Genomic DNA, 144,179 nt, shown 5'->3' on the forward strand with positions numbered 1-144,179 from the left:
CATTTTGAAAATTGATTTGGTTTATTTGAGAATTTGGCCTCCTGAGTGCCTGAGTAGGAAAAAGCTTGCCCTTGTTCAAATGTAGTTGATGACCCCTGGTCGTTTACATTCACATTTCTAAACATTAAATATTTTTATGTAAAGCGCAGCATTCTTAGTGTCCACAAGCCTTCTTTCATGAATGATACATTGATTAAAGATAGAATAAAACCCACTTCTGATGGTGTAATCATCACAGATAAACCTCCTCCAATAGAGGGATAATTCCCTTTAACAGAGCTACTTAATGACATGTTGATGTTGGTTAACCATGATGGTGTTTTCTCCTCCACACACACTGAACCTAAGCCTCTCCCACTGTCAGAAAAAAGAGAAAAGTTTGAGCAGTTTCCACCTGGCTACAGACAGAGAGCACATCTGCCCTTCACACTGAGGCGTGGCCAGTCACAACTAACAGGTAGGCAACTGAGTGCAGCTGCAGACAGACAGTACTCTAACACCGTCTTTTCTCTCTGCTAGATCTGCAAACACAACTACTTCAGCATGCCAAAGTGCCCTAAGTGCCAGAAGGAGGTCTACTTCGGTAAGATATACATCTTTCACGTACTCTCCTCCTGCTCCTTTCTTACAGCGTGTTTCTGCGCGAGAATATTTCCTGGTTCGTTTAAGCTTTTCTGTAGAAATAAGGAAATGGGAAGCTGACTGATAAGATGACAAGCACGCAACTGCAAGACGGAGTACTTAATGCATAGATTTCAGAAAAACAGATAATAGTTAAGAAACACGTCAATAGAAAAAATATCATCACATGAGATTTGCAGATACCGGAAGAAATACAGCTACGGATCATTTATATACTTCAGAAGTCGTAGACTAACATTAACGAGCATGTGACAACGTATTTTCAAAATGTTGGCCTTTTAAATTTCAGATTACTTGATTTTGATATGTCTTGTTGTAAAAAGTCAACTTTTTGCTATACTTTGTCAAACCAGTTTTTTTTTTTTTACTGCTCTTTGTACTATAATGGAAGTTCTACTAAGATTATAACATGGTTCGTTCATAAATACAGTTTTATAGCCTGTATGTATAATTTTAAATGCAATATCCCCTTTAAACAAATGTAGTAAAGTCAATAATGCAAAATTAAAACCTTGAATTAAATCTGTAATATATTAGAATAATAAAAACTGTATTGAAGCTGCTTAAGCTCCTCCTGATTTAAGTACTGTACTCTATAAGGCTTTATTTACGCTGCAGTGTGCTTTTACCGCGCTGGAAACTACAAGCTTTCTCCAGCAGTGATGCTTTAACATGAATGTAACCTGATTAAATGTTGCAAAATTGGTTGTATTGGGGTGAATATTAACTGCTAAAATTGCTTTTGGTTTGCAGTATAATGCAGAATGCATACACCAAAAAGAGTTTCCAATGTAAAGTCTCCCTAGAAGTACTTTACTTTATCCTAAAGTAGAAATGGATGCAAAATGGAATTTACAGAGTCGCTTTTTTTTAATGTATCACACTGTTAATAGTTTTTTGTATAATACGTCTTTATAGGTTATTGCAGAACCTTAAAAGCATCCCATAAACCTTGTGATAAAGTTACTTAGTAGACTGGGAAATTGTCTGCCTTGATGACTAAGGAGATCAAGTCCTGACAGACGAGAGGAACCAGTTTTTTCTGTCCTGATACATGGCTTCTCCCTCCCTGTGCGATCTTGTAGCCCTGTCTCCTGAGGATACCATCAAAGCATAGCCCTTACTGCACCCTGGGAGAAAAAAAGGACAACTCCATTTTATTGTTGTCTTAATCTATTTACCACATTGCCTGCATCTCTGTACTGTGATAGAGTAAATCTTCCCCAGAGAGGAGGCCAATGCAGATACAAAGCCAGCACTTTGGACTGTCAGCCAGACAGATTGACTGTGAGACTGGAGAGTCATTTATCCTTCTCATGGATAAGTTTCCTCCTCCCAGCCAAAATAAGTAGACCAATTTGTTCCGGCCAGAACAAGCCAACCAATATTTTCCTTCTCTGCAGAGGACAAGAAAAAAGGCAGCTCTCTGAAATCCCTCTGAGGAGAAAGTAGCTTCAAGTTGAGCTTTTTGTTCTTTCAATGGAGCGCACTTCTTATTCATCTTCAGCAATCCCCCAACAAACCTCTCTATAAACTTGACTCCATCACACCTCCATGCTCCAACTGCCAATTCCCCTTTCGCTTTGCCGCTCATCTATCTTCATGTTTGTCTCAGATGGAAACAATCAGGCTACTGCTGCCTTTCTTAATGATGAGGGGGTTTGGTCCAGGACCAGGAGCACAAAGGAAGAAAAACTTTGGAGCTTACTGCTTTAAACTCTGCAACCACTGACTTCAAATTACCACATTAGAATTAAAAAAAAAAAAAAAACACGTATTCATGCTCTTGTTTCAATCAGCAGAGGTAAATATCTGCTCTTGGCATTTTTATTTTCAAAATTGAATTAAGTAAAATAATATTTATTCATAAATAGATCCCAATAAATCATAAAAAATGTGATAAAATTGTATCATGAACCAAGTAGCATGATTAAAGGCTATTCAATAGTCAACTGTTGTCCCAAACTGTTTGTTTAATCCTCTCAAAAAGTTGTAAATAGCTTGTTTTTTAAACATGCAAATTTAGGTAAACTAGGATAAACCCAGACCAGCTACCACTCAAGTCAAGATGCCTTTATGACTTCAGCATGTCTCATCATGTCCTGTAGCTTAAAAAAGAACTGAAACTGATGCAAATTAAAATTTCTCCACTGGACACTTATCATAAGTATAATTCCCAGACATCAACCTGTTTCTTTACAGACTGGAGAAGAGTTTTGACAGAGCTGAACTAACTATTTCTTAACTGTAATTAGGCTACTTATAAACACTAGCGCTGCAAGCAGCACTGAAGGGCCCTTGCACCCTGGTGCAATGCAGGGGTGTGATGCCACCCCTGGGCGTTGTGCAGTGTGCTTGAACACAGCAAGGGATAAGTAGATTCCCCAGGACTGTCATTAAATCAAAAAGAATGAGAATGTTGCACTTTGTATATAATGTAGTACTGGCTGTTAGCACTAGGTGGCAGTATGATAAAGCAAGATGCTAATATGTAGATTTGATCTGATATCTATCTTGTAAGATAGAAAGATAATTGAACATTCTATGTTAGAGGTGTTGTTGGCTTCTAGCAGTGGTGCCACAGCAAAACCATAAAATTAACCTTTGAATTTGAAGAGGGGTGGACCTTTGTAATACATGTGAAATTTGAATAAAATCAGATTTTCTTTGTGAGAGTTTGGCCAACTTCCTGTGAAATTGGTAAGGTGTCCTGAAACATCTCAGTGTTGTGGACAAATTTTGAGTTCAAAATGAGCTTGATAGGTTTAGTGCAGTAAGATGAATAATGACCTAATGAGTAATTGAGTCACTTCCTGATGCCAGTAGGGGACGCTACTGTGTACACGAGAACACGGAATAATGTCTATAAGAGTTACGACAGGTTAAAGCCATTTGCCACCATCAAAAAGGCCTTGATTTGAAATTGAGGTGAAGCTGGTGGACTTCCTGTTGGGATTTTGGTATGGGTCCTATAGGCTTTTTTGCAGGTCTGATGATGATCCACATGTAGACCAAAACTCACAGGGCTAGGTTGAAGGGTCTACTGGGGCTGTTTGTTTTAATAGATTTTGGAAGAAAAAATCATAATTCAAAGTTTGCACCCTGATTACGCCCCGCCCTGGAGTGAAAATGTATAATTCGCACTATGTTAGATCTCCATCTTGTATAAAATCACCTAAAAAATCTTGCAGTCAATCTGATAAATTCCCTTGACATTGAGTTCTTTAAAATCTGTTATTTATTTGTGCTGATGTTTTATTGTATTTCTGGGTATTGTTAAGTCTCTATGGTTAACTATTCCTCTACATTTCTATAATTGATTTAATTTCAATGATGCAACGAGTTTTAGTGCACTTGTTTTACCAACTGGCTTCATTTTTCAAGCTTGAGCAAGTTTTTCACACCCTCTTCATGAATGTTCACATTATTCCTCTGCCTGTCACACCTCATTTCTCGTTGTCTCGTAAAATAAATAGCCCTGGCGATAAAATATGCTCTGTTAATCCTTGTACAATAAGAATTAAACAACATTAATGGGTGCCATTCTGTGATAATGTGGCTTTAACTGTGGCATGCTCTACTCCTCGGTCTAAGTTAACTACTGTAAATATTAGACTTTTGTTCCAAGCGACTCCGCATTTTTGCTGAAATGTTTGCATGCCACTGCAGGTGTAACTGACCTTGCTTTGGAGCACTTTCCCCTGTTTCCATTGGCTGTTGCATAATCTCAGCAAAGGAGGCTATTTTAGGAAGAAAATACATCATGTCCTAACATAAGATTTTAGCTTTTATTCTTAAATAGATTCAATAAATTATAAAATGTGTGTCATATCATTCTGTTTAATCCTCTAAGTTGTAAGTAGCTTGTTTTTAAACATGCAAAGTTTAGGTAAACTAGGATAAACCCAGACCAGCTACTATTCAAGTTAAGATGCCTTTAGTTTTATGAGTTCAGTGTGCCCTGTAGCTTCAAAAGAACTGAAACTGATGCAAATTTCCAAAACATTAAACTGTTTCTTGGAGACTGTAGAAGACTTTGCAGAGTAGATTCTCAAATATAATCTCCGCAAGCTGAATAACTAACAGGATTCTTTTAGCATTTTACTGTTATCCTACTAATTGATGAGTGCGCTTGCAGATCAGCACTGCAGATAAAGACTGTCTTCCAAGTGTTGGTAATTCAGGCTGTGCTTGCTACAATCACACAGAGATAAGTAGATCTCCCAGGACTGACAATAATTCAGAAAGAATGAGAACGTTGCACTTTGATCTGATGTATCTTGTAAAATAATAAAAGATAAGGCTCTATGTTACATACAGCTTTTTCTGTTTGTTTTCCACAGCAAAACCAGAAAATTAACCTTTGAATTTGTAGGCGGACCTTTGTATACATGTGAAATTTGAATAAAATCAGATTTTCTTTGTGAGAGTCTACTACTACACTTCCTGTGAAACTGGTGAGATGTCTCAGTGTTGTGGACAAATTTTACCTGAGTTAAATAGGTTTAGTGCAATATAATGACCTAGTGAGTAATATTCATATAATTCATTATGTTGACGCTATGGCGCATACAAGAACTATAATGTAAAGAGAGTTACAACAGGTTAAAGTTGTTTGCCACCATCAAAAGGCCTTAATTTGAAACTGAGTTTTGAAGCTGGTGGACTTCCTGTTGGGATTATGGTATGGGTCCTATAGGCTTTTTGCAGGTCTGATGATAATCCACTGAGACCAAAAATCACAGGGCTAGGTTGAATGGTCACCACTGTTTGTTTGAATAGATTTTACTGAAGAAATTACAAAGCTTCATTTGATTATGGCCCATATTTTGTAATGGACTGTTCATGGCAACATTTACTGATCCATTTGTCTAATGTTAAAAAATTTTGCAGTCAATCAGATAAATTGGGTGTTAAGTCTCCTTTACATTTCTATGATTGATTTAATTTCAGTGAACATGATGCAGTTAAGAGTTTTAATGTACTTGTTTTACTGACTGGCTTCATTTATGAGAGCAAATATTTCACACCATCTTCATCAATGTTTTTTTTTTTTTTTTTTTTGGATGAAATGAAGGAAATAGTTTAACAGCCTCTCTCCAAATATGTTTTTCCACATCCATATCTGTTTGTGTATTTTGGACTCCATCTCTATATTGTTGAAATGAGCGAGTTGATTCACAAAAGCAGATCACATTGTGTCTGCCTGTCACATTTCTCGTAGTCTGGTAAAATAAATAACCCTGGCGATAAAATATGTCTTAATCCTTGTACAATAAGAATTAAACAACATGAATGGCCATCATTCTGTGATAATGTGGCTTTAACTGTGGCATGCTCTACTCTCAGTCTTTCTAAGTTAACTACTGTAATTATTAGACTTTTGTTCCAAGAGAACATTTTTGATGAGATGTTTGCATGTCTGTTTGGCGTAGCTGACCTTGCCTTGGAGCGCTTTCCCCTGTTTCCAGTTGGCTGTTGCATAATCTCAGCGAAGGAGGCTATTTTAGGAAGAAAATACATCATATCCTAACATTAGCTAAAACATTTGGAGACCAGTAGCTTTGCATGAAATGGCAAGTTGCATTTTCATACATCAGCGCTCCCCTCATCAGTCGCTCTGTCCAGCCAGTTTGCTGCTTTCATAGTTGTGTGCTCAGTTTCTTACAAAGTTGGATAGAAGAGTATTTGCACCTCATTAGTACTTTTAAGCACTGTGGCTGCCCTCTGTGACCTTTTATGCATTCACAGATCACACCTTTTTAGCTGGCTTTGCATGTAGATTCTCAAATATAATCTAAACTCACATTAAGATCTGAAACTGCACACTGTTGAATTATTCTCCTCTCTGCTTTTATGAACCTCCTGATGGGCGTTTTGACTGAAGATCAGCCTGCAGAAAATGACTGTTTTTATCAGAGTTTATGAGGCAGGAGGAGGACAGATCCCCCAGGGACAATCAGCCCTCTTTTACCCTCAGGCACCACACCCAAACAATGTTCTCAAAGTTATCTGCAAAGACATTATCTTGTTGGTCTAAACTGATATCTGGTCGCAGTGCTATGAGCTCATACTGTGGTGGGAGTCATCAGCTGAACCACAGAAGAGATCCATGTTTGACACCGACATCCCCTCTGCAGAATACAGTAGCTGTCTTTGTGGTTGGAGTTTGAGGGTGAAGTTTGGGTCTGATTATTTTTTTGTTTCTTGTTTTGCAGCCGAGAAGGTGACATCACTCGGTAAGGACTGGCACAGGCCCTGTCTGAGGTGTGAGAAGTGCAACAAGACACTGACATCAGGCTCACATGCAGAGGTGAGAAACCTGACATGCATCCATTTGTTTTTTATAAACTTCAAGATGATTCCTTAGAGAAGTAGAATCAGCTTTTGTAGTTTTACTATATGTTAAACATATATTACAACTCCAGTATCGATCTAAACATGATCTGATAGCCACACAACAAGCCACAAGCTAACAGCATCGTAACATCATGCAAGCAAGCGTCTGTGACTAAATCAGCTTGATTACATCAATTCCAGCTATATCATCCTGACATCCTGTGACGCAGCATGATAGAGCACGATGCAGCATGCTGTTTTCACTCTGTCGTCCTGTTCTTGTTTTACTCCCTGGACACGGAACAGTGAAAGATTGAGATGACATTGAGATAGTTATGCATTAACCATCTGAGACCAGCTTTGTTGTACATGACAAGAGAGACACATGTTATTCAAAGTTAAATAACTTTTGAACTATAAATCATAGCCACTCACTTGTTTTTTTTTTTGTGAAAGCTCTCCTTTTAGCCAATTTAGTGACCCTAGCCACACCTTCATAACTCTTACAGAGCATTTTCTGGAGAGCCTGGAACTTGGGTGACTTTCTAGGGGCTTTAAAGATTAAGTCCACACCAGTAATGATTTTTAGTTCATTTATAATCCATTTTTCAATTGTTCGTGCAACTAGCGGGTTAGCTCGCCACCATATTGTCTGTTTGTACCCCAGAATGCATTGCACTGGGCTGTGACAACCTATGGCAGGCTGTTTCATTGTCACATCTTAAATTGCTGTTCAGCATTTGCACAGACTTAGAAACTGTAGAGAGAGCCTGAATGACTCATAATAGAGAGAAAGAGACACAGAGAGGCAGTTACGTGTCCCTCTGTGTCTCTGCAGACAGGAACTCCTTTAAATAATGACATGAATCCCCAAACATGCAAGAATTGTTTTGTAAAAATGTGAGTATTTTTAAGACTATTTGTCACAAAATGTTCCCAAAATGAAAGGAAAACAAGTTTGGGCAAAAACACAAGTCATTAATGTTTACTGTGTTTGATCCATGAAAATCTTGTTTTTTTTCTTTCGTCTTTATTGTCCCATAACTTTTTTTTTTATTCCAGTGACATTACTGCAGCACATCTATTCTTAAAGCCCAGGTTATCCTGAAGAAAAGGATGTTAGGAGCTTGACTGTGCACCACAAAAGACAAAAAGTCCAGGAAAGACACAATGGTTAAAGATAGCTGAGGGCTCAGAGGATTAATTATATTCATTCACATGTTGCTCTCTGACTTGGAGCAAAACTATAGGGCCGACAAGTAAAGGCTCTTAAGTACGAAGTACTTCAAAATAAAAGCTGTGGAGCGCTGCAGGATGCTACATGTCTTCTAAAGGTTTGCTTGCAGTTAGGGCACGGTGGAACTGTCAAACAAGATAATGGGAGGGACGATTTATAGTCAAAAAACCCTGTGATTATAATGAGTCCGTTATAGTATAATTGTTTTTCATATAGAGATAAAATATAAGAATTAAATGTCTCAGATGTTTCATTTAAATTAATATTACTTTAGTTTTGTCAAAGTTCTCATGCATCTTTGTTTCTGCAGCATGAAGGGAAACCATACTGTAACAAGCCCTGCTATTCTGCACTGTTTGGACCTCAAGGTAACCTGATCTAAATCTCTTTTACACAATTTATAAGCTCAGGGAGGTTTTGTCACCTCACTCAATATGTTCAAACGTTAACAGTGTGAGATGCATTGATATGAATGAAAGTGAAGGGGTGTTCACTCCTTCTTTAAGGTCCTCTGTCATCAACAATGCCCTGTATGAGGATAAAGGTCATTATGTGACTCTGTGAAGTTTTTTGGTCCTGTCAGAGCCCTAAACTATCACCTGATGAAATCACACACTCAGTGAACCAGCTGTTACATAATCAGAAACATTTCTCTTACTGAAAGCATGAACTCTTTCATTAAAGTGAATGTGGTTAAACCAAATTTCTGATCTTAAATCCACTTCCTCTTTCTCTATTTCTCAGGATTTGGACGTGGTGGAACAGAGAGCCACACCTATAAATAGAAAGGTCAGTCATCTACACAGTCATTTGCGTGTGTTTGTCTCATTCATCTACATGTGTTTTGTTTGGACAAACACAAACTTGGACACTAAGCAAATCAGTCCACTGTACTTTGTTCCATCTGAGGTCTGATGTGTTTTCTCTGCTTCATCCTCAGGAGCTGTAAGGTGTTGCCTGGAAACTAGATCGAAGACATCAGCATGGTCACAAGTCCCGATATCAATCAGACTCATTCAGGAGCAACACTTTGTGTGCATCACTTTTATTTTTAATGTTTTTGATCCGTGTTATAAAGATGGATTGTATATTTCCATGATGCATAATGAAGAGGTTGGCATCTAGTCCCTTCCTGTTTTTAAGATGGAAAATCTTAATAAACACTTTCTAAAGTTGTGGAATCTGAGTTTTGAATGATTAATCCTTAATGAATTTCCTTCAAGTTTAACATTTAAAACATCAAAAGAGCTAAAGCTTTCTTAAGCAGATAGATTGTCCAGATTCCATGTCTGTCATCAGGCAGATCCATCTTGTAAAGCTCCAGCCTTAGACAGATGTGCCAGGTCTAAAAATGGATCTGGCCGATCCAAGGTAGGATTGAAGTCAAGTCAGAGTGTTTAATCAGACAGATGCATGGAAAATTCTGACATGCCAGTCTCGTTGAATCATGGTTGTAGGACGTCCGGAGTGTTGATTGTGTAACGCTACAGGAGTGTTTGTCGTTCCCAACTTTTCAGGCCTGATGTTTGACAACTGGCTAGGATGGTGCAATCTGGCCTAAAATCTGGCTAAATTCATGTAACCTGATCCAGCCAGTAGCTGATCCTTCATGGAATATCTCACAGTGTCACATGCACATAGTTGTTGCATTAGTTAACAGCAATGAAAACAATCTCAGATCAAAGTGTTGCATTATGGGTACCCCAGAGCAGCTGTGAGTCTCTGTAGATCCACCAGATGCTTCCTGTTCGGTTCTTTTTGGCTCCCTTTGCTCTGCACGGCTAACATCACTGTGTTTGAATCACGCAGCAGCTACCGCCTCTGCCACTGCAGCTCAGGAGTTGCTACGGCAACAAAGACAAACAAAACCCAACAGTTGGAGTGCCTGTCCTGTGTCGGCTGTCACCCTCTTGTCCTCAGAAACAAAGACGCTCACTGTCACAGGAAAACCCTCGGACAAGGCCTAGGACATGAGGAAGCTGTGAACATGCAGAGGATGTTTGGAGGGAAACACCTAAAATGTAACTGGAAATAAAATATCAATTTTTTATTAATTCATCTTTTTAATTTGTGGAGTGGAAGAGTTTCATTATAAGCCTCAGTCTCTGATATTGGCTATTATTGGTACTAGAAATAGATCATGTCTCCACCTCTACGGGCTGTAGCCCCCAGTTTTTAGCTGCCTTAAAGCTAGAAGGGAGCAGTTCTACATGTTGAGGGAAAAAAAGCCATGTGGTTGCAAACTCTATAAGAAAATTACCCCTCTCAGTTAAAAATGCATTGGTCAGCAGCTGTTTGTTTTAAGTTGGGATTTTTGTGCTTTTATTTGATATTGTTTAGATAGAACAATGGATAAAGGAGGAAATCAGGGAGAGAGAGTGGGATGACATGTAGGAAAGGAGCCAAAGGTCCAAGAGTGACACACAGGGCTGACTGCATGGAGGATTATACAGATGCATTCATTCCATAAACTTCCATAGATTCTAGATTTATTTCATACTAAGTGAAAATTTCCAAGACTTTTTTGTTTTAATCTTACTGAATACAGCAAAAAAACAAAACAAACAAAACAAAACACAAATTAAATATTGGACAAAGATAACTTGAGAAAATACAAAGGCATTTTTAAAAAAGATGATTTCATCTTTTATGGGAGAAAAGGAAAAAGTCTGGGGACTTCTAGTTTAGATGCGTGTCAGATGTCTGCTCTAAAATCAGAGTTCACATTTTGAGCATGCAAATACCTCGTCACGCTGATGCATGCAAATATTTGTGTGAAACCTGCAGAATCAGCCGTCTATAGTCAGATGGATATCTTTAACTCCTAACGGTCTTACAGGATGTTCTTAATCTGAGATGTTGCACGCTGATTTATTAAAAGAGGATAATTTCCAGGCATAAAATAGTTGCTCTATCATTAAGGCAGTCAGCATATTTTAAAAAGACTGAGGCTGACTTATATGGCTCTTAAAATGAAGGGTTACCAGCTGGGTTTTTTTTATTATGTGAAAAGTACAGAGATGCTGGAGTAGTCTGTCAGAGACAACCTGCTGTGTCAGCATGAATCAGAGGACTTCTACTCAGGAAGCTGTAACATTAGACCCATTAAAAACTTGAAAATAAGCACGGAAGGGTCCGATAGTAGTTACCCCTTATGCATACATTAAGAACTGGGTGGTTGATTCTTTAAATCCTCTACTTCTGTTCTTCTTAATGTAAAGAGGCTGAACCGTGAGGTCAGACTAGACCTGCTGCCTGTTAATTATTGAAGTCAGGTGTTTTTATCAGACCAACAGGTGTGAAAAATCATCACCTATGCCCTCCATAAGCTCCTGCACACCGTCTCACTTCTGACTGATGTTTGTTGAAGCGCAGTGTTTCGGTCTAACTGACCTTCATCATACCTGATGTTGTGTCACTGAATCTTATTAAAGATGAGTTTCAGTGATAGCAGATCGTAACCTTTTTTTCAAAGCACTTTGCATGCCAGTCTTTTTAGATTACAGGAAAAATAAATTTAAAAAATCAGACTTCATTTGCTTTCCCTTGCTCATGACTTCAATCACATGCTCATGAAACCCTCAAATAAATTTGAGGGTTTTTTCTGAGTTTAGTGCAAGTGTAAATGGGACTTAGTTAAATATTCAAAGACTTTATTATCAGATTTATTCTCTCTATCACCTTTAACTGGCTTGAGTCTGTATCTCCTGTAAAAACAATCCTCTGTCCCTGAAAGAGTCCCTTCAGTGTGTCTGCTCATCCTGATTTTATGGCAGCTATTTAAGAGAAAAAAGCTTAAACTCAAGTAAACATGGAAGTCATTAAAGAAGGCCTGCCAATTTTATTACGGACCAACAACCTCCTAGAAGGTCGATTCTTTTTATTGTAGGCTGATTAAAGTAATAAAATTTATATTTGAAAATAATCATCATTAACCAGACTGTGCACACAGAGCTCCTTTCACAGTTTCCACTGTGATTCATCTGAATCATCAGGTCTTACTCTGTAAAACAGCCTACCAGGTTGGACAGGACTTCTTGTTTTCAAAGTTTAGATTTTTAAAGGTTGCACAATATTGCCCTCTAGTGACCAAGTCAGACAGAAACAACTGGCAAAGATGGCGTAACTATGACGCAGAGGTCGGGAATTGACTGGGCTGTGTGTCACTGATGGGCTAGTGTTGACTCACCAGTAACCCTCTGGAACCCACTCCTCCAAAATGATCCCCTCAATGTCAAAGGAAAAACAACATGGCCTTGGATTTGGACTGTCTTTGTGGAGCTTTCTTCATCCTTGGTGACGATGCTGTTTTCATGCATTCACTGTTGTTTTGTCTCAGGATCGTAATGAAGATCTAAGTTTCATCACATGTACTCACACCTTCTAAAAATGTGCGTTTCCTTCAGTTTGTTCCAGTTTTGGGAGAACTCTGGCACACACTTAAGTCATGTTCAAATGTTCATGTTAAATTAGCCAGACTGTCCCCTTACCAATAAAGACCATTTCTGCTATCATTCTTATACTCACTGCTGCCCATAAGAGGCCCAGCCAAACTGGAGGTCCACTCCAAAATCATGGTCAACTGAAAAGTTAATCTGTGATAGACATATTTAATTTTTGAACCTGAATAATAACCACTCTGATCAAAGAAACAAACAATGAATTTTACTTCTCTTTGCTGTAATATAACCTCTTCATAATGTGAACCTCTTCTGAAAACAGAATTTATTGGTGATGTTAACAATGTGATGGGCACACTGAACTAAACCATAGGAAAGTGACGTCAGATTTCAGACCCAAGCCATGATGAGCAAAAACGTCATCATGCCAGAAAATAAAGAAGTAAAAACGGAGACAACTTCAATTGAAAATAATTGCATAATTGTGACAAAAGTAGGCAAAAGGTGGCCAAAAAGGGCCTAAAAGTAGCACAAATGGTTTAAAGGCAAACATGGGTGAATAGGGGTAAACATGGGATTAAAGGGGCCAAATAAAGTGGCAAAAATGGCTGAAAAATTGCTAAAATGGAATAAAAGTGTAAGAAAGGACAAAATAACAGCAAACAATGTCAACAATTAACAGACAGTGGCAAAAGGAGGGGCTAAAATTGATTTTTTTTGTGGCAAAATAGTGGCAAAGATCGGTGGTAAGTGGCAAAAAAAAAAAAAAAATCAGAAATGGGTGAAAAACATCAAACATTGGTTTTAAGTGTTTAAAAAAACTGGCAAAAAGTGGCAAAAATGGGAGAAAGATTCCCAAAAATCAGCAAAATGGGTTAAAGGCAAACATGGGTTAAAAACAATGGTAAAAATGGGTTCAAAGTTGCCCCAAAAAAGTGGCAAAATAGTGTCTAAAATCAGCAGAAAGTGGCAAAAGAACGGGCCAGAATGGGTGCTCAGTGGCAAACAGTAGCAGCCATGGGTGAAAATCAGCAAACATGGGATAAAAGTTGTAAAAGAAGTGCCAATAAGGTGTAAAGTGGCAAAAATGGGAATATAGTGGCAAAATAGGGTGAAAAACACCATTTGCTTCAAAGTAGTAAAACAGTGGTAAAAAAATTTTAAAAAGTTTGAAAAGCAACAAAAAGTGGTTGAAAGTTGCAATACAGTGGCTACAATGGGCAAAAAGTGGAAAAACAGACTAAAAGTGGGCAGAAAGGGTGATAAAAAGTGTCAAAAATCAACTAACAACATGTTGAATGGGGGTTAAAAGTAGCATGTATAGATTATTCCAACATCAGAACCTAGTCATAGTTTGGTACCCTTTTCCGGTCTAAAATGAGGAGCTGTTAGCTAGGTTAGCTCGGATATCAGCACCAATGCTACATCAATGAATCACAACTGGAGGGGGCCATTCTCTGGATTTTTCAGGGGCCCAGACTATTCTGTGGGCAGCCCTGCTTCTCCTGAGTCTTTGAATGTTTCCAAACATTTGTTCAGTTTGCTGAATGTTTTCAGAAGTTTTTGATGTGAGCTACTGTTTTCTTCAATTTAAACATAAATTTACAGTTTATGCTCAATCCTAAGCTAATCATTTTGACACCTTAGCAGAAACAGGTGCGCTTCAACCAGTAGCTATCAGTGAACGAAAGAAGTCACTGGAACTTTACAACCCAAACTTTAATATAGAACACTCAGAGAGACTGAGAACCCAGCGGTTTTACCCTTATAAGAGCAGGATCACTATTTCATAGACGTACCTCGTATATAAACAAAGGTGTGTCTGACTGACTTCATGCAAGTGTGCGACTGCATTTCCAATATGGCGGCTCTCATTGATGGGCTTCAAATCATTGCTATAGAAACCAGTGGTGATGTCACTGATGATACATCCATGTTTAATGGTTCATGGGTTAAATTGATATCCAAAATAAAACCAGAGAGACTGTTTGTCAAAGCAACTGAATTTTTAATATTTGTAAGATATTAAAATCTTCATCTTTATCATACAATAACATCTTACCATAAATTTAGTCAAAGGTTGGAGTTTTGCCACCAAACAAGAATTATAATATCACTTTGATTCCTCTGAGGTAAGACAGCTGGTTCATATATTTGGCCACACAGGTCTTCCTTCCACTTCTACAGACTGTCGCACCTCATGTTTTAACATTAGTAGACCTCACCTGTAGGCCCAGGCACTGAACTGAACAGAGGCTACCCAGAGGTCAGTCGATGGGAATTCAAATATGATGATAGAGTTCTCTCTCAACTGCTCTGGTTTCTTTATTTGTGATTGGCTGAGGGGCGGGACAAACGTCAGAGAGAGGGGTTAACAGTTGAATGCACGTAGCAGTGTGCTCCTCTCGCTTGCTGTTCTCTCCTGCTGCAGAGCCAGAGTTGAGGATGTCGGGTCTGGGTTTTCTACCGCTGCCGAATCCGAGGTGAGGACGTCCGGGGCTGATTTCCTCCCGCTGCTGAGATGAGAGGGTGGACTGGACTTACCTGCACGCAGGATGAGACGAGGGACGGAGCTGGCTGCGCTGTGGCCGGGAAGCAGTCGAGTTGTCGCCATCTATTCAGTAAGGAGTTCTATCAGGCCTGCAACGGGGGTTTATTTTTTTTTAGTATTTGCCGGCTTTTTGTGTTTAGTTTGTGGGCCCACATCATGGTCCAGATCATATAGGTCATCAGTGTCTAGGTCCAGATCATTAGTGTCCAGGTTAATATCATTTCAGTCGAAAAATCATTCGTGACTTGTTTTGTATTTTCTAGGTCCAGATCATCAGAGTCAAGGTCCAGATCCTGGCTGTCTAGATTCAGATCATCAGTGTCTAGGTCCAGATTATCTAAGTCAGTAGTGACCTGTTTGAGATCTTCTAGGTCCAGATCATCAGGGTCTAGGTCCCGTTCTTCAGATAGTCACCCTGCATGACATCCTGCATCCCTCCTCACCATCATCAACAGTGTCTAGCTCCATCAGGAGGGATGCTATAGTGTGGTTGGTTATTCTAAGCTATGTGAAATTACTCACCTCTATATTTCAGCCATTTTAGCTTTAATCTTTAGTTAGAAAAATAATAACTGGCTACAATACATGACTTGAATTATTATGGATATGAACGCATGTTGGGAATGTTTTCAAAAACTTTGAGATAAAATGGTGCAAACCATAAAATGTTCGGTGTCCAGGTGGGAAAACAACAGTCTATTATATTGCTAATATTTATTTCAATCGATATAAACATGCTACAGGTGTTTCACATATTCATTGAGCTTCCCTACAATCTTTTTACACCCTGCAGAAGTTGCAGAACCCTCAGTGGTGAAACAACAGCTGATATCACTGTGGCATCACCACTTTTGTCTCTAAGCCTTCTATAAACAAACATATAGAGTTACAAGCTCATAAAAGGAGGACTTCCCCTGCATGCTACAGGGAGGTGTTGTCTAATTTTGGATTATTTATCAGGATGGTTATCCTGACATTCAGCAGTGAAAAGACTGGTGGAGTCATTATCCACAGAGATAACAACAGATCAGTAGGGAGGCTAATTTAGCCACATCATAAAGAGACACGAAAGGTTAATAATGAAGAACCACAAGTTCACTCTGATAACATAGTTTACCTTCAGCACTTCAACTGGAGGCCCGAGGGCCACATCAAGTCCCCCACATCTTCCCATCCAGCCCCCAGAACATTATCAAATTCAAATGTCAGGTTTTGGTTTTTTTTTTTTTTTTTTCAGCTATTAAAGCAACTCCAAAACAACTGAGACTGAAACAAATTAATCAGGAATGGCTTTATTTTATCAGTTTTTCAGATATCCACCTGTCAGCCATTATTAGCAAATGTAATGCATGCAAGATGTATTCTTTCTTGTTAAAAACTGCCGTTTTCTGTGGAAACAGGTATTTTGGGAGTGCAGTTTTCCTGCTTTGGTTTTTTCACCTGCCACTACACAGCATATTAGCATCAAACCCAGTGATAGCCACAGAAATATTCAATTGAAATATCTCAATCGCCCCCTTGTGGCTGGCTGCATTAAAGGGATTGATCTTACTGTTAGGAATCCTAAAAATTACATGCATTGGAAAGAAAATAAATTCATTCCTTTTTTAATATTTTAACTAGACCATTTTGAAAATTGATTTGGTTTATTTGAGAATTTGGCCTCCTGAGTGCCTGAGTAGGAAAAAGCTTGCCCTTGTTCAAATGTAGTTGATGACCCCTGGTCGTTTACATTCACATTTCTAAACATTAAATATTTTTATGTAAAGCGCAGCATTCTTAGTGTCCACAAGCCTTCTTTCATGAATGATACATTGATTAAAGATAGAATAAAACCCACTTCTGATGGTGTAATCATCACAGATAAACCTCCTCCAATAGAGGGATAATTCCCTTTAACAGAGCTACTTAATGACATGTTGATGTTGGTTAACCATGATGGTGTTTACTCCTCCACACACACTGAACCTAAGCCTCTCCCACTGTCAGAAAAAAGAGAAAAGTTTGAGCAGTTTCCACCTGGCTACAGACAGAGAGCACATCTGCCCTTCACACTGAGGCGTGGCCAGTCACAACTAACAGGTAGGCAACTGAGTGCAGCTGCAGACAGACAGTACTCTAACACCGTCTTTTCTCTCTGCTAGATCTGCAAACACAACTGCTTCAGCATGCCAAAGTGCCCTAAGTGCCAGAAGGAGGTTTACTTCGGTAAGATATACATCTTTCACGTACTCTCCTCCTGCTCCTTTCTTACAGCGTGTTTCTGCGCGAGAATATTTCCTGGTTCGTTTAAGCTTTTCTGTAGAAATAAGGAAATGGGAAGCTGACTGATAAGATGACAAGCACGCAACTGCAAGACGGAGTACTTAATGCATAGATTTCAGAAAAACAGATAATAGTTAAGAAACACGTCAATAGAAAAAATATCATCACATGAGATTTGCAGATACCGGAAGAAATACAGCTACGGATCATTTATATACTTCAGAAGTCGTAGACTAACATTAACGAGCATGTGACAACGTATTTTCAAAATGTTGGCCTTTTAAATTTCAGATTACTTGATTTTGATATGTCTTGTTGTAAAAAGTCAACTTTTTGCTATACTTTGTCAAACCAGTTTTTTTTTTTTTACTGCTCTTTGTACTATAATGGAAGTTCTACTAAGATTATAACATGGTTCGTTCATAAATACAGTTTTATAGCCTGTATGTATAATTTTAAATGCAATATCCCCTTTAAACAAATGTAGCAAAGTCAATAATGCAAAATTAAAACCTTGAATTAAATCTGTAATTTATTAGAATAATGACAACTGTATTAAAGCTGCTTAAGCTCCTCCTGATTTAAGTACTGTACTCTATAAGGCTTTATTTATGCTGCAGTGTGCTTTTACCACGCTGGAAACTACAAGCTTTCTCCAGCAGCGATGCTTTAACATGAATGTAACCTAATTAAATGTTGCAAAATTGGTTGTATTGGGGTGAATATTAACTGCTAAAATTGCTTTTGGTTTGCAGTATAATGCAGGATGCATACATCAAAAAGAGTTTCCAATGTAAAGTCTCCCTAGAAGTACTTTACTTTATCCTAAAGTAGAAACGGATGCAAAATGGAATTTACCGAATTGCTTTTTTTTGTGTATCACACAGTTAATAGGTTTTTTTGTATAATACGTCTTTATAGGTTATTGTAGAACCTTAAGAGTATCCCATAAACCTTGTGATAAAGTTACTCGGTAGACTGGGAAATTGTCTGCCTTGATGACTAAGGAGATCAAGTCCTGACAGACGAGAGGAACCCGTTTTTTCTGTCCTGATACATGGCTTCTCCCTCCCTGTGCGATCTTGTAGCCCTGTCTCCTGAGGATACCATCAAAGCACAGCCCTTACTGCATCCTGGGAGAAAAAAAGGACAACTCCATTTTATTGTTGTCTTAATCTGTTTACCACATTGCCTGCATCTCTGTACTGCGATAGAGTAAGTCTTCCCCAGAGAGGAGGCCAATGCAGATACAAAGCCAGCACTTTGGACTGTCAGCCAGACAGATTGACTGTGAGACTGGAGAGTCATTTATCCTTCTCATGGATAAGTTTTCTCCTCCCAGCCAAAATAAGTAGACCAATTTGTTCCGGCCAGAACAAGCCGACCGATATTTTCCTTCTCTGCAGAGGACAAGAAAAAAGGCAGCTCTCTGAAATCCCTCTGAGGAGAAAGTAGCTTCAAGTTGAGCTTTTTGTTCGTTTAATGGAGCGCACTTCTTATTCATCTTCAGCAATCCCCCAACAAACCTCTCTATAAACTTGACTCCATCACACCTCCATGCTCCAACTGCCAATTCCCCTTTCGCTTTGCCGCTCATCTATCTTCATGTTTGTCTCAGATGGAAACAATCAGGCTACTGCTGCCTTTCTTAATGATGAGGGGGTTTGGTCCAGGACCAGGAGCACAAAGGAAGAAAAACTGTGGAGCTTACTGCTTTAAACTCTGCAACCACTGACTTCAAATTACCACATTAGAATTAAAAAAAAAAAAAAAAAAAAACACGTATTCATGTTCTTGTTTCAATCAGCAGAGGTGAATATCTGCTCTTTGCATTTTTATTTTCAAAACTGAATTAAGTAAAATAATATTTATTCATAAATAGATCCCAATAAATCATAAAAAATGTGATAAAATTATATCATGAACCAAGTAGCATGATTAAAGGCTATTCAATAGTCAACTGTTGTCCCAAACTGTTTGTTTAATCCTCTCAAAAAGTTGTAAATAGTTTGTTTTTTAAACATGCAAATTTAGGTTAAATAGGATAAACCCGGACCAGCTACCACTCAAGTCAAGATGCCTTTATGACTTCAGCATGTCTCATCATGTCCTGTAGCTTAAAAAAGAACTGAAACTGATGCAAATTAAAATTTCTCCACAGGACACTTATCATAAGCATATTTCCCGGACATCAACCTGTTTCTTTAGAGACTGGAGAAGAGTTTTGACAGAGCTGAGCTAACTATTTCTTAACTGTAATTAGGCTACTTATAAACACTAGCGCTGCAAGCAGCACTGAAGGGCCCTTGCACCCTGGTGCAATGCAGGGGTGTGATGCCACCCCTGGGTGTTGTGCAGTGTGCTTGAACACAGCAAGAGATAAGTAGATCCCCCAGGACTGTCATTAAATCAAAAAGAATGAGAACGTTGCACTTTGTATATGACGTAGTACTGGCTGTTAGCACTAGGTGGCAGTATGATAAAGCAAGATGCTAATATGTAGATTTGATCTGATATCTATCTTGTAAGATAGAAAGATAATTGGACATTCTATGTTAGAGGTGTTGTTGGCTTCTAACAGTAGGTGGGGCCACAGCAAAACCATAAAATTAACCTTTGAATTTGAAGAGGGGTGGACCTTTGTAATACATGTGAAATTTGAATAAAATCAGATTTTCTTTGTGAGAGTTTGGCCAACTTCCTGTGAAATTGGTGAGGTGTCCTGAAACATCTCAGTGTTGTTGACAAATTTTGAGTTCAAAATGAGCTTAATAGGTTTAGTGCAGTAAGATGAATAATGACCTAATGAGTAATTGAGTCACTTCCTGATGCCAGTAGGGGACACTACTGGCGTACACGAGAACACGGAGTAATGTATAAAAGAGTTAGAACAGGTTAAAGCCATTTGCCACCATCAAAAGGCCTTAATTTGAAATTGAGATGAAGCTGGTGGACTTCCTGTTGGGATTTTGGTATGGGTCCTATAGGCTTTTTTGCAGGTCTGATGATGATCCACATGTAGACCAAAACTCACAGGGCTAGGTTGAAGGGTCTACTGGGGCTGTTTGTTTTGATAGATTTTGGAAGAAAAAAATCATAATTCAAAGTTTGCACCCTGATTACGGCCCCGCCCTAGAGTGAAAACTTATAATTCGCACTATGTTAGATCCCCATCTTGTCTAAAATCACCTCAAAAATTTTGCAGTCAATCTGATAAATTCCCTTGACATTGAGTTCTTCAAAATCTGTTATTTATTTGTTCTGATGTTTTATTGTATTTCTGGGTATTGTTAAGTCTCTATGGTTAACTATTCCTTTACATTTCTTTAATTGATTCAATTTCAATGATGCAACGAGTTTTAGTGCACTTGTTTTACCAACTGGCTTCATTTTTCAAGCTTGAGCAAGTTTTTCACACCCTCTTCATGAATGTTCACATTATTCCTCTGCCTGTCACACCTCATTTCTCGTTGTCTCGTAAAATAAATAACCCTGGCGATAAAATATGCTCTGTTAATCCTTGTACAATAAGAATTAAACAACATTAATGGGTGCCATTCTGTGATAAGGTGGCTTTAACTGTGGCATGCTCTACTCCTCGGTTTATTTTTCTAAGTTAACTACTGTAAATATTAGACTTTTGTTCCAAGCCACTCCACATTTTTGTGAAGATGTTTGCATGCCACTGCAGGCGTAACTGACCTTGCTTTGGAGCACTTGCCCCTGTTTCCATTGGCTGTTGCATAATCTCAGCAAAGCAGGCTATTTTAGGAAGAAAATACATCATGTCCTAACATTGTGGGAACATTTAGAGACCAGTAGCTTTGCATGAAAACAGATCAAGTTGCATTTTTCATACATCAGCGCTCCTTCCCATCCTTCTGTTTTTATATCTGCAGATTTTAACCAAGTTGTGTGCTATTCACTTACAAAGTTGGTTAGAAGAGCTGCACGTCATGTTCTCACTTCTCTATTTGCAGCGTTTCCTGTGGCTGCCCTCTGTGACCCTAAGCATTCACAGATCAAGCACCTTTTTTAGCTGGCTTTGCATGTAGATTCTCAAATATAATCTAAACTCACACTGAGGTCTGAAAGTGCACACTGTCGGGCCATTCTCCTCTCTGCTTTTACGATCCTCTTGATGAGTGGTTTTGCAGATCAGCCCTGCAGATAAAGACTGTCTTCAGGGGTGGACTGGGACAATAATTCAGGCCGGGAATTTGCTACAAACCCAGGCCACCACCACCCGATTAGCGCAAAACACCAAGAGTGAGTTAGGTTGGGCGCCTACTGATGTAGGAGTGTAAAATAATAAAACAAAGGCTCCGCATGTGCCCACATACAGCTTTTTCTGTTTGTTTTCCCTACAAAATAAATGTTTCTGTTGTGTTGCAACAACCTGTATTCAAGTCACATCAACTGAAATTATTCTGTTTCATCTACTACTACACTTTTAATGTGCAGGCTCTTAATCTCAATTGGATTTTACCTGGTTAAATAAAGGTTAAGTGAACAATATAATACAAGGATTTCAATATTCATATAATTCATTATGTTGTGTCTATGTAAGTTAACTATATTGTAAATTTGTATTATCCTTTGTTTAAACTTTAAACATTTGTTTTATTAAGTCAGTTTTAGCCCCATCAGCTTCCACAAAGTGGAACTAACCTCCTCATTAAGCTAGTCGTGCTGGATAGGCTAAGGTTGTTTGTCTGTTGTCACCACTAGTGTTTAATTTATTACCTGCTCCCTTACTGACGATCTCGCTTCATTTTTCGATATTTTGTAATGGACTGTTCATGGCAGGTTTACTGTCCAGTGTTAATGTTAAAAAAATGTAGCCAGTTCAGGGTGTGACTGTTGGCGGAGTTCTAAGATTTTCAGAGTGTCAGTGAACATATCAGTTAGAGAGACGCGAAAGTTTGCCGCATGATGAGAGGCGAGCAAGATTCTAGGACAGTGGTACTCAACCTTTTTCTACCCAGGAGCCACATTGTCTTAAAAATACTTCTGCTAGAGCCACAATCCAACACCAGGCATGTGATGATCAATCTATCCGTAGTTGAAATGAAACAGTGAATTGGTGGATTATTGTGTTGTTAAAGGGGATGCAATAGGCTACATAAAAATGTCTTAATAGTGTCAGAAGAAAGGATATTTCACAGATAACAAGCATATGTTTTTATTTATGTAAGTTCCACCTGGACTAAAGTCTTTTAAAATATTAGAATGTACCGACTTAGAGCTATGAGCTAAGAGAACTGATGAATTATGGGTGTCTGTTTGGGTATTTATATTTAATATTTGGACATTTACTGTAGTTCTGTGACTCTGTTAGCTTAAAGTTATGCTTTCTATTTTTTCCCTCAAAAGTCATCATCAAATATGAGTATGGGAGAGCATCGGCAGGGAGTGACTGAAGAAATGTGTTAAAATGAGGGGTCTTTATCAGAGTTTATGAGGCAGGAGGAGGACAGATTCCCCAGAGACAATCAGCCCTCTCTTACCCTTAGGCACCACACCCAAACAATGTTCTCAAAGTTATCTGCAAAGACATTATCTTGTTGGTGTAAACTGATATCTGGTCGCAGTGCTATGAGCTCATACTGTGGTGGGAGTCATCGGCTGAACCACAGAAGAGATCCATGTGTGACACCGACATCCCTTCTGCAGAATACAGTAGCTGTCTTTGTGGTTGAAGTTTGAGGGTGAAGTTTGGGTCTGATTGTTTTTTTTTTAATTTCTTGTTTTGCAGCCGAGAGGGTGACATCACTCGGTAAGGACTGGCACAGGCCCTGTCTGAGATGTGAGAAGTGCAACAAGATACTGACACCAGGCTCACATGCAGAGGTGAGAAACCTGACATGCATCAATTTGTTTTTTTATAAACTTCAAGATGATTCCTTAGAGAAATAGAATCAGCTTTTGTAGTTTTACTATATGTTAAAAATATAGTACAACTCCAGTATCGATCTAAACATGATCTGATACCCACACAACAAGCCACAAGCTAACAGCATCCTACCATCATGCAAGCAAGCGTCTGTGACTAAATCAGCTTGATTACATCAATTCCAACTGTATCATCCTGACATCCTGTGACACAGTATGATAAAGCGTGATGCAGCATGCTGTTTTCACCCTGTCGTCCTGTTCCTGTTTTACTCCCTGGACACAGAACAATGAAATATTGAGATGACAAGGTACCAGGAGTGTCAGACAGGAAGATTTTCTTGATTTTCTGTTGCTTTTCTAACTCAATGGTGCTTGATAGCTGGTTTTACAAATTGGAGATGGTTCTGCATTAACCCTCTAATACCAGCTTTGTTGTACATGACAATAGAGACACGTTATTCAAAGTTAAATAACTTTTTGAAATATAAATCATAGCCAGTCACTTGTTTTTTTCTGAAAGCTCTCCTTTTAGCCAATTTAATGACCCTAGCCACGCCTTCATAACTCTTACAGAGCATTTTCTTGAGAGCCTGGATCTTGGGTGACTTTCTAGGGGCTTTAAAGATTAAGTCCACACCAGTAATGTTTTTTAATTCATTTATAATCCATTTTTTAATTGTCCCTGCAACTAGCAGGTTAGCGCGCCACCATATTGTCTGTTTGTACCCCAGAATGCATTGCACTGGGCTGTGACAACCTCTGGCAGGCTGTTTCATTGTCACATCTTAAATTACTTTTCAGAATTTGCACAGACTTAGAAACTGTAGAGAGAGCCTGAATGACTCATAACAGAGAGAAAGAGACACAGAGAGGCCGTGACGTGTCCCTCTGTGTCTCTGCAGACAGGAACTCCTTTAAATAATGACATAAATTCCCAAACATGCAAGGATTGTTTTGTAAAAATGTGAGTATTTTTAAGACTATTTGTCCCAAAATAGTCCCAAAATGAAAGGAAAACAAGTTTGGGCAAAACACAAGTCATTAATGTTTACTGTGTTGATACATGAAAATCTTGTTTTTTTTCTTTTGTCTTTATAGTCCCATAACTTTTTTTAAATTCCAGTGACATTACTGCAGCACACCTATTCTTAAAGCCCAGGTTATCCTGAAGAAACGGATGTTAGGAGCTTGACAGTGCACCACAAAAGACAAAAAGTCCAGGAAAGACACAATGGTTAAAGATAGCTGAGGGCTCAGAGGGTTAATAATATTCATATCCATGGTTCACATGTTGCTCTCTGACTTGGAGCAAAACTTTAGGGCCGACGAGTAAAGGCTCTTAAGTACGAAGTACTTAAAAATAAAAGCTGTGGAGGGCTGCAGGATGCTACATGTCTTCTAAAGGTTTGCTTGCAGTTAGGGCACGGTGGAACTGTCGAACAAGATAATAGGAGGGACGATTTATAGTCAAAAAACCCTGTGATCATTATGAGTCCATTATAGTATAATTGTTTTTCATATAGAGATAAAATATAAGAAGTGAATGTCTCTCAGATGTTTCATTTAAATTAATATTACTTTAGGGAAGGGGCATTAGAACATTAATTGTTCTGTTTTAGTTTTGTCAAAGTTCTCATGCATCTTTGTTTCTGCAGCATGAAGGGAAGCCATACTGCCACAACCCCTGCTATTGTGTACTGTTTGGACCTAAAGGTAACCTGATCTAAATCTCTTTTACACAATTTATGAGCTCAGGAAGGTTTTGACATCTCACTCAACATGTTCAAACATTGATAGTGTGAGATGCATTGATATGAATGAAAGTGAAGGGGTGTCCACTCCTTCTGAAAGGTCCTCTGTCAGCAACAATGCCCCGTATGAGGATAAACGTCATTATGCGACTCTGTGGAGTTTTTTGGTCCTATCAGAGCCCTAAACTATCACCTGATAAAATCACACACTCGGTGAACCAGCTGTTACATAATCAGAAACATTTCTCGTACTGAAAGCATGAACTCTTTCATTAAAGTGAATGTGGTTAAACCAAATTTCTGATCTTAAATACACTTCCTCTTTCTCTATTTCGCAGGATATGGACATGGTGGAACAAAGTGTCACACCTATAAATAGAAAGGTCAGTCATCTACACAGTCATTTGCGAGTGTTTGTCTCATTCATCTACATGTGTTTTGTTTGGACAAACACAAACTTGGACACTAAGCAAATCAGTCCACTGTACTTTTCTCCATCTGAGGTCTGATGTGTTTTCCCTGCTTCATCCTCAGGAGCTCTAAGGTGTTGCCTGGATACTAGATCGAAGACACCAGCATGGTCACAAGTCCCGATATCAATCAGACTCATTCAGGAGCAACACTTTGTGTGCATCACTTTTATTACCTACGCCGGCAGGAGGTTATGTAAAGGGTTCTGTATATTTGTCCGTTTCTTTTTTTTTGTATGTGTACAAGATAACTCGAGAGCAGAAAGTCGGATCTTCACCAAACTTTCAGGGAATATTGGGATAGTGACAGGGAAGAATCGATTAGATTTTGGTGATGATCTGCACACCTGTTCAGTTTTTCTCGCACTTCGAATTTTGAACACCATAGTATTCAATGGGAGCGTGAGTTCCTCGGTGGCGCTGCTTAGGCCTCAGATGGCCATTCTAGTTTTTAATGTTTTTGATCCATTTTATAATGATGGATTGTCTATTTCCTTGATGCATAATGAAGAGGTTGGCATCTAGTCTCTTCCTATTTTTAAGATGGAAAATCTTAATAAACACTTTCTAAAGTTGTGGAATCTGAGTTTTGAATGATTAATCCTCAATGAATTTCCTTCAAGTTTAACATTTAAAACATCAAAAGAGCTAAAGCTTTCTTAAGCAGATAGATTGTCCAGATTCCATGTCTGTCATCAGGCAGATCCATCTTGTAAAGCTCTAGCCTTAGACAGATGTGCCAGGTCCAAAATTGGATCTGGCCAATCCAAGGCAGGATTGAAGTCAAGTCAGAGTGTTTAACCAGACAGATGCATGGAAATTTCTGACATGCCAGTCTCGTTGAATCATGGTCGTAGGACGTCCGGAGTGTTGATTGTGTAACGCTACAGGAGTGTTTGTCGTTCCCAACTTTTCAGGCCTGATGTTTGACAACTGGCTAGGATGGTGCAATCTGGCCTAAAATCTGGCTAAATTCATGTAACCTGATCCAGCCAGTAGCTGATCCTTCATGGAATATCTCACAGTGTCACATGCACATATTTGTTGCATTAGTTAACAGCAATGAAAACAATCTCAGATCAAAATGTTGCATCATGGGTACCACCCAGAGCAGCTGTGAGTCTCTGTAGATCCACCAGATGCTTCATCTTCGGTTCTTTTTTGGCTCCCTTTGCTCTGCACGGCTACCCTGTTGGAATCACGCAGCAGCTACCGCCTCTGCCACTGCAGCCCAGGAGTTTCTATGGCAACAACGACAAACAAAACCCAACTGTCGGAGTGCCTGTCCTGTGTCGGCTGTCACCCTCTTGTCCTCAGAAACAAAGACGCTCACTGTCACAGGAAAACCCCTCAGACAAGGCCTAGGACATGAGGAAGCTGTAAACATGCAGAGGATGTTTGGAGGGAAACACCTAAAATGTAACTGGAAATAAAACACATCAGTTTTTTTTTTTAATTCATCTTTTTAATTTGTGGAGGGGAAGAGTTTCATTATAAGCTGTGACGTTTGCCCACACTGTCTCAGTCTCTGATTTTGGGTAATATTGGTATTAGAAATAGATCATGCCTCCTCCATGGGCTGTATTACCTTACGTTTACCTCAGCCTTAAAGCTGTATTCTTTCTAATGTCCAGAAGGGGGCAATTCTACATGTTGAGGGAAAAAAAGCCATGTGGCTGCAAAGTCTGAAAAAATTATCCCTCTTCTCAGTTGTAAATGCATTAGTCACCAGCTGTTTGTTATACGTTGGGATTTTTCTGCTTTTATTTGATAGAACAACGGAAAAAGGAGGAAAATGAGGGAGAGAGAGTGTGGGATGACATGTAGGAAAGGAGCCAAAGGTCCTTTCCAGATGCATTCATTCCATAAACTTCCATAAATTCTAGATTTATCTACTAAGTGAAAATTTTCAAGACATTTTTTTGTTTCACTCTTGCTGATTACAGCTCACAAAAATAAAAAACCCACAAATTAAATATTGGACAAAGATAACTTGAAAATATACAAAAAGGCAGTTTTTTAAATATGATTTCATCTATTAGGGGCAGGAGTGTCAAACTGAAGGCCTGGGGGCCAAATGCGGCCCATGGTACAGTTATACCTGGCCGAAAGATCACATCATATTTTTATTATAACTGGCCCACCAGAATGAGATCTGCAGATTTCCTCCAGTAAAAAAATGTAAATTCAACCTTGAATATTTCAAATATCCTTGTTAAGTCATAAAAAAGTGAAAAGTAAAGTGAAAATAATACATAAAAAGTGAAGAATGTGGACAAAAAAGTACTTAGTGTTTTTATTTCCTATTTTCATTCGCATCTTACAATTATGACTCAAACTTATGATTTTGACTTTTTATTTCATATTTTGTCTTTTAGGATTCACAATTTTAAATTTCAGGTCTTCTTTTGACCTTTTAAATTCATGATTTTGAGTTCAATCTCACATTTTTTATCTTTTAACTCCTACCTTCTACTTTTAATCCCATATTTTGACATTCTAGACTCATTTAGAAATTAAACATGTGTTTGGACCTTATAAACTCATGATTTTTGATTTTATCTCATATTTTGACCTTTGAACTCATGACTTGATTTTCTATCTCATATATTTGCCTTTTAAAAACATAATTTTGACTTAATTTCATGTTTTGACCTTTAAAAATAAAAAGTTTGACTTTTCTCTCAGATTTTGAGCCTTTAAAGTTATCATTTTGACTTTTTTAAATACCCAAATCATTTATGATTAGTGCTACGTTTTTTTTTCTCCCTATAATTCATTACTGGTGAAAACAAGGTTGACAGTTTATGATTAAATGTTGACCCTGTTAGGCTCTCAGGTTAGACCTGAAGTCAGAATCCGGCCCCTGCTGTGATTGAGTTTGACAGCCTTGTATTAGGGTTGGTTCTTTAAATCCTCTACTTCTGTTCTTCTTAATGTAAAGAGGCTGAACCGTGAGGTCAGACTAGACCTCCTGCCTGATACTTTTATTGCAGCCTGGCTCTCCACATGGACTGTTTAACATATCCATGCCATGGATATACAATACATGGACAAAAGTATTCAGCACACCTGTTAATTATTGAAGTCAAGTGTTTTTATCAGACCAACAGGTGTGAAAAATCATCACCTATGCCCTCCATAAGCTCCTGCACACCGTCTCACTTCTGCCTGATGTTTGTTGAAGCGCAGTGTTTCGGTCTAACTGACCTTCATCATACCTGACATTGTGTCACTGAATCTTATTAAAGATGAGTTTTGGCTTCAGTGATAGCAGATCGTAACCTTTTTTTCAAAGCACTTTGCATGCCAGTCTTTTTAGATTACAGGAAAAATAAATTAAAAAAACAAAACTTCATTTGCTTTCCCTTGCTCATGACTTCAATCACATGCTCATGAAACCCTCAAGTAAATTTGAGGGTTTTTCTGAGTTTAGTGCAAGTGTACATGGGACTTAGTTAAATATTCAGAGACTTTATTATTAGATTTATTCTCTCCATCACCTTTAACTGGCTTGAGTCTGTATCTCCTGTAAAAACAATCCACTGTCCCAGAAAGAGTCTCTTCAGTGTGTCTGCTCATCCTGGTTTTATGGCAGCTATTTAAGAGAAAAAAGCTTAAACTCAAGTAAACATGGAAGTCATTAAAGAAGGCCTGCCAATTTTATTACGGACCAACAACCTCCTAGAAGGTCAATTCTTTTTATTGTAGGCCGATTAAAGTAATAAAATTTATATTTGAAAATAATCATCATTAACCAGACTGTGCACACAGAGCTCCTTTCACAGTTTCCACTGTGATTCATCTGAATCATCAGGTCTTACTCTGTAAAACAGCCTACCAGGTTGGACAGGACTTCTTGTTTTCAAAGTTTAGATTTTTAAAGGTTGCACAATATTGCCCTCTAGTGACCAAGTCAGACAGAAACAACTGGCAAAGATGGTGTAAATATGAAGCAGAGGTTGGGAATTGACTGGGCTGTGTGTCACTGATGGGCTAGTGTTGACTCACCACTAACCCTCTGGAACCCACTCCTCCAAAATGATCCCCTCAATGTCAAAGAAAAAACAACATGGCCTTGGATTTGGACTGTCTTTGTGGAGCTTTCTTCATCCTTGGTGACGATGCTGTTTTCATGCATTCACTGTTGTTTTGTCTCAGGATCATAATGAAGATCCAAGTTTCATCACATGTACTCACACCTTCTAAAAATGTGCATTTCCTTCAGTTTGTTCCAGTTTTGGGAGAACTCTGGCACACACTTAAGTCATGTTCAAATGTTCATGTTAAATTAGCCAGACTGTCCCCTTACCAATAAAGACAATTTCTGCTATCATTCTTATACTCACTGCTGCCCATAAGGGAGGACAAAGAGGCCCAGCCAAACTGGAGGCCTACTCCAAAATCATGGTCCACTGAAAAGTAAATCTGTGATAGACATATTTTATTTTCAACCTGAATAATAACCAGTCTGATCAAAGAAACAAACAATGAATTTTATTTCTCTAAGCTGTAATATAACCTCTTCATAATGTGAACCTCTTTTCTGAAAACAGAATTTATTAGTGATGTTAACAATGTGATGGGCACACTGAACTAATCCATAGGAAAGTAACGTCGGATTTCAGACCCAAGCCATGATGAGCAAAAACGTCATCATGCCAGAAAATAAAGCAGTAAAAACGGAGACAACTTCAATTGAAAATAATTGCATAGTTGTGACAAAAGTAGGCAAAAGGTGGCCAAAAAGGCCTAAAAGTAGCACAAATGGTTTAAAGGCAAACATGGGCGAATAGGGGTAAAAATGGGATTAAAGGGGCCAAAAAAACCAACAAAAATGGGTGAAAAATTGCTAAAATGGAATAAAAGAAGAAGAAAGGACAAAATAACAGCAAAAAATGACAAAAATTAACAGTGGCAAAAGGAGGGGCTAAGATTGAATTTTTTTGTGGCAAAATAGTAGCAACCATTGGCAAAAAATGGCAAACGTGAAGAAAGATGTGCCAAAAATGATGTACAGTGGCAAAATGGTGGCAAAAATGGGTGGTAAGTGGCAAAAAAATCAAAAATGGGTGAAAAACATCAAACATTGGTTTTAAGTGTTTAAAAAAACTGGCAAAAAGTGGCAAAAATGGGAGAAAAATGCCCAAAAAGCAGCAGAATGGGTTAAAGGCAAACATGGGTAAAAAATGGTAAAAATGGGTTGAAAGTTGCCCCAAAGAAGTGGCAAAATATGTCTAAAATCAGCAGAAAGTGGCAAAAGGACGGGCCAGAATGGGTGCTCAGTGGCAAGCAGTAGCAACCATGGGTGAAAATCAGCAAACATGGGAAGTTGTAAAAGAAATGCCAATAAGATGTTAAGTGGCAAAAATGGGAATATAGTAGCAAAATAGGGTGAAAAACACCATTTGCTTCAAAGTAGTAAAACAGTGGTAAAAAAAAAAAAGGGTGAAAAAGCAGCAAAAATTGGTAGAAAGTTGCAAAACAGTGGCTACAATGGGCTAAAAGTGGGCTGAAAGGGTGATTAAAAAGTTGCGAAAATCAGCTGAAAACATGTTGAATGGGGGTTAAAAAGTAGCATGAATACACTCTGCCAACATCAGAACCTAGTCATAGTTTGGCACAGTTTTCCGGTCTAAAATGAGGAGTTGTTAGGATATCAGCACCAATGCTACATCAATGAATCACAACTGGAGGGGGCCATTCTCTGGATTTTTCAGGGGCCCAAACTATTCTGTGGGCAGCCCTGCTTCTCCTGAGTCGTTGAACGTTTCAAACCATTTGTTCAGTTTGTTGAATGTTTTCAAAAGTTTTTGATGTGAGCTGCTGTTTTTTTCAATTTAAACATAAATTTACAGTTTATGCTTAACTTCTAAGCCAACCATTTTGACGCCTTAGCAGAGACAGGTGTGTTTCAACCAGTAGCTATCAGTGAACTAAAGAAGTCACTGGAAATTTACAACCCAAACTTTAATATAGAACACTCAGAGAGACTGAGAACCCAGCGGTTTTACCCTGATAAGAGCAGGATCACTATTTCAGACATACCTTGTATATAAATAAGGGCGTGGCTGACTGACTTCATGCAAGTATTCAAATGCATTTCCAATATGGCGGCCCTCATTGATGGGCTTCAAATCGTTGCTTTAGAAACCAGTGTTGATGTCACTGATGATACATCCATGTTTAATAGTCCGTGGGTTAAACTGACATACAAATAAAACCAGAGAGACTGTTTGTCAAAGCAACTGAATTTTTAATATTTGTAAGATATAAAAATCTTCATCTTTATCATACAATAACATCTTACCATAAATTTAGTCAAAGGATGGAGTTTTGCCACCAAACAAGAATTATAATATCACTTTGATCCCTTTTGAGGTAAGACAGCTGGTTCATATATTTGGCCACACAGGTCTTCCTTCCACTTCTACAGACTGTCGCACCTCACGTTTTAACATTAGTAGACCTCACCTGTAGGCCCAGGCACTGAACTGAACAGAGCCTACCCAGAGGTCAGTCGATGGGAATTCAAATATCATGATGATAGAGTTAACAGAGGACTGTTACTCTGAACTGAAGGCAGATCTGTAGGATTAAACCGGGTCTTTAAAGAGGAGGGAGGCTGTTTTTGGAGTGCTCTAATACAGGAAAAGTTCACCTTTCCCTCCTTTTATTCTTTAAAGCAGAAGGACAGACCTGTGGGGCGTCGAGTTCACAGACTGAAGTGCTCAGCATATCTTTCACTACTTAAATCACCACTTTCTTTGGACAAAAGAAAAAACAGAACAGTCAACAACAAAAGCAGCCAACACAGGAAACAGCATTCAATAGGCATTATCAAAGAAACACAGTGGAAAAAAAAACAAGAAACAAAGCAAATATAGAATTTTTTTAACATGCCACATTGTTCCTTTGGGCAAGTTTTCTTTCACAGAAAGCCACCTATGTTACTAGTTTTTGTAGAAATAAAAATAAGAGACATCTTTAATGGTTGCCAGCAGGTTTGACCAAGCAGAAGAGAGGGAGAGAAACGAGGAAGCCACATGACATCATCACATCACCGGACCATGCACATGACCCTGCAGCGTCCTGACGACACTACACACGCACTGCAAGGCATGCAACTAACGCACACATCAAACACACACACATACGCCCTCTGTGTAAAACAAAACAAGCAGAGATTGACTTTTACAAAAACATCAGCAGTGACATTTCCCAGAATCCACTTATTGTGGCTGTACCAAGCCAAAGAGGCATTTATGGCAGAAATGTTTCATATTAATAATGCTCTTTCAAAAACATTAAACAGCAGTTGGACAGTACTCTGGTTACGTGCTGTCGGCACAGTTTCATTTGGCAGCACGACCAGAAATATAAAGCTCATCAACTTTACAAAAAGAAGACAAAACACAAGAGAACAGGCAGACGGACAGGCGTGCAGCAAGCTGAATGACAACCGATTACAGCAGTGATGAGGAGAAAAAACCGTCGATCGAAAACATGGCTGCATCGACTCTGAGGCAGGTCATGCACACTCACGCACTCACGCACATACATTTGCCAAAAACCTGCACCCTTTTTTATTCTGCCCAAATCGCCCCCATCTATTTTCTTTTTTTCGGCTAACAGCAGCCCAAAAGGAGGATGACACAGTAGCGAGAGCAGGAAGAGCGATGTCACGAGATGGGGGCAGGACCACAGTCAGTGTTCCTTGGCTGGTAGAGGTGTGTGGGCACAGAGTCCCTGATGCAAGCTGACTTGGTGGTTGGAGCCAGGAGGTGCGGTTTTGGTCAGTCTCCAGTGAGCTGATTGGCTGTTTTAAGAGTCTCTACAGGGAAGTGGACGGGAGCTTCTTCACACGCCTCTGGGCCAGGAAGGAGCTCTCGATGGGTTTCAATTCTGGGGTCGGTTGGGAGTTTTTCAGAGCAGAGTAGGTGGCTGCCATCGCACCCTGAGCAGAAACAGCAGAGCGGAGATTTAGCCAGAATAACTTAAATCAAAATCTATGAAAACATAACTAAATTAGGAACATCATACAGAAAAGGAGAGATGTCAAACTGAATGTCAGTGCTTCTCAGCAAGACCAAAGATAATCTGATACTCAGGACATCATCACTCACTCTTATATGATGCTACTTTTATACAACAAGCATGTTGAAAAAACACATTTGCAACTGTTTTCTCCAAGTCGTTCCAAATCTTAACTTGAAACTCACCTGTTGCCAAACAACCCAAACATTATCATGCATTCTTGGTACTGTGTTTGTGTCCATTGTTAGCACAGACCAGCTACTTAGAGTGGTCGATTCCAGCAGGGTTATAAGCTAAAAGTTACTAGCAATACCTTGATTATAGTTTAATTTGTTCATTTATCAAGGGATAGTGTGCAAAGACATTGATCATTCATACATGGTAAATGAAATCATGGTAGCACCAGATTTAGCAAGTTGCTAATTTACATCTGTACATTCATATGTCTCCCTCACCCACAAAGAATACTCAAAGACACCTGGAACATTCAAAAGGTATGTCGGCTAAATGGTAGCAGGTGTCAGGACTGGGTATGAAAGGAGCACTCCTGGAAGACTCAGTCATTCACAGTCAGCAATGGTGCATGGTCCTCCACTTTTTCAAAGACTGCATGTGCAAATAGTCCAACAGTTTATGAACATTCCTCAACGTGTAATTGCTAGGAATTTAGAGACTTCAACATCTGCAGTTTATCAAACCATTAAAAAGATTCAGAGAATCTGCAGAAATCTCTACAAATAAGGGGAAAAGCTAAAAATGAATGCCTGTGACCTTTGACCCCTACAGCGGTACTGCATTAAAACCATTATCATTCTGTGATATTAGGAACACTTCAGAAAACCACGGTCAATTCACACAGGATGCTGCTGCATCAACAATATAAGACTCTATGCAGAAGTAGAAAAAGTACACAACTATTGTACTTAAGTAAAAGCGCAGTTACTCTGGTCAAAATATACTTGAATACTTGAATAGAAGTAAAAGTTCTGGTTAATAAACATGCTCAAGTAAATTAAAAAGTTTTTTTTTTTTTTTGAGCATTTTTGTGCCTTTATTAGATAGAGGAGTGGGGGAGAGACATGAGGTAGAGGGCCTCAGACCGGATTCGAACCTGGGCCGCCTGCGTATAAGGGGAGCGCCTTTAACCACTAGGCCACCTGCTCCTCAGTAAAAAGTATTTTATTTAAAGTCTACTTAAAGTACTGAGTACTGAGGAGATGCCCCGTGAAATACAATCTTTTCTTCTTTGCAGAAAAGAAAATAGATCTCTGACCAGGATTTTTAGGTAAAGTCACACTCAGCAAAATTGACAGTGTTAATTAAACTCATATATAGTTAATTTAAAACTTTAAAGATGTCTACATAATATATAAATATATATATACTACATTTTTGAACGTGTTAATGATTTTACAAGACTACCATCTTCACTGGCCAATCAGAGCAACAAAACATGTGACGTCGTAGCCCCAAACTGAGGTGCGCTGCTACTGACAAGTAAACTCTGTAGGACTGCATAACGCAACCCAAGGCAACTATAGACATGGCAGTACACAACTTTTGTTGTTTATGAAAAGAAAAAAACTCAATGCTGTTCTTTGTGCTTCTTTTAACGAAGAAATGCTGTCAAGTTCTGATAAAACTGACGCTTTAGCAGCATCCATGCTAATTTCTTCCACCATTATTGCACCGGCCTCTTCTCGCTGCTTGCATATTTCAGGAATCTGCCGCCCCCGAAAGTACTGCCCCTCGATGCTGATTGCTCCTGTCACTTTATAACTGGGCCATAGCGGCTTTGCAAGATGGATTTGCTGGTAGGTAACACGGAATGGGTAAATCCATCTACTTTGCAAGGTTACCAAGTTGTGGTAACTCATACGTAGCAAAGTGAATCTCCTCCAGCAAGACCAAAGCAGAGAGTCAACCTCATAGCAAGGTACAGCATACTGATGAAAAATATATACAATGCATCCTTTAGGAGTGTCTAAAGTCACAAGAATGAACTCTAGGTCAGTGGACAACTTCAATCATGGTGCGAATCTGTCTCACAACAAAACACAAGCACAACTTAACACATAAAAACCAAAACAAATCACTCTGCCCAAGGGCATGATGGGGAAACCTTGAAATCATTCTCTCTATGTGCTACTGTGTAGTCAAAAAGAGGTGGTAAAAGTACAGGAGTATTGTACTCAAGTAAAACTAGTTATTCTGGTTAAAACTTATAAAGTAGAAGTAAAAATACTGATTTCAGAATAGCCTCAAAAAAGTAGAAGAACGCAAAAAACTACAGTAGCTTGAGTAAATGTAATTAGTTACTTTCCACCTCTAACACTACCATGCCAAATGAGCTTTTGCTCAAATATTACTGCCTGATTTTTTTTTACCGGGTTTCAGACAGACTGAAATGTTGTAAAACAACAAAAAACCCAGACACAATGATGTGTATTATAAATCATCTGTTTGCAAACCATGCATCATTAATACAAAACACAGTAGGACCAGGACATGCCTCTTAGTTCACTATATATAATGATTTCTGTGTCTATATTCCAGAGGATGCTGTTACCTTGACCAGTTTGGGGTCATGGTGCGGGAGCTGGCTGTTGGGTAGTTTGTCTCTCTGGATGATCCAGGGATGTTTGAGGACCTGCTTAGCTGTCAGTCTCTGATGGGGGTCCACATGAAGCATCTTGGACACAAGATCCTAGAGGAAACACACAATTCGTGTAAAAGTGACATATGGTTGGAAGATTATTTTTTTAGCCTAAAACAGACTTTAACTCATGCAGCCTAAGAATCACAGACATGTGAGCCAGATTTACGTCTCTACCTTGGCAGCATCAGACACAGTGTCCCAGTTTCCTCCTGTCAGACTAAAGTGACCATTGCCTATCCTGTTAAGGATCTCGTTGGGGGTGTCCTCAGGTCCATTGGCAAACGGGGTAAAACTGATGGAAGTAAAAGAGACACAGAGAGTGAGCTTTCAGGGCAAAGGGAATGAATAGTAGGTTCAATAAAAGGTTAAAGTGTGGGTATTCACCCAGCCAGCATGGTGTAGAGCAGGACTCCCAGACTCCAGATGTCACAACCTTCATCATAACCCTGACGCTTCAACACCTGAGATGAAACACAGATTTTATATTAAAGCCACAAAGATTCCTGCTAATCAGAAGTCTTTAAACTGAGCCTGAAATGAGACTGTGCTCACCTCAGGAGCTACAAAGTTAGCAGTGTAGCACGGAGTCATCAGCAGGCCATTGTTGGCACGCAGCTGCTTAGCAAAGCCAAAGTCACAGATCCTGATGGACTCTGGATTCCCTGATTCATCGACATAGAGGATGTTACTGGGCTTCAGGTCTCTGTGCACCACCTGGTGGATGAAAGAAGAAATACAGAGGGAGTTAGAAACACTGAGCTGAATCCTGCAACAAACATGAATAAGGTTTAGGTTGAGTTTCACTGATTTGTCCTCAGATTAGCAGATTTAATGAACTGATCACATCAAGTCTGATACTAGGCTGAGGAAAAGGTCCTGAGCTTCATTAGTGGTGTTGAGTATGCTATAATACAAAAAAACTTTATGCACAGTAAATCAAAAAGACCAGCAGTTTTAAAGTGGTGTTTCAGTAGATACAAGGCGCACAGCTTTAAATGCTTAACATGCAACTTACAGAGGTGATTTTTAGACAAAATAAAAATAGCCTCTTTTGACACACCTCCCCACCCCTTACTTCCTGTTTCACAAGTCAGTCAGCAGCAGACAATTGCTGATAAACATCTGAAAACAACATGCTGCTTTTTAAGACATATTTCAGACATATCTCTGGGGCTTTTTTGCCTTCATTTGCATGTAACAGTGGACAGAGTCGAGAGAGAGAGTGGAGAATCACATTCAGGAAAGGAGCCATAGCTCTATAGCCTTAAAATATTTGGCACAGCCTAACCTGAAAACAACATATTGCCTCCAGTTTCCAGTGATATGTGTATAAAAGTTGGTTTGGTTGTCATTCTCTTGCCTCTTTAGGCCAAAGAACATGCTTTCTTTGGTTTGGGAAGTCCTTAGGTTCTACATTAATAGTACTTTTGTGACAACGCTCTGTTAATCTGTCCCCTGAAACAGCGTCCCAGAGTGTGCAGGGCTAGCTCTCTTCCCCCTAGTTATAACAAGACTAACATTTAACAGGGAGAGGTTGTTTGAGGCTCTGAGTGAACCATAAACCAACTGCAGATAGCACCAATTCTTCAGTGTGATCACAGAGCTGAGAACAACAAGCCCAAAGTAAGTATTACTTCAGTCTCTTTTAGGAAATCAAGATTCTGCAAATTTAACAAAGTGTGAATTTGATTTTAGCTATATTATCTTTGGAATTCTGTAATTTGAGTCTTTAAAGATAAAAGTAACATCCATCCTTCTACTTTTCTTATCTGGGGCAGGGTCGCAGTGGCAGCAGGCTAAGCAAGTCAGCCCAGTCATCCCTCTCCCTTGCTACATTTTCCAGCTCTCCCTAAGCATTCCCAGGCCAGATGAGATGTATGTAATTCCTCTAGCAAGGTCCTGGGTCTATCCCTGGTCTCCTCCCAGTCGGATGCACCTGGAAGACCTCCACAGGTAGTTGACCTGGAGGCTTCCTGATCAGATGCCCGGACCTTCTCAACTGGCTCCTTTTGTGATGAAGCAGCAGGGGTTCTACTTCAAGATCCCTCTGGATGTCCGAGCTCCTCACCCTATCACTAAGGCTTAGCCTAGAAACCCTCCAGAGGAATCTCATTTCAACTGCTTGAACCAGAAATCTCATTCTTTCCTTCGCTACCCAGAGGTTATAACCGAAGGTAAGGGTTAGAACGAAGAGAACCACAAGCAATCCACTATTTCCGGTAGAGACCCATGGCCTCAGATTTGGAGGCGCTGACCATCACCCCAACCGCTTTGCACTCAGTGACAGACTGCCCCAGTGCCTGCCGGAGGTCCCCATCTTAAGAAGCCAACAGAACCACATCATCTGCAAAAAGCAGAGATGAAATTCTGAGGTTACCCGACCGAAAAACTGCAGGCGGAGGCCAACATGCACTGAGACTGTGTCCGACTTTGTGCTGAGGATGCAAACACAGCTCTTACTTTGGTTATACAGGGACCTTATGGCTTGCTGCAATGGCCCAGGACCCCATATTATCGCACTACCCCCCAATGACCCAGGGACCCAGTCATAAGCCTTCTCCAAGTCCACAAACACATGTAGACTGGATGGGCAAACTCCCAGGCTCCCTCAAGAAGTCCAGCGAAAGTAAAGAGCTGGTCCACTGTCCCACAGTCAGGAGGGTATCCACATTGTTCCTCCTGAATCTGAGGTTCAACAATGGGCCAGTAAAAAAACAAACAAACATAAAATCGCTAAGCAAATTTGATAAAAAGCACTACCAGGTTTTGTGTTGTGTTATGGGTAATAAAAATTGTCCTCACCCCCTGTGAGTGCAGGTACTCTACAGTCTTAGTGATGGTGTGAAGCACAGCACTGGCCTCCCTTTCTGAGAAGAACTTCTGCTTGAGGATCCGGTCCAGCAGCTCTCCTCCACGCATCAGCTCCGTCACCAGGAACACCTGCTTACTGTTGTCGTACACCTGACACAGAAAAACAGTCAAAACAGAAACTCTGGCCTCCGGAACACTTGATAAAAGCACCTAATTAGAGCGTATAAAACAGTAAGAGAGGATTTTCTACTCACATCCTTCAGGGTGATGATGTTTGGATGCTGTCCGTACCGCAGCAGGATCTCGATCTCCTCAGACGGGTCTGTACTGGTTTTATCGATCATCTGCCAATCATAGAAAAGACATGAAGTGGTGATTTGAAAAACACTAAAAATTCATATTCAAATAAAACTGGCACAGAGAAAACTCTGTCAATCTTACCTTAACAGCATATTCTGTGTTGGTAGTTTTGTGGATGCATCGTTTACAGACAGAGAAGGAGCCCATGCCAATGTCTTCCTTCAGTATGTAGCCGTCACTGAACAGCAGGTTTTTCCCATGTAATTGCTGCAGAAGAAGAGTTAGGGTTAAGGAAGGTTACTGAAGATGTATAGACTCAGAAGTGTGGGAAGATAGATGATGGTTGGGTTTAGTTGTGATTCTATTTTTAGGAACAGTTTTACAACGCTCTCTCATGCACACTAAATACAGCTGTATTTACTCATCAATCTTTAAACTGATATATTCAAGTAAAAGAGAAAACAGTTATTCGTGGACTTCATCTGACCTGAACTACTGGGTGTGGTGGGGGCTTCACTGGCTCCACTGAACCTTCTTCATCTAACAGAGAAGATGCGATGAAGCTGAAGCCTCTGAAGAGCTGGTGCGCTCCGGCACTGGGGGGAACACCAGGAGAGTCTGGGGAATATAAAGAAAAACAATTTTAAAAAGGGATGTAGACCGGCCCCCACAGCGTCTATCAAGGAGGAGCGGTCTCTGTATAAATGTTGTTGAAGACCTCAGCACCCCTGAGAATTAACTTTTTAATGCTGCAGATACAGATATCAAACGCATAATATTGTGCATCCCTAGTTCACATAAAACCAGTACAGAGCTTGCACTGCAGACATGTGGATGCACAAGTATTTTGTGCTCAAGACAAAGTTTCTGCAGTGGAGCTGCAGGATGGATTCAGTCCAGATGTATAAACCAGAAGACAGCCAACAGTTATGATTTGCTTTTAAGCTGATAAAGATATTGACCTTTACTGCTGTTAGAAAGGAAATGGACATTGACTTATTGAAGCACAAACTCAGGTGAACATTAAATGGGCTGTCTGACCTTTAGGCGTGCGCGAGGTAAACTCAGAGTCAAAGTAGAAAGTGTCATCAGGACGGGCCACTGCTGGTCTGAACGGTGGCTTTACCTCTCTCCTGAAAAGTTTCTAAAAGAAATAAAACAGAATTACATTGATCACTGCATGTTGGTGAAGGGTTTCTTCATTACTGTTGTAAATGTCCTTGCATGTCAGACACTCACATTCCAGTCTATGGTGGAGAAAAAACCATGCCGTTTGATCTCCTCTGCACCATCAGCTCCAGATCCTGTAAGAACATCAGCAGATGAAACTCAGCCCTTCTAAATAAAAGAGTTGTTATGTTTCTGTATGTACATTTTATGATGCTGAGTTATGAACTGACCCAGTCTGTTGGCAGGGTTCCTCTTGAATAAAGCTCGGAGCAGGGACTGAGCTTCTGCACTCAGGAACTGAGGCATCCCTAACCGAGCTCTGAAAAAACAAACACACAGATGTTTAAAATAAAGGACGTGAAAAGGTTTCTCTGTTTGGTGATCTCACATTTAAATAATACTCACTTCAGAATCAGGCTCATAGTTTCTTTGCGGTCCTTCCCTTGAAATGGCAGTGATCCAGTCAGCATCTCAAACTGGTAGACAGAAAAAACAAATGCCATCTCTGTGTAATTCTGGTGCATGCATGTGTCTGTATTAGAGTGTAGGCTTGCAAAGCATCTAAAATCTGATTCTTCCTGTTTACCATTAATACTCCAAATGACCACCAGTCGGCGCTGTGGGTGTGCCCCTGTCTGTTCACCACCTCTGGTGCCATGTACTCCACCGTACCACAGAAGGAATACGCCTTTTTCTCATGATCGATGGCTTCTTTACACAGACCGAAATCTGGAGAACAGAGAAAAGGACTCAGTCAGCACATTACCACAGAAACACAATCTTTAAGAGCACTTTTACTGTCTGTGGTTCTGAATTATTTATGCTTCGTTTTCACCCATTTGAAGATTTTTAAAAAAAGCAGTTTTAAGGTAGCTGTGAGTGTAAAAATGTTCTTTTTTTCAGTAAAAGCAGCTGCAGAGCCTAATAGGTGTAGGCGTTAACTGTCTTCATGCTTCATCAGTGAGGATTGTAGTAAAGCCTTTCTGTAATCTCAGTCACCTTTGAGTCAGTGGGCAGGACTGGGGGAGGGGATAAATTGTGGCAATTATAGAGATTGACAGAGAAGATAAAGTGTAATAATTAACTCTAAGAACAAGCACAGGCGTGTATGCAGATATCTGGAGTCAGCGAGATAAGGCTGCTTCATCACCATGAGTAATGAAGGTCAGTGCAGTAGAGAGGAGTGTTAGACTCTGTCTCTTTGTACTTGTGTGAAAAGCTTGAAGCTTGAAATATGCTGTTGTCAGGACACTCCTGCTTATGTGTACCTTTTCACAACATTAAAGGGCACATATTTTACCCCTTTAAGACAAGTTTATATTGGTCTCAGAAATTCCCAAAGCATGCCTGTGAAGTTTGTTGTCGAAAAAACACTCCAGTACTGGATTTTTGCATGTCTAAAAACCCCTCTGTTTTAGCCCTGCTCAGAACTAGCTGTTTCTGTGTCTGTAGCTTTAAATGTTAATGAGCTGTCTAACTCCACCCCTCTTAGGGAAATAGATGTGGCTCTCCTGATGAGAGGAAGACCAGGAGAGAAGGGCAGAACTGTCTTCCAAGCGGGGAGGGCCAACTGAACTTGGGTGTGGTGCTAACTCCCCACATGACATCATGAGGGGAAAATCTGAGAATGGCTTGTTTTAGGACACTTTTGTCTCAAAGGTGAGGGGGGGGGGGGTGGATTTTTCAGATTCTTGGGGGGATTGGGGACAGGCCAGGGGCACATACTGTTGCTAATAAGCCTGAAAAAGTGTATTTCGCATAATATGTTACCTTTAAGACAAATCAAGTGCTATCGTGTGTATAAGCATGTATAATACTGTCTAGGACTTTTAGGCAGCTTTGGGCCAAACATAGTGGCTGAAGTGAGCAAAATGTTGCACCATCGGGCAGGAAGGAGGATCAACACAACCCTGGTTGTGCTCTAGATGTCCTTAGCAGGGAAAATAATCCGTTGAAAAAAATAAAGTCTGCATTTCTAGGGTGGACCTTGTCCCTGCTTACTGTGGTCTTTAAGCACAGCCTGTTACGGTACTGTTTGAGCGAGTAGTAGAGTTACAACAAGGCCCTGGTTGTGGTATGGATGTCCAAAAGGGCAGGAAAACAGCTGCTTGTGTCTGGGTGTAATACCAGGGGTGAAAAGGCCTGGGACAAAAGAGATGCCGTCGAGCTTGACCTTGGCTGCTGAGCGACACATGTCAAACTTAACTCTGCTCCTCCTCTCCAAAGCCATGTTTCATCAGGCCCCATCATGAGTCTTTAGCACCCTCCATGCCTAAAACTAATGCACATGACTGTACATACTGTAAATCCTCAAATAACACTGTTAGAATAATAACAACTAAATACAAAATTGCAGTAGGTACCAGGCTTATATATGAAGACGGCTTACTTTTTCAAGTCAGGACTAGAGTGTGAGAAAATCTAACACTATTAGACGGGCTATAACACTGAGGAGTTATGTGGGTTTCTGTGGAGCAGTGCTTTATTACCAGGACCATCCTGCTTGTGTGGACTTTATGCACAGAGCAGACAGATAAGGCAAATGTGGTTTGTGTTTGTATCAGACTGGCAGAAGAAGGGAGCAGGAAACTTACCTGTTAGTTTGATATGTCCCTCTTCATCCAGGAGAATGCTAAAAAACAGAAAAAAATGGTCAGATACAACCTAAAATGTGTCTTTTTACAAAAAAGCATCAGACTGTGGATGTGACAGTACAAAAAGAGATGTGATTCCCTCCCATCTCTGACCTCACCCTATATCAGCCTTGGTTATCTCTGGAGCTTCAAAATTACTTACTAAAGCTACAGTAAGTTGTTTTTTTCCAGCTGAAATGTCCATAGTAATAAAAAAAAGACTATTCCTATGTTATATGCATTTTTTAGTTGAATTCTTGAGTTCAGTTTTCAAACCGGAGCAACTCTTAAATGTTAGAATTGTAGCAGATGTGCCTTTTTATGGGGGCTGCCACTGGTTGCCAGTTTGATCGCCCAAGCTCACCCCTGTACTGCCAAAACCCTCCCCGTTGCACTAACATGCCCTATTAGGTCTTTTCATGTTGAGACCCACACTCCAGTCCAGAAGGTGGTGGTAATGCACATGTAAGTTGTTTGCAAACTGCCATAAAAAAAGAAAAAAAGTTCCAGGTTAAGCAGGTCTACTGCTCAGCGTGCCAACATCTGCTGCTTACTTCCTATTTTGAACTGAGGACCCTCAAATGTCACTCCATAAGGTGATTTTACTAAATAATAAACTGAAATTTTGGTTTCATTGTTAAATTTCTTGTAATGAGGGAAGAGAGCTGTCAGAAAGAGGCTCCTGGTTTCACAGCTCAAGTGATCCCAGCATGCTTTGGGAGTAGCATCATGAATACGAAAGAGTGTTCTTTACAAATTTTCCGTTATTAGATGGAATTTATCAGTGAAATCAGATCATCAGATTACTGTTTATGAAAAACACAGTATGAAGTAACGTCTTTATTGACCAGAGTCCAAAAATAAACCACAGAGATAATCAAAGCTAAGCAGCGCTGCTCTGTACTCATCATACATCTGTTATTGTTTTGATTAAGAGCCCCCTAGTGGTGGAGTTTTGCATACTGTGGGTTTAAACATTATAGACACCCTACTGGCTATTTGGTGACTTGTCGCACTACACAGAGATTTTCTGGGTTGTGTGTTTGTGTGCAAAAGAAACTTCAGGATTCTAGGAAATCACATTTGTGTAAAACTGTTGCATAAGAAGAATCAAAACACCAGTTTATCTAGAAATGAGGACTGAGAGCTGAATGAACAAATGCAAAGATCAAAACATTAAAAGGATTAGAACATGAGAGTTTGCATTCAACTGTTTGCTCTGCCTGAGTGAAAACACAACAGTACAGTGAGGAAGGATTATTCAGAATGTTGAAAATGTAAACTAAAAATACCAGGAAGTGTGAGCTCATTTAATTTTATATAATAGAATAACTTTTACTAGAGAAAGGTTTTTTTCTAATTTCAGGCACTGTGCAGGTTCTTTGGTTTTTCAACATTTCTAAGACTCTTCAGTGAACACTGCAGTAAGGATTGTTGTTGTTGGATTTATGAACCTCCCAATATAATTCCAGATTATAGGTAGAAAGATTTGGCCTTATAAATGTAAAACTGTGCAACGTTTAAGGACCTGTCTTACTGGTTTCAACAGTCTAACTCAGCTGCCTTAAAGGAAAGATCAGTAATGAATATCAACATATTTGATGCAAGAATTAAAGCTCTTAAAATACAGTGTGTTGAGTCTGTTTATTTTGCTCTTACTTTTCAGGTTTGAGGTCTCTGTAGATGATGCCCAGGCTGTGGAGATGGTCCAGTCCCAGAGCCAGCTCTGCTAGATAAAACTTCACATCCTCCTCTGTGAACATCACCTGAGAGGGAGAGCACACAAGAATGAAACAATGAGAACATTCGAGAGACGTCTGGGAAAAGCTGGATAAAAATCACGAGCAACAAATCTAGGATTCACTCGGACCTCTTTGGAGAGTCTAGTGAAGAGATCTCCTCCTCTGAGAAAATCCAGAATCAAGTACAGCTTTCCTTCAGTCTGGAACGCTAAAATACACACAGACAGACAGCATTAAATTAGAAAACATGACCATTTAAAGGATGATGATTAAAGATTGAATATTCAAAGTGTATCAGGTTTCAGGTGGGCTCACCATAGTGCAGTTTGACGACAAACGGGTGGTTGACGTCAGCCAGGATGTCTCTCTCCATCTTGGTCCTCACACGGTCCCTCACTGCAGGAGGAATGGTGGTTTTAGTTTCAGTAAAAAGGGTAGAATTTTTTCATGGGTTTGCAAAATAAATTATATAACAAGACAAATGAAAAGACAATATCTATTTATATAAATATAGTTCATGCTGATTTTGATTAAAGCATAGATGTCAGACCTCATGTTCAGTAGATACTGTTTATAATTAGAACCACTAACAATTATTGATCAGAAGATAATCTCTTTATTTCAATTTAGGAGTATTTTTATCAGTGGTAAAAACTTAATTATATCAGTGCCAAAAATATAAACCCTAGACAAGCAATAGTCAATAGGCAATCAAAAATTGCATACAAACTCTCTCAGGTTGTTTTTGCCAATTATAAACGGCGCTCATTAAGCTATTAAGATTAAGCAATTCGTTTTTGTACTTTTGATACCAGTGAATATTGAAATAATGTCGATGTTATGATGGTATTTAAGAGTGCAGAAAATTTTCACAATCTTAACATATGGAAAAGTTGTTTTTGTCCACCTTAGTCTGCAGGACACTGTTCGCATTTCTTTGTAACTGAAAACAAAATATTGATCAGTATTGGGGTGCAGAGGTCACCAGAATGATTCCAACCTTTCTGTGTTGAGTTTTCATGTTCTCTCTGGGTTCTAAGGCTTCCGCCCACCACCAAAGACATGTTTGTTTGGTTAATTAGTGTCTCTAAATTGTATGTAGGTGTGAGTGTGCCTAGTTCTTTATATCTGTATGTCAGCCCAGTGGTTGTCTAGCGACCTCTTGTCCAATGACAGCTGGGACAGGCTCCAGTCCCCTATAAGCCTGAACAGGATAAGCAGTGTAAAAAATGGTTTGATGGCCCATCATGGAAGTTATCAAACTTTATTTAAAAAAGGGTTACTTTCATAGCCTGTGGGCTTTGTCCCTGACTTGGACATGGTAGATGTCCAAGTAACCTACTGAGCGTCACTATCCGGGGACTACAGCTGCCAATGTGGTGCAGAGGCTCAGCATGCTACAAACTTTGTGCAGTTTTAAGCAGTGAGTATGCCATAGAAACTGTATACATGCTTAAATTTTAGCTTGAAGAAATTGTTTGTTTTTATGAATTATTTTGTGCACATCTGTGTGCAGCAGCCGTGAAAAAAAAACACTGTCACACAGAGACTGAGTCATTTCGCAGATGTTTCTGGGAAATTCAGTTCTCAGTTTACCTCATTATAAAAAGACTGACAGCCTTGTACAGAGTGAAAATGCTGATGAGAACAGGTGGTAAATGCTTTAGAGTATTTACAAGATCATGCAGCGAGCTTTCCACTAACCAGAGGTCTGACTTAATAAATGATGTTTAGGTTTTTATGAAGTTTTTAACTTATTTATGTTTTATTAAGAATTTCATGTCTTAATTCATTATTTTCAGCATTATCATTATCATTATTATTATTGCTGTTTTTGTTGTTCAAGTTTATTAATCTATGCTCTCTTTATCATATAATTATTATTCATAATTCATAAATCATAATTCATCATTATTAATATGTATGGCTTTCTGGATACTTTCTTCTCCTTCTTTTCCTTACATTGTTTTTTATTATCTTATTCTTTTAAACAACGATGGGTTCAATGTAAGGTATATGATACAGGACTGGTTAAAATACCAGTGTGTTTAAGTATAGTTGTATCACCTTCTTTTGTTTTACTTAGAGCAAATGAGTGACTCTTTTAAAATTGTTTACAATGTTTCTGTTTTAGAAGAAGAAAATAAAATCTAAATTGAAAAAGATGTTTAGCCTAAATAAAGTCTACTTTTTCATTACTATTATTAACAAAGGTGTTAAATCAGTCAGAGGCCTTCAGAGCTTTTTTTCATGGTGTAGCCACATGGAGTTGTCCTTTCTTGTTTCATTATTATAATTTATTAAATCAAATGCGTATGTAAGACTGAGTGTTAGACTAGGACGTCTTTTGACACAAGCTGCTAAAGCGGTTACAGTCATAAATTCTGCATGAGAGCTCTCCGACAAATTGTGAATCAGCTCTGGTCTTCAAACTATGACATCTTGATACTGAAAATATTTTTAAAAAGTGAATGTTGTCTTAAATTGCACAGTTCATATTTGCATGCTTGGGGACAGAGATTGTGCTCCACTGCTGAGTTCACCTTCTCTCTCAATGAGTTCAACTTTCATAACCTCAAAGATTGTTCTTTGTATAAAATATCAGCAGGGAAAGGGTGCTCTTTAACTTTAATGCCACTACTAAAGTCATCTTTCATTATCATATTAGGAATATTAAGGAGGGGAAATTCAAATGAAGGATTTTAAAGCAACATGATGGAATTGTTTATTGTGTAGCATCATTTATCTACTGAGCTGTGACTCTGTTGGTCCATATCGCCTCACCCTTTTGCATGTTCTTATTTCTACTGCAAACAGAAACCCAAAAGAAGTTTGAATTAACCACATCCTATTTGCATGACGCACAGCTCATGCTTTGATGTTTACCATGAGAATCTGCAGCCTTCAAAAGACAGAGAAAAACATAACGCTGGCAAGTCAGGGTGGGCTAACAAAACTCAACGTTTTACAGAGTTACAGAAAAAGCACACACCCTCTTATATGAAACTGACGAAGTCTGCAATTTGAAAGTCAATGAAAAAGAAGCGATCCTTTATATTCAAACAAGCTTGAACCAGAAAGTGTTTGATTGTCATTCTTGTTGCAGATTACTTTCCTGCAGTGAACCAACATATTACTCTCACTCACTCACTGTCATTCATTCAATCAGAGGAAATAAAAGACAATTTATCTGCCTCCCTGTAATGGATGTTGTCAGATCAGCTGCTTAGCAACTCCACTGCATCAAACAGTGCAATCAAGGACAGACTGATAAAAACAAGAGCATTTACTCTATAAAGAATAGACGTTTTGAGAAGTGAAGCCAGGAGATTTAGAGATTCCCCTGCTGACAAGGACAACGGCTGTGAAAGTCTGTTTCAAACTGACATGGGAATATGTGGGGTCTTTGCTTTTTTTAATCGGCATATTTCATGTAAACTTTGGTTTGAAGATGAAGCAGGGCATCAGTTCTGTGACCCCTTCAGCCAGATCCCTTCTGCAAAAGTCTCAGCTCCAAAATACCCATAAAACAAATGAAACATCTACAAAGTCATTATTATGCTCTATACACCATAGAATAGCGCCATCATAAGGAGATAATTTCCCTTACAAAAAACAAACTATTTCACCATCAGTGTCACACAATCATGTTCCTTCACAGAAGAAGCTAAATCACTTGTGTAATGGTTAAATTGATGGTGATGCAAGAGTCTTAAGACACAGCTGTGTGATTCTTTTGAACATACAAGGCCTATCCTGCTCTTTTAGTGGTTAGTAACATCAGGGTTTTGTCACTGAGGCCACACCACAAGTTGGTATAAATTCAAAGCCTCTTGGAGTAGTCCCGGTTGCTTTGAGCATGGCTAAGGTAAAGAAGGAGCTAACGAGTGAGCAACAGCTTTGAATGCATGCCTTTGGAGTTACCGCCACATAGCCAGGGACTTGAGATGCAGTCCAAGCACGGCAGAAAAGCAGCAAAAAAAAAAAAAAAAAAAAACATTAATGAAAGAGAAAAAGGGGGTAGTATTATAGTGTGGGGAGCCATTTCAGCCTCGGGAAGATGTGACTTAGTGAAAATTGATGGCATCATGGATAAGAAAGTACACTACAACATTCTGGTGAGGCACAGAGTAGCATCTGTGCCTGTTGTACATTCAAAGGAAAGCCTCTGGCTTGAGTTGCAGAAGGCATGGGATAACATTAGTGTTGAAGTTCTTGGGAAATATACTGACTGCTAACCTGGCACGCCAGATGGATTTATTTCACACATCCATCTTGAAAACCACTCAAAGACAGCATTTGGGAAAGGGCAGAGCCTTTGAAAAGAAACTCGGATGGCAATTGGAGAAACATTCTGTCTGTCACAGCTTTACAGACCAATCAGAGCAACAAAACACGTGACCTACCCGCTAACAAGCTGCGCCTTCACCCATACCGAAGGACTAAACTCCATAAAGAACGACATAACGCGAACCATGGTGACTGTAGACATGTCAGTACACGACTTTTGTCATTCTCGAAAAGAAAACAACGCAATGTTGTTCTTTGTTCTTCTTTTAACGAAGAAATGTCGTCAAGTTCTGATAAAACTGACACTTTAGCAGCATCCACGTTCATGTCTTCCGCCATAATTGCACCAGCCTCTTGTTGCTGCTTGCTTACGTCATGACTCCGCCGCAGGTGAAAGTACTGCCCCTGAACACTGATTGGTCCTGTCACTTTCTAACTGGGCCCAAACGGTTCAGACTGGAGCTTTGCAAGATTGATTCACCAGTGAGAAACACGGAAATGGGTGTATCCATCTGCTTTTCAAGACTAACTGACTGTTGTGATTGCTGCAAAAGGTGGACATACCAAATATTACAAATATGAGTGGATAAAGACAGTAGGACTCATTTCTAGGGATGCACAATACTGGATTTTTGCCGATATGACAATATTTGCAGATTCATTTTAGCCAATACCAATAACGATACAGATATTTAAAGGGGACATATACAAAAATCCCTTTTTCAGGCATTTCTATCAAAAATATTTGCCCCTTACCTGTCTACAATCCCCTCAAGGTTTTTAGAAATGCAAAAATCCAATACTGGAGTGTTTATTCAGCAACAAACTTCAAAGGCATGTTTTGGGGACTCTGAGACCAATATAAACTTGCCTTAAAAGGGAAAAATATGTCCCCTTTAAATGTGCTTTTTGGACAAGAAATTTCAGTCCTTTAGGACACACTTTAAGGTTTGAGGATGACAAAGGAAAGAAACTTTAGTCCTTAAAAAGCACTTGAAAGTTTAAAGAATAAGAATAAATAAAGAAAAAGACCTAAACTGCCATAGGTCTGTTGATTCAGCCTAAACTCCACTAGCTTATTAGCATATGAGGACATAATGTACAGTTACTATATGTAAAGAAAAATACTGAGGCAAAATATCAGAAGTTTTGATACCTGCCAATACTGAACTGATTATACTGTGCATCCCTCCTCACTTCTTCTGATATTTGTTGCACTAAGAGCAACCATCTGAATATTTCATGAAAAGAAAACATGTTTTGGAGGCGAAAAGGGTCAATATTTTCAGATCTGTCAGGTGCTTTAATAATGTGGGCCACCACTGTACATCTGAAGGAGTCAAGGATGAGCCATCTGTATTTATATGTAGTCTGGGATACAGGTAGGATATTAAACATTTTCTCTTCCAGCAGCCCATATCCTGCCACAAAGACTAAATTTATCACCATCCCACTCCAATTAAAGCACATCCCAGTCTTACCTTTGAGTGTTGCCTTCTTCAGGACCTTCATGGCATAGAGTTGATTGGCATCAGGAGCCGTCACTTTTCGCACCAGGAACACCTGCAAACAGGAAATGAATTGGCACAAAACCCTGAGAATCTGAAGTCTTTAAAGGCTGATAAATCAAAGAGTGGTTGTGACTGTTTGTTACCTTGCCAAACGATCCCTGTCCCAAAACTTTGAGCAGTTCAAACTGAGAGGCATCGGCCTTCTCTGAGCCCTCTTTGACTACGTGGGTGATGTTGATCTCCTTGATTTCTCCATCGTCCTGAGGAGAGGGAAACAAAGGAGGATGGTGTAATAAAGCTGTCAGTTATACAGAACAAATGGCTTCAACAATGAGATCCGTGGCGTGTATGAACTGTGTGAAGGTTAGAAAAGAGATTGTTTTATGCCGTATAAAAAAATATTTTATGCTGTGAAAAGCCCTCCATCAGAATAAATACTAGAGAAGAGGAAGAGCAGTCAGAAGTGAGGTGCTTAAGATAAACAATTACAGCATGTGCTGTAAGTGTAAGTAGGAAGTGTTCCAGTGAAGTTTCTGGAACAATGTTACTGCAACATCACAAATGAACTGTCACTTCAAAGAGAACAATGTAAAACCCTCCAGTAGTTCACTTTTGGATGCACGCCGAGAAACCACAGAGGACTGCACAGAGACCGTCTCTGAGTTCTCTACAGGGTGGAGCACCAGCACAGCTGACTCCACCACAGCTGACCTTGGGTCAACCACAACCAACAACACCCAACAGAACACAGCGTCAGCAAGCAGGCATAAACAACAACAGCTCTGCTTTTAGAAGCAGGTTTTCACTTCTGTGTTCTCACTGCTGTTACGCCCCGGGCCAACATTGACGCTCAGTGCTACGGCTCCCTGCAGGGAGAACGCCACACTTTACAAAGTGGATGGTGAGGACACCTTTTTTTGTTTTCACGTCCACCTGGGAGAATAACAGCTACAAGAAAAGTAACATTTGAGAAGATAAAGTAGGACATTTGCCACCTGGAGCTTTCACAAACAGAGCATGGGTCTGTGTCTGATCGGCAAATACTGCTGTCATAATTCAACAAATGTCAAATAAGGCACAAGCACCAGCTGTCAGCCAAACAGGTGGTTACTCTCTTCATCACAGCTGGCTGTTGGTAATGTTACATAATGAAACGCACATTTTTGACCTCCTTCTGTACACTTTAGAAGCTCTGGTCTCTAAAACCATAGCATTCTTGAGAACGATGCCTCTCCCTCCATCTTGTGTAAACTCCATCGCCTGAGAGTGTGAGTGACAGGTCACAGAAGCACCCATGCCTCCAGACCCTCTAGTTGGCTTCCTACTCCCACTAGCTGACTACTCCAGAAGCCTGTGGAAAGCTCTGATAAGGTCAGGCAATAATATGGTGACACTGTATCCTGGGGTATCCCCTTTATTGATGGAGGGTCTGCAGTGATGGTTGTCATTCTGGAACTTTGTCCCATCTCCACACAGAATCTCTGGAGCTCAGTCAGAGTGACGATCAGGTTCTTGGTCTCCTCTCTTACTAAGGTCCTCCTCCCCTGATGGTAACCAGCTCTTGCAAGAGTCTGGGTTGGTTCAAACTACTTCCATTGTCTAGAGAGTTCTGGAAGCCACTGTAGTCTTTGGAACCTTTAGAGCAGCAGAAATGTTTTTGAAGCCTTCCCCAGAGCTGTGCCCGTCAACAATCCTGTCTCTGAGATGGGGTATTGAGTTTGGATGAATGAGATAAAAAAAAAAGTTTTTTTTTTCCAACTGTAGCATCAGGGGGAAAACATCAGAAAATGGCAAAAAGTTAAGGAGGTCTGAATACTTTCAAAGCACACTGTTCGTATGAACAAGCAGGTGTAGCAGGGTTACAAGAACATGGTTTGCTGTCAAGTTTGGTTTCTAGTATCTTGTATAAATGCATAGCCCCAGCCCCGCTCCATTTAAGCTAACCTTTTGTGTTTTTGTGGGTTTTATTGCTGTTAAATGCTGGTTATTGGCCATATACGACCATCAAAGCAAGTTGTTTGATATGGCTGGAATTCTGGAGGGCAACATTTCAAATTTTGATTCATCTGACCACAGAACAGTTTTCCATTTTGCCTCAGTCCATTTTAAATGAGCGTTGGTCCAGAGAAGACAGCAGTGTTTCTGGAACCTGTTCACATATGGCTTCTTCTTTCCATGATCTAGCTTTAACTTAATCTGATACAACAGACTGATGTGTTTCACACATCCATCTGGAAAATCTTCCATAGACGGTGTTTGGAAAAGGGCAGAGCCTTTGAAAAAACACTTGGAGGATGACTGGATGAACGCTCTATCTGGCACATCTTTACGGGCCAATCAGAGCATGTGACGTAGTAGGTGTGTGCCACTGCCGAGTAATAAACTCCTAAGAGAACTGCATAACGCGAACCATGGCGACTGTAGACATGACATGACTTCTTTTCTTTACATTTTTGAAAAGAACTCAATGCTGTTCTTTGTTCTTCTTTTAACAAAGAAATATAAACAATTTCTGATAAAACTGACACTACAGCAGCATCCATGATAATCTCTTCTGCCATAATTGCACCTTCTTTGTCGCTGCTTGCTTACGTCGTGACTCCGCCGCACCAGGAAATACTGCCTCTTACTCCTCAAACGACGCTGATTGGTCCTGTCACTTTCTAACTGGGCCCAAACGGTTTAGACGGGAGCTATGCAAGATGGATTCACCAGTGAGAAACACAGAAACAGGCAAATCCATCTGCATTGCAAGGTTAACTTTAACTGTCAAGTTTTTGCAAGACCTCGGCCCATCGTTACTTCGGAGAAACTCTGCATCTCTAAAATGCTCCTTTTCTACCCAGTCATGTTACTGACCTCTTGACATTTAACCTAATTAGTGTCAAAATGCTCCTCAAGCTGTTTTTCATTAGTACCACTTATTTTCCAGCCTTTTGTTGCCCTGTCCCTACTTTTTTGAGATGTGTTGCAGCCATCAAATCCAGAATGAGCTAGTATTTTTCAGTAAAATGATAAAATGTCTTGGTTTCAACATCTGTTATGTTCTATTGTGAATAAAATATGGGTTTATTAGATTTGACCTTCACGGTTTAATTTACTTTGTTCACAGCGCCCCAACTTTGTTGGAACTGTGGTTGTAATATTTCATGGATTAAATATCTATGACTTGGTACATAAGTTGGGTGACATTAAATGTATGAACAAATAAGAAAACTAATTTTTACTGCATTAAATTGTTTAAAGAGTAAACTATAGATTTTGATTCTTTAGTGTCATAAATTATTTTTGTCTTTTGTTGTGTATGAATTATTTTATTTTGGCTCAAGGAAATCACAAAACAAGCACGTAAGAATATAATTTCTGCAACCTTTGTGCAGACTTCCATCATTTAAAGAGAAAACTATCTCCCATCATTAAATTAGCCGTCACTTTAAATACTTGTTATGTAATCCACATGTTTATTATCAGCCTTCATTAAGCAGAGAGACTGCTGCTATCTTGGTGCATCTTAAAGTTTCAACAGTAAACTATCAGTGTGATCACCACAGGCTGCAGCTCGATACTGTATCTGACAACAGGAAACCAGAGTTCGGTTGAATGTGCAGGCTTCAGCTGCTGTTTCTACACAAACAGATAACATCCAAAAGCGTGCGTGCTGCAGATACACACTTTTCAGCTAGTCCATTTAACAGTAAAGTCAGTAACAGCTCTGATGCGTCTAAAACTACAGATATTATCACTATGAGGAGGAGGAGTGTTGTTACCGTCCAGTTGCTCCTTGGTGCAGGTATAGACTCACAGCTGTTTTCTGCTGCAGATGTTGATTTGATGCTGTTACAGTGAACAGCGCTGCCAGCCAACACTTTGTTCTTTTTGGACAGGTAGAAGGTCAGAAAGCGGCTCAGGGAGAACTTTCTCTTCTCCTTCTCCATCTCAGCACTCCTCAAACTCCTGCTTCATCATCCTAGCAGCGTCCATAACAAGGCAAACACCACACTACCTGGAATAAATCATCTCCAAAAAAAGCCCTCACCTCCTCTCTGCACAAGCACACTTTAAACTCATTTGTGCACTCATGTCAGGATCGCTTGTGTGGACGGCAGGTAAATATGGAAAAAATCTCTGCCCTCTATCTTTCTGTTCTCTGTGCAGAGGCCCTCTGCTGTACTTTATATCAACTCTTCATCTTCATTTTCTCTTCCATTATCTCTCCTGTCCTCCCACTCTGTGTTTTCTCCTCGTCCTTTCTGTCCTCAGTGACCAACTGCAGCTGAAGTGAACTGGAACCGAAGCGGGCAGGAAGGAAGAGCGTTTACTCATTCTCACAGTCCTGCACCCTACAAGTCCCACAGAGCGAGAGAGAGAAAAAAAAAACTGAAAACTCAAACACATCTGTGGCTGAAAGTGAGAGAGAGGGAGAGATAGAGAGAGACTAAAACAGCAAAAAACAAGAAAGCTTTGTTTGCTGTTTGTCAAATTAGCCCGCCATCATAAACAATAGTTCTGTTATCATTTTTAAAGCATCTTCACACACTGACAGCAGTGCTGCTGCTGGAAATAGACACATTCTCTCTATGTATTTCTTACAAAAGCATGCTCCCTACACAGCGCCATCATAATAACGGTACTTAAAGCAATACTGTGGCTATTTGTTAATACCCTGGGATACGGTATAACAATATTACTATTCCCAGGTGGAACCTTTTGAAAAAGTTCTTGGATGGTGAGTGGATGAATATCATATCATCATTAATGTATTGATGAACGTGCTGCTATAGCTACATCCAAGTTAATTCCTTCACTTATTGCAGCCATTGGTTACTAGCTTGCAGTACAAGTAAACCCTGTTAATAGCTGCAGACTTGTGTTGCTCAAATGATGCTGAACGGGCTGTCTGATCTCAGAACATTTCCCGCTGGAGCTTTGCAGGGTGGACATTCCTGATGACAGACATGAATCTGGTTGCCTAGTAAGGTCACCACTAATCATATCTACTTTGAGTATTAGAGTATCAAAAATATGATACTCTAATATTCAATTATGATAGGTTACAATTTCCTGACATAAATGTACTCCCACACCCCCCGCTGGGTTGTGGCCTGGTACAAAACAAGACTCAAGTAGAGTCTAAGCTGTAATGTAGCCACCCACCACTGGTAGGAGCTGTCTTGACCAGTTACTGGGCCTTCTCTCCTCACTCTACTGCCTAGATGTAAACCAGCACAGTGGAGAGTTAGCATCTCATAGCATGGAGTAGTTTTAGCTTTAAAAGAGGCTTGATATTTTGACATCAGTAACATGCAGACTGCGTGGAATACGTACAGAACAACAGGAAAACATTTAAGATATACAGATTTTAACCTGTTCATGCATGAATTATAAAATCTCCAGTAAGGATTTTTCCTCTTGTTGTTCATCTATTCTTAAGGCATGAACAACAAGTCTTTAGTTTTATTTTTTTCAAGCCAAATTTTCCAGAGATTTCATGTCCTCTAGAGCAATGGTTCCCAAACGTTTTTTCCATTGAGTCCCCCCCTTCACATATCTAAAAGCTGGGGCCCCCAACAGCCCACAAAAAAAGGGAAAAAAGGAGCACCCTCCCAACAATAAACTTCTTTCTGGTGCACCCCCACAGCCCCACATGAAAAATGGCTTCAATCATCATTTAAAGCCAAACAAAATAGCCAAAAACACAAGTTCTATTACCGAAAGACTTTAGTATGAACCATTCACATGTGTTATCATGATTTTAGATAGTTTGAATAACCCTAATTTTAACGACCTCAGAGCAGACAGAACCTTGGCACCCCCCCATGGGGGTCCCAGACAACAGGTTGAGAACCAAGGCTCTAGAGCAGTGGTTCTCACCTGGTCCAGCATCAGGACCCACCACCACGTCATTGACGATAATTCGCAACCCAAATGCTTACATTTTTTTAGTCAAAATCAAAGTTTTTAATGAAAAAATGGGGATATAGATTTGACATGGAACAAAAGATGTGATGACACAATGACATGGAGACACATCCTTCAAAATAAAAACATGTCATAGGCTTTTTGGGATGTTTTTCTTCCAGGCACATATCCATGACCCACTGAAAATTCCTTCACGACCCACTTTTGGGTCCAGACCCACCAGTTGAGAACCAAGGCTCTAGACTTGACAACAGGCGTTTTCTCACAATCTAAAATCAAAACTAGGACAATTCAAATATGTAGCTGTTACTTGATGCTACAGTACTTTTTTACCTGCATGGATAGAAGGCTTTTGTGGATATTCCAGAGGCACTTGGCATACCTCACTGGCTGTTGGCCATCTTGGTTTAAAGAGAGGATAAATGCACACAGAATGGCTTGCCACTTGGAGTCAATAAGGATGTTGTATTACTGTAGTGACTGATTAGCAGGTATGCCATCAAAACCCATGCATATGCAAGAAAATGTCTTTGGAATAGCGATCCAATGTAGTGACCTGTATGCATTCAGAATGTTTACATGCATGGTGAAGTTCAGCTTGATTAGGATCTTTAACCGGACTTTTGTCTTTATCTCAATCTCAACCATATTGGCACAAGTATGTCTGACTCTGCTATGATCGGTGGTGACATGCCCTTTCCAGCTTGTTTTAATGAGGCCTTCTTTCAGTTGACCATGCTAACAAGTTAGCAGGCAGCTAACTGAGTATATGTCTACTGATGAAAATAAGAACAACTTTACAGCTCTGTACATTTTTACACACACCTTCTGCTTTACTTTTGGTTCATATATAGTTAAAGCTATCTCTAGCTTGTTGTGTTATTTGAGCGCTTTGAGAAAACGCAATTTGACATGATTTGTCTAACATAATCCAAACAATATCGCTCATCCAGGTCTTAAACTCGTAAATGTTCCTCCATTTGTATGCCGTGACTTTCCTCTGTTGACCCCAAAAGCAGGATTTATGCCACTTCCCTTTACCCACAATCCAACAGGATGGAGCTTGAGGAAAAGGGGGATGCAGGCGGAGGACGATGAGGTAAAGACGAGTCAAACGGCTCACTTTTAGATGACAGAGATTTTCCTGTCTGTAGCCAGGCATGTCCTCATCATAATAGTCTATTCCTGTTCATCCTGCCTCTGGAAACAGCTCTCTTTAAACGTCCTCTCATTCTTTCTCCCTCTTTTCATTGCTCTTTATGTGGTAAATACATCTCTCAACAAAGACAATAGGTTATTTCACACCAATATGAGTGCAGCGCATGAGTCAACTTGACCTTACAGCGGCATGATGGAGCTGTCAGCAGACCTACTTTTCCTAAGCATGTGATTACACCGCAGTGCAGCCCACTGAGGTAGGCTGACTTTTAAAGTCTTTCAGAGGGGTAGAGAGAAAAATGAAAAAGTGTGAGAGTGCAGAGAAGGTAAAGCATCAGTAAACTGATCAGTGGAAGAAGAAGAGGGGCTGCAGGTAGGTCTGAGAAGGAGAAGAAGAGGGATCACATCTTACCTGGGCTCTAATATTTGCAAACTCTTTCTCTATCCAGGAGATATGAGACTGGTGCTATGGAGAGGAGGGTTGTGTTGGAATGGAGATGTTATTACAGGTTACAGAGAGCATGCATGGTCATGTAAAACAGGTTTATTAAAGTAGATGGACACACAGAAAATGCATGACGGAAAATTAAAGGTTGAATTCCCAAACACTCACACACTCACTAAAAGCGGTAAAGAGCGTAAGAGAGTGATGGTTGCCACAGCAGTGACAGGAAACCCTCTCTTCCCTCAGAGTTTTCACTTCCTCTTTTCTAGAACTAAACTCAAGTCCTTCCTGCTCGATGATTTAAATGTGTTTCTGCTCTCAGCAGGGAGCTGTGGTTCAGTTTAACTACCGCTCAGAAAAATGAAGAATTACAAAGAATTTATCTAAATTTATTACATGATGGCTAAGACCATAGAAATGAGCAGAAATAAACCCAGGCACTAGAGTTCTTAGAGTTTAGTGCGATTAGCAGATGTTTTACTGATTGAGGCTCATTTAAAGGGATACTTCAACATTTTGGCAAATTCGTCCATTGCCATAATGACTATAGTCTTAGTAATAGGTTTGTTGCCTTTAATGGTTGTGCAAGCTATTTTTAGATCGGCGCTGCCGAATTCGGAGCTGCTGTGCCAACTCAATGGAAGCAGACGGTATTTTTGGCTTTCCCTCATCAAACTCATCAAATACACAATCCAACAACTCCAAAACACTCTCGCGGACAAGTTGTGACCTGCACATTCACCACACTATGAAATAATAACGTAAAATTATGTAACATTACGACACATGAAGCAAATACTCTGAACTACTTTCCGAGTAAACCACTGGGCGGAGTGACACAGTGCAGCAGCCCTGTCTGGAGTGTAGTTCCGGCTTTGCATTTAGCTTTAAAACATCTCCGTCTCGTATCATTCCATGATTATTTCATAGCGTGGTGAATGTACAGGTCACAACTTGTCCACGATAATGAGTTTGATGAGGGAAAGCCAAAAATACCGTCTGTCTCCACTGAGTTGGCACAGCAGCTCCGAACTCAGCAGCGCCGATCTAAAAATAGCTTGCACGGACAACTAAAAGTAATGAACCTATTACTCAGACTATAGGGATTATGGCAATGGGCAAATTTGCCAAAATGTTGAAGTATCCCTTTAACAAGAGTTCTTCAAGTCGAATAAGCACTTCCAAAATCCTTTGTTTGTGCACTTTTTTAATCCTGACATATCATCAAACAAAATCGAACAATATTGATACTTGGACTGGGCAATTAATCACAATACTGCAACAAAAAAATCCTATTTTCTTCATTTTTGTATGTTTTTCTTATCTAATATGAGAATTATATAAAAATGATCATTTCTTTTAATACAAAAGTTAAATCTAATTTGCAAAATGAGTCAAAATCATCACAATAAGGTATTCTTTTCAAAATTATTCAGCCCTAGTTCAATATAATATTGTGTTGGCCATAGTAAAGAATGAATTATTGCTTGTTTTTGTTGGAAAATGCATGAGATGAGGAACTTAAGAAATCATCGCATATTAAATTGCAATTGCAATATTTTGGGGAAAAAAACGCAATTAGATTATTTTCCCAAATCGTTCGGCCCTAATTGATTCAACAGCTAAAAAAGTCCTAGCACCCAATATAGGCTGTTTGCAGTCACATGATCCAGATGAATGTCAAATGTGGGGCAGGAAAAGAAGAACCAATGGGAATAAAGTGAGTATGTTAAAACACAATGTGGAGCTGTTCTGCATGCTGCAGTTATCATTCGAAAATTATTACATTCATGGCTATGATACAAAAAAAGTGATTATTTCCCCCGGGTTAACTGATTTGTGTGTCACCATCAGTGCATGCAAGAGAAAAATTAACCCGCACATCCCTCCTATAAATGCACTGATTGAGGTGCATGTTTCATGTGAAAAAATGTTGCTTATATGCTGTTGTTTCAATGTTTTTCTGCATCTTCCTGCTGCTATTATTATATCTGTGCTGTTATTTGAGTGTCACAACTAAATGCACTGTTGATGAATACTTTCAGAAAGCGTACGAAATTAACCTAAAACCACAGAAGATGGCCATTTCTACCACCCAAGTACAGTCTCATTCTGTGGGAAATGCTGCTTGGTATCAATGTTTTAAAGTTTTGAAAAATTCCAGTCTAAGCAGAATAAAAGCACACAAGCTTGACTGTAATGTAACGGTAGACTAAAAGCATAGAGCGTCCTCATTGAGAGTTCAAGGAGGAGGAAGATAAACCCATCCTCCTACGTTTCCTCGTAGTTCACAGCTGAGAGGACGGCAGATCGGCATCCCATCCAACAGCAGGAAGGAAACCCCCTCCTCTCCTCCTAAAATATCACCACTCACACGCATACACAACTTCCTGAAGCTCAGAAAAAGCCCTCCAGCCCTCGACACATCCATCACCCTTCTCACCACCCACACTGACAGAGACGATCACATCAGCTGCAGGTCATGATAAAAACATGAAAAAGCATCCACTTGCCTCTCCAGTGCGTGTTTTGGTACGAAATATGTGCCTCCACATCTCTGAGTCCAGATGTTCCCATGTCACTGCTCTCTGTGACACTCGCTGTCTTACAAACGCCTGTGTCAGGGTTAGCTAAGATTTCTGTATGCAACACCACAATGACACAGATAGTATCTGCATGCACACATTAAAATGGGAAGTGAAGTAATAAAAGTAAATGTGAGCAGCAGGCAGACATGTTGGGGGCTGACACGGTTCAGGAAGTGCCTTTTAGAAAGTGTGTTTTCTCACTGGGAGACTAAAAACAAGCGACAAAGAGGGCTTCTCAACAGCTTTTATACACTTTAATGTGATTTTGATCAAAACTGATTCACTTTGCATGATGAGGCACTCTCTCTGATTACACAAGCCTCTGCTGGCAGCTGCGGGACTCACAGAGAAGAGGAGGAAATCGATTGCATACCGATGCTCGACAGGAATCGGAGAGATTCTTGAGAAAATGAAAATCATGTTTGACGTCTGCAAAATTCTTAGGAGTCTACTCTCCAAATGTATCCTCATGCAATGACGTTTGAGCAGTGAGGCGCTTTAAAGGGCATTTAGTCTCTCACAAATCTGAGCTGAAGCAAACCAAGCTCATGTGAGGTCCTCCGGTCAGAGGCTGACACGCTGCAATGCTCTCTGATAAACACAAGGGGCCAGTGCAGGCCTGCAGCCACAGCATGCTCAGAAGAAGGCAGCTTTAGACAAGTAAGGGCATGTTCACATGGTCAGCTCAGGCCTCCTTTAGTGCACCAGAGTCCTGACATGCTCCATATGATGGTAAGGCTTTCCACACAAGAAGAGACAAAAAAGAGACAGAGAAAGAGCGGGAATCAGAGGTGGGTAGGAAGTTCAAACATGCAGCGAGCAAGTTCGATAATTATAGCTTTAGAGTTTCTGCAGCCGCTCCTCTTTCCTGGAAAACTGAGCAGCAGCACCTGCATGATTTCAACTGTGACAGCTCAGAGTTAAAGAACAGAGATGAGGAGGAGAGAGAGAGAGAGTCCTGAGAGAGAGTCGGCAGAGAAGATGCATGTTTATGAGGGGAAACAGAGAAGTGCTTCAGCCTCATTACTATGAAAACAAATATTCTGCACTAGGCTTTGTCTGAGGAGCACAGACTCCGACAGAAAAGTCAAATATTCAGTCGGATCGGCTCTGGCTGATTCTGTGAATGCACAATAAGCAGTGATGTTATAAAACTCTTAACTCTGAGTATTGCAATACTGAGCTCACGGTATGATTATATCATAGAAAGAACTGGGATTAGGCCAGTTATGGAGAAATGGTTCTTTTTGTTTTCAATCAAATAGCACTTTTCTCCACTAATATAAGTAATATTGTCTGCTCATCTTGCATCTATTAAACCTCAAAGTCTTCATCTACCCCAACCATGTCTGCCCCCGCCCCCCTTAAGCTAACTAAGTCTAAGAAGAGACGCCAACAGCAGATAGTTGTAGTGTTATGTAGAGCTGCACCACAGCATCTGTTTATAACAGCTGACAAACATCCACCATCTGGAATTAATGTGGCATGAACAGATATCAACAAGCAGTATTAATCAGCTGTGTCCAATCAATTGAATGCTGGCATCCAGTAAACCAAACCTCTGAGTCAATGAGGAGTTTTTTTTTTTAAATCCTGTTGGATAAACTCTGATCTGTTTTCATTATCAAACACAAGAAGAGACAGAGTCTTGCACCAAAAGAAGTGATGACAAGCATCAGTATTAACCATCAGCTGGATCAGTGGTTCCCAACATGGGGCCCTGGAACCCGTTGGGGGGGCTTGAGGCTTTCTCTGCTCCGAGGTTGTCAAATTAGATTTGCAAATATTAAGTAAAATTATGATAAAGCACTTTAACAGTTTATACAATGGCCTTTTGATAAGAAAAATCTTATCAATTAAACAAATAAATGAATTTTGATTTTTGGCAACAATATGACAATATCATTTTCTGTTAGGGTCTTGGGGGGGTTCAGAAAAAAATGGTTGGGAACCACTGAGCTAGATCATTTTCACATTAACGCTGAAATCAGCCCTAATAGTTACAACCAGTGCAACCATTGTAAGGTGAGGTATCGCTACATCCAAAATAATAAAGACTTGAGAAAAAAGTGATGAAATCTTGAGGGCAGAGTGTCAAAAGTACTAAAACCTTGAAAAAATAAACCTTTTCAGGCTTTTCTAACCAAAATATGTGCCTCTGGCCTGTCCACAATCCCCTCAGGAATCAGAAAAATCCACCCCCCCCTTTGAGAAAATGTGTGCTAAAACAAGCTTGTTCTCAGATTTTCCCCTCATGATGTCATGTGGGGAGTTAGCACCACCCCCGGTTGGCCCTCCCCGCTTGGAAGAAAGGTCCGCTCTCCCCTCCTGATCCTCCACTAAGGATCAGCCACATCTATTAAGCCTAATCCATTTCCTGAGAGGGGTGGGGTCAGGGGTGGAGTCAGATAGCTCATTAACATTTAAAGCTATTTATCATACTATCTACTCCCTCTAAGGTCAAAAACATACCATTTTCCATTAAATAATTTGAGAAGCAATGGTCTGAATGTAAGAAAAACTCAAAACAGTCAAAAATGACATTTATCTAAGGCAGTGCTTCCCAACCCGCACTACATGTACCTAAGGAAAGTGGAGCCCCCCAGAACCCAAGAGGTAAGAAAAAGTGAATAACTGCTCTATCATAGTTTTAGAGCAGACAATACCTAGACTGGATTCATAATTACTTTGTTTCTAATTTGCCAACTGATTAAAGTTTTATGAGGACTCTGGTGACCTCTGTTCTCCTCAAGAGCTTAAATTGATCTATCAGCTAATCATTCAGCTATAACGTCTTTTATACGACATTGATTAGATCTTATTTAAGTTGTCCTCTACTTGCCTGTTTGTCTACTTAATTAATTCCTAGAAACAAATATAATATACTGCTGTTTAAGTTATCAACTTTATAACAGCAAACAAAATAAACGTAATTAATGTTCGTTCCCAGAAAGAAGGAGAGCAAAGGCACACAAAGCTGGTTTTAACGTAAGAATGCAAACAACTCTAAGGCAGGAATTTCTTGTATACAGCAGCCACAAGTGGTTGTTCATCTACTGGTGTGTTTCTGAAGCAGGGTCCAGACATGTCTGCAGGCAGGCTTCCAAGTCTGTCAGTGCAGAGACAGGAACGTCTCTCTCTGTTTTCATCAGTCTGAAACTCTGCCCCCTCTTCCTGCTATACTTTGGCGGGCAGGGCTGACTTATTCATTCAACAGGTTAATTTCCTGTTCATTATCTTTTTTTTTTTCCATAGACCGACAGGCTGCTCCTACAACACACCTTCTTTCCACTTGGCCTGACAGCTTCTCCATCTGTCCACCTTCATCCTGTCCTTTCCACTGTCCTACTCCTCCTCTCACTTTCTGAATTTGCCCTCTAGAAACACCTGCTGCAGAGCTGTGACTGACAGGGCAGTAAAACAAAGAGGAGCCAGGGAAAGGAACAGGAGGATGTTTCAGGGCTGCAGATGGACGTCCAGCATGTCCCAGTACAATCCTCAAACATCTCTTCATGGTGCTTCAGTACAGGCTCAGCCTGGGGCAGCAGAGGGAGAATCCATAGGAGATTTAAAGAATGTCTTAAAAGATAAAAATGAGAAAAGTAGGTGCAAGCTTGCAGAACAACTTAAAGGCTCATCAAGAACAAAGAACAAGCAGCGCAACAAAGACGAATAGTCCTCCTTATCCCTCACTACTTAGCAGAATGAGCTCTGCCTTTACTAGTGAAGCTGCACAAAGATTTATCAAGAACAAGAGCTTCATTAATAGTTCATCATTTTTAAACAGCAGAATGAGAAAATATTTAGCATATAGTTTGTGATGGAACAGTGATACAAAGAAAATTAATATGCTAAATTTACCTTTACCTTGTCGATAAAGGACAGTAAGTAATCAAACATTGATAAATCATAACAAGACACCTGTGTCTGGAAGGTCCAGTCTCTGTTTAATCAGTATTCCTGGCTACCATTACACCATTAAAACAAAAGAACACCCCAAACAACTCAGACAAAAGGAAAAGTCTAAGTCAGGGATGGATACAAAAAAATGTCCAAGGCTCTAAACATCCCCCAAGAGTTCAGTTAAATCCATCATCAAGAAATCAATGAGTATGGCACATGTGTGAATCTGCCTGGATCAAGCTGTCCTTAAAAACTGAGTGAGCATGCAAGAAGGAGACTAGTGAGAGACGCCGCCAAGACACCTATGACTACTCTGAAGGAGCTCGTCTAGTCTTCACCAGTCACATCTTTATGGTAGAGTGGCAAAGAGAAAGACACTGTTGAAATAAACTCAGATTGAATCAGAACTAGAGTTCACCAAAACGCATGTGGGAGACTCCATGGTCAAGAGGAAGAAAGTTTGTTGGTCTGATGAGACCAAAATGGAGCTTATGACTAGAGCCCGACTGATATGGGACTTTTGGGGCTGATGCCGATACTGATACTGGGGGCTAAAAAAAGCTGGTATCCGATATATCGGCCGATATATGAAATAAGAACATTGATATACACAGGATATATACAGTACATGAACACAAATTCTTATATTTATATTGCCATTGTTTATTACACAAAGATGCAACTTAGACGACGTTAAAACACTGTATAATAGTTTTTTGTTAGATAATGGTGAACATGTGAATTAACAGTTGCATTTATCATTGTTTATTCTTAACTCCTGCATCTCTATTCCTCAAAGCAGTAGAGATGCAACTGGTCGGCTATCGCTCCCACAATGCTTTGCATGTCAAACAAATATGGCTGCCCACTGAAGAAAGTCAAAATACATGATCGAAAATGGATTCAAAATGGATAAAAGGGACGCTTATTATCAGATGTAACGCTGTGGACTTTATCTCCAAAGACCCCGAAAAGTCACCAAAGTTTTGGGCTTGCTATAACAGCGTCCTTCAGAGCTACAGAGAATCGATGGTAGCAAACAAACGGCAAAATGGTCAGTTTACAGAGGAAAAAAAAGAGTAGGTTTCTATGACTTACGGTTCAAAAGTTATCAACATTTTCATAAACTGTGTCACGTATTGTTGTACAGGACATCACTGTCCTCAGAGACTCCGGAAAATCAGCCAAGTTCTGGGCTCTATAGAAAATGTTCTGTAAGAGCTATGAATGCTTGGAAGACATGATTAAAAAGGCAGAACGGATCTGTGTTGCGTGAGCTCTAAGGGTTAATATATCGGCTACATATTGGCCGATGCTGATTAATCTGTGATACGCTATAATCGGCCTGATTAATTGGCCCGCCAATCAATTGGTCGGCTCTACTTATGACCATCAGACCAGATGCCAAACACACCATCCCCACTGTGAAACACAGTGGTGGCAGCATCATGCTGTAGGGATGCTTCTCAGCAGCCAGCCCTGGAAGACTTGTAAAGGTAGAGGGTAAAATGAATGCAGCAAAATATAGGAAAATCCTGAAGGTTTGGATTGGCATTAAAGAGGTTTATTCTGTATTATTTTAGTCAAAAAAGCCATATCAGTTTGACCATGATTGATTTGTAGAATTAATAAAAGGGTAAAATGTCCAAGGGGGTGAATACTATTATATATCCACTGCATGTCCATGTTTTTTTCTAAAATTGGCTGTGCAAACCTGAAAATTTAGCATTAAAACTGTTCTAAAGGTGCTAAAGAAACATAGATGTAACACTGTGTACATGCAGCACTCAACCATCTGGCATCATTAAATAACACCAGCATATGTAAAGCTAGCAGGAAGTCTTAACACTTCTTTGTAAATGTCATCCAGAAGTTTAAGGTGGATGCTACAGGAAATCTGACGGTGGTAGCACAGGATTAGCACAGATGCTAGAGGAAATCCTGTACTGGCATCAGCAGTATTAATAGCAGCAGCAAGGGGAGAGCAGTAAGATGATAGGCAGATCAACGCTGGGCAAGTTGACACGAGGCCATAATGGCGTTGTGTAATATGTACAGTAGCAGCAATAGTCAATAAATAAATAAATGCATAAAAAAAGAGGGTCAGAAAAGGCAGGAAGGAGTTAGAGAGAACAAAAGAGAGGGATGGAGGAGAGTGGGAGTGAAAGGAAGAGAATAAAGAGTGGATGCTGGTAATATAAACAATGAGGTCATCCCTGCCTAGCTGGCTGACTGCAGTGGAAATGTGTAGCACAACCACGTCAGCATGCAGAGAATATGGATCGACACCTGCACGCACACGCACAGTACAATCTATAAACACAAACAATAACAGCCGTGTTCATTAGTACCTCCGTTATCACGTAACCAGAGCTCAAACCCTTCACACCAGCTGCAAAAAATAGCAGCTTCATATCTCAGTCAATACTTCCTGCTTCCTCCCTCTCGTGGCTCGCCGCTCTCCTAAAATATCAATCCAAACACTTCAGAGTGCGTAAATCACAGCTCTGGTGTTTGCATTCGTCGTCTGACCATGCATCAGTCTTCTTATTTGATTCCTTCTATGCTCCAACTGGAAAAGTTTGTGGCAAATATCTAACCTGTCTGGTCCTGTCACACCTGAACTCTTCACCAGTGAGGTGAGTTTGAGGTCAACTCCTTAAGGGTGCAGGGGGTTTAAGCCTAAAAGATGATTATGAGCAGCTGATTTTGGATCAAGTCTGCACCCTGAGATGTTAAGAAAAGGCAACTAGATGCACTTTTAAAGGCAGACAGCAGTCAAGCCTGCAAAATGGGATTTGCTGAATACTGTTGCCACCCCTTAGGTGTTATGCATTCATGTTGTGTGGTAGCATGGCCTCTATCCATCAGGCAAAATGTGCACATTGAGCTGCAACCTCCAGGTTTGAAAAATGAAGTGCAGAGGTTATAAACTGCACTTCTTTTGGGGACAGGGTGCAATGACATTGAGCTTTCATACACAGGGAATGAAAAAAGGCTTGCATCAGGCCAGGTGAGTCACTAAAGCTGCAATCACTGTAGCTATTGATGCTCAAATTCTGTGCAACCATTCAAATGAAGCTCCTTTGTTACCTATAATGGATTCTAATTTTGTGCAGATTTGTGCAGATTTTGTTCAAACTAGAGATGCACCAACTGTAAAATCAGGGCCAGGTAACTACCAAAGTTTCAAATAAAGTTGAGATGATGGCTTACACCCATGTCGACATTTTTTTCCTTGCTACGTTTTGGCGCAACTCCAACATTTTCTCTCATATTTGACCACAAAACAGATCAGAAATCGTCCAACAGGTCCAATCTTCTGCCCAATAACAAATCTCTTCTCTCAATCAGCTGTTGGGTGAGCTAAATGCCAGGATTATATTGCTATATATCTGCTACTGACATCATCAAAAACATCATATTCAGGTCACTTTGGTGTCTTCTGTGTGAATGCAGCCTTAACTTCAATCTGCAGTTAGGCATTGTCTGATGCAAGACACATAAAACTCGCACACAGCAAACCCAATTCATCTGACAAGAGAGTACATAAACTAGTTTACAGGAAGTGGTTTCAGAGTCAGCGATGAAGAAATACACAGAGAACTGTGGCTTATTTTGAGTCATTTTGGTCAGATACAGCGCTCTAAAACTCCTCTGTTGTTTAAAAAGTCATCAAGAGGAATGTTCATCAAATATACACCTATATAATGTGTGCCCATGCTTTTATGTGTGCATAAACAACACAACCATGCAAAAGCACACCTCTTCCAAGAAATGTGCCATGCTTGAGCATGGCATGGCGCATTCACACCAGTCCAACAAACTGGACTTTAAGGGTCAAATGGAGAGCAGATAGTCTACAGAGATTATGCCCTGAGAGTAGGGATGCACAATATCATCAGCATTATATCAGTATTGGCAGATATGAAAATGTATGCTCATATTTACAGCTGACACTTTGGCTTTAAACATGTGTCTATATCAGCTGTATGAACAAACAAATAAGTGAATTTTAGTGTGAACTAACAGACCCATTCATGAAGATTCCTTACACTTTCAAGTAAATACAAAAATAGCTACAAAATTTAACACCCTTTAGTCTTTGAGCCTAAAAGGTCACATATTTTACCCTATCAAGACAAGTTTATATTGGTCACAGAGGTCCCCAAAACATGCCTGTGAAGTTTGTTGCTGAAAAAACACTCCAGTACTGGATTACCTCATGTCTAAAAATCCCTCTGTTTCAGCCCTGCTCAGAAAGAGCCGTTTCTGTCTGTAGCTCTAAATGTTGATTAGCTTTCTGACTCCGCCCCTGGCTACGCCCACTCAGGAAATGGATATGGCTTAATGGATGTGGCTGTCCTGATCCTCAGCTGAGAGGAGGATCAGGAGAGGAGGGCGGAATTTTCTTCCAAGCGGGGTGGGCCAACCAAACCTGGGGGTGGAGCTAACTCCCCACATGACATCATGAGGGGAAATCTGGGAACGGCTTGTTTCAGCACACATTTTATGAAAGGGGGGGGCTAGAAAAGCCTGAGAAAGTGTATTTTGCATAAGTGAACTTTAACTTTGGCTAAATTGATTTATCAACTTCTGACACACTGATGTGGCTGAGCTGACTGACAGAAAAGCTCATTCTAGTTTTTGCCAATAGGCTAAAGGCCTGGTATTATAAGACCTGTTATTCTGGGCTTCCAGCACTGGGCTTCAAACCTCCATCTCTAATACCAGTGGGTGACAACACCATAATATTTCTTGCAGAGACCATTAGGCGGCTAGTATGAATTTCATGTGCACTGTATTCATTCCTTTCAGACAGAGTTAATTACATTTCCCTTGTCTATTTCTAAGCTTTTTATTTGCTGATTTTCCTTGTGTCCTGATTAGATGAGTAAGTGCTGCTAATGACATGATGTGTAAATTTCTTGCTGTTTAAGTGTCAGAACAAGATCAGAGTCTGCTAAAAACTATGTCTCATGGGGTAAGAAACTTAGACAGGGTTCCTACACACTTTTAATAATCCAATTCAAGACTTATCAAGGATCCTCAGGAACTCTGCTTACAATGAAACTGGTTATTGAATTTTACTGTACTGCATATTCTGCTGCTGCCGTCATCACAGCAAAGGTCAACAGTTAAATAGTCCTTGGGGCGCTACTTCAAACTGCTGATCTGGACAAATGGAGGAGAGGAAAGGAGAATGAAAAATGGAAACAGAAGGACGATTCATGCTCTCTTCATTCATTTACTGGTAAAATAAAACGTCCAATAGAAATCTAAAAAAATAAATTAGCAGAGGTTTGGTTTAATCAAGAGGGAAGATCAAGGGCCAGATAATAATCTCCATCAGCATCCATATTAATAAGCGCTAAAGAGGATGAGAGCAACTGGTCGGAAAATTCTCCTTAATCGTAGTTGAGAGGGCGAAAAGCGTGAAACTATGGCAACTGTGTTTTCTCTCTCTGTCTCCATCGCCGAGCGTCCTCTCTGTGAGAGCGAGTATGAGCGGCAAGGCCACGCATACACAGAGGAAACCGCTTTAACAGGAGGCTTCCAGGTAACGTTCGCCAGCCTCCAGATTCACAAACAGAGGACTTTTGGGCCCTCCATCTTCACTGTGTATGATCTTGTGCCAGATTTCTCCTCACAGCATCCCAGCTGCAGCAGCATGAATTTATCGGTTTATTCAGTAGGTCAGAATAGGATGGAGAAGACAAAGCAACATTAGTGACGGCATTTAAAGGTTGGTATTAAGGCTGTAATATCAGAGACCTTTGAAGAAACGCAGCATTATCTCTGAGACGACGCGTAAACACAGACGGGATGATTAATGTCAGTGCTACTATCACTACTGTACTGCTTAGAGGATGTGAGGATGAGGATGTGAGGATGAGGATTTGACAATGAGGATGTGTTTGTGAGGACAGTGTTGTTTTGAGTGTCAGTTTTAATCCAAAGTGATCTGTAAATGAAAATCCATAGAAGAAGACCAGTGTTGATTTACAGGAAGTGTGTGTTTTTGTGCGTCTTCCCTTGTGTGTATTTGTCTTATCATAAACCTTTTCTGCTCCTGGTGGCACAATCGGGGCTTAGCGACTGCAAGGACACGGTAACCATGACAACAAGGCCCATAGCAGCCATGAATGGATGGAGGAGGGGATGAAGCAGAGAGATGGATGGAGCAGGAGTCTGAGGGTGCGAGTGTTGGAGGTTTGCAGTTTGTTCTGGGATGATAGGAAAAAAAATGACATTTGGACTTACTAGGACTTAACTGCACCAACATTCAGCGTCCAGCTGCATCCATTCATAAAAACCTCCTGTAGAAGTCCAGTATGAGGTACATAAAATAAAAGAGCAGTTTTAAGTTTTTACAGCATTATTAAAGGGACAGTGAGAGCAATAACCTCATGTTTATCAATATGCATAGACAGATATCAATAAGCATTAATTAGCTGATCTAGAGGCTAAGCCAATTAACCTGAAGGGCTAATGTGCAGAATTTTCAAGCCCTCAAAGCACAACAGTCCAAACAGACAGAAAACATTGGAATGACTGCTCCACTTAGAAATGCCTCAACTTTAGTGTCAAAGACAGGAAATCCACTGCAATAACATAAATAATTGAATAGGCTTACAGATATTTAAAAAAACAGCCTACACTATAAGGCAAATAGGTACTTATTGTTTAAAAATTTATAGTGGTAAAACAGTGGCCAGTACACATTCATGAACATGGGTATGTAAAGGTGCCATATTGTAGCCACAGGCTAATTTCCATCTGTAGTCCCCCTGGAGGTTGATGGTCTACAAATAAATGAGCACATCAAACAAGTAGAGAGCCTCTAAAAAGTATTCACCTCCTTGGATGTTTGACCCTTTTATTGATTTTATAAATCAGTCATGGTCAATATAATTTGATGTTTTTTGACCAAAAAAACACAACAAACCTCTTTAATGTTAACCCCGTCCTCCAGGATTTTCCTATATCCTGCTGCATTCATTTTACCCTTTACCTTTACAAGCCTTCCAGGGCTGGCTGCTGAGAAGCATCCCCACAGCATGATGCCGCCACCAGCGTGCTTCACAGTGGGGATGGTGTGGTTGTGGAGATGTGCAGTGTTTGGCGTCTTGTCGGATGACCAAAAAGCTCCATTCTGGTCTCATCAGACCAAAGAACTTTCTTCCTCTTGAACATGCAGTCTCCAACATGCATTTTGGTGAACTCTAGTCCAGATTTAATCCGAGTTTTCTTCAACAGTGGTTTTCTGTTTGCCACTCTCCCATAAAGCTCTGACTGGTGAAGAACCCAGTTGTATGCAGACTAGTCTTTTCCATCCCAGCTGCTGAAGCTGTGCCATATTCCTTCATTTCTTGATGACTGATTTAACTGAACTCTGGGGAATGTTCAGAGCCTTGGAAATGTTTTTGCATCCATCCCCTGATGTATACTTTTCAATAATATTTTTCTCTGAGTGTTCTTTTGTCTTCATGGTGTAATGGTAGCCAGAAAGCAGATACAGGTGTCTTTATACTACAATCACTGAGACACATTCACTGCACTCAGGTGATCCTCATTTCACTAATAGTGAGACTGCTTGCACCAATTGTCTGGACCTCTGTTGAATTAGGTCACTTTGTTTTCACTTTGCCATTAGAGGATATTTTTATAATCGTATGGACCGTGACTGAGCTATAAAATCAAAAACAGGGTAGAACATCCAAGAGGGTGAAGATTTAATATAGGCACTGTATGTTGTTAATATACAATATGAACAACAATGGTCTAAATACTGAACCATGTGGCACCCCACATGTAACCTACAAAAGGTTAATGTGCTTATATTGATACCTATCCTCTATAGCTTGTTAGCCAATCAGGAACCAGTTCTCTGATACTGTTCCTCTGTAGTTTAAGGTTCAGATGCTTTTTTTTTTTAAATAAAGAAAAACCCTGTATGTTATTTTCTCTCAGTATCATTCGTTTGTTGTCCCACACTATAGAAAAATAATCACTTATAAAGCTTTAATGACTGTCTGCAGCCACATGAATCCTAATCTGAAAACTTTTGATGAATAGACGAGAAGTCACAGGGCTCCCTGTGAAAACAGCAGAGGAACAAAGGTTACATTGTGCATACAGGATTTGAAGATTTAGAACTTCCTTCTAGCACAGAGGCAGGCTGGGTAATTGGGCTGTAAACCATCGCCCAGCTTTTGCATGTGTGCAATTATTTGTGTGCAAACCAGCACACTGATCCAGCTCAGTAAACTGCTGAGCATTAACGTCACATTCTGTAAATGATAAACTCGAACAGGCATTTCAATCACACCTCCACCGCCTTAACACATGCACACCTCAGACATCACTAATGATCACTGATTTACTTCCCTCAGCTCTACTACACACAAACGCACACTCCTAACTGAGTCTGTGAGCTATGGTGCATAGAGCAAGGAGCTGCTTTAATTTAGGTTAAAACCTTCTGGAGTCTCAATTAACATGGCCATAAACTCAACACTGACTCACGCTGATAAGATCAGAGCATGGATGAGGCTAGTGGTAGATTTTCTTAATGCAACCAGATGATTGTGTGCAGGGTTTGAGAGCAAAGTCCATTCATCCGACTTGTGTCATAAACCTGACTGACTTTCCGACCCTCTCTCTTGTTAACTGACTAACTTTGACAGAAGAAGCAGGAACAGTAAGAGCTGTTTATATATTAAAGATGGAGCAAACACTCCTCAGACTATTCACTGAAAAAGCTATTGATTCGCCGAACGCCATTCACTCACTCAGTCAGCCATCACAATGTCAAACAGCCTTCTTTTTTTGTAAGACTGAGTGACCTTGCTGAAAAAAAAAGCATTCACAATCCAACAAAAGACTGATTCAAGTCTGTCCTCGCTGATATGAAACTAGCTTCACAGAAAAGTTGAAGAAGTTTGGTGCAAAAACTCTACGAGAAGAAAAAAGCCAAAAGGATGAGGCAGGACGGACAAGGACGGCCGCTAAACAGATCGTTAAACAGCGATGTTTTATCTCGACTAGAAGACATGATGATGTATGAGAGTTTAAGGAGGAGAGCTGAAGATAAAGGAGTGGGAGGAGGAGGAGGGAGAAGATGCTGCACTGTAATGTTCAGAGATGATGAGGTTCTGTAGGATGGAGAGCACAGAAGAGGGCATCTTCAAGCCTCGCTGCTTTTTCTCATTTACAGAGTCCAAGTGTGCGTACGAGTCTGCGTCACCAGGGTTCCCATGCTGTCGTCATCTAGGAGCACCAGAGTCCACTTTGACACAATCCAGAGGCCCTTTTCCACTTGTTGTTATCGCCCTGATTGTTATCGTCTAAACGAGCAGGGACAAAAGAGACTGACGGGCAGGTCTGCTCAATCCTTGTCGTTGTGATGGCAGGATAATCTAATCAGGCAGAGCCTTGCTGTCTTTCAGGCTGACGCGGTCAGTTATGATGCCAGTGTGGTTGCAGCAGATGGAGAGCTTTAAGCAGGGATACTCTACAGCAGGCAGGGGAAGAAAAGTCATGGTCAGCACGCCTCATAATGTCAAGTCTTCAAGACCAGTCTTTAGACATTTATCCATGCATCCCTGTTTCCTTCTTTTATTAGGGCCTGAGAACCGATCACTGGTGCAGGGACCCTCTTAGAATTGCACCAATTATCACTACTTTTAATTTTTTTTGCACTTCACTGCTTGTTTCTGGGGCCTTAAAATGCCCCAAACTCAGTGAAACCTTCTAGAAAATTGCCCCCTGATGGAAATTCTTTTCTTATGTTGAAATCCTGCAAGTCCATCGCCCAGGGGCCCCACAGTGGCCGCAAATGGGAGATAGGGGACTGGGTTAGGGCTACAGGCATGAATATTGGTGCACATATGTATCAGGACTATCAGCAACAAGAAGTGGTACTGCTGGGCCAAGTCTTTATTCCTATCACTGACCTGAACTTATCATGCTCAGATTTTGAACTCAAGTATTCAATAATCATCAACAACACTGACATGTTTAAACTGATGATAAAAATCATTTTGATACCTCACCAAATTCACAGGAAGTAGATGTAACTCTCCTATAAAACATTTAATTTGGTTCAAATTTCACACGTATGATTAAGGTCTGCCTCTCTACATTTGCAAAGGTTTATTTTATTTTCTTGCTCTAGCATACCCTACCAGCAACAGGAAGTCATACAGTTGGGCAATCACTTTATTTCTATCACTGACCTGAACTTATAACGCTCGGATTCTGAACTCAAGTCCTCAATAACTGTCAACAACACTGACATGTTAGAATTGATGGTAACAATCATTTTAAACCTCGCCAAATTCACAGGAAGTAGACATAACTCTCTTAAAAAAACATCTAATTTGTTCAAATTTCACATGTATGATCGAGGTCTGCCTCTCTACATTTGCAAAGGTTTATTTTATTGTTTTGCTCCAGCATACCCTACCGGCAACAAGAAGTGATAGTGTTGGGCGAGCTCTGTTCCTATCACTGACCTGAGCTTATTACCCTCAGATTCTGAACTCAACTCTTCAATACTCAACGGCAACACTGACATGTGTGAATTGATGATAAAGACCATTTTGATATCTTGCCAAATTCAAAGCAAGTAGACATAACCCTCCTATGAAACATCTATTTTGATTCAATTTAACATGTATAATCAAGGTCTGCCTCTCTTTTGTAGCAAAGGTTAATTCTATTGTTTTGCTCTAGCACACCCTACCAGCCACAGGAAACAGTACAGCTGTGCCATTTCTGTATCACTGACCTGAACTTATCATGCTCAGATTTTAAACTTAAGTCCTCAATAACTGTCAACAACCCTGACATGTTTGATTGAAGAGAACCTCACTTGCGATGACATGCATTTAAATACCTTGAAATTTCACAGGGAGTTGACCTAATTCTGATATGAAGCATCTGATTTGCTACAAATGTCACAGGTCTTATCAGGATCTGCCCCTCTACACATTTAAATGTTAATTTTATGGGGTTTTTTTGGCACCTCTCGCATAATGCGTCCCATCTTCTTTGTATTTTACACAATAAATATGCATCCTGCCTTGTTCAACTCTACATATCAGCATCTTCCTTTGTCAAAATGCCACCACTGTTGATTGGCAGTACTATCTCATATACAAAGAGCAATGCACTCATTGTTTTGAATTTACATTCCTGGGAGGATTTATATGGTCTCTCTGCCTTGCTGCTGCACACTGCACAGGTTGCTAACACCCAAATACTTCCACACATCTTCGGTTGCCCCACACCCACATGCACTGGAGTGAGAGAGCTCTTCAGTGCTACCCGCAGCCCTAGTTTCCCTTTATTCTTCTTCAAAATAATTTGCAGGAATGGCCATGGTAGCAGTTGATCAACCAGGACAGGACGACTCAAAACAAAGAGTAACACAATGACCAATAGAAAAGAGAAAGATAATGATGATTCTGAGGATACCAGTTGATGGCTTTCAAAAGATTTCTTCATGCGTCAGTTTTCATGAACATGTTTCAGTCCTTTTGGTCCATTTATCGGAAACAATCAGACTAATCTCTAAGAAAAAAATCAATGTTTCCATAAAAAGAGCTTCAACCCTTTCTCAAACAAAAATACAGACTGATAACTGAGTGGAAAATCATGTGGTCACTTAATCATCATCGAGACAGAATCCCAGCCAATCACTTAAGAAGCTTTTCCACAGTTTAACATCTTCTGATGCAGCAGAGGCGCCGAGAAGAAGGCTGTAATCAAAACACAGAGGAGAAGGGCCCTTCAGGAAGAGTCTCTTTGTATCATACGACCTTCTGCAGCTCCAACGTTTCACTGAAAAGTCTTAAGTACAGTTTGGCTGGTTAGAATCTTGAAGAATAGTTTACATGAGCATAAATTTGGTTTATATAATCACACTCTTTCAGGAGTTTGTAGAGGTTTCTGCTTTTCAAGGTCAGGAGAAATTATTTTGTACTTAACCGACAAAACAGAGATGATTTTTTCTGTAATCCTGTTTTTATTCATTCTGTTTTCTCATAGAGGTCGATCTTTTAAAAGAGTCCTTGCACCGCCTCTCCAAACCTGAGCTGCTTTTATTGAAACACAGCAGCATCATCACCTTTAAAATGTAGTTTCAAACTTTGACATCAACCCATTTGCATCTCACCTCAATGGTACAGACATGACAGAGCAGAGTGAGAACTATGAAGATCTGTAGGCAGCAGAGCTTATATCGGGTATCTTTAGAGAGGTTTTAAAAGGTGGGGATATTTCCTTGTAGACTTTTGGATCTTAATGGACATAAAAAGTTGAGTCAGAATGAGCTGATGGATGTGCTAACTCACTTAACCCACCTCTTACTCCACCCTAAAGGTGTGCACTTTGTAATTTATCCAACAGCTTATTTTCCCATATCCCTGGTAACATTCAAGGACAGCCAGAGCACGACTTGGGTTGTGTCAATCATCCTTCCTGCCCTCAGGCAGGCTTACTCGCCACAGCTACGCCTTAGTTCAGCCTCAGTGTTTGGTCCAAACATGCCTAAAAGTTCTGCACAGTTCTGTATCTGCTGAACTAATTTAAACTAGGCTCACTTGTCATTATAGTCCTGTCAAATTAGGCCAAGAGATTTGCATTGCTTGTGAAAAAAGGCATGTCTTCTGTTCTCTAGATCAGTGGGGGCTGCAGGATGCTTCCCAAAGAATAAGGAGAAATTTATTATGATTCTCCTGCTCTAGTGGGGGTCAGGACGCCTCTGGGGGATGCAAGACACTGAGAGGAAGGTCACAGGATGCCTTCCATTAAAAAAAAGGACAATTCAAATGATTTAAAATTGTACATTTTACCTGACATTATAAAAATATATGCATAAAATCAAAAATCTAGTCACTAGTTGAGATTTTATATTGATTTTTAAATAATGTTTTAAAAAAGTCCTTAAAATGTAAGTCTGATCATGACTATTTTTGAATATGAACTATGCTTTAACCACCTCCAGAGACAGTGGGGGTGCCTAGCTATTTTTCGGGGTCCCAGTCTGAAGAGTAGATCAGTGGTTCTCAACTGGTCTAGAGTCAGGACCCACCACCTCCTCTTAATTTATGAGTCATGACCCCGAATCCTTAAATTTCTCAATCATAATCAAGTGTTTCTAATAAAAAATGGGGCAATTAGGAATAGAGATGGAACAAAAGATGTGATGGAGAAATATCCTTCAAAATAAAAGCATATCAAAGACTTTTTTTCCAAAAATATTTTTTCCCTGGCTCACATAGCTTGCAACCCACTTCTTGGTCCTGTGACCCACCAGTCAAGAACCAAGGCTCCTCTTGGCATGTGAGACGCAGGAAGCATGCCAAAATAAAAACCAAGCTGTGACGCAGCCATTATGCAGCTGCCAGGCACCCACTCTGAAATGGCCTTTATGCTGATTGACTGTATCAGGGTTCAAGTCTTTATGATTTTAGATGCTCTGGTGTCTGAAGCTTCAGGGCTTCATGAGTTGCATCATGACGGTTGTGCTATTTGTCTCTTGCAATGTTTAAAAACTTTTTTGTCTTGTCTGTTTTCTGCTCATCTTATTGTGTCTTGAGATGTTTTAAACTGTCCATATTTTTCAACCAATTTTTAATTATATTGCAAGATAATGTAACATCCCTACTCCACAGTTCCTTTAAATGTAGATATTTTTAATGCATATGTATCTTTTTTTCCCATTATTTTTGAAATCAGGCCATTTTCCACAGTCTCTCCTTTGACGCTCATATTTCAGAGTGCTGCAGACGGGTCAATAAAAAACCCACGATTCCCAATAGTTAAACACTAAACCCCCTAAAACAGCCTGTTTTTATCTTCACTCTGCAGGGTCTACAGGGTGTGATTTTTGATGAGTCATCTCAGCTCGATCACAGCTGGAACATTCAGGCATCCTGACATATCCCAGTCACATTGCATTTTTAGGTTTACTGTGAAAAATCCTTTCACGTGCAGCACTGTTAGAGAGAAGAAAACTCACAACCTTTGTGCACGTCACTTGACCTTAGTTCCATCATGGAACACCTGCTGCTGCATTCATGCCTTTTATTCATGCAGGACATGCACTAATAATAGGCCTCATTAATAGGCCTATTTAAAGGCACATGGCAGTGTTACTATTTTAGAGGGACACACCACTTTGGGTTTTAACTGTTTGACTTTCCATTCAATCCTTTGTTTTAATTATACGATAAAGAGGTCTTTAATTTTAAGAGATAAAAATAGGATCAAACCTGATAAACAAGGCAGTTGAATAACAACCAAAGTCAATCCATCCATGTCTGTTTGGACTCTGTGTCCTTCAGTGGAAAATTAAACCTTTTCATTGATAAATGTTTCACAGATCTTTCACAACGGCACCATAAGCTCCAGTAATGTGACTAGGACCATATCCTGATTAACTCATGCATTAATTCAAATAATGCACAGCAAAGTCCAATTATAGGAAATGAGACTCATGCATTAATTTAAATAATGCACAGCAAAGTCCAATTATAGGAAATGAGACTGAAAGAATATGTCCCGTAGAAACATGGGCAGACATGTTTATACAGTACGAGTGCAGGCACATCACAAATGCATAAACATAATGCGCAATCAGCCTCATATTACAGAGCTGTGCATAATCAGTGAGTAATAAAACTGTCCGCTCGCTGACAGCCTCTCTAAGACCTTGCCAAAGCTGCATGACAGCAAGCAGAAGTCTTTGGGGACTGCTACGATTTGAACAGGAGCTGAAACAGAACACAATGTTTGTTTGCCTGCAAGGTTTCCAATCTCAAAGCAATCTTGATCCCAAAATCGGTGTAAAAACATCGCTACCATTTGTTTTTGGAGGCGAAGGTTCCTGCTTCGCAATCTCATCCCCCTTCTAGGAATGAGCAATACACAAGCTGTGATTTTCTTTTTTTTTTTTTATTCCCTGACCAACCACAAACCGCTCTCTCTGCAGAGCGCTTTAACTGGAACGCTTTGGCCTCCAGTGACACCTTTGACACCAGCCTGTTACACATGCACATCATGCATAAAATGTCCAAAATAGCCAGAATGGAGAGTATGTATGAAATGGCCAGATGTCCGAGGTCGACAACAGTTAAAGGCTTTAACATAGCAAGCCCGTACCGCTGATGTGATTCTCACAGAAAGGTCAAAGGTCACTGCAAGTCTCATGAGAGAAGACACTGAGCAGAACAGGCTTTAAAAGAAGCAGCAGGGCTTCAATAAACTGATTGCTAACATTGAAATCAAATCATTAACTGATTCCTGTTCACTTTTAACAATCCAGGTCTCTGAGGGTCGATGCACTCGGATCTTCAACATTATGACTGGTTATTGATTCGGACTGGTATATCTCTAAACCATCAGAAGATCTGTAGATAGGACAGTGATAATACAAAAGACAACTTCTTTCATCGCTTGTTTTTTTATTTTGAAAAACTTCTACTGCTACAAACCTATTCAGGGATGTGTGCATTTGACTGGAAGAATATTTCTAACTAAAGGGACTTACTACAACATTTGGAAGCATGGGATTATCTATGTCCAAAAGCAGCTGAAGCCAGTGATACTCCCAGGGCAGCTGGATTCTTTATTTCTGCAAGGAAAAAATATTAAAGTTGCCACATTTTGGTTTGATTCACTAGTAATGCACAATGCTGATGTGCTTTTAGCTCATGTTCCCTGTGTAATACCTGATACACGTTTTTAAACCGGTGAAATAAAACGATACTACGTCACAGAGCCTGTGAGACTCAACTGCAGATAGACTGTCTCCTATATCCATCACATATATATTTCACATTTATCTGAGAAAGCTCCCACAGAAACTGTTTGGGAAGCACAGGACTTTCGAAGAATTCTCCAAAGGTGATTGGATGAACATTCTGGCCGTCCCATTCTTTATGGGTCAATCAGAGTGACAAGACAAACTGAGGTAGTAGACATGCTCAGCTCCAGTACTAACCTGAGCTCTAAAGATAAACACTGAAGTCTATAAACGGTGGAGCTTGTCAGTGGAGAAATTCATATTTTCTGTCATGAAATGATTTCTGTGCTGTTCATGAAGAAATGTGGTGCAGTTTTGATATAACTACCTTTCTAATTAAGCTACATCTAAGCCCCCTTAAGCTACAGTGATATAAAATCACCGAGCAGTTCATCTCAGTACAGCCTGTTGGTAGCTGATGTCACTGCCTTGATTGAAAGTTAACAGTCAGCTAAATGCTGTTTTTGTTTAACCTCGCAAAGCAGATGGATACGCCTGTTTCCTTGTTTTTCACTGGCGAATCCATCTTGCAAAGCTCCCATTTGAACTGTTTGGGCACAGTTAGAAAGTGACAGGACCAATTAGCGACAAGGGGCAGTACTTTCAGGCACAGCAGAGTCGTGACGTAAACAAGCAGCAGCAAGAGCTGGTGCAGTTATGGAGGAAGAGATTAGCATGGATGCTGCTAAAGCACCAGCTTTATCAGAACTTGACAACATTTCTTTGTTAAAAGAAGAACAAAGAACAGCAGTGAGTTGTTTTCTTTTCAAAAACGACAAAAGTTGAGTACTTACATGTCTATAGTTGCCATGTTTTGCGTTATTCCTCAGTAGCTACGCACGTGCAACTTGATAGCGGCTATGTCATGTGTTTTGTTGCTCTGATTGGCCCGTAGAGATGTGACAGACAGAATGTTCACCCAATCACCCTCCGAGTTTTTTTCAAAGCCTCTGCCTTTTCTCAAACGTTTCCTATTGAAGCTTTCCCAGATAGATATGTGAAACAAATCCATCTGGCATGTCAAGTTAGTTTTTGTTCATTTCGAGGTAAATTTGCCAAATCGATCACCAACAGTGGTCTGTGATCTTTAAAAGCACCATAACGGAGAGATTTGAGCCAGAAAACAGACTGTCTGTGGCAGGCAGCTGTAAAGTCAAGGGAGTGGGCGTGGCTTCAGTTTATTCAACCGACACACCCACACCATCCTGAAGCAGATTTTACTGCCTCCTTTTTCATGGTTTTGAAGTTTAATTTAATAAACTTAGAGATGTTTTATCTGACTGAAATTTGACCTAGGTTTTCATGACACAGTGGCCTATCATACAACAAACCTAATTACAGATTTATTTTCACTTTTCGGGGTCTTTAACCCACCTGTAGATACCCCTTTGTTCTCTCATCACTGATGTCTAGATCTGTTTTAAGACCTGGCACAATTGCTGTAGATTGGAGCTTTGTTAGATGCATCTGCCTGATGACAGACATGGAGTCTGACCAATCTATCTGCTCTGCAAGGACTGGATCTTTACAGGGCCAGGTTTTGATCCACATCCCTATCTGTAGTCCCTGTTTAATGGCTACAAGCTTGCTGCCAAATGCCCTGTAATCTGATGTAAAAAATTATGAACTGAAAGCATGGATAGCATCTCGTAGGAACAGTGCAGTTTAGCATCTGGGAGGGAACCCAGGATGTGCTGGAGCGCTAACCCCTGCACCATTGTGCAGCCCATTATTCAGTACATGCCCATGATAGTGCTGAGATATGTTCTTTGTAGTGCTTTTGCACAGTCTCTAACGCCTAAGGTACTTCACTTCTTACTGTTTGGATTTCTTTATTTTGAAAGTTCAATTAACTTCCTGTCTATTTGCAGCTGTGACCGTATCTTAAATACAGAAAAAGAAACAAAACTAATTGCAATGATTGATACCAATCACACCAATGTTATAATGGAATCCTGAGTCAAACAATTTTAACTTGACTTATTTTCTAAAATGTCTATAAAATTCACTGGATTTGCTGCCAACAGAGCAGAAGAGAAAAGAGAGGCTTGGCAGGAGAAGCTTCTGTGTGGGGAGGAGGAGACTGGCCTGTGCATGTGTGCATGAAACTCTATAAATAGACAAAAAAATGATATAGGATAATGTATTTATTTTTAAAATATAATTTATACTGATGACCACATAGAGTTTGGTATAGGTCAAGTATGTATTAAAATGTCAATGATTGTCAATAATTGTGTTTCTTTGATTGTAGAAAGGTCAAAATTATGATTACTGATAGAATTTAATCAATGGTGCAGGCATATAGTACAATAAAAACATTTTAACTGTCATCTAGAGCAGCACCATCAGAATGTCCAGGTACCCCTGTCTAATCTGTTATGCTTGTTGGTTATGTTAAAGCACACATGTATGGCTCTGTGATCCTCCACAGTGACAATCATAACAAGCAAGTTTCCAAGAGTCCATACGGTCACTCTGACGTAGAGCCATTAGAATATGAAGTAATTCAGACCTGTGGGGTTTTAATTCTCTAATATGGCCACGTGCTGATCCTGGACAAGCATTGTACTGCAGCCCATGAGTCTCAATTCATTTGCAAATCAGGTGAAATTGGTTGTGATGGCTGTCGAACCTTTACAACAGAAATGGAACGCAGTGGGAACACTCTGTGAGTAAGGTATTGTAGACTGATTAAGTGTGATGCATGGTTAAATCTGCAGAATCTGATCCTGTTTGGAGTCTATTTTCACATTTAAGTCTGGATTACACTGACAAAATACTCTCCACTTGCTAAATAACTCCCTCTCTTTACCTTGTGCTGCATTTTTGATCTCTTAAATATTCAGACTGCACATCAAGAGGAGCTTTAATCTCTAAATCTAATTTTATGGAAGTATAAACCTCTGACATTCCATAAAAATATCTTATCCAGAATACAGTTTGATTATGAAAACTGCAGCTGTCAAAGTGCTCAAACACTGAGAATTAAATGACAGTTTTTCACTTTTAAAATCCAATCTTGCGCTCTTATCTTCGTCCCCTGGAAGAATCTTTATGAACACCTCTTGTCTCATTACTGTGATGGCTTACTTGCAGCTAATTACACAGCCAGGAGATGAAAGGAGGTGGAGAGGTTTAAAGGATGATAATGTATGTTTCCATGGAAGGAAAAAGGAGACAGACGACATGGCAGGTCATTTAAGGATGACAGAGAGAGCGATGAGCTCTGTCAACTCTGAGTCGGCCACATAATGTAGTTCAACGGTAACATCAGAGGCTTGTTATCAGTGAGTCATGTCGGAACGGGAAAAGAGATGAGTAGAGCACATCGAGGAGTGAGGAAGGATGAGCAGGCCGATAGAAAAAGAAGAATATATGTTTCAGGCAGACGTCTGTGTTTGTGTCTGTGTGTGGCTACAGCAGCCTTCTGGTTCATAGAGAGGGCCGATCCTCATGATGGTGTGTTAACAACAACAACTCAAACTGACTTTCAGTCAACTCAGCTGGCTTGTATCATATCAGTCAAGCCCCTAGCCATCTCAAAGAAAAGGTATAAAAGAAAAATTAAACCCCCATACAGAGGACCTAGGCATGCACATGCATGCTGTCAGACGAGGAACATCCAGGTTGTGCATGACCATTAGATGGTACAGTGTGAGCACATAAATCATGTGCGATTGTTGTGCATCGTAAGCGATTCGGTCTTAAGTATGAGCTGACATGTCAACATGACTGTTACAGAGTCAGCTTGAAATCGCAGCTTTAGTGTTGGTTACAGACAGAGAGCAAAGGAGAAAGACAGCAATGTCTCCCGGTCCTTAAAAGTTTTTCCTAATGTCTGATCTGTGGACTTATTTTCAGTTCAGTTCAGTAAATTTAAAGTGTATGCTATCTGTGCAAGCTTGATGTCAGGAAATTTCACAGCACAGGATGGACCAAGTCAAAAAATCAATCAATTAATCACTTCATTAGCACAGCGTCACTTAGCAAAAGGAGGGTTGGGGATGCATGAAGGAAAAAGAGGGAGATGCATGAAGGAAAATAGATGGAGATGCATGAAAGGAGGAGAGGGAGATGCAGAAAGAAAGAAGAGGGAGATGCATGAAAGGAGGAGGGGAAGATGCAGAAAGAAAGAAGAGGGAGATGCATGAAGGAAAATAGATGGAGATGCATGAAAGGAGGAGAGGGAGATGCAGAAAGAAAGAAGAGGGAGATGCATAAAAGGAGGAGAGGGAGATGCAGAAAGAAAGAAGAGGCAGATGCATGAAGGAAAGTAGATGGAGATGCATGAAAGGAGGAGAGGGAGATGCAGAAAGAAAGAAGAGGGAGATGCATGAAAGAAAGTAGATGGAGATGCATGAAAGGAGGAGAGGGAGATGCAGAAAGAAAGAAGAGGGAGATGCATGAAAGGAGGAGGGGGAGATGCAGAAAGAAAGAAGAGGGAGATGCATGAAGGAAAACAGATGGAGATGCATGAAAGGAGGAGAGGGAGATGCAGAAAGAAACAAGAGGGAGATGCATAAAAGGAGGAGAGGGAGATGCAGAAAGAAAGAAGAGGCAGATGCATGAAGGAAAGCAGATGGAGATGCATGAAAGGAGGAGAGGGAGATGCAGAAAGAAAGAAGAGGGAGATGCATGAAAGAAAGTAGATGGAGATGCATGAAAGGAGGAGAGGGAGATGCAGAAAGAAAGAAGAGGGAGATGCATGAAAGGAGGAGAGGGAGATGCAGAAAGAAAGAAGAGGGAGATGCATGAAGGAAAACAGATGGAGATGCATGAAAGGAGGAGAGGGGGATGCAGAAAGAAAGAAGAGGGAGATGCATGAAGGAAAATAGATGGAGATGCATGAAAGGAGGAGGGGGAGATGCAGAAAGAAAGAAGAGGGAGATGCATGAAGGAAAATAGATGGAAATGCATGAAAGGAGGAGGGGGAGATGAAGAAAGAAAAAAGAGGGAGATGCATGATGGAATAAGAGGCAGATGCATGAAAGAAAGAAGAGGGAGATGCATGAAGGGAGAAGAGGGAGATGCATGAAGGAAAGAAGAGGGAGATGAGTGAAAACAGGGAAGGGAGATGCGAAAGGAGGATTAATGCAGAAATATAGAGAAGAGGGGTATGAAGATAAGAAATAGAGGGAGATGCATAAAAAGAGAAGGTTGTTTTTTTCCTTATACTGTAAAACAAGAAAAAACTACTAATATCATAATACTAATATCAGAAGTTTTTTCAGGTGTTATTCTAAATAGTAATTGTGCTCATCATAGAAATTGTTTGATAATAGGCCTGAGCACTCTTGTTTCCTCTGAGTCAGTTGTTATTTCAGTACAAACAATGAAACTGACAACACTTAATTTGACTGAAAAATGCTCATGTTGTACTACTCAGCAGGGTGCAATAGAGACATTATCACTGATCAGGCTGATCTAAAGATAACATGCAGTACTCATATAGGACAGTACATGGGTGTAACTTCATTTTACCAAGTTCTTCTTTAGTTGACTTCAACCCTAATCTTTAACATAGGATGTATGTGACCTCTGATGCTTCTGCAGCCAGCCTTAAGTTGACACATGGATCTGCAGCTTTTAGCATTTCCATTGGCTTTATTTTCAACCCTGGTGGTTGCTGCATGGGCTACCTAGCCTTAGGTATCCTGTCAATACAGGACAATGCTGTTAAACTGGTCACAATTGATATAATGACAGATCTGTTTACACAACAGTGCTATAAAAGACATACCCAGGAGCTTACACCCTGCCTGCTATTCTTAGTGTGTGCATTATAAGGGTGTGTGTGTGTGTATTTCTGCTGGAGCCACATCTGCGTCAGGCACAACCAATGTCACCTCTGAGTCCATGCTACAATGCTGACATCAGCAGTTCTCCACTTTAAAATGTAAAAGTTGACATTTTCATTTCCCTTACTGCTTCATCCTGTAAGATCACATTTTTGGGGAAATATGAGAACAAATTTAAGCAAACACACTAACAAAGCAAATTTTACACGCTCAACTGAATTTACATGCACAGTGCAAAGTGACTCCATGTGCACAAACTAGACAACACACTGACTGCATGCCGGCACATATTGAAGCTTGGAGTGAAATATTAAGCTCTATTCTCATTAGATCAAGCCTCTCGTCGCCCGTTCCTAAGCTCTCCCTCCAACCCTGCAGAGGAATGTGAAGTGTTTAGCTCTGTCAGGCTCTGAGGCATGTCCAAACCTTGTTAATACAGGCCTCTCTGCTCACTGGGGATCACAGCCAAGCAGATACCGGCTATAATGCATTACTCCTCCTGGCAGGATTTCACACTCGGCTGCAAGATGGAGATGGAGATGATGTGGTTTTCGAAGAACTGTTTGACACTTTTGAGCCCTAGAAATGTTTAAAAGCACAGGATTACTGCTGCCTCTTCTCATTATGATTCCATCCATTAAGTTTTATTACATTATTAAACCTTTTAGGAGCCTTTGAGGGCCCGCTGAGCATGCAGGCATTTTTTGCACAGTCATCCAGTTATGCCCCTAACCCCTAAAGCTACCTTTGTGGTGAATCCTGGTTTCTTACTGCACAACTAAAATGATGAGGTCTGAGACGCTTGCAAAGAGAGGGGGGATAGAAATGAGAAGAGGATGTCAGTGAAGCAGAAAGGGAAGGATAAGCTGGATTCATGTGAATACTGTGAATGTCTGCTGTTAGGATCATCACAGTATTAGCAAAAGATTCTTGGCATTCACTTGAACTTGGCAAACAGGAGCAGCAGATGGTTCAGGAGTAGTGCCATATTCAGATAGTGGCAGGTTATTTATTTAACACAAGAAAAAATATTGTTTATGTGGTACATGTTGGGATTTTAGCAAAGTAGCACTCCATAAAATCTAAAACTAAAATAATGTTTACGACTCAACATGGAGAGAGGTGTGATTTAGATTTTAAACATATATATAACTGGCATTTAACAAGCTCTGAATATTACAATTATTTGTGTGGTATTAGGTTACACACCTTAAACATTTTAGTGTTTGATTCCACTTCAGCCTCTGGATGTGCTTCAGTCTGAGCTCCAGGTGAATACACCAGGCCTGTTTCCTCTGACTTTTCTTCCTATGAGTCAGCAAAATCCAATAGGGTAAGGAGGGAAAGCCACATGGAGGGATCGGGCGCATCTAATCAAGAGGTACAAAAACAAAAGTTCCTAAAGGGATGAGAGCCGAGAAACAGGGGACGGCTAAAGTAGGGACACAGGAAGTGACAGAAAACTTAGAACATAGAGACCAATTTATTTTTATTTCCCATCTTTTCCTCTGTCTTTTAGCTCTCATGTCCTCTGAGGGAGGCTCAGTAAATTAGGCAGATTGAAAGCCCTCAAAAGAGCAATGAGCTACTTAAACTCTGCCTGCTATAAAGAGCTCTGTTAATGACAGAAAATAAGTCTGCAAACACTAACGATTTCACTTTAACAACTTATTCAACATTTGGGGGAGAAAATGCTTTTTTTTAAAGATGCTGTTTCTTTATTAACAGAGAAGGACAGTGGATAGAGCTAGAAACAGGGATGAGAAAGTAGGGAAGAGACATGCAAGGAAGGAGCCACAGGCCAGACTAGAAATTGTGCCTGCAACACAATCCAAAAAAGTTGGGACAGGGCAAAAAGGACAGATGGTACAGTGCTTAACAAATTTATTAGACCACCTGTCATATTTGTCTCAAAGACCATCCAGCCTCATGAAGTGCTTTAATGCGGGAATGAGAGATTTCAAACTGAATTCACCCAAATTTGAGCCAGCTCACTGGGCTTCTCTGAGAAGTCAGAAATTAATCAAGCATAACATTCAACCACCAAAACTAGTTTTTCTGTTCAGGAATGCAAGTAAATAACTATAATTTGACACATTAATCAAGAAATATTAATGTGCTTTACTATTTTTTCAGTTTTTCTGTAAATCAGTAAGTTTGAAAATTCATGAATAACAATAATAATTATATTTTAGCATTAAAAATATCATTTGGGTTAAAGAGCTTCTACTTATTGGTGTATTAACCATTGCAGAAACATAAAAAATGATTTTGGTAATTACCAATGCTGTTAATTTAGGGCAGCTGTGGCAAAAACCTTACTTTGGTTAGGGCTAGGGTGGTCTAATAAATTTGTTAAGCACTGTATATTATACATATGTATTCAGTTCAATTCAGTACATTTTATTTTTCCCTGAAGGGCAATTAAAAGGCACAGAGAGCAGCAGCATGGACAGACACTCAACATTCAAAACAAAACATGTGCAAATAGCAAGAAATAAACAAAAGGAATAGGAGGTAGTGCCCAAAGACACTCAGCTCTAAAGTGCTATATGCAGTCAGTGCAAGAGGACAACCATATACACTATACTGCCAAAAGTATTCACTCATCCATCCAAATAATCAAGTGTTCCAATCACTTCCATGGCAACAGGTGTATAAAATCAAGCACCTAGGCATGCAGACTGTTTCTACAAATATTTGTGAAAGAATGGGTCGCTCTCAGGAGCTCAGTGAATTCCAGCGTGGTACTGTGATAGGATGCCACCTGTGCAACAAGTCCAGTTGTGAAATTTCCTCACTCCTAAATATTCCACAGTCAACTCTTAGTGGTATTATAACAAAGTGGAAGCGGATGCTGAGGTGCATAGTGCGCAGAGGTCGCCAACTTTTTGCAGAGTCAATCGCTACAGACCTCCAAACTTTATGTGGCCTTCAGATTAGCTCAAGAACAGTGTGTAGAGAGCTTCATGGAATGGGTTTCCATGGCCAAGCAGCTGCATCCAAGCCATACATCACCAAGTGCAATGAAAAGCGTCAGAAGCAGTGGTGTAAAGCACGCCACCACTGGACTCTAGAGCGGTGCAAACACGTTCTCTGGAGTGATCGCGCTTCTCCATCTGGCAATCTGATGGACGAGTCTGGGTTTGGCGGTTTGGGCTTGGCCCCTTAGTTCCAGTGAAAGGAGCTCTGAATGCTTCAGCATACCAAGAGATTTTGGACAATTCCATGCTCCCAACTTTGTGGGAACAGTTTGGAGATGGCCCCTTCCTGTTCCAACATGACTGTGCACCAGTGCACAAAGCAAGGTCCATAAAAACGTGGATGAGAGAGTTTGGTGTGGATGAACTTGACTGACCTGCACAGAGTCTTGACCTCAACCTGATAGAACACCTTTGGGATGAATTAGAGCAGAGACTGAGAGCCAGACCTTCTTGTCCAACATCAGTGTGTGACCTCACAAATGCGCTTCTGGAAGAATGGTACAAATTTCACAGAAACACTCCTAAACCTGTGGAAAGCCTTTCCAGAAGAGTTGAAGCTGTTACAGCTGCAAAGCGTGGACTGATACATATATATAGCTCATCCCTACTTATTTAAACAAGAGAAACATCAGTTTCAAGACACTTTTAAGAGAAAGACTGGTTGCAGCACTACTCATACCGAAGAGAAACATTCCAGCACACAGCTGATTATAAATATTTGATAGCAGCTGTGACTCAGGGAGGAGGCTGGGTCCTTCATTCAATAAGTGATTAGGTCTGTTTGGTTCTGATCATTAAGTCAGTAGGAAAAAGCAAAAACATCATTAAAAAGATTTAATTTATCACGTTTAAAGCATCCTCACACACAGACAGTGGTGCTGCAGGTAGATATAGACACCTGTTCTTAAGACGTTTACTTAAAACATGCACTCATTACAGCTCCAAGCATTACCGTGGCTACTTTAATATCCCTAGGGTATGGTATTACCATATTACCACACATTCTTTCTGTGTTGTTTATATTAGCATACAGACTTACTAACAGTAGCTGCCTTTTCAGTGAAAGGCACATTCTTATTTGTCATGGCCCCTCCCCTTTTATCTAATTTTTCTCATTTTGCTTCACTTTCTTACAAATCAATCTGCATCTTATCGCTGACTTCTCAAACCGTGGTCGACATTCTTAATTACTGTCACCAGCAGTAACTTAGCAACCACAACTGCTCATAAAGAGGCTGAGAGTTGCACCAGTTCCACACACAATACTACACACAGAGGTCTGAACTGGGTGTTCCAGTAGCAGCTGCATCACCTCTACAATAATCTTAAAATAGGACACTAAATGATAAGAGTACACAGACTTAGAGCACAAGCTCCGCGATCAATCACTGCTGAGAGTGAAACAGGGTTTGAAGAGGACCAGTTGTCCTCTGTCTAATCTCAACTCTATCCAGGATTCTAAGATGATTCAGACTGGTAATAGTGGAATTATGAGGGCAGAGTCTGTGTGTGTGTTTAGTGTCTGTGTGTGACGAGGGGGGAGGAGGGGGATGTCACATAAATCAAGTGCGAGGTCAGGTTTGTGAGAGCAAGCGAGTGGTTGCCATGCCTACACTATGCATGTGCACATAGAGGCTTATGCTTACACAAACACACAGCCTTGACTTAGCCGCTTCCTGACTCGCTAGCCCTGCAGCGCCGTACGGTAGCCCAGAGGTCAAAAAGCTCATCATGTAAGCTGCAATCTCTGCCTACACACTCTCACCACTGGTAAATATTTAATCAGTCCTTGAGTCAGTCCCCACCAAGGCTGCACTGAGCCCGTCTTCTCATAGCACACATGTATATGTACAGTGATCTGAGGATAAAGACAGATTAGCCTGAGGTTCATGGGATCAAATGAGAGCTATAGAAGCATTTAATTGCATCTGGTCCTCACATTTTAAACCAAGTGACCCAAAACATGTGACTAAAATGCTGAGTTATTCAGCCACTTTCTTATTTTTGGCTTTGTGGATGCCTTTTTAACCCTGCAACATTGTTTCTGTCCACAGACGACTGACCAGAGGGAGAAATATGCAGCACAGACCATCCTTTCCTTCCCTCTTGCGCTCCTCCTACAACATTTATTTCCCCCTCTGTTCCCTCTCCTCTCATGCTCTATACAATCCTAAAGTCTCCCACTCTCCATTGTGCCCGCTTGTCGCCAGTCAGTGAAGCACAAATAGTGACTTGCTCAGCACCAAGCTGCAATTAAAAGCTGTTAATGACATTAGAAATGCTGAAAATGTCAGAGACAGCAATGAAGAAGGCGTCTCCTCGACCCCCCCCCCCCCCAGGCTAGAGAGGTGGGAGGTCTTCTGAAGTGGGAATCACGGCAGCAGAAATAAACACAATCATTAAGGAGGCATAACAGCTAAGCAGTGACAACACAGTGTTTCTAACAGAAATATTTAGTGCATGCCTTGATTATTTTTTGCAAGATTTTAATTTTTAAAAAACCCAATCTCGTCTTTTGTTCCTGTTCTGACACCAACTACTAGGTATATGTGACTCACAGCCCCATTAATTGGTCCAGCAGTTGTCATGGCATTGTAGACGTCCATGCCGCCTGCTCTCCTCGGACATCACCTTCATAAAAAAATTTTTACTGCTCCTTATTCTCTGACCTGAAGATGCTTCACACCCAAGAGCACAGTTAATAAAAAGTTCACCTCATGATCCAGACTGCAGTCATGACTATAACGTCTTTGTTTGTGAAAAGTTTGGTCGTTTTCTCAGGGGATGATAACAAAGACTCTCTTTAACTCTCTCCCCCACTTTCATGAAGTTCATTCACATGATTAGTTTGATGCCTGCAGTGACATTTGGAGTGCTGAGATGTCTAATGTGAAAAATACAGCCTCATATCTCCTCTGAAACAAGACTGCAGCGCTCAGTGCTCTGACTGAGTACAGCCATTTATGTGACTGATCTTCATCCTGATATGAAGCATTAAACCGATGTAGTTCCTCCTTCTCTGAAGTATTTTAGACCAAACAAAATCAGTTCGTCAAGTCCCTTTATTGTCCTGCAAATTATACTTTTCTGACAAAGCCCCACTATTGTGCTTCTCAATATGCAAACCCTAAGTGGACCAGGCTGTCTCTCCTCCTTCTTCTCTCTCTCTCTGCATCTCCCTCGCCTCCTTTTCTACATCTCCTTCGACTTCACTTATATCTCCCCACATCTCCATCTATGCATGTTCCTCACCTCTTTCTGCATCTCTTTGACTCTGTTTTTTGCATCTCCCTCTTTCTGCCTTTGTGCATCTCCTTCATTCTGCATCTCCCTCTTCTCTCTCTCTCTGCATCCCCCTTTCTCCTTTTCTGGTCCTCCCTTTCCTCCTCTGTATTTTTCTTGTCTTTATTTTTCTGCATCTTCTCTACATCTGCATGTCTTGTCTTTTCTCTTTTCCTGCATTCTCCCCTCTCTCTTTTTGCATCCTCCCCTTTTTTTTCTGCACCATCCTGTTGCATCTTCTCCCATTATCCTCTTCCCTCTTTCTGCATCTCCTCCCTTCTACAGTGTTAACCTTCCCTCTTTGTAAAGTGTCTTGAGGCTATACTTTTTTTGAAAGTCATGATTCAACAGCAGATTTAGTCAGGATTTATTTGATTTCTACCAATATTAATGCTTAAAATGCTGATACTTTTTTTTATTAGAGAGGCAGCCTCAAGGATGAAGTTGCTTGAATGGCATCAGGACAAAGAAATCAGCCTCAGTTTGTCAGTGAGGATAGTCCAGGTTAAGCTGCCATGTGATCAGTGCTATAATCTTGTGTGTTATCCTGTTATGTAGTTTACTGGTGACTTTTTAACTGTATTAGTCCACACTTTACATCCTGGTCTAATCAGCTCTGAAGGACAAAACAATGACACAGAGATCGGCCAAGGCCGGCGGAGTAAAAGCTTCTGCATACGGAGTCAGATTTTTTTGTATGAATTTGCTGCACATTCAAAAAAATGAAATACGATCTGAACTGTTAACTTTGTCATTTGGGTGATTAACTATTGAGAGCAGCGGCAGCAGCTTCCTTTTTGTCTCTCTTTTGCACTGTAAACACTCTGCTTTTCCTGTGTATTATTTGGATGGAAAAGGATAAAGGTCAAAATATGCAAAAAGAGGAAACCGCATTGCTTGTGCATTTTGCTTGTGCAGTTTGTGCACTTTTCCAAAAGAGTTAAAATGAAGGCCTCTGTCAGGATGGATAGACTATTTTCTTTTCTGTTTTTCAAGGAGTTAAAGAACTAAAAAAAACATCTTTGCTGATTTTTTTCATTCATCCTAAGCTGCAAATTTGTGCAATAAATAGAAAAATAAACACATCAGACTTGATGTGCAGGGTTTGATTGTGTGATGATTTTATTATCCGATTATAGAGCTGAAAAAAGCATTCCAAAATATCACTCAGTGTACAAAGGCCTTTAGGCTGCAAACAATGATTATCTCCTCTGTTTGCCAATTAACCTAATAGAAACACAAAGCCTTCTCTGAATAGTAATGTCTCCTAACTCTCACAGCTGATGATTGTGGTTTTTCATTGTGAGATGTAAGACAAAGAAAAGAAACAGACAGGGCAAATGAAACATAGTATAGGGTTAAAACTGGGATTATTTAAGTCCTCAGCTCTTTCAGACTGATTTCACCAGTTCAAAGAAGACAGCTGAGCTCTCCCCACATGTCTCTTTTCCCAAAAATCACCCGACCAGGGAACTGAAGCTGTCATATCCACTGTTTCACTGTTTTGAGCAGATCTGTCTCTCAGGTTGCTTGAAATTTGTCATTTTCCACACTTGAGTGTAAGCCGATCATTGTAAGCCTGGCTTTTTGCCAGGGAGTAAATTGCTGGATAACATCACCCCCTCTGTGACGAGAGCTCTCCTGTGACCACGCTCCACCCTCTGAACATCAGATCGATACACCTCAGCTTGGCCATTTGGGTTTCTCAGCATCTGTCCTCTCAGACCGGGTCCTATTTTTGTAACTGCACAGCCGTGATGAGAGCAGAACACATTAAATGAGCTGTGATTGTTACTGTATCCCCACGCCTACTACCAAATATTCTGACAATCTCTTGAGTCATTTATCAACTAAATGAACCTGTTCTCTCAGGTTCATCCATCTGAAATATGGTTCATGATTTGTTTGATATAATTATAGAATCAGTGGTGCATGATGCTCTAGCTTGATTTCCCTGCTAATCCTGACAACTTTTTCTAATCAAACAAAGACAAGATATTTGTGCCGTACTGAAAGGAGAAGAGCTCAGTGACGAAATCTCTTCGCCCAGTTATGCCCCTAATAATGACCCCCACTGTGCAGACCAATGGGCAGAAAAAAGGCAGGGAAAAGTCCAGTAGGAAGGTCTGGTATCATTTAGACATCTCTGACCAGCTCTAGCCTCCCACCTAGCCAACATTCAGACATTTCTTATCTTATCTTATCTACTCTACCACAGCCTAGATCGTAGATTAGGTCCAGAAATTACAGCTCAACTGCACCCAAGTCCATGCATGATCTCTCTGAGAATGGCCCAGAGAATGTGCCTGGGTTAAACTGTAATTTTTCAATAAGCAGGCTTTTAAAGGGTTAAACTACTATTCTGAGTTGTTTCAGTGACAGAAGACTGTTCAGATGAGGGCTTCACAGAAGCGTGTACTACAACCGTGGCCTACTTATTGAGTCTGATAAAAAGAGCAGTGAGGATGACGAGCAGACGCGCAGACATCACTGTGCACTAAATGGGCAGAGCTTTTTTGAGAGCAGTCTGATAACAGACAGCTAGAGTGTTAACTGCTCTTTACTCACTTTATTGGTTAACTGAGCAGCATTATAAGAGATGATGGATTGAAGTTTATGTTTCTTTTTCCTCCTTCCTTACTCCATTGTACTATTTTACAGTGTGCTTGCAGAGTGAAGCAGGTTGGACGTGCCACTTTTAACAGCTTTTCTCCCCAATTATGTCAGACATGCATGTAAAGGAAACAGTAATATAATAAAAAGTAAATAAACTGCTTGGATTCGAAGTTTTAAAAGACTTCTCAGTTTAACCCTTAGAGGTCAATGGCTATTTTGCCATTTTGTTAACACTTTCCTTTTGACTATATAAACCACTACGAAAATATATTCCATGCTCATGTTTGGTATCATTTTGTTCTGCACTACCTCAACTTTATGAAAGGATTTTTTTCTTTTAGTTTAACTTATTGCATTAGACCAGGGGTGTCAAACTCAAGGTCCAGGGGCCAAATCCGGCCTGTGGAACAGTTAAATCCGGCCCGCAAGATCATCTCATATTTCTAACTGGCCCATCAGTATGAGCTCTGCAGATTTCCTCAAGTATAAAAATGTAAACTTATCCTTGATGATTAAAGATATCCTTGTTAAGTCATAAAATCTGAAAAAGTAAGGAGTAAAAATAATTTGATAAAAAGTCAGGAATGTGGGAGAAAAAAAGATTTGTGTTTTAATTTCATATTTTCAATTTTGCATCTCACAATGAGGACTCAAACTTGGGATTTTGTCTTTTTATTTCATACTTTGAGCATTTCAACTCATAATTTTGATATCTTATGTAATATTTTGAGTTTTTATTTTGTATTTTATTTCATATTTGCAACTCCTTAATTTGACTTCATAATCCTATAGTTTGACATTTTAAACTCACAATTTAAAAATATGAATCAAATTTTGACTTTTAATTTCGTGATTCCAAAATTGATTTCTTATTTTGACCTTTAAAACTCATAATTTTGACTTCCTTTCTAATATATTTGCCCTTAAAAACATAATTTTTCAATTTCAATTTCATGTCTTGACCTTTTTGAACTAATAAATTTACTTTTCTCAGATTATGAGCCTTTAAACTTATCTTTTTACATTTTTTAACTTCAAAATCATTATCATCGGTGCAACTTTTTGTTTTTTTGTGTCTGTTTTTGTTTCTTTTTTTCATGTTTTATTACTGGTGAAATGAGGCTGACAGTTTATGGTAAAAAAAATGCCCCAGTTAGGCCCTCAGGTTAGACCTGAATCCAGAATCCGGCCCCTGTTGTGACTGAGTTTGACACCCTTGTATTGGACTGTACAGTATAGTCCACTGTCCCCTATGGGTAAAATTAATTTTTAAATCAAATTCAAATGATCATATTTCTGTTTTTACTTGGTCTATTTACATCAAACAAAAACTGAAAGAAAGCTTAAAAAGTATACTTTCCATACTAAGTGATTGCTATGCAAAATGTAGCTTTGTTTTCATGCCATCATGTGACAAAAATAGAGGATGGCGAAATCAGACTGGTGTGATCGCGGACCCCTAAGGGTTAAGAAACATGACCAGTGGATCTGCAGGGCATCTGGTAAATGGTCCAGTGGGTCTGCACAGAAGGATTTCCGTGGAGGAAAGGAAGGATTTACAATGATCGGCTTGCAATGTCTGACAGGACGTCTTTGACTCCCATCGAGCCCGACCTAGCCTTGACCCTAAGGGAGGGGCAAGGATCCTGTCCTGACCTGGTTATGGGCTGCACGCCATGTCAGGCTGGACTAGGGTTTGGACAAAGAGTCTTAACTCTACTTTAGCCCAAACTGCAACACCATCTTTGAATTAGGGATCTGACAATGAGGACAGAATCTACTCTGGCCCCTTGTAATGCTGCCACTTATAAGACGACTGTTCCTGGTGCTGACACCACATGAAAAAGAACAGCAAAGACCAAGACAACGTGGAAAGAGGACAGGGGAAGCAGAGCCGTGGTGAAGAGCCCTAATCCTTTCACTGCCTCTCCCTACTCCACTTTTCATGAAAGGGGAGAAAGAGAAGAAGAGAGATAAATGGCTTTTTTCCACCCCTTATTCTCACCTACAGCCAATTTAGAGTCACCAATTAACCTAACGAGCATGTTTGTGGTCTGTAGGAGATTCACTGATTTTATTTCCGCTGTTTTCTTGGAGTATATTGTCCAACAGAAAGGGTCAAGAAAGTGGTCTCTAGGTTTAAAAAGGCAAACAGTAGCCTGTCAGTGTTCCTTAGTCACTGCAGTCACCTTCACTTTCAGGTTAACGGCTCAGTGAAGGTACAAGAGGGACTAAAGTGGCACCAGTGGCCGGGTAAATGCCCATGAGTATTCAACAGATTTTCATACTTTAAAAAGTCGGACAACGAGAGAGAGAGAGAGAGAGAGAGAGAGAGAGAGAGAGAGAGATGATGTCAGCAGACAGTGGATGGCTCATTAGAGCGGTGGATGTTTTCTCCAGGGGCAGAGGCCTGACCTGACCTCTCACAGCACACAGACACACCCTGACACCTAAATACAACAGACGATCACTTTATCTGCTTTGAAGCCTTCTCCTGGTTTTAACCGGTTCAGGCATTTTCTGCCTCCTTACGTCTCAATTCCCCATCTCTCCATTCTTCTCCCATTAGGCCTGCTGGAGCCAGGTAACTCCCATGGCTGGAGTAGATAACAGCAGCCATTATCAGATTCCCAGCATTTAAACAGCTCGGCATCGATCGCTGCTCCTATACTGGTCTCAACTGTCCTGCCTGTGTGGTGCCAGAACAGTCTGAGGGTGAGATCTAAACCAATCCATGACAAACATGATCCGATCAAACCTATATGTGCCACAAATTTCTTATAAATCCAATAAAAGACTTCTGACTCAGTCTGGCCACATGCACGTCTAAATCCATCACCATAATCCGCTGTGTGATGCACGTTGTCGGAGAAACCTGATCCACCTCTGATGCAGACTGAAAATCCAGCTGCCTGTTTGGAGAACATCCTAATTAACAGGATTACATAACTGATCAGATTACTGAAATACTCCCCAATCAATTAGAACAACATGTAATGTACATAATTAGCCAGGCCTGAGTGATAATTAAATATCATCAACCTTCAGCAGACAGACTGTAGGGATATGATTAGGGATTTATCCATTAAATAAACTGGACTGATATCAGAACAACTCTGATGTTATTATGTGGATCAGATCAGGTATCTGCCATGATGTCACCCATCTCTTTGTCGATTTTAGTAGGAGCCATGACAGTCTGCTAACTCTATTTTAATGCATTTGGGAGAGAGGTCTGGTTGAAGAGTGTTCATCTCTGATGGCCCCTCTAACAGACCGTTCATCTGAGATGCCGACCATCTCAGAACTGATACATGCTAAAAGTCTGAAATAAAATCGGATTAAACTTCTGTTTGGGGGAGCGCAGATGGTCAAGTGGTTTAAGGTGCTACCCATGTACGTGAGCGCCCCAGGTTCGAATCCGGCCTGTGGCCCTTTGCCACATGTCTCTCCCCACTCTCTTCCCTGTTTCCAAGTCTATCTACTGTCCTTCCTCTATCAAATAAAGGCATGAAAAGGCCCAAAAATAAATCTTGGAAAAAAAAAAAAAGAAACCCTTCCGTTAAGAGTAAGAGAAAGGGATAGGATCCCAAAGTTACGGGGGAAAAAAGCTTGCTCTATACGAAAACATTCTAATGTAGCATTTGTGAAGTACATTAGGTCTGTGAGGTATGTAGCTAATGTAGCAATGTAGCTAACTTTGCTACATAGATAATATAGCTCTGTAGCTACTATAGCTAAATCTGAGCTCACAAAGCAACTGCATAATGTTCATATCACTGTAGTTGAGTTAGCTCTAGCTACATTTGCTAATGCTCACATTGCTTAAGATAACTTAATATAGCTATGTAGCTAATGTAGCTAAAGGTAAGCTCACAACATGACCACGCATCTACATTATTTCGTACCTAGGTTAGCTTTAGCTATGTTTGCAAAAGCTCTTGTTCATAAAGCTCACTTTGCTAAAGCTGACTTAGCTATGGAAAATGGAGCTATATAACTTACGTAGCTAATGTAGCTAACAGAGCTAATGCAGCTTAAGTAATTCACACAAAGCTTCTATGTATGTCCATTACCTCGCTAGCTAAGCAAGCTTTAGCTACATATGCTTAAGCTCACATTGCTAAAGCTAACTTAACTATAGATAACATAGCTATGTAGCTACATAGCTCATGCAGCTAGCATGGCCAAAGCTAATCCACCAAAGCGGTTATCAACATTATCTACATAGCTAGGTCAGCTTGTACTATGTTTGCTAAAGCTGACACAAATTAGGTATCAGGCTTTAGCTAAAGTAAACTTGGATGCATGGACCCACCTCTCAACATTAAAATAGTAAATTAAAAGAGCTAATTAAAGACCAGCAGTGACGACTGTTCCTTGCATTAGAACCCTTTGAGGAGGAATTAATTATTATGCTATTGTTTCACAGTCTTTCTCTGGTGACACTACAGGCAACACATACGTGAGCAAGCAAAGACAGAAAGACCACGCATCAGTCAGACACGCTGCAGCAGGCACACATTAATACACAAGTGTGTCGTGTTCAACACTGTCAAAGCTCATATAAGAAAAAAGATTCAAAGGTTCGATCATAAATGATTCACATGGTTTTATTTGACATGTGTTTTTTTTTATATTTGAAATTATTAATACCAATATCAGCATGAGCTTGCATTTTTGTTCCCTGCCATGAAAAGCTAAAATGTTTGACCTGTTCTGCTCCTGTGTACCTCCTCCTGTGACTGTAACCCCTCTTCATCATCCACCTCCGAGCCCTGAGCTCAGCCTCGTCACAGCACATTGTTCTAAACTGAAAGGAGAGACGATGTTCTCTTCTGACTGTGTACCCCTTGAGACTGAGGACAGTGCAAAAAAATAAAAAATAAAAGCGTCTAAGCAGAGAGGGAACATTTCCTCATCCTCGGCTACACGGCTGGAGAGTAATAGTCTGCAGGAGGAAACAGGATCACGTTTCAGAGCCGGACAATAAAGCGAAGGAGAGAGCCGGGCCAGGAGGCAGGAAAGGGCTGACTCAATGCTTCTCACTGCGTGTGCGTCGTTTCTGTCATCCAGGCTTGTGTGGATTCGCCTCTGCATAACGTGTCGACATGGACAGGACGCATGAGGACATGCTGCTTGTGTAATAAGACTGCCCATTATTATTGACCCAGACACATCAGTACACAAAGGAGCCTGACCGTGGCTCACTCAGACACCATTCAACACATTCAATTCTTGCAAGCAGATGCACTTTGACTGCTGCTGATGCATTTGCTAAAAGAATGACGCACTAACACACCTTTGCACAGACATGTAACGGTGATGCAGCTTTCTTTCCCTCCTTTAGAGACAGCACCGCCTTAAAACCAAGTTTCACACAAGAATCCATCTTTTGATAGAATTTGGCCTTCGTAGAAAAACAACAACAAACGCCAAAGAAGAAGTTGTGTCCAAGTCTTAATTCTAATTTATTGGATGGAGCTGCTCCAGTTTTGGCTCACAAGCTTGAGTGTGTAGTTTTTGTGTGTGTCTTTGCATTTGTGTCCCAGTAATGCGATGTACCTTGACAGCAGGCGTGACTCCGTCCTCAGCTGTGCTCTGCCCATTCTGCCAAAAAAAAAAAAGCAAACATGAGAATCAGTCAGAATGTGTGACAGTATATACATCATATATGTGTGTAGAAAGAGAGGAGAGGCACACAAAAGTGAGAGAATATTTGTTAGACTGTGTAGGTGGCAGCGGTCCCTTCTATCCAGCACTTTGCTCCTTGGCTGGCAAACGTTAGACTGCCACACAAATACACATCGTTCATCTGTTCCCCTGCTGAAAGAGGTAATTAATGTCATTTAGAGAGCAGAGGCTCACCTGAGGATATTCAGTAACATGACATGCGGTTCATGTGATATGTGGGTGAAAGTTCAAACATGCAGCAGAGAATTGGACAGGTGAAAGTGCATTACAAATACCAGAAGCTAAGGCCACATTTACACTAAGACACTTCTATACATGATGACCTTGTGTTGCATTTTGGCTAGGGATGCACAGATTGTGAAATTTAAGGCTGATACTGGTGTTTATTTCATTACTTTTTTGGTGTAACACTCCTAGTAAGTAAACATTTTCTCTCACATTTGACCATTGAAACAGATCAGAGTTCAAATAAAATCAAGTTAAAAATAAAAGCTCAAGGCACCAAAGATTTGTACATTGCAAAAAATGTAGAACACCCCTTCACACTCTAAGTCAGCTTATCTGTTCAATTCTGACTTTACTCTTTTTTTCTGGCAATACCTCTGAGTTAGAAATATGAGAGCAGATGTGTGATTAAGTTTTTGTACTTTTCTACATGAGTCACTAAAATGACAGGGATTGCATCGTTGATCAAACATGGCACTGAAAGGTCCAGACCAGTGGTTTAAACTGGTGGGTCAGGACCCAACAGTGGGCCAAAAAGCTGGTTTCAGTGGGTCGTGAATCGAAGCATGGAAGTACAGAAATTCTAGGCTGACATGTTTCCATTTATCTTTATTTCATTCTATTTTTCTGGAGGAAATTCTGGCTGTTTTCTTGAGATTTTGACTTATTTATCCCATTATTTTTGGATAGAAATATTAGGGCTGTAGTCAACCAAAGAAAAACCTGGTCGACCAAAATCGCACCCAGGCACCAACCTGGATTGGTCATTCAGGTAAAAAAAAAAAAACAATCCTGTTTCCTCACTGCACCTGCTTGGTTCTCTAAATGATCCTTAAATGAACGTAACAAGCCTTTTGAAGCATTAATATATCTTTTAGGCTCATTATGTCTTACTAAAAATACAATTAATTGAGAGATGATCAGTGCGCACCTGCCTTTGATCTCCGTGATCCCGGCGTGGTATCTCTTTAAACTCATACAGCCTACAAAATAACCTCAGATCATCGTTTTTCATTTGTTTATAACGGTAACTAATAACAGGATCACTTGATCTAGCCCACGCCATGTCGTTTATGAGCACAAAGCAGACAGCATGCAGCGTTTATTTACAGAGGTGAGAGGGAAAAAGTTCGCTCGTCGAGACTCAATGACCAGCAGACATCGCCTTTTATCTCCTCTGCTTTCTGCCTGCCATGATACTACGCAACCTATTTACCAACAGGTGAATTAAACTCACCATGGGAGACAGGAGTTGATGCAGTGAGGGAGGGCAGAGCAGAGACACACAACAGCGCCACTTCAATACAAACAGCCTGCAACTTTGTGATGAGTTGATGTGTTGTTTCTGAGCGTTAGTGCTGTAAAATATCAGAAAATATCCCACCCTGCTAGCTTTGTGTGCTTCTCTACCTGTAATTCCTAGAGCAGCATCGCTCCTCGTCCCCTGCAGCACATCTCTCCATCAGCCAGCTGCACACTACGCGTCTGCCCCCTGACCAGTGTCTTGGGGGAGGGGTGCGGGTGACTCACCGACCAGAGTGATCTTGGTCGGACTAAAGCTTTTCAACCAAACAGTCAACCAATCGAATTGAAGCTGTCAGCCCTAAGAAACATCATAAAAGAAACCTGATTTTCCTATGAGGGTGTATTAATTTTTAAAAAGCTTTAAAAAAAATCTGTCTAGTCATATTAAAATAGAATGAAATGACACGATTGTATGCGGGGCAATAAATCAAAATTTAGATTAAATTGCAACTTTTTTTAAGGTGATGTTACTCTGCACATCATGCAAATGTTCAAATGCCATTTTGTTCTATAAGAGTTTGTAAAAAATCTGACTTTCCTTGTTTTTGTATAGTTTGTTAAAAATAAAATCATCATACAAATAATCACAATAAGACATGTTTTTTAAAAGTTGTTCAGCCTTTGTTTAATCTACCAAATATTGTGTTTGTTGTAATATAGAATCATCATTACTTGTTTTTTGAGAAATACAAAAGATGAGGAACCTGAAATATAATCTCACGCTAAATCGCAATTGCAATATTACTGGAGAAAAAATCGTCATTAGATTTTTCCTCAAATCATTCAGCCCTAATTGCATGCATGTCCTCCCAAAGTTTTGCCCAGTATCTTTGCCCAGGTAAATGTTTTGCTCTGTCAAGGGTCCAAACTACAGCATCTTGTATTAATTCATACAAAATCTGGGGCACCAAAGATGTGTGCATATGGGCCTTTTTCTGTTTTCTGGGTTTATCAGAAATCACCGTTTCTGTCTGGGTCCTGGGGATTTAAGAGGCTAAACTTCTCTTGAATAAATCTAAGGGGGGCTCCAAGGAAAGAACAGTCGGTAAAGGCTTTCTAACTGACTCAAGGCCTTCAGAGAGATAATAGTTTGTAAAACTTTTCCTCTGGACCCTGGGGCGTTTAACCTGAGTGTTTGAGTCCAGAAACACAATCCTTCAGTTGACAAGAAGAAGCTTCATCCAAAAAGATCCAAAATAACCAGTGCAAGTCCATGGATCTGTCATGTCTGTAATATTAAAGGACAGGAGGGAGATCTGTCACAGACGCTTATAATGATACTGTCTGCACACCATTTCTGCAGCATGTCCCACAGAATACCAGAGTCATAAATCAGAAGATTAATATCTGGTCAACTACATCTGTGCAGAAGCAGCAGCAACTAATGACATATACAATGAAATGCATCTGCTTTGAGACTGACTCATGCCAAGACAAAGCATTTTTCTGATTAGTCATGGATCCTGACATTGCATAATCCTTTTAAACAGCCTGATTAGGTTAAAATGGTACATACATGGGTAGGGAGAGGGTTCTGCTGAAGATTTATACTGCAGACGTACAAATATTCTCCAAAACATTATCAAGGAGGAACATCAAAGCATCATATCAAATCCTTTTAAATTCAAGATGAAAAATAAAGCTGATCACAGATGGAGTAATCTTAGGAATATCTGATGTCTGTAGCTTGGAAAAGCAGCTCCACAGACTTCTGATAACCCTGGACGAGTACTGACCTTAAAGATTTAAGATTGTCCTTTCAGTGACCTGGTGTGACCTCCCTGACACATGAATAAGTAGATCTCTGATAATAACCGTCTCCTTCCTCTCTGATCAAAGAAACGCCACTGGATTCAGAGTCAAGTGTTCTGGCCAAGTGTGAGAAACACCCTTAATAACAACTCCCCCATCTTTCCGCTGCTAGCTTTGTTTTTCCATCAGAGAGGCGGCCCTGAGAATGGACACTTCCTCCATGCCTTTTTCCTTTTTCCTCTTCCTCTAGATTGCAGCAAACAAGACAAGCAGGCAGCTCCACACTCTGACACGCAGTGGCCTCAATCAAACAGCAAAGATATAAAGGAAGCACTGGCATAGATTTGGTATAGAGAGAATGGTATAGAAGACTGGTTCTTATACAGGCTGTCCCTGTAAAAGCTCACAGTGCTGTACTCCTCCCTCTATACTCAGACTTTTATTCAGACTCTTAAAGTACTTCCTTATTTTCTGACTCAAGTTCACTCAAGAAACAACAAAGAGCAATAAATTAGACAAAAGACCAAAAGGTTTATTTGTCTGGACTGTGATCCTGTGGGACATGGTTTAATTTAACCACGCTGGAGGTTATAAAAGCTCAAAGAGTTGAGATGTGAGTAGGGCTGAATGATTTGCAAATATAATCTAATAGTGGTTTGTTTTTCTCCAATGTTGCGATTTGATATGAGATTATTATTAGGTTCCTCATCTTATGTATTTTTCAACAAATTCAAGCTATATATGATTCTATATTATAACCATCAGCTGGCTATCTGCTGATGATTGCGGGGGGTATGACTTCCTTGAACTAATGCTAAGCTTCATCAATATTAGATATAGTGAACTAGGGCAGAATGACTTAAAAATAAATGTAACTTTAATTATTTTTGAGCATATTGCAATTTTGTCATAAACTGCTTCATTGAGGGGATTATCATTTTTGTTTTGATTGAGAAAAACATACATAAAACACAAAAAAGAGGATTTTTGTAAAGCATTCTGAAAAAAATGACACTTGAATATTTGCATAATGTTCATAAAATCTCTGCTGCAAAGAAATGCCTTAAACTGGTATTTTGACACATTTCAAGTTAAAGAAATATTGCAACTTCTGCAATATGTAAATTACAACAGGCCATATTACAATTTAATCAAATTTGTGATCAATTGCCCAGCCCTAGATGTGAGGAGGAGAAATGCCAACAAATCTCAGGATTGAAAAACCAGCAGATATCTGCTGATGGTATGGGTTATCTCCAAAACTTCATACTATGGACAACGACTACAACTGTGACTACAACATACTCCAATGAACATTCTGCAAACTTAGCTAACAGTTAGAGTGCTGTTTCACCACACTTAAAAGCTCCTGATATCCACATAATGTGACTCTAACTTTTATACAAATGCACATTATCTACCAATTCAGTTTCATTATGGCTTCTTGCTTCAATTTAAGATGAAAAAGATAACCAATTGGCAGTGGTCAGTACAGCTAATGCTGGCATTTAACCACTTTAGCTAGTTCTGCTGCATGATTTGGTAATAATGTGCAACTGCGATATAAACTGCACAATATTGCAATTTGTAGTTGTGATTACAATATAATCCATAAACGTTATCATAAGTGTAGTTGCTTGGTTATTAAGGAAAATGTACACAATAATAATAGTTTAGAAATGTACATTTCTCAACTCAAAACATGCAAATATTAAAGGAAATTATTATGCAAAAATCACTTTTTCTAACAAAAATATGTGCCCCTGGCCTGCCCACAATCCCCTCAAGTACCAGACCCCCCGAGGAGGATCTGCTAAGCCACATCCATTAAGCCACATCGATTTCCTGAAATAAGTGGAGTCAGGGGCGGAGCCAGACAGCTCATTAACCTTTAAAGCCACAGACACAGAAACAGCTTGTTCTGAGCTGGGCTAAAACAGAGGGTTTTCAGACATGCAAAAATCCAATACTGGAGTGTTTTTTCAGCAACAGACTTCACAGGCATGTTTGGGGGACTTCTGATACCAATATAAACTTGTCTTAAAAGGGTATAATATGTCCCCTTTAAGTAGCATAAAAAAGCTGTAGTTTTTACAGTAAGGACTATAAAGACATGGTTTGATTGGCCTGCACAGAGTCCTGACTTCAACCCCATCCAGCACCTTTGGGATGAACGGGAACAGAGATTGTGAGTCAGGCCTTCTGGTCCAGCATCCCTTCCTGACTTCACAAATGCTCTACAGAGTGAATGGGCACAAATTCCCACAGAAATACTCCAAAATTTTGTGGAATGCCTTCCAAGAAGAGTGGAGGCTGTAATAGCTGCAGAAGAGGGGCAGCTCCATATTAAAGCACATAGATAAGACCGTCATAACAGTCCCTGTGGGTGGAATGGTCAGGGGGCCCTGTTTAATTTCGGCTTCACTGAAAAATGTAAAGAAACTCTCCCTTCCCTCCACGTGACTCTCCCTATCATTTCACATTCATATCATCATGGCGAGTGTGTCTGTCTTTGTGTAACCCCGTTTGGTGCAGACAGTGGTCAACTTCTATAAGTGTAACTGTGTGGTCAGTCAGCAGTCCTCCGCAACGCTGCTTCTCAACACATTTTGCCCTCATTAGCTCTGCATGGCTGATCCAAGTGGCCCAGTTAATGGTGCTTTCCCTCCCCTCGGCTTCCTCAACGAGAGCGCAGGCATGCACATACACACAAACAACCACATGAATACGCTCAACATTGAATACATTAATAAACAGACGTGATCTGAATGTGTTATAAAACATTGTTAGGAAGTGTGCTTGAATATGCACACAGGAAGTAATGTACAGGCCACAGGAATGCTGTAAAACATTTAGAGCTCAGCCTTTTAAAGTTAACAAGAGCTAAACAGCAGAACTTTTAATTTCTCACAGGACTCCTACACTATTACGGAGCGTAAACAGTCTCAGAGCACTGCAGCCGAGTGTTTGACAGAGAAATCTGTGTTTTAACAGCCAGATTGAAGCAGCACTGCCCTGTAACCAAGCAACTAAGAAATACAATCACCATGCTTTCGTCTGTGCTTGTAATCCTGTCTCACTATATTGTTGCTAATCTCACTTTCCAGAGGGTATTATCGACAGCAGGTCACATTACTAATGTCCCTCTGTGGTCAGAGCGAGAAATGGGCAAACGGCTATTTGTGTCTTTCTTTAGTGGGACCAAAGAGCACATCTCCTTCACATCAGCAGCCGTAAAAATGAAGAAGAAAAAGTGATTTTTTAAAAACACAATGCAACAGAATAAACAGTCTTAGCTTTACAAACAGAACTATGTCTTTACTCTTACAGTCAAAAGGAAAGACAATGTCTGAGCAGCTTATCAAGCTCAATGTTGTGTTATCACATGCCCACCCAGCCCTGCTCAGGTGTTTCACAGGTCACACCCAGATTAGCTGTAGCTTAGCCTACGTGCATGCACAAGAACCCGCTGATCTATGAGTACTCTTGAGTGTGCTCTGCTGACCACGCCTGGAGACCAAACATGGCATGCATTCCCTCTTTTACCCCTACTTTCCCTTCTATAGGGCATGTTGCGCAATGGAAACTTCTCTGAACAAAGTCTATTCTCTCTCGCTCACTCTCATAACTCTGTGCTTGGTCATTCCTGCTCTTTAAGGCCTGGTTTGTGTAGGAATAGTGACATCTTTTTGTTCTCTTCTTGTTATTTAAAGAGGATGGACAAAATGCACCAAAGTGGCAGTGAACTTCAGGAACCTCAACTTAAAACTGCTGCCTCAAAATCTAATTGAGTCTGGACAGGGTTGGAAATGTTGTCGCCTACCTGCCACTTTTGATGGTGCATCCAAAAATCTACACTTTCTTTAGCAGACACTTCATTCTGACAAGCATCATAATGAGATTATAAAAAAAGCAAAAATTATAGTATTTAATATTAGCATTTATGCTTTAGTATTTGAGTTGATGCACCAATCATCCAAACTGTTACTCATTTTAAATTGTGCTTGTCCCATACTCATCCATGCAGACATTTGCTGCACAAAGTATGGGGGACTGTAGCTTTATGCAGCATTTTCCACATTTTGAGCATCAGACCTGAGAGAATTAAATTAAATTATTTAACTATCATGGACTAAAGAGAAGTGAAGCATTTGTTTTAAGCAGTTTATTCAACCCTGCTCAACCAAAAAGCCAATATGAGAAAAAAATACTTTTGCAGAAGCTCCAAACCTGGAGGTGTGAATCCAATTATCACTAAAAGTATATTTAAATATATTTATTAAACAGAGCATACAAAGAGCTTGGTTTCACCTTTTATTTTTCTTTCTCTGTAGTCATTAAAACAATCATTTGGGTTAAAAATGCAAGCTTAAGACATCACCTTTAATCCAATTTGCAAACTCTATCAGATGATGTGTTGTTTCAGTTACAAAAAAAAAAAAGCATTATCCTATGTTCATTTAATTCTGCTTATTTGTTGAAATACCAGCTAATAACTATTTCTTTTCTTCAAAAGATTCATCTATTATGGTTAATATTAAAGATGAAGTTAGAAAATCACCCAAAAATGAGAGATGAGATATATCAGATGAGTGGAAAAAAATATCCACATAAATTATTGCAATAAAACTAAATTACAAAGTCAAGTGTGGAACTAGTGGTAGGAGAAAAAAATCGATACATCACAGTATCGTGATATTTTGTCTGGTGATTTATCATATCGTATCGTCCACCATGTATTGACTTTTAGATTGTTTTTAAATTAATTGCTAATATGAAATGAAGTCTATGATAATGGAAAAATAAAACAAGTTGTTTGGACAATTGTTTGCAGTGAGGTCGGCAGAGGTGACGGTCACAGAGCAGGAGAAAGTTAGTACAACAAACATGGCAGCACCAGGGGAAGGATATTAGGAGTGAAAGCAAAGCACGAATGAGATGGGCTGACACGAGTCACAAGAAGTGCTACATGAAAATAACATACTGCGGAAATACAACAAACGTGATGGCAAGACTAGTGCTAATCCAGCTTAACAGTTGAAAAAATGGTATAGATCGCAATGTATCACAATATATTGTATGGCAAAATATGTGGTATCACAATACTCACTGTATTGCAAAATATTTAAAATCACAATAATATTGAATTGTGACCCAAGTATCGTGATAATATTGTATCGTGGAGCCACTAGTGATTCCCACCTCTTTGTAGAACCTATTTTGCCCCTTTTCTCTTGAATCGGTGATATTTATCCAACGTGTTTTTCTTGCACACATCTAATGGAAATATACAGACTATAAGTGAGAAACAAACAGTTGGATGACACTTTAAATGGATCATTTCTGGGGTAGGCAGGGCTCCTGCCGGTTCTGGTTCCTGAACCTGATTTTGAATCGGCTGAGAAACTCAGAAAAAATTGGTTCTGAACCTGAAAAGTTGGTTCTCAGCTCGAACCAAAAATAGTTGGTTCTTTCTAGGGAACCGTGACATCATCAGTGGGTGTATCACATTCAAGGTTTTTAAAATGAGCAGAAAATGGAAAAAAAAAAAAAAAAGTGGTCTGTTGGGAAGACGAAATGTTTGGTGGTAATCTGGCAATCGACAGAATTGCAGGTGAAGCTGGAGTGTAGTAGAACAAGAGACACGTTATATGACGAACTTGCAGGAGAGAGAGCAAAGGCTGGGTTCACCTGAACACCAGACCAAATAATTAATAAACTCAAGAAACTAAAGAAGGAATGCCAGGACAGCAGGAACGACTTGGGCAAAAGTGGAGCTGGACGCGGTGATAGATGTCCATCATGTCCCCAACTGTAGTTCTGCTTAAAATGGTGTGAACACGGGCTGGTGTGTCAGAAAGCACCAAGGTTGTGAGACGCCAGAACAGAGCCAGAACCGTGTCTGTCTGAAAACACAATTTTGATCAGGTCTGCTCAGTTCTGATCATAAAATCAAGCAAAAAAACTGGGACTCAGTTGATGCTGTTCGCCATCACAAAGCCATTCTATCATGTTACTTTTATTTAGCTGCCTTCTATGGACACCACTTCTCCAGCAAACACCAAAACTGCAGTCCAAATCTGATTAAACTCCTACATTTGTTTCATTAGTTATATTTAGATGAGAATGCAGATGGAAAAGAAAAACAATGAAATTCTTGACAGATTGATTTTTGAATGATCTGTGGATGACACGACAACAGCTGCACAGCTGCTCTCTCTTGTAAACAAAGAATTAGGGTGGCACTTTGACCAATCAGACTTTTAATGGCATGCAAAGTAGAGCTGAACGAAACTGAAAAAGTTTTAAGCTGCAATTATTGTGACTTAGATTGAAAATGCAGATGAGCTGTTGTGTTAAAGGGAATGATCATTTTTAAAAAAGAAAAACAGAAATAAGTAGAGTAGACAATTCAATGTTTGCATGACGTGTAGAGTAAAACAAAAAAATATTACAGTTTTGACATTTTAAGTTGAGGAAATGGTGCACCTTCTGTGATTTGAATATTGCAGTATGCCATATTGGGATAAAATCTATATTCTGATTAATTTCCCAGCCTTAGTGCAAAATAAAGACAAAACAAACTAGGATGAATCAGCTTCGATGACTTCAATGACGAACGTTTTAGTCACTTTAAGGTGAGTATTTTAGGCTTCAGTATCCAGAGCTGGTGCCTTTTTGCAAATCTATCCACTTTGAGTTGTTGTTTAGCCCTGGAGCTGCTTCTGAGTGTTTACTAGTGACACTGTGCCATGGTGTAACCTCAGATTGGTGTGAGGAACTACAAGGTAGAGCTGTTTTAAAAACAGGAGTAAAAACAAGAAAGTAGAGAAAGGCAGACGGTGAAGCTTGTGCACAAAAGAAAATAAGAGCACTAATGGAAATGATATGCAATGAAGCATTGGATTGCACTGAGACAGATGAACAGACAGCTGTACAGACGGAGAGACAGACAACCCAGAGACAGATCGCCTCTAGCCAAAGCTTTACTGAGGCATAAAAATTGTCAAATCATAGATGCAGTGAGAGGACAGGAAATAATCTGCATTTTTAACTATGAATACATGTTTTTAAAATGCCAAACCAACAGATGAAAACCTGAATCACCTGTTCCTCACACCTTTTCATGCAGAACTCTTAAAGTGTCACTGCTTCCACTTAGAGCGTGGACTTCTCTAAAGTAATGGCAAGGGTCGATGCGGGTGGCTGTGACTCAGTTGGGATGGGGATTGGCACAATTTATTGAAGGGCTTTTATCGGAGCTGATTCACCGAGAAGTTAATTCATAGCAGACGTGATGAATGAAAGGGCTCAGTCAAACAAACATTTGTGAATAGCTCTCTTTTACACTCGAGACTGCAGGACAAAAAAAGGGCTGTCGATCTGATTTCCATTCATGACACCTTCTCTGCTTCTAAACACAGGCCGTGGTATGATGAATAATGAGAAAGCAGACTTGTCACCAGCTGCCATATCATCGCACATCATCTGTGCTGATGAGAGCTGTGGCTTTTTCAGAGGTGATTTTGTTTTCATTCTGGCGATTATTTCCAAAAATCAGCCTGAAGAGTGTGTTTTTTGTCAGTCCCATCTGTGCATATGACTACTCCAAGTCATCTGCTTCCTGCTCGACTCTACAAACACGTTAAACTTGCACGCCCTCCGGTCTCCATCGCTCTTTCTGCTCAACCTATCTGAGCCCTGAGGTGCCTCTCTGCCTCTCTAATGGGTGCAGCTGCCTGGAAGGTTTGTGGCAAAGATAGATGACACAAATCCAAGCGTGACTGGCAGCTTCTGGTGTGAATGGAAACAAGATTTTGGCAGCAGGTGCATCTATGTAAGAGCCAAAATAATACCTCCTTATCATGTACGTAGAAAGGCTGAAATTTACACATGGGTACCACATTTTTAGCAATGATCTCACCAATTTGCTCATCCAAAAGTGAAACTTAGCACTCTTCACAGGCTCTGCACCACCATCTGTTCAGCTGTGATAGGCTATTCAGCCAGCTCATATGCTGCAGGATACTGTAAACAGTGGAGTCTGCAGGAAGAAACTAATGATACCATTTCTAAATGACTCTTCTGCATGTTTTCATTCATTATAAAGCAGCAATAAAAACATCCAGCTGCTCTGCAATTAACTACAACAACTGTACAATCAATAATGTCTCCTTCTTACTTGTGCTGGTACTCTTTCTGACTTGATTACAGAGCTAAATGAGTTAAATTGATGCCGTTTCTGGATTAGGCCTCAAATATAATGAGCTAATTCAGGTTCAAAGTCGATAAAGGTGATCATTTTTCACTCATCCTGCACTCTTTCCCCCTCTTTATTAAACTTTAACTCACCGAATAAGGCAGAGACGGGAAAATGAGCCTTGTTTTTAACCAGACTGGCCTTGTAAGGTTGACTGAGGACAAAGAAATACCGTTCACGCAGCTGCACCTGCTTCACTGCTATTTCCAGGTTTAATTAAAAAACAGGCCATTTATTATAACACCGGACAGGTTGCTTCCACGCAGCTCTGGTGTGGCTATCATAGCCTTAATATGATGGCTGCTTATTCACTTAGCAACCTGTCTGTTCAAGAGGCAGCTGAAGAGATCATGAATAATAATGCAGCGGGAGGAGAAAAAGGTCTGGACAAAAATAGGACCATCTCTATCTCGCTTACTCTAAATTCTATTGAAATATGAAAACTGTAAATATGCATGTTTATAAGGGTAACATATCATAACCCTAGGATACATTTTTAAACATGATAACTGAAACCAATATTTATATTGATTAAAAATCAGAAACCAGGGCTACTGAGACAGAGAGTTTAGAGTAAGACCAGCTAACAGTAGCATGCTTACTGAGGATGAGATAATCTATTTGAACTACTGGGGATCATCATTCCTTACAACTTAGGAGCATATGTGTGAACCAAATTTCTAAATGAAATGATAAAGATTTCTTTTTGATATCATGGCTACAAAATCATGGATATATGGGGGCTGTAAAGGCCTAAAAATTGGATAGTTTCTTGATTTAACAACCAAAAACGGCAAGAAAACTTCTGCACACTGCACATATAAGTTGGCAACACTTGGAAAAGTTGATGGATCTAGCAAGGTGTAAAGATATCCCGCTACTTCCACCAATTTTTCCTGTCATTTTTTAAATCACTGATAGTTAAAATATTACTTTATCATTTTGAAACACATGGTATTTAGGAGTTAAGACAATCTCAATAAACTGAAATACTGCCAATGTTTTTGTACAACTCCATTTCCAAAAAAAGTTGGGTCACTGTGTAAAATGTAAATAAAAACAGAAGTCAGTGATTATCAAACCACATGAGGCCATATTTGATTCACAGTAGAACATAAACAACATATCAGATGTATAAACTGAGACACTTTACCATTTCACGAAAAATATTAACTCATTTAGAAGTTGGGACAGGGCAACATAAGGCTGGAAAAGTAAGTGGTACTAATGAAAAACAGCTGGAGGAGCATTTTGCAACTAATTAGGTGAATTGTCAACAGGTCAGTAACATGACCGGGTATAAAAGGAGCATTTTAGAGAGGCAGAGTCTCTCAGAAGTAATGATGGGCAGAGGTTCACCAATCTGTGAAAAACAGTCTAAAAATCATGGAAAAATTTAAAAATGTTCCTCAACGTAAAATGGATAAGACTTTGATTTTCCACCAATTCATAATATCATCAAAAGATTCAGAGAATCTGGAGAAATCTCTGTGAGCAAGGGACAAGGCTGAAGGGGCCCTCAGGGGCCACTGCATTAAAAACAGGCATGATTCTGTTTGCTAACACAGTTGGCTGTGCCATCAACAAATGACAGTTAAAGCTGGATCACGACAGAAGAAGCCATATGTGAACAGGATCCAGAAACACTGCCATCTTCTCTAAGCCAATGCTCATTTAAAATGGACAGATGCAACATGGAAAACTGTTCTGTGGTCACATGAATCAAAATGCTAAATTCTTTTTGTAAACTACAGACGCTGTGTCCTGTGGACTAAAGATGAGAGGGACCATCCAGCTTGTTATCCTGGCTCAGTTCTAAAGCCTGCATCCCTGATGGTATGGGGTTGCATTAGTGCCCATGGCGTGAGCAGCTTACACATCTAGAACAGAACTATCAATGCTTAAAAGTCGATAGAGGTTTAAGAGCAACATGCTCCCATCCAGACAACGTCTCTTTCAGGGAAGACTTTGACTATTTCAGCAAGACAATGCTAAACCACATACCACATCCATCACAACAGCATGGCTTCACAGGAGAAGAGTATGGGTCCTGAACTGGTCTGCCTGCAGTCTAGACCTTTTACCAATACAAAACACTTGGACCATCAGAAAAGAAAATCAGCAAAGAAGACCATGCTAGATCCTACACCAGACAAGAATGGGACAACATCCCTCTTGCAAAACTCCTTTGACTGGTCTCCTCAAGTCATTACAGACTGTTGTTAAGAGGGAATGCTACATGATGCTCTGTCCCTACTTTTTTGAGATACATTGCTGCCATCAATTTCAAAATGAGCTAATATTTTAATGAAATGGTAAAATGTCTCAGTTTCAACATCTGATATGCTGTTTATGTTCTATTGTGAATCAAATTTAGGTCTATGAGATTTGACAATCATTGACTTGTGTTTTTATTTACATTTAACATAGCGCCCTTACTCTTTTGGAATTGGACCGTTCACCACAGCTCATCTAGAGAAGAGGATTAATCACGCAAAGGTCGTCACCTGTTGGACAAACTCTGATCTGATTTTGTGATTAACCATGAAAGGAAATCTTGTCAGTCTGACACCAAAAGAAGTGAAGATAAAACCTCTGAAAGAATCATCTTCTGTTATCTTAAACAACAATATCAGACCTGATTTTCCAAATCAGTGCATCTCTAATTGACGGATTAATTGAATCGTTGTGAATCAGAATGAAAAGTGTGAATCAGTAGGGAGGGGTTGGTGTTAGAATGGACATCATTAAACCTTACGCCTGTCCTGTTTGCACCAAAACGGTGTTAAACAAAAGTGGATTTCTTTATGTAACAGGCAAATTTGAATGACACTGCACCAGAGACATATAGTACATACGTCTAGCAGTGTAACTGTCCTTGGTAGGAACAAGCGAGCAGAGATGGAGACAGATTAAAAGACGTTCATGCCCTGCTGAAATAAAATAAGTGCACATAAATCATAAAGTGTATTTCATGCCTTTCTTTTAGAGGGAAGGTGGTGATGTTAGGGTGAGAGGGTACCGAAATGAAGCACAGATATAAAGTGCTTAACAAATTTATTAGACCGCCTGTCATATTTGTCTCAGAGACCATCCAGCATCATGAAATGCTTTAATGCAGACTCTCTCATTTTCAGTGAGCTCTCTACGTTTTACCATTTTGAACAGGAATGAGGAATTTCAAACTGAATTCACCTTTTTATACCCAAATTTGAGCCGGCTCACTGGGCTTCTCTGAGAAGTCAGAAATTAATCAAGCATAACATTCAACCACTAAAACTCATTTTTCTGTTCAGGAATGCGAGTAAATAACTATCATTTGACATATTAATCAAGAAATATTAATGTGCTTTACTATTTTTTCAGTTTTTTTAAATCAGTAAATTTAAAAATTCATGGATAACAATAATAATGATATTTTAGCTTTAAAAATATCATTTGGGTCAAAGAGCTTCAACATATTGGTGTAATATCAATTGCAGAAACATAAAAAATGATTTTGGTAATTACCAATGCTGTTGATTTAGGGCACCTGTGGCATAAACCTTACTTTGGGTGGTGGTCTAATAAATTTGTTAAGCACTATATGTCCTGTAATCTGATACAGTAGGTATTAAATGTGTTTGTACCAATACCCAGGGCAGCTATCTGAATAGTCTGGGCCCCTGATAAACCCAGAGAATGGGCCCTCTCCAGTTGGGATTTACTGACGTAGCATTAGTGCTAGCATCCTAGCTAACAGTTCCCTCTTTTAGACCTGGAAAGTATGTCATACTATTACTGAGCTCTTCACTCATGCTGCTTTTAAACCCCTTTAAAAATGTCTTCATGCATTTTTTTGCCACTTTTCTCCCATTGAAGCCACTGTTTTGCAACTTTCAACCAACTTTTGCTGTTTTTGTTTTTCTTACTTTCTTTTTATCACTATTATGCCACTTTGGAGAAAATGTAGGCGTTTCTCACCCACTAATGCAACTGTTTTGCCACTGAACACCCATTTTTGCTAATTTTCCCCACGGTTTTTCCACTTCACACCATTTTTGGCACATCTTTTAACACTTTTATCCCTTGTTTGCCATTTTTCTTTTTTGCCACTGAACACCCATTTTAGCCATTCCTTTAGCCACCTTCTGCAGATTCTAGTCACTTTTTTGCCACTTTTATCTCATTTAATCCATATTTGCCACTTTGGTCAACTTCAAACTCATTTATACCAGTTTTGCTCAGGTTAGCCTTTGACCCATTTTGTTACTTTTTGGCCATTTTTTCCCCATTTTGGCCACTTTTTGCCTTTTTTCAGAATTATGCAATTATTTTCCATTTAAGTTGTCTCAGTTTTTTCTATTGTATTTTCTGGCATCATGATGTTTTTGCTCATCGTGGCTTAGCTTTGAAATCTGGCATTACTTTCCAAATGGTTTAGTTCAATATGCCCATCCACTTTACAATGGATCATGATTTTGAAGTCCTCTATGGGCCCCCCATTTGGCTGAGCCCCGGTAGCTCTCTCCTTTATCCCCCTTGTGGGCGGCCTTGCCGGTACCATGTTGGTACCAGATTTCCATACTCATTCCTACTAGAAACATAAGGAAGTATAAGTATTTCTATCAGCTCTGCAACCTTTAGAGAGGGCAATTATAGGCACATCACTCCAGTGCAAGGCTTTAAAAAAAAACATCAAAAAAGTAGCAAAGGCAAGGCCAGCAAACTCACACCATGCCAGTTTCCATCACTCTTTGGTCTGACTGAGCTGACTTCTGCAACCTTTGACAACATGTGGCACCCATTCTTGTTTTAACTGATTAAAACTGCCATGTTTTCTTGCTTGTTTACCCATTATGCATGGATGCTTCCTCTGTAGATGTGCTATTTGTTTGTAAAAAAAAAAAAAAAAAAAAATATTCTAAATAAGATAAATGAAAGTAGGCATTATTGGCTTTGTTTTTTATGTTGCACTCACACGAGCAGCCTCTGGAAATCACTTTAAGGGTGAGAGCAGTCAGACAGAGGTTATGAGTGTGTACATTTCTTTTAGATCACACTGTACTGCTCTGCTCTCAGAGATTAGAAAGTCAGCTGCACAAGAGTGGAAAAAGAAAGACGTATGGCTAACTTGAGCTTTAGGAGTCAAAGTTTCAGGATTATGTGGGTAAAACTGAACAGCTCTTTCTGGGATTGACGAGGTGAAATTAAGTGTGGCACTTCCTCAAACATCTGAACAAGATTTATTCAGTTTGACGCTGTCAGTGAGTACGTAAAGTTCAAAGGCTAACTTTTCTGCAAACCAGCGTCCATCTACTTTACAGTAGATGTGCCAAATTACGCACACCTTCATTTGCCATTTTTCATGACACCCTGACCAATTAAAATACAAATCGGCCAAACAGCGCGTGCACAGTCACGTCACCTCTCATTACCTCTGTCTCCAGCTGCACTAGTTCCATCGTGGGCCATGGCTCCGCAATCTGTGCAAGAGGCATTTTCGCAGGATTCTCACTTCTTCCCCCCTCAGCTGCTCAAACGTGGTTTTATTTTCTCTGTGTCTGCGCTGCTCCTCCTGTCAAGTGCAGCTCAGTGAAGAGGAAGAAGCTCCAAAGTCCAGGTAGAGTGGATTTTAGCAGCACTTTGCTCCCGGCTCACACGGGAAAGACGCGCATGCAGGCAGGCTGGCAGACGCTGCGAGCTTTGGACACAATTGTAATCCCTTGTTTTGACTTCGGCGTCGGTTTGCCACTTGTGCGTGTTTGTTTGGGGAGATAATCCAGCAGAAAACGCGCACAAAAACGCTTAACAAGCTTTTTTCAGTCCAGGTACGCGCGTGTTGGTTTCTCTCAATCTGGGTTGTAAAGGCAGGAGAGCTGTGCCAACAGCAAGGAAAGCTCTTCCAAACCGGGATGTTAGAGCACAATCTAATGCCCCCTGAAGGAATTAACCAGGCTCCCTTCTGTCTTCAAATCGACGCCGTTATCCGCTCCTGCCGTCTTCCTCCCCCGTGTGAATCTGTGATTTTTCCCCGGGCAGAAAGAAGCGAGCACTCCTCTCTGTCCGCCTGCTTTCCCAGCAGAGACCTCAGTGTGGCTCCGTAGTACGAGCAGCCTCCAAACTCGAGCTGTTATTGGCAGACTCCAGCAGGATTGCATTCAGCCCCCCTTCATTCGTTCCGCCCAGGTCTGAAAGACGCCTCCGTGTGGCGCAGGCTGGAACTGCAACTACGTAATGCAAGAGTTGGAGGCTGCTTTCTTTGATGCCTTTGGTGCAGCAGGTGCATCAGAGGAGGACAGTTCCTCTGCGTTCAAAAGAAAAAGCTGCCAATCAAGTCATGAATGGCTGCCAGAAAGAAATGGAAAATTTTGAGGTTGCATAATGTTTAAAAAGAAGCAGGACGGTGCAAGCTTGTGCAACTTGAACACCTGAAGTTGCAGCACCCTTCACTAAGAAAGCTACAGTATTCCAAAAAAATGAAACAAATTCACACAGCCTTTGACCCAGCACTTCCTCTAAAGACAGCATACATTCCTGCATGTTACATAACAAAGATTACACAATAATGTAAAGACTGGAGGAGAGAGTGGAGTTTGCATCGTGACCACTGCTGTTTGATTCTGCCCTGATCTGAAACTGATGCAGCACTCTTTTCATTGAGAACATAATGGTACTTGTATTCTTCAGTGATATAATACACACCTCTCCACCCTCAACACTTCTCTGCTTCATTCACCGCCAAGTGCAGTTTGCTATTGGCTATAGCTTTGGTTACTATTGGCAACTGGAGAGCATCAATCGTCACCTCGCCAGTGGATGGAGCAGATAAATTTGATTCAAATTAAGATGGCATTAAAGAAGAAGGAAAAGGAGGGCTAGTGATGAAATGAAGGGTCTTTTGATGGATGAAAATTCAACAAACAAACTAAAAATAAAGATTTAAACTTGAAAAGACACAAACCTTTCTGGTGCTAATGCATATCATGCTCTTGAGTGTTAAGATTATATTTAGGATTAATGCAAATATTTTCAGATATCTAGAGATTGTCTTTTATGCTGTACATATAACTCAATCCTGTATTTTGTAGACATACTGTAGTGTAAATCTGCTGTCAGTTAGTTTGCTTTTACATTCTTTATGTAAATCAAGGACGACTTTATTGAAGGGAATCTCCTTTCAACCCTTGCTCTTGTTTTCACCAGTCATTTCTACAACTTAGAAAGCTTTACATTAGTATAAATGGCATCAACTACAAGTATGGAGTTAGCAAAAATATTCAAGGACTTCAAATTAACAGACAGACAGAATTATAAGACTGTTCATCCATCTATCAATTCATCTATCAGACTGTACATCCATCCATCTGTCTGTCTGTCCAACATCCATCCATTTGTCCATCCATCTTTTTTTCCAGCCTCAATCCATTGATCCATTTATCCATCCTTCCGGCATCCATCATCCATCCATCCATATGTCTGCAGACGTCCATCCACCATCATAATCCATCTGTCTAGCCGACATCCATCATCCATCTGCCATTCATCCATCCATTTGTCCGCAGACGTCCATCCATCCGACATCCATCCATCCAACTGTCTATTGGACATTCATCCATCCATCTGACATCCATCCATCCATCCATCCATCCATCCATCCATCCATCCATCCATCTGTCTATCCAACATCCATCCATCCATTTGTCTGCAGATGTCCATCCATATATCATCCATCCATCCATCCATCCATCCATCCATCCATCCAACATCCATCCGTCTGCAGACATCCATGCATCATCATCATCCATCTGACATCCATCAATCTACATGTCTTTCTGGCCTCCATCCATCTATCATCCATTCCATCCAACTGACTGCAGACATCCATCATCATCATCATCCATCCGGCCTTCCATCCATCCATCTGTCTGTCTTACATTCATCCGTCCGTTCATCTTCCCATCCATCCACCCATCCACCTTCCTCCTCTTATCTAGGTCTGGGTTGTGATGATGGCAGACTTGGCTAACTGACCCAGATGTCCCTTCCAGATGGTCTGCAATTTCTGTTTCCTTCAGAAGCATCTTAAGGTGTCCCTTGACCAGACGGAACATTTAATCACTACAGCAATCCTGGAGTCTCCTTCCTGTTAGACAATCCTGGAAGACCTCCACAGGGGGGACCTCCAGGATGCCTGAACAACCTCGTCTGACTCCTTTCAAAGAAACAGAGCAATGGCTCTCTGTTGAGTCCCCTCGAGAAGTCGTAGATAGATAGGCACTTTATTAATCTCAAAGGAAATTCAAGTCTGAGCTCCTCATCCTGTCTACAGATTCCCTTCTCTGACCTAAAGCTCGCGACTGTAGGAGAGAACTAAAACATAGACAGGTAAATGAAAAGCTTTGCCTTTTGGTTCAGCTCTCTCTTCACCATGACAGTACATTACAAACTGCTGATGCTGCACCAAAGCATCTGTCAGTCTCAAAATCCATTTTATCCCCAATCCTGAACAAGACCCTGAGATTCTCCTAATCCTTTCTTCAAGGCTGAGACTCACCCCACCCACAGGGAGCATTAATAAGTTAGCATATCTAATGGTTTTTTACAGCTTACATCAAGGGTTTGTGGTATTTCTCTGCACATTTTCCTGATGCACCACTTTGAAAGGGTATTATTTGTGCACATTGACACATAGCATGTATAATTCCTATATTTGTTGGCATCTTGTCCTTTCCTTTCCATGTATTGTTCATCTGTTTTCTCCAAAGGGATGTCAGGAGGTTCATGTACAGTATGGGGAGGGTTATCCATCATATTCATATTGTACATGACATTCAAAGTCAGTGCCTTCCTGACATTAAGCCGTCAGGTTGTGTCTATGATTGACAGGCAGCTGCCAAAGAAGCGCTCATGAAACCTCATTGGGCTAGATTGGATTTTTCTTTAAAGTGCAGCCTTGCAACACATCATTGATCTTCCTCTTTTATTCTTTTCTCTTCTGTCCTCCTCTCACTCATCCTCTCTCTTCTCACTTCTTGCTTCTCCATTATGTACAGAACAATTGCTGCTCTGATCCTGAACATTTCTTCCTATGTGTGGCTCATCCTGTCTGATATGATGCATTTAAGATAATAGGTTTGATCTTGTGGTGAATGTGACGGGTGGACTAAGAACATCATACATGAATGAATAAAAAGAAGATGACCCAAGAATGGTGCAAAGTCATGTCAAAAGGGAGAAAAAGGAAAATTTCAATTTATCAGCTGTGAAAAAAATCGATAAAGTGTAGGGAAAGGGTCAGATGTGACTAGAAGAAGAAAGCTTCCTGTTTAAAGAAACAGCCTTTCAAAGGGCAGCGACATTGATTGGCATGTTTGCTGCTGGATGTGGCGTGTATGTCCGCTCTGACTGCAGGGGATCTCTTCCTTCCTTCATCCATGCTGCTCCAGTGACATCACAGGTGACAGCGGCGATGACTCAGAGGTGTCTCCCGTCCAGCGACTCCAGGGACACCCTACCCACTCTTTCATCTTCAGACAAAAGGCATCATGGGTAATATGACTCAGTCCCTGTGGACCAAGCAGGAGTTCACATAAGCTTGTTGGTGTACTGATGCAGTAAAAGAACTGTACAAAGTGTGACAAAGCAGCAGCTGACGTCCCTAAACGACACTCACTGCTGTCTAACTTTGTTTCTGTGGAGTAGAGCTGGAGTGATGCTGAGTACTCACTTGGAGAAACAATGAATCATACATTATGTAGCTTCCTCCTATCAGCAGTAAACAGTGGTATTAGCATGCAAATACATGCACACTCCAACTGTGAAGTGGCAGCTGCTCCTGAAGCAGCACCTCCAAAATTCAACTGTGCATTTCTTTCCCTCGCTGCTCTCTGACAATGGTACGTCTTTAATGTCTCTGCTTTCACTTTGCTCAGCGTGTTTCATAATACCTGCAACATTTGCTATTCTTAATTTTGTTCTGTAAATTTAATGGATCTTTGTTTTATATATTCCACTCTGTTATACTGTCGGTGACAGTATTATCAGTATGAACTGAATAAATCCTATCCCTTTGTAAAGACTGTTTATCTCCCTTTTAAATGGAACCACATTTATAAGGACCATGTATGTGTGGGATGAGCAGCAGAGCTGAGTATGTGTGTTGGTCCAAACAGCTGATTCTACTACTGACTCTTGTTTGGTGGATTGGGTGATTGAAGTCTCAAGAAACAAGACATATTGGCAATTTAACAATTTCATCATTTAACAAACAGGAGCCTCAGTAGCATGAGGAAGAACCATACACAGCCACAGCAGCCTGGCTCCTCCTCACCACCCTGGTCACAAACTGCTGTGGGATGGCATCACATTCTTCAACCAGCATTTGTCACCAGTCTGCCAATGTGGTTGTGTTAGTCACTCTGGCATCAGCCCAAGCTGATCCCACAAGGGACTGCTGCCTGGTTATTCCATCTTCTACACTCCCTAATTCTGGATGTAGTCTCTGATAAACCCCCGCTCTGTGGGGGTGAGCGGTGTCATCTTGGAGGATAGCGTTCAGTCCCAGACTGTGGAGATATGGGATTGACACTGATTGTAGAATCTCATTTCAATACCTCTCTAAATTGGGGTTTCCTCCATTGATGACGAGCCTTGTTTTTCCAGTGAGGGAGATGCCGCCTCACACCATCACACTGCCTCCACCTAAAGCAGTTAATCTATGGGTGCAGCAGTCAGTTTTCTCCATGTCTTCCCCACACTTTGACCCTACGTTCCAACTGCCATAGGCAGAAACAGGACTCACCACTGCACACAACATTCCTCCACATGTTCCAGTGCATGTGTTGCAGACACAAGTACAAATGAGCCTGGTAAAGGGAAGTCATGGCAGGTCTCCTGGCAACCCTATGAGACGGCAGAGCGCTATCGGCCTATTGTCCTGCAAACCTTGACACTGTACTGTAAATCTGTAGAAGACAGCCTACAGTTCCTAAGAGCTGACAGGGTGAGGAAACAGTTTTCTTGAGATGCCCACTTTGCGGCCTGTTCTTAACATCTCCCATTATCTTGAATTTGGCCTTTAGGTTTGGAGATAGTTCTCCAAATAATGACACTACTTGGTTTTGAGGAGCACCAGCTTGAAATTGCCTTATCACATGGGTCCTGTCTAGACCAGTCAAACGTGGCATGCTGATTCTTGGAGCCAGTCAGACACCTGATTGGTGATACCTGGGGGTACCAGAAGCTCAAAACAAGAGTCAGTGGCAGAATATGCTGTTAAGGATTGGCCAAAATGATTTGGCAAATTTGTCATGGGTGCAACCCACATACTCAGCTCTGCTGCTCATCCCACAAATGCATGTTCCTCACAAATGTGGCACCTTTTAAAAGGGAAAGAAACAGGCTTTCCAGCAGTATAAGATTTATTTACAAGAAGCATTGTTACAACAGAGAATTTAGGTGCCAGTACTTTTATACTATATAGACATTAGTACTGGTGCCATTACTAGTATCTGAATCATTATTGGTCCCAGTTAAAATCTAAATTTCAGGGTCTGTGGCTGTATCATTACCAAAACCATCATCTGACTCACTGAAATATTTCTCATGTCAGTCAGCATCTGTGTATTTGTTGGACTAAATTACATTTAAATTTGACAAAATGAGTCTTAGTGTTTTTACTGTCCTTTTCCTCTCCACCATTATAAAGATGAGCACACAAGAATTACATCTAAAAGAGGATTAGAATAGATTTTATGTAAAATATTTAATCCAGGGGATTAATTTGTTGATGCAACACAAGCACTAGTATTCACTCCCCTTGAAGACAAGAGCATCCCAGCATCAAAGGCTGTATAACCAGAGTAGAGAGCAGATAAAAACAACACTCCGACACTAATGGACATGTTTTTTTCCTGTTACTACTCACTTTATGTGGCAGATTTCATCTCTACAGTTAATTTCGCTGTAAATCTAATACCGTGGGTGTGTCAGGTTTCTATAAGGCTGAGCTCAGACCTCTGCTGATAATTCCAGCTCAGCATGTCAAGGATCACCATCATCAGTGAGGCTACAGCACAACACAAATTAATTAGCTGCTCAATGGTGCAGCAAAGGTAATTATCTGATCTCTTTAGACTGCAGTAGGAGAAGATAGCAATGTAATTGTTCAAAAGCAGCTCTAGGCCTTTGCCATGACAGATGAACAAATAGGATTTCTGTATTCTAACTTAAGTTGAATCAACATTTGTCACAGAAATGGTTAAAAATGGCACAGGGGATTACTAATCAATAAATGAAATGAGGAATCTGGGAGCAAGAGTTGAAGACATGGTGAGTATTACTTTTTATTTTTTTGTCCATGACTGTTTTTAGGTGCTGTTTTGCAGGAGTGTGTTGTTTTATATGCTGCAAACTGCAGCAACAGGGTGTGCTGACTCCATAATCTGACAGCTGTGTGTGCACTTTCAATGTAAAATTGCATGTCGAGGCTTGATTTTGTACCTCTGGTATTTGGGATGGGCAGAGAAAAAGGCAGGCCGAGTGCAGAGAACACCTCTGCAATCAGGTTCAACACAAAACCAGCAACACTAAAGCAGCATTATGTTCAAAGTTTACCATGATATATTCAACAATTTCAAAGTAGAACATTCAGAGTCCGCAGACTTTGGTTGTTCAGGATAGAAAACACGAAAAAAGGGGGAAAAGTCGCACAAATAATTTGCTATATAAAGTGCTCCCACCACTAAAGTAAAAACAATGCAGTATTTTGGACAAAATGACAGAAATCTGGGAGAAAATCTAAAGGCAACTAGTGTCCCATCATCAAAGATTAGCTGTGATTCCTCAGACCAGAGAGCTGATGTCTTAAATTCATGCTCTGTTGTTTTTCTCTCACTCTCAGTAGAGAACATCCTGACTCAACAGCAGATCAATAATCACCAAAACTCTCAGATGCTGTTAACCTTGAGGGCTTAAGCTCATGACTTACAGCTTGTGGAGTGTTTAACTCATTGTTTTTAATTAAAAGATGGATTTATCATTGATCCATGATGGCTAAAAACAACATTTTTAAATCATATTTAAGTAAACTGTGCAGTTTTAAGGTAGGCATGGGCAATTAATCAATTTAGGAAAATCCAGATTTTCACTTTAATTGATTTTACGATTTTATAATCACCTTTAACTACAGATATTCTGAAATTAATCGCGATTGAAGATTTTAATCTTTTTACAACCCTACTGCATAGTAAATTCTCAGTATGGAACACTGTTCTTAATAAATAGGGTTCTCAGTTCAGAACAGGAAGTAATCCACAGAGGTGGACAGCCTGTGTCTACACAGCTAAGGATGGAATCAGCGGGGTCGTACCATTATGGAAGGGCTTTGATAACAAAACTCTGGGCTAAAGGCAGATTTTTTTTTTGTAGTCCATCACAATAAAAGCAGCATAGAACTTAAATAAGAACCAGCAACAACACCAGCATCCAGTAGCAGTTCCTGTAGCAGTCTTTGGTGTAACAACCAGTGTTCCCACAGCAATTATAAACACTTTGTGTCTGCCATATTGGCTCTGTCACGGCAGCCACCATGAGTAGACACGCACAATATTTCTGTCCTTAAAAACTGTTGTAGTTATTTGAGGTAATGCAATTACTCCACTGAAAACATTTAACACGGGAGTAGTCATTTTAATGTGTCAAAATGCTGCAGAATGCACCTTTAAATAATCTTCACTTTAACATGGAAACCTCAGGACTAGATTCTCAGACCCATTTTGAAACTATTAACATAAAAACATACACAGTCTCTGTGCAATGTCATCCACTGACATCTAAACTGACTGTTACCCATGCCCACAGCCCTCCCTCGGTTCAAAGAGGAAAACAGCAGGGGGTGCCAGATATCAAAGGGCAGCTCTTTTATAACCACGGCCTTTTCACCAGGCGCTGCCCTTTACTTCTACGCAGACTTCCAACAGCCGGGGTCCTGGGACCCTGACAGTGATTTCCTCGAGTCGCTCACAGCACAGATTTCATGATTCATTCACAGAATCTCCTGAGGTGCTAGACTTGATTACATGAGCGTCTAGCAGCATGCTGTATCCTGCTTCAAGGCTGTTTCTAAGAGGATCACCTTACTGTGACATTGCTGCTGTCACTCATGGGCGCCTTTAAGAGCAAATGTAATACTGAACTTAAGTGTTAATCATTCAATAAAATGGGAACTTTGGACCATAAAGCTGGGGGTGGTTTTACTGCAGTTTTGCTGATAGGGAAAATAAATTACATTAAATCAAGCACTGACATCTTAGAAGCAGTTTCTCAGAGTGACAGAATAAAAATATCACGAAAGTGGCAGCAGGGTCAGTTAAAGAAGCCAGTATGAGGCCTTTCTTCATTAAGCTAAAGGCAGTCATAATGAGTGATATTCTTAAAGGATGTTTTCTCATAAAATCAGGGTAATGCATGTACCAAATATGAAATACAATCAACTAAATACTCTACAACACTAACTCATCCCCTTTCATGTCTCTAGACCAAGTCTAACCAGTAGAAATAAAACACAAATGCTCATTATTGGTGCAAAATCCACTCTCCTAAATGTCTTTTTTAATCACACGTTAATCCAGCATTTCACTGTTTCAGTATGTCTACAGGATCCATAACTTAAATCATGAGAAGTTATTTTGAGATGTTTATAAAGAGCTTGGACCTAGATGTTGGGCTCAGAGGTCCTCCTAGAGACTTTTCTAGACATAATGAATAAATTTTAATGCTATTTTATTGGCTTGTGGCTCCTTATTTGCATTAAAATACACATTTTGGGGCCCAGGTGGTCTAGTGGTTTAAGGCACACCCTATGTACGCGGTCAGCGTGAATCCGGCCTGTGGCACTATCTCGCATGTCAGCTCTCTCATCCCTGTTTCCAAAAAAAAAATACATACACATTCAGTCATGGAATAATAACAGTAATAATTATTTTAAATTTGAACCTCATATGTAATGCACACCTATAGTCAGTGGTGCCTGCAGAAGTGTATACTCTTAATTTATCTCCAGTAAACTAGAGGAGGGTGGGGAAAGATGTCATTTTTATTTATGTGGCGCTCCAGGAAGTAAAAAAGCTGCACGGCGAGGTTGCAAGGTATGCTGAAAACAAAAATCCCTGCACATAAACGTAGTTGGCATGTTATGATGGTTTTAGTTGTTTGCAAATCTAAGCAGAAAAACCCTCACACTCCCCCCCGCCCCCGGCAGACTAATCTGCCTGCAGGCGAGTCTAGGTGTGCCATGGGAATGAGTACAACTATTTATTATTACAACAGCACATCAGCTGAAGACACTGTCCCACATGCTAAAGAGGCTGTTTGCATGGATATGAATATGGTGAGCCTCGAGATTCTGGTTCAAGCTTAATGAGGGGTGCCTCAAGCAAAAGAGTTTGAAAACCAGTGCTCTGGTTTTCTGGCTCAAATCTCTGTTATGATGCTTTAAATCAGGGGTGTCAAACTCAAGGCTCGGGGACCAAATACGGCCCGTGGAACAGCCCGCAAGATGATCTCATAGTTCTGTTATAACTGGTCTGTCGGTATGAGGTCTGCAGATTTCCTCAAGTATAACAATGTGAACTGATCCTTGATGATTTCATATATCATTGTGAAGTCACAAAATCTGAAAAAGTAAGGAGTAAAAATATTTAGATAAAAAGTCAGGAATGTGGGAAAATAAATTGATTTGTGTTTTAATTTCATATTTTCAATTCTGCATTTCACAATAAGGACTCAAAATTGGGAATTTGGCTTTTTATTTCATACTTTGAGCATAGGGTTAGGGTTAGGGTTGGGGTTAGGGTCATAATTTTGACTTTTTATCTAATATTGTGAGCTTTTAGATTCATAATCTAAAATTTTAAGTTAATTTTTTAAATATTTTTAACCAATTATTTTGTATTTTATCTATTTTCAACTCCAAACTTTGACTTCATAATCCCATACTTGACCTTTTAGTCTCACAATTTTAAATTTTGAATCCTATTTTGACTTTTAATTTCATGATGATAAATTTTATTTCACATTTTACCTTATAAACTCAAGATTTTGACTTTCTTTCTAATATATTTGCCTTTAAAAAACATTATTTTTTCAGTTTCAATTTCATGTTTTGACCTTTATGAAATAATAAATTTACCCTGTGTGACGTCAGCCGCCTGCTTACAACAGGCGGACTCAAACGGCTCTTGAAGCCAATCTGCGGTGGCTTCCATATCGAGATAGCGGTCTCAACTGAACTTTGGATCAACCTAATGGCCCGCCCACTAAGCGCGACTTCCTGTCAGCTAGCTAGCTAGCATTCTGGTTGACAGAAATGTAGCCTCTGCCTGACGAGCCATCTGTCAATCAAATTAGATGTGAAACAATCAGCGTGAAATAATAACACATAATTACGTAACATTACGACACATGAGGCAAATACTCTGAGCTATTTCTTGAATAAACCACTGGGCGGAGTGACACAGTGCAGCAGCCATGCCTGGAGTGTAGTTCCGGCTTTGCATTTAGCTTTAAAACATCTCCGTCTCATAATGTTCCATGATTGTTTCATAGCGTGGTGAATGTACAGGTCACAACTTGTCCACGAGAGCGTTTTGGAGTTGTTGGACTGTGTATTTGATGAGTTTGATGAGGGAAAGCCGGAATACCGTCTGCTTACATTGAGTTGGCACAGCAGGTCCGAACTTGGCAGCAGCCGATCTAAAAACAGCTTGCATTAACAACTGAAGGTAACAAACCTATTACTAAGACTATAGGAATTATGACAATGGACGAATTTGCCAAAATGTTGAAGTATCCCTTTATCTTTCAATAAAGGCAGTGGCATCATGTAACAACAGACTGAGATGAACTGCTCTGTGATTTTATATTGCAGTGTTAGAGGGGTGGGGTCATTCCTCACTGTGGGTTCGTGACATCATCAGCCCACATATTGGCCCCGCCCATGTGAAACCAAGCCAGGAAAGAGGTGAAAACCTTTCTAACAGTCCAAACCCAGAATTCAGTCACATGTAGATCTCAGTGTTTTCACATGTTTACAGCAATCATATTTCAACATTTCTAGTGTGTTAAGACAAAAACTTTGGGTTTCACTTCACAGGGTCTTTAAGGTCCTATTGACAACATATTTTCTATTAAATAAACTCAGTGGTTTGATACAATTTGCAAACCTGACTCTTATTTCTCATAACGAGTTGGATGAGGCTATACCAGGAGAGAACTACTTATTCCAGTCTCTAAGGAGACTGGAATAAGTGGTTAAACTCTGGTTTCCTTCACTACGCCACTGTCTATAATGAAATAAATGCACAATACCAATTTGCCCATCCTTTCCTAACTGTAAAACTGCCCACAGCTGGTAGGTGGAAAACTGCTTGACTTGAGGATGTGCTTTCACTAAAATTGAACTCATGATTCCAGGGATCAAATAGGAAACATTTCTGGGAAATTCCTTGGAGCGCTGCCTCACCATAGACTTAGAAAAGAGGATTAAGTCTGCTTAAGAATTGTGGGAAAGTGAGTTTTTATCCCATTAATTCTCCTGAAAATTGTGAACTCAAAGGGAAATGCCGGATGATATTTCATAGAGTAGTTTTGATGTAAAATTACAGGAAGTGTTTAAAAGGTTGTTTACTCTTCTATTAAAAGCTGCAACATGAACACAAAGGCAGCACTCCAGAGTAAACACTGATCCTTGTTTACCCATTAAAAGATTACTGATTGGGATTACCTGATACTGCACAGGTGTTTCTGTTATTGTGTCACATGCTGCTGCTGTGTAAATACAGCAGGCCTTGAGCCCTGTGACGTAATCAGCCATGGAAGTCAAACTATAAGGGAAGTTATGAAGCTGCTGCACCTTTCACACTATTCCTCCAGGTAAAAGGAGGAGGAGGAGGTGGAGGAGGAGGGGAGGGAGGGGTCTCTGCTCCTGGTCGAAGCCTGACAGTTCCGCACTATTGGCTGTCAGCAGGGGGACTCTCACCTACCTGTCGTACCTGGGAGAAGGAGTGCCACTCGTCATCGTCCGACTCCAAATCAGGATCAACTTTTCCTTCCTCCAGCAGCCCGGAGAGGTAGAAGTCGGCCAGGAAGGCTGGGAGCTGAACCAGCGACTGCAGCAGGACTCCGAGCATGGAGCCTATCACGGCGTGGAGCGAGGAGCGAGTCGGCGAGTGGCTCCAAGGTGAGGAACATAGTGAGGAGAGGAGGGCTGGTGTTTTCACGCCTTGATCGCCTCGCAGGTAATTTGGCTCGGGCCGTGGTGTCCGAAATAGAAACACTACACAAATCCTCTTGGAAGTGAAAGGTGGAGGTGGAATGAGGAAGTGGCCTAAGCTGGGAGAGAAGCCACAACAGAGCTGTTCAGATCAAGGTGGTATCTTTAGACAGGCTCTAATGGCTGCGTGTTTACTACTGATCCAGTATGGACGCTTTACTGCTCTGAGTAATCTTACTCTTTAGGATTTAGGGTTTACTCTCTTCACTGCAAACTGAACGGTGTCCCTTATTTTACAGGATTTAATAAAAACATGTTAGTCAGCTGCTCTGGAAGATCATTAATGCTGAATTACTGTGTCTCATTGACAGTAATGCTGTTAACAGCGCACAGGCTAATCTGCCTGGAATAGTAGCGCCTAATTAATCATTCTACGGAAGCCCTAAGCTGACATGTATGCAACATAGCTTAATTCATTTACGTTGTATTTTCCAGTAGTAACAACTTGATTTTTATCTCAACCTCATATGTTTTCGTTTTCTTGTTAAAGTGAGTAAATTCTTGAAAATAATTAAAATAACTTGCTATTACTAGTACGGTGGCCTGGAAGTGCAAAGCAAAAATCACAATGCCTGACACTTTAACACAGCTTGAAACAAATCTTTCTTAACCAAAATATTTTTACATTGCATATAAAACAAATTTGCATTTTGCAAAATACTTGTACAAATGACAAAATAAAGTTAAACTTACAAAACATATTTACAAAGTCTGATACAAAAATACGAAGTCTGAAACACTTCTACATGGCTTGAAACAAATTTACTTTAACCAAACATTTTACATTTCATAAAACAAATGTACATTAGCAAAGTGCCTTTACAAATGATGAGAAAAGTTTTAATTTACAGAACAAATTTACAAAGTCTGATACAAAATTAAAAAGTTCGAAGCACTTCTGCAAAACTGGAAAATAATTTACAAAGTCTGAAACACTTTTACAACACTTAAAACACTTTAAATCTCAAACTTGGGTTACTTCCGGCAATTGGTTTATTCCTTACCTGTAAGCCACTGCTGTTTGTAAGTTTGTTTCAGAAGTTGTAAGCATTTTATAACTCATAAATTTGTCTCAGCTCATGTAAAATTGTTCCGTAGATTTGTATCGTAAAAACAAAGTTTTATATGTAGTTTTTTTTTACATTTCAAGTTTGTTTCATGAAATGTAAAAATGTTTCAGTTAAGTGTTTCAGACTTTGTAATTCTGTATTTTGTAAATGTTAATGTGTTGGTCATTTTTATAAAAGTGTTTTGCTGATGTATTTTTTTAATGTAAAAATGTAATTTTCTTTTGCACATCCACTGAAATTTAAATGCAGTTCAGACTTTAAAACTTCAGTCCTTAAAATACACTTTAAAGCAGTGTCAGCTAGAGGCTCTTCTGTGGCACTTTGTGGCTTTTTTAGCCCCTTAATATCTGATAACTCAAATAATTGTTAGAAATTTTTTTTTTTTTTTTTGGAACTAAAATGTTTATTTAACCTTCTATTGAAATCCCAAAACAGAAACATTGCAATCAAATTTCACACATTGTTAAAAATATCATTTGGGTTAAAGAGCTTCTACATATTGGTGTATTAACCATTGCAGAAACATAAAAAATGATTTTGGTTTTACCAATTTTTACCAGTGCTGTTAGTTTAGGGCAGCTGTGGCATAAATCTTACTTTGGGTGGTGGTCTAATAAATTTGTTAAGCACTGTACATTGTATCACATTTGATACATTAAGCCTTTTTGGCTATTGACAATCCAGGGCATTTTTATAATTAGATTTGATCTGATTGTATACAAAATTTTGATCATGTTGATAGATAGAGGTCTCATAAAAGTGTGTATCAAATAAAAGGTTAAGTCCTTATTGAGAACCAAATATTAGGATTCACAGTTCATTCTTAAGTACATTGCCAACCATTTTTTAAACCATAGATTATCACCATCATGTGCATGTGTGAGAGAGAGGAGACAAGCAATATTTTCGAGATAACAAGAAAAATAAGTCAAGATGTTGCAAAAGCACAGAAAGTTTGTTGTTATTACACATTAATAAAGTAACATTAAAATTAGGGCTGTAAAGGGATTCAAATTTTTAATTGCGATAAATCTCAGAATTTCTACACTGAATCAGAATAAATTGCACCTGCTATGTTGCATATTAATATTCCACTATTTTGCTTTTATTTTGTATTTTTCTATTATCTTAAACTAAAGGTAATACAGACCTGCTTTTATTGGTGGTTTGAAAATTTTACCATGAGCTTAACCACGGAAAAAGGAATTTGTTCTGGATCTTTAAGGAAAAAAGGGAACAGTAAAAAGGTTTGATGACGTCTGTCTGTGAGTTTTTAAAGTGAAATAAGACATTCTGGAGCAGGGATGGACTTATTTTACATCACTGAGAGAGGGAGATACTGAAATAGACAATAAAGCACATGCTTAATCTCGATTTTCAAAAATTAACACACTGATTGGGAATCTTAGTTAATCACAGTTGATCAGATCTTGACAGCCCTAATTAAAACATAGATGTATGTCCTCACAGGGCTTCCATACATTAGATTTCAAAGCTCCACTGAGGAGCTTCATCTTAAAATGAAACAGAAACTAACCCTGATGCCTCTGTGTGACCCAGAAATAAAGCAGAGCATCAGAAATGAGATTATTTCTGTTTATTTGTTTTTGGAGTGTGTTAGCGCTGTCAGGGTCAGTGTCAGATAAGAAGATTAGCCTAACAGCCAATCTTTAAACAGACTTTATTTACATTTTCTTCAGCCAAGACTCTCAACCACTCATACATTGGCTTCTTACAGACAGCAGTGGGGATTTTCATCATGAAGCACGACCCTCACATTTAAAAGATAAGGCATATGGAGTAAACCCATTTATTTTTCAGTCTCCGTAGAGTTTACCCACCTCTAATTCCCTCTCCTAGGACGGCGGCAAGAGTAATCTGAGTAGGGATGCAAGATATCAGACTTTTGTAAATATCTGATGATATTTCCAAACTATTTTTTGCAGATAAAGATACATGCACACACTTGTTATTGTAAAGAACACCAAGTGTCTCCAATTTAAAGAGCGAATGAGTGAATGAGAGCTGAAGTAGACAGTCTGGTATGGTTTGGTGATTTTACTAAGATCTGGATTTATTTATCAGGCCTTTAAGATGACGGTGCTGGTTTTCTCATGATAAAAGTTTACACAGCTTATTCAGAAAGTATTGAGACCTTCACATTTTTCAATTTTGTTATGTTTTATCCTGATGCTGCAGTAAAAAAAGGCACACACCTCTCTATAGAAGGCCTTACAGCTGACAATGATATCAGAGCAAAAACCAAGCCATGAGGTCAGAGGAAGTGCAGAGCTGCAGAGCTCGGAGACAGGATTGTCTATGGGCACAGATCTGGGGAATGCTACAAGAACATTTCTGCTGCTCTGAAGGTTCCCAAGAACACAGTGGTCTCCAGAATTATCACATGGAAGAAGTTTGGACCAACCAGTGACCAGCTCCTTCCAAGGAGCTGGTCACTATCAGGGGAGACGGGCCTTAGTAAGAGAGGAGACCAAGAACCTGATGGTCACTCTGACTGAGCTCCAGAGATCCTGTTAGGAGATGGGACAAAGTTCCAGAAGGACAACCATCACTGCAACCCTCCACTGATCTGGGCTTTATGGAGGAGTGGACAGATGAAGGCCGTCCTCACAGGAAAACACAAGAAAGCCTGTTTGGAGTTTGCAAAAACACTCCAAATAAAAAGTCAGCAAAGACTGAGAGAAATGGGAGGCACCATTGCTAAGTTTCAAGTGTTTTGGAAAGGTTCTGAATAATTACACTGGTGTTTTTTATTTTAATAAGTTTGTGAACATTTCTAAAATTCTGTTTTCACATTGTCAGGATGGGGTAATGGGTGCAGGTTAATGAGAGTAAAACAATGTTCTTTTCATCAGTAGCATCAGTGTGTATTGCAGACTGAAGAAAACAACCAAAATTAATTTTCTGTCATGGAAAAATTGTGTGTAAAGATGTATGACTGCATGCCTTCTTATGGCTTCCATAGCTAATAATCATCCAACAGTGGGATATTTCAATTCAACAAGCTTTATTGGCATCATTTTTGCAAAACAGTGTTGCAATATATCCTGTAGCTCAGTGGTTCTCAACCTTTTTTTCTTTGAACAACCCCTGGTAAAAAAAAAAAAAAAAAGATACTTTGTGGCCAAAATTAACATAAATTTAATAATTGTTTGTGTCAAACTAAACAAAGTAGCCCCAGATAAAAAATATTATATCCAAAAAAACATTTTATGAATTATTTTTAAGTATTTATATGTGCAAATCTATTTTTAACAACCTCAGGGCAGACAGATTTTTAGATTTTTATCATTTTTGTGTGTTTTTCTTTTTAAAATTTATTTACTTAAGGCTTTTTTTGCCTTTATTGATAACTTGGGAAACACGCAATGCCATATTTAAAACGGTGTATTTGCCACATTTGTGCAGTAACACAGTTAAGAAATGAAACCCTCATATTGTAATGTAATAATTACAGGCTTATTTAAATTTCTGAACCTAAACTGTGTTCCATAGAGACATTTGACCGTCTCAAACCTGAAGTCAGACAGTTAGCAGAAGTCTTTTTTTCATGCTCAGGCTAAATAACTCCCATGATGCCTGCAGCCCTGCTGTTTGTCCACACTCCTGCATGTCTCTACCTGCACGTGCATGAAGCTCTCTAACTCCATGAGGTTACCAGTTCAGCACAAGTACTTATTTTCTATATATTTTCTGACAGGCCTGGACGCCCCCCTGCACCAGTACCCGGTGTCTGAGTGGTGTTTGTCTGGTGTGGATCTGCTCCAGCTGACCTCTAGGGACCTGGAAAAGTTGGGAGTTTATAAAATCGGACACCAGGAGCTGATACTGGAAGCTGTGGAGAAACTGTGCTCTCTGGTGAGTTCAGGAAGCGGATTCACGCGTGTTTGTGTACAGTGTGTGTCCATAGCAGCACTCTGTGTATCCAAGGCTGTGTTGTGGCGGAGAGATGTACTCTGGGTATTTACTGAGCAGTCATCTTCCTGTCTGACTTAGGTGTCATGTGTTTTCTCAGATTCTATAGCAGAGGTGTATTTTATTCTGCTATCATGCATGCTGCTATTAGACTCTGCTCCTTTTTGCACACTGAAAGCTGCAGGTCTTGGACCCATTTTTTGCAGATCAAGCCTTAATAAAAAGCACTTTTACTGCCTGATTCACTGAGCATTTTAAAGCAGGTTTGACTTCATTGCTTTGCTCTTTACTTTTTAGATCAAAAATCCCCTCATTCATATCATAGTTAAATACCTCCTTTATTTTTGTAGCTAATATCAAAAGGCTCTTTATGCTCTAGCAGCAGCCAAATCAGATTTAGAACAAACACCCCTTTGCTTAATACTTTACATGCAAATTTCAGGGAAACTTTGTGCTCAGTTAATAAAAAAACAAGCACGCCTTACGCCTCTGCCTTGTTCCTCAAGATTTTTTTCTGCTGCTTAATTAAATTTCCTCCCTTTCCAATTTTTGGAGGGAGTTTTAGGACACTTTAATAGAGGCGTTGGTGTTTGTGGGGGTGTTTTTGTGTTTCCAGGATGGCTTTTGTTTCATTGGAAGGACTAATTGAGGCCGGCAAAGCTCCAGCTCTGGTGCTGTAACAGTCTTTAAAGAGCAAGGAAAAGCTGCAGGCTGCTTAAACTGCAGACATTAGAAAAGGTTATTAACAGTTTAAACCAAAGTACCTATGAATGAGCGTGTGCATGGAGCCCCCCCTGTTGTTTAAACTTCAAATAGGCGCACCTGTGTAAAACTCTCACATAGGATCTATTAAATGATCGGCTTGTTTGCTTGTGTGTCTCAATGCTCCATGCAGTGCTAACACAGGGCTCATTCATAAAAACAAGCATCACATGGAGCAGACCAGGCATGTTCAATGTTACATAATTACCAACTACAAAGTGGAAAGGGCCATGAAAAATTCATGTCCACTTGTTGACAGAGGATTGTTCCAGCTGGTTGATGTTTGACAACAAAGCCTGAACGGTCCGAGCCTCTCTGCCACTGATGAGTGGGTTTGACAACAGCTAACTCCCTCCTTTGTCCTCCATATGAAGGAGAAGAGGCTCTGTCTTATGTGAGGAGGATTTATTTTAAGCAGCGTTTTAATGTGGCAGCTTTGATTGAATCCTGTTCAAGTGAGTGAGGGTTGTTTCTGACATTAAGTCTTACATAAATAGGATGAGAGAAATATTACAGATGCTTCTTATAACAAAGAAAAAAATTGAAGCTTGCAAATAATAAGATTAGATGAATGTCTCCTTAAAACCGCTCCAACTAAAACTGATAGTTGTAGGCTATGCAGAAATGTTTCTGTGAAAATCCGGTTTATATGATTAGGTGATAGGGTTAGTTCAACACAGTGAGATATTGAAAAGGCTTTTACACCATAACTAAAAGAATTAATGCTTGATTTTCTAAAAATAATACATAGATGTTAAAGAGGAGTTTCCATGCCACAGTATTATCCCCTTAAAGCTGTTGTATCATATTTGATACATACTTTTATGATACCTCTATCTAATCAAAATTATCATAAATGACTAAAAACACCTTCTGAATACAATCTAATAAATAATAAAAATGCCCTCAAGTGGATTATCAGTTACCAGAAACACCTAACGTCTCAAATGAGATAAATATATATATATATATATGTAAAATTTTATGGAAATTTTGATCTTTTTTTGAGATTTCATTAGAAAGTGAAATAAATATTTCAGCTCCAAAAAATTAGAATTTTCTGGCTATAATTTGTGTTTTTTAGGCTTTAAAGGGTTAAAGTTACGTTTAACTGCTTTCTATTTACAGTTTTTTTTGTTCTTAAGAAAACATAACCACTTTATTTGAAAAGATAAATATATTCGATGGTTGAGTATATGTACATATGTACATATATTGTACAGTATTGTACAGTACAGTGTGCTATCCTATTGTGACATACTTTACCATATCATGTCATTCTGTATAGTTGTATTTTACTGTAATGTACTGCACTGTATCATATCATGCTACATTGTACACAGTATCATACCATAATGGTACGATATCATTTCATATCATATCATATTGTATCATATTAGATCAATAGATACTTTAATAATCCTGAGGGAAATTCAAGCCTTTCCAAATCTTGTCCAATAATATACATTGTATTTTATTGTATCATATCCTACTGTATCATATTATATTGTATCCCATATCATATAATACTGTTTCCTATCATATTGTATTGTATTTTAACTTACCATATAGTATTGTATCATACAGTACATTATTATATTATATCGTACCGTATCACATCACATCTTATAACATATCACATAGTATTGTACTGTATCATCATATTGTATTGTATCATATTTTGTAATATTGTACCGTATCATGTGGTATCCTACCGTATCGTGTCATATTTTATCACATCATATCATATGGTGTCATACCATACTGTATCGTATCATTACCCACGCCGATAAAATCGGCAGGGGGTTATGTAAAGGGTTCCGTATCTTTGAATGTGTACAAGATAACTGAAGAACGTAAAGTCGGATCTTCACCAAACTTTCAGGGAATATTGGGATGGTGACAGGGAAGCATCGATTAGATTTTGGTGATGATACGTGCACCCGTTCGTTTTTTTTAGTAGTATCTTAATGTAACAATATCAGGGTTTTTCACACCCTATTGTACTGTATCATATATTATACTGTATTGTATTGTCTTGTGTTTGGTAGTATATTATTGTACCAAATCATATCGTATTGTCTGGTATTATACAGTATCATGTCCAACTGTACTGTCTGGTATCGTATTGTATCATATTGTCCCAAATCATGGTAGGGTATGGTGTCATATAGTATTATGTGTACTGGATCGTACTGGATTGTATTGTATCGTACTACATTGTGTTGTTTCGTGTTGGGTTGCATGATATGGTATCATATTGATCATATCTTTGTGTCATATATCGTATGGTATCGTATCACAGCGTTGCATCAAATCCCATCACATTGTGTGGTATTGTCTCTTTTATGTTTGCCAAAGTTTAACTTTGATTGTCAGAAAATGTTCTACTTATTTCAACCAGCATTATTTTAATATTTTTTAAAAGAACAGACTCAACTTTTCGGAGAAAATGAGACTAACAGAGGAGCAGAATGTGTTAAGAACACAACTGTCTCTCAGCTTTCACAGTTTTCACGTTGTAATAACAAGAAAAAGGGCTTTGTCTGTGTGTTTTTGGCAGCTTTTGGTCATTTTATGCCTCGTCTCTGAAAGTCATCAAAGAGAAATGAGGTGCATCTTAAAAAGATGTAAGAAATGTAAGAAGAAGGAGAGTAATATTAGCTATTATGGATTCTTTATGTAGCAGCATGAGAGTCTGTAACCATCCACCTATGTACTGTATGTCTGACATGTTTTTGCTCTCCAGACGTACGGCATAGGTGGAGAGAACCTTCGCGGCCTCACAGAGAAGCTGCGCGCCGTGGCTCACACCCTCCAGATGGGCATCCAGAGCCGCTGGCGCCGCAACAGCTACGACGGAGCCAGCACCGTCAAGCTTCCTGCAGGCATCCTGCAGGTTGTAGTGGAGCTCATCACTTCAGCTAAAGGACTCTTCTCTCTGCTCAACAGGTCTGTAAAGAGGAGAGTTATCTAACTGTTATATATACAGTACTCCAAATTCTATTTTGTCCCACAGTTATTTTTTACTCGGAAAGTGTTCTCTGGTGTCTCTCACAGAAATAGTGCTGGCTCCAGTTCTGCAGGTTTTATGTAAAAAGGATTACTGCGGGAGAAGTCATTCAGAAGTGGCTCTGTATTTGGGGATATTTGTGTGTTTTTCTCTTTCTACCTCATGCTGCTAACTCTCTGTTTTGATTTTTCTCTTTTGGAGACTTTCTGAGATCCTCAATTTCAATCAGTTAATCAATTTCATCAACAATGCACATTTACAAGAGCAGCAGATGCTGCACAAAGAAACAGAACAATCAGTGGGAACAGTCTCAGGACAGAAAGAGATGGATGTTTATTGTCATTGCAAAACAACAAAGGCAGTTTAACAGCTTTTTGTCAGTGGCAGCTCAGACAAACACAGAAACAACACAAAAACACAGCAGTGACAGGCACTTCAGTCTGCAAACACTGAAAGAGTGGCAAAGTAGTGTAAAACAGTTGACATCAACTATAACAGTCATAAATAATAAAGTACTGATGCTATGATTGCTGGGAGAAGGGAGAGCTGCACTCAGCAGTAAGTATTCTCAACAAATGACAGAAAATACAAAATATGCAGAATAGAAGTCACCTTTTCAGGCTGAATACTTAAATGTAAAAGCTCTGAGACTTCGAATTAATTGAATGGACGTGGCAGATCTGATCAAGTAGGGACAGCTGCTTCACCATCTAGGATGCAGAAGTGTCATCTCTAAGGCTGGTCCCACACTGGTCCACTCTAAGCCCAATTTGCATCCCCAAAAATTAAAGGGTCGTGGCCCAATTTAAGGCTTATCACAACTAAATATTTGCCCAAATGATATCCAAGTGTGTGTGGCCAGGAGGATTATTTTACTGCTCCCAATCAAGTCAAAGCTTCCCAATCAAGAATTATAAGTATTCATTTTTGCCACTTTAAACCCACTTGTGCTACTTTACAACAGCTTTTCAACATTTTTTCACCATTTTTACCCTTTTGGCATTTTTATAAGCAATATCAGACACTTTTATTTTTGCCTCTTCTATCCTCTTTTTCTTTCAGGTTTTTGCCAATTTTTGACACTTCTAAACCATTTCTACCACTTTCATCCCACTAGTCACTCTTTTAAACTCTTTTCCCACATTTATTCACCATTTTGGCATATCTGTAACCAATCTTTGACACATTTATCCCATTTTTGCCTCTTTATAACCTCCTTTTCTTCAGTTTTTTTGCCAATTTTTGACACCTTAAACCATATATGCCACTTTCATCCCAATTCTTCCCTTTTCATTGAATTTTCCCATAACTGTTCACCAATCTTGCCTCTTTTTATACGCTATTCCCCTTTTTTTACTCCAATCTCAGCATTGAAGTGACCTATTTCTGCAGCTTCCATGCCGTTTGTGCCACTATCAACCTCTTTTCCCTACATTTGTCACCAATTTTGCCACTTAAAATATTTTTGCAACTTTTTAACATTTTTCACCTATTTTTGCCCTGTTTTGCATCTCTGTACCCAATCTTTCACACATTAATCCTGTTTTTGTGTCTTTTAACCGCTCTTCTTTCATTTTTTGCCACTTTTTGGCACTTATACACCATTTAGGCCCCTTTCTATCATTTTCTTTCTGTTTTCAACCCAATTACCCCACACTTCAATCAGTCAGTCTTTATTTTTATAGCACCTTTCAAACAATTTGAATTGCAGTTCAAAATGCTTTACAAGATTTTACAAAAGTGATTGACAAAAAGGTAAAATGGTTAAAAAAAACCCTAATAAAACCCTAAAAAAAAGCTTGTCACCAATCATTTTGTAATTTGTTTTTCGCCACTTTTTATCTGCTTTTCTCCATTATAACCCATTTTTCCCGTTATTGGCAATCTGTAACCAATTTTTTAAACTTAACTTTTGTCCTGCTTTTTTGCCCCCCCCCCAACCCCAATTTGTCACCAATGCTGACATTTTAAACCCTTTTTGCCACTTTTTCATAGCTTTTCACCATTTTTACATCCATTTTGCCCCCTTTTTACATCTTCACCAGTTTTTTTTTAACCCTTTCCTCACTCATTTTGCCAATTTTTGACACTTTTAAACCATTTATGCCAATTTTCACACATTTTTGCCAATTTTTTGCAACTACTAAATTATTTTTACCTTAAATTTGCTCCAGTTTCTTCTACTACATTTCAGGCTTCCTGACATTTGTACACATCCACATTGTTAACATTACCAAAAAGGTTTTCTGTTGTAAGACTAAGGGGTTTACATTTTGAAAAAGACTGTATTTTACTACAGCATAAACAAATACAAATATTTACTATTTATTTATTTTTTATAAGAACGGTTATTACTCAGATTAAATAGAAAGTATGGTTATTACAGACTAACTTTACAGTGGATCATAACTTTGCTGACCTCCATAGCCCCCAGTGTTGCTTGGCCCCAGAAAGCCCTCCCCTCTTGCTAACATAGCACCATAACATAGTTCACCTATAAGGCATTTTCTTTGGTGTAACTGTGAAAGTGGACAGGTTTGTAGGTTTGTCATTGTAGAAACTGTGTGCATGATCGTAGTGTTTTTAATAAAAAAAATAACGGCTGCATTACCTTCCTGTGTGAACTGGAGACCGTCTTCCTTTCCTGCTCTGGCTCTGTGCGTGTTAAACTGCTGTTTAGACTGGCTAGAACTCCTGGGATATCTCAACCAATCAGATAGAGTTATGGGCGGGACATTAGGTATGGCAGTGAGTGTTTGAGAACTGAGCCAGAGTGGAAGACACATGCTGCAGAGTCAAAAATAGCAGACTTAATAATTAATTAATCATATTTGTGATTGGTATAATAAAATGCCAAGTATCAGTGCCAATAAGCTCCAGATCAATTATTCGTCACCCCCTGCTGTTCAGTGGATATACCTTATGGAGAGCAGTGATTGTTAAAAAGTCCTCAGCCCTGAGCAGCGTGTCTATACTCGTCATTCTTTGCCATTGTTTTGATTGAGAGCCTCCTGGCTATGGAATTATATTCTGTTTTTGTATGTCTTTTTAAGAATAGGGAACTTGCATTCCTAGTTTTCACACCTGCTTTTACCAGGTTCATATGTAAAATTAGCTCACTTTAGTGTGGGTTTATTCTAAAACTAATCTCTGTCTATCTTTCCAGGCATCAGTTCTCCCAGCTCAGTGGACTCACTACCAGCAAGAACATCTTCATCTACTGCAGAGAGCTGGGGGAAATCGTCCACAGGGTTAGTCCGTTTCTTAAGTGATGTTAATGTTCTGTCTGGAGCAGGTTTTACTGCACACATGTTCATGAATACCTCAGATGTTTTATTTCTGTAGGAATTACCACAAGTGAACCATCAGAGAGAAACAACAACCTGCTGTGTGGTCAGCAGAAATCAGACCACTTCTCCCTTTTCCTTAGCTCAGCTTGAGTAATGCATTCTTTATCATGACATTCCTGGCATACTTGCAGGCGTCTGCACCTTAAAGAAGCTGAGGCTGGAGGGATGGCCTCAGAAGTGAGCTGCATTGTGTTTGTGTTGACGTCTTTGTTGTAGTGAGAAAGGTTAGAATGAAATAAGAGGGAAAGAAACGTTATTTTTATCTTGATAGTGCATGAAAAATGCTCACAGGTAGAAGAAAAAGACAGGCTTGGATCTGTCAGTGCAAAGGGGAGGGAGGAGGGGAGTCAAAGGGGGAAGGCAGAGAAAGGAGGAGGAGACTGAGGGAGGGATTGCACTCGACTGTTTAATGACTTTTAACTCCTGAGGGAGCAGCGCATGTCGCTGAATGAACAGCAGGGAGCAGAGAGACAGGGTGCCGTAGTGACATGACATAGAAACGCTCTCAACCCGGTTCAGAGGAAGAAGTCAAAGAGGAGAAGGAACCCCGAGATATCAGCAGAAGGAGAGATAATTGAAGAGAGTTAAAGGAGCTGTGGGCGAACGAGGAGGCTCAGTATTTAGAGCAGTTTATATATAGACCCTCTGTAGCCAGCTCTGCACTCCTGCCAGGCACGACAGGTATGTTTTCACCTCTCTGATTGGATAATTCTCCACAAGGTGGTCATGCCTTTGCTGCTGAGATTGAGGGTTGAAACAGTTTAGGTTTGCACTTCACTCTGGGTAGTTTTCTCATGTGCTTCTTTTGTCTTGTTGTAGCAACTTTTATATAAAAGAAAATCAAAAATATGAGCAGAACAAGCCTCCTGGACTTTTGGCTGACTAATAATAGCTGTGGTTTTGTGTTGGTGCTCAGTAACAGTGGTTTTATTCATATGGAGGATCATTTGTTTAGGAAGGAAGTATGGATTTCAGAAAGTCTCTGATAGGATGTTTTTGTGAATCATGTTTGTCACTGTTGTTTTCATTCATGGTCAATTCTATAAAGATGGAAGCGGGGCACTTAGTGAGCCATTACTGAGTTAAAGCTTTCACTGCTTCTGTCAGGTTGGTCATGGTTTGGTAATGTCTGGCTATTGTTTAGTCAATTCCTGTTTGTGTGTGTACATGTGTGTTTAAGCTGCAGGTGGGACTAATGGTCCATGAGGAACCATCCCACCATTGGAGTGTTTCTGTGGGAATTTGAGCCCACTCATTCTGTAGAGCATTTATGAGGTCAG

At 39.9% G+C, this 144,179-nt stretch overlaps 4 protein-coding genes across 9 annotated transcripts in view; 3 read left to right on the forward strand and 1 right to left on the reverse strand.

Annotated features, from left to right (window-relative positions):
- The first annotated feature begins 501 nt into the window (after positions 1-501).
- On the forward strand, positions 502-9,394 carry LOC121526157 (cysteine-rich protein 1). The gene is made up of 5 exons (XM_041812573.1): positions 502-583; positions 6,861-6,955; positions 8,529-8,586; positions 8,963-9,007; positions 9,159-9,394. Exons 1-4 carry the CDS (start codon positions 544-546, stop codon positions 9,001-9,003), a joined length of 234 nt encoding a protein of 77 aa, XP_041668507.1. The 5' UTR covers positions 502-543; the 3' UTR covers positions 9,004-9,007; positions 9,159-9,394.
- A 5,607-nt stretch (positions 9,395-15,001) lies between these two features.
- LOC121526155 (cysteine-rich protein 1-like) lies at positions 15,002-25,863 on the forward strand. 2 transcript variants are annotated; one of them, XM_041812569.1, is made up of 6 exons: positions 15,013-15,239; positions 17,314-17,377; positions 23,193-23,287; positions 24,988-25,045; positions 25,422-25,466; positions 25,618-25,863. In XM_041812569.1, the coding sequence occupies exons 1-5, from the start codon at positions 15,174-15,176 to the stop codon at positions 25,460-25,462; spliced, it is 324 nt and encodes a 107-aa protein (XP_041668503.1). In that variant the 5' UTR covers positions 15,013-15,173; the 3' UTR covers positions 25,463-25,466; positions 25,618-25,863. The 2 variants fall into 2 exon arrangements, with proteins under 2 accessions (XP_041668504.1, XP_041668503.1); XM_041812570.1 differs by lacking the exon at positions 17,314-17,377 and having other exon boundaries at positions 15,002-15,239.
- Positions 25,864-31,784: 5,921 nt separating this feature from the next.
- rps6ka1 (ribosomal protein S6 kinase a, polypeptide 1) lies at positions 31,785-118,546 on the reverse strand. 4 transcript variants are annotated; one of them, XM_041812488.1, is made up of 23 exons: positions 117,873-118,546; positions 100,785-100,829; positions 58,196-58,249; positions 50,850-50,966; positions 50,677-50,758; positions 45,221-45,301; positions 45,034-45,113; positions 44,823-44,929; positions 43,125-43,162; positions 41,117-41,259; positions 40,936-41,006; positions 40,761-40,849; positions 40,600-40,664; positions 40,402-40,504; positions 39,848-39,978; positions 39,502-39,627; positions 39,315-39,404; positions 39,052-39,210; positions 36,802-36,963; positions 36,634-36,710; positions 36,424-36,541; positions 36,160-36,297; positions 31,785-33,510 (listed from the first exon to the last, which is right to left on the reverse strand). In XM_041812488.1, exons 1-23 carry the CDS (start codon positions 117,933-117,935, stop codon positions 33,388-33,390), a joined length of 2,262 nt encoding a protein of 753 aa, XP_041668422.1. In that variant the 5' UTR covers positions 117,936-118,546; the 3' UTR covers positions 31,785-33,387. The 4 variants fall into 4 exon arrangements, with proteins under 4 accessions (XP_041668422.1, XP_041668424.1, XP_041668420.1 ...); XM_041812490.1 differs by lacking the exons at positions 100,785-100,829; positions 117,873-118,546 and adding an exon at positions 60,742-60,869; XM_041812489.1 differs by lacking the exon at positions 58,196-58,249 and having other exon boundaries at positions 31,786-33,510.
- An 11,921-nt stretch (positions 118,547-130,467) lies between these two features.
- Positions 130,468-144,179, forward strand: part of cnksr1 (connector enhancer of kinase suppressor of Ras 1) — a 46,610-nt gene continuing 32,898 nt past the window's right edge. For both annotated transcript variants that reach the window (XM_041813343.1, XM_041813344.1), the window contains exons 1-4: positions 130,468-130,675; positions 135,560-135,717; positions 139,286-139,488; positions 142,716-142,800. In XM_041813343.1, coding sequence (XP_041669277.1) covers positions 130,624-130,675; positions 135,560-135,717; positions 139,286-139,488; positions 142,716-142,800 — 498 coding nt within the window. In that variant the 5' untranslated portion in view covers positions 130,468-130,623. The remainder of the gene's footprint in view (positions 130,676-135,559; positions 135,718-139,285; positions 139,489-142,715; positions 142,801-144,179) is intronic.

This window comes from Cheilinus undulatus, linkage group 18 (assembly GCF_018320785.1).
Source record: "Cheilinus undulatus linkage group 18, ASM1832078v1, whole genome shotgun sequence".
In the NCBI taxonomy this organism is placed as follows: Eukaryota; Metazoa; Chordata; class Actinopteri; order Labriformes; family Labridae; genus Cheilinus; species Cheilinus undulatus.

Bases quoted from the DNA above. Each gene is read 5' to 3' on its own strand.
- LOC121526155 (XM_041812569.1), top strand. From the start codon at position 15,174: ATGAGACGAGGGACGGAGCTGGCTGCGCTGTGGCCGGGAAGCAGTCGA. The intron at 17,378-23,192 runs GTAAGATATACA...CTTGTTTTGCAG, and splicing joins CCAGAAGGAGGTTTACTTCG to CCGAGAGGGTGACATCACTC. The intron at 25,046-25,421 runs GTAACCTGATCT...TCTATTTCGCAG, and splicing joins TGTACTGTTTGGACCTAAAG to GATATGGACATGGTGGAACA.
- rps6ka1 (XM_041812486.1), bottom strand. From the start codon at position 54,641: ATGGAGAAGGAGAAGAGAAAGTTCTCCCTGAGCCGCTTTCTGACCTTC. The intron at 50,759-50,849 runs GTAACAAACAGT...TCCTGTTTGCAG, and splicing joins GACAGGGATCGTTTGGCAAG to GTGTTCCTGGTGCGAAAAGT. The intron at 40,505-40,599 runs GTGAGTGTCTGA...TATTTCTTTTAG, and splicing joins TCTCCACCATAGACTGGAAT to AAACTTTTCAGGAGAGAGGT.
- LOC121526157 (XM_041812573.1), top strand. From the start codon at position 544: ATGCCAAAGTGCCCTAAGTGCCAGAAGGAGGTCTACTTCG. The intron at 6,956-8,528 runs GTGAGAAACCTG...TTGTTTCTGCAG, and splicing joins CATCAGGCTCACATGCAGAG to CATGAAGGGAAACCATACTG. The intron at 8,587-8,962 runs GTAACCTGATCT...TCTATTTCTCAG, and splicing joins TGCACTGTTTGGACCTCAAG to GATTTGGACGTGGTGGAACA.